At 48.3% G+C, this 142,699-nt stretch overlaps 1 protein-coding gene and 3 long non-coding RNA genes across 9 annotated transcripts; 2 read left to right on the top strand and 2 right to left on the bottom strand.

The window, feature by feature from the left end:
* Positions 1-36,329: 36,329 nt before the first annotated feature.
* Positions 36,330-38,989, bottom strand: LOC139076011 (uncharacterized). Its single transcript, XR_011527191.1, has 2 exons — positions 38,860-38,989; positions 36,330-38,401 (listed from the first exon to the last, which is right to left on the bottom strand). It is a non-coding gene; the product is annotated as an uncharacterized lncRNA (long non-coding RNA).
* Positions 38,990-38,995: 6 nt separating this feature from the next.
* On the top strand, positions 38,996-107,061 carry PXYLP1 (2-phosphoxylose phosphatase 1). Of its 6 annotated transcripts, none has more exons than XM_070576197.1 (7): positions 39,070-39,159; positions 39,579-39,727; positions 72,536-72,667; positions 89,855-90,013; positions 90,847-90,973; positions 100,043-100,182; positions 104,702-107,061. In XM_070576197.1, the coding sequence occupies exons 3-7, from the start codon at positions 72,589-72,591 to the stop codon at positions 105,634-105,636; spliced, it is 1,440 nt and encodes a 479-aa protein (XP_070432298.1). In that variant the 5' UTR covers positions 39,070-39,159; positions 39,579-39,727; positions 72,536-72,588; the 3' UTR covers positions 105,637-107,061. The 6 variants fall into 6 exon arrangements, with proteins under 6 accessions (XP_070432297.1, XP_070432298.1, XP_070432299.1 ...); XM_070576198.1 differs by having other exon boundaries at positions 39,652-39,727; XM_070576196.1 differs by lacking the exon at positions 39,579-39,727 and having other exon boundaries at positions 38,996-39,159.
* A 3,856-nt stretch (positions 107,062-110,917) lies between these two features.
* LOC139076010 (uncharacterized) lies at positions 110,918-115,789 on the bottom strand. Its single transcript, XR_011527190.1, has 4 exons — positions 115,321-115,789; positions 112,705-112,785; positions 112,081-112,177; positions 110,918-111,796 (listed from the first exon to the last, which is right to left on the bottom strand). It is a non-coding gene; the product is annotated as an uncharacterized lncRNA (long non-coding RNA).
* Positions 115,790-117,126: 1,337 nt separating this feature from the next.
* On the top strand, positions 117,127-119,442 carry LOC139076012 (uncharacterized). Its single transcript, XR_011527192.1, has 2 exons — positions 117,127-117,450; positions 118,535-119,442. It is a non-coding gene; the product is annotated as an uncharacterized lncRNA (long non-coding RNA).
* Positions 119,443-142,699: the final 23,257 nt, after the last annotated feature.

Raw genomic sequence — 142,699 nt, forward strand, 5'->3', positions numbered from 1 at the left:
TATTTTTATTATATATAATAATATTAAAATGTTATATTTTATTATAATTAATAAGATATTAATTACTTTTTCTTTTTCAGTTTATTAATATGGTGAATTCCATTGATCAATTGACCTGTTAAACCAACCTTGCATTCCTGGCATAAACTCACCAGTTATGTATTATCCCTTTTTACACATTTTTGGATTTGGTTTACTAACATTTTGTTTTGAATTTTTACATCAACTTTGTGAGGGATATAGTCTGTAGCTTTCTTCTCTTGTAAAGTCTTTTGTCTGGTTTTGGTGTCAGGGTAATATTGGCCTTGCAGATTGAGTGGGAAAGGATTCCCTCCTTTTCGATTTTCTAGAAAGGTTCATATAGAATTGATATTATTTCTTCCTTAAATGTTTAGAAGAATTCATCAGTGAAGTCATCTGTGCCTGGATTTTTCTTTGTAGATAAAAAAGCAAGACCCAACTTTATATTGCCTACAGGAAATATGGTTTTTTTTTCAAAAAAGGAGTTCCTGTCCCATCTGTTCTTTGTTCCCTTTTTCTGCTTCTCCTGCCTTCTTTTGGATGAACTGAGTATTGTTTATGCTCCATTTTATCTCCTTTGTTGGCTTATAAGCTGTCACTCTTTGTTTTGCTATGTTAGTGGTTGCTTTAAGATTCACACATCTTGAACTTATCATGCTATACCTTCAAGTGATATTTTACCACTTCTCATACTGTATAAGAACCTCATGATCATGTGCTTTCATTTCACCCATCCTAGCCTTTGTGCTTTTGCTATCATATATTTCACTTACACATCTATTATAAACCCCGCATGCCATTGTGGCTTTTTGTTGTTGTTTAGACAGTCAACTATCTCTTCAATGACATTTAAATAATAAGAAAAATGTTATATATTTACCCTTTTAGTTACCATTTTCAGGGTTTTTTTTCATAAAGGTATATGTCTGCTTATCTAAATTAGGATTTCAGATTTTCATACCGACCACCTGTTATCAAATCCCATTTCTATCTTCCTTCCTTTCCATTGTTTGTTGCTTTGCAAGCATTGAACATCCTGAGGCTCCTTCCATCTGTGGTGTGTCATATCCTCCTCAGATTGTTATGAGATCCTCATTTTATTCAAGTATGCTTTCGGATATTCCAGAAAGACAGCCCATTCTCCCCTCTGTATGAAGCAAAGTATGCCAGGAGCCTGCTGGTAAAAGGAATAAATAGAGTTTAACAATTTGGTGCAAATGAATTGATGTCTGAACAGAAGTTCAAAGGGATCATAGATGCCAGGGAGACTTGTCCTTCTTGAAAAAAGACCATTCCCATGATTTCTGCAGAGTCAGAGAAAAGTCATAAGCCTGAAGGAAACTGCAGAGATATTTGGAAACTAGTTCCTGACGAGATGGAAAGATGAACACAGGGTACTGAGCTTTCAGTGCTTTGCTCATAGTAGGCACTCAACAAATATCCACACATTTCTTTAATAGATGGAGCCGTAAAAATTATTATTGGCCCTCACACATCTCAAGTTACTGTGTTCTTCCTCCCAGAAGTTTCAGGATTTTAACCCTTATTGGTTGGTAGGAGATGGTAGGCTTTGTCCCCGGGAGAGGATGGAGTGAACAACTACCAATCTTTCTGGCTGTCTAGCTCCTTTGAACTGAGTTTGGGGGATCCCCTGCTGTGTGGACTGGGGCCTCCCAACTAGAGGAGCTAAGGGGTGCTCTCTTTTCCAGCTTCCCTTGTAGCGAGGAACAAGCCTGAACCCCACTTTGCCTGTCAGATGCCCCAGGCTGGACTGTGAATCTGGAGCTCCTGATGTGCAGAAACGGGCCCCTGGGGAATCCACTCAGCAAGGGTGGCAGCAACGGGGGCTCGGGCAGCAGTGTGCAGGGCCCAGTGCCAGCGGCACCGGCAGGGCCCCCACAGCGCGTGTGCCAGCTTCCCAGCGTGATCCAAGCATTATTCCTGACTGTGAAGCCACCTTGCCTGGTCTCTGGCTCACCTGGACATTCTGTGAGCTGTTTGATGTTCTCTAAACTTTGCTCCTCTCAGTGTGATCCATGGGCCAGCAGCACAGGCATCCCCTGGGAGCTTATCAGAAATGCAGACTCTCAGGCCCCACCCCAGACCTGCTGAATCAGAAGGTGATCCTGGTGTCATGTATTGCATCAAGACCCCAGCGGCCTGAATTTGCATTAAAGTTGTGAATCACTAGCTGACTTGTCAACTATCCAGAGGAGGTTTCCATCACTCGTGATGAAGAATCGGCAATGGGAGTACACATCTCTGTGCCTCTGTGCCACTGTCTTCCTCCACATACGGAGAAGGTTGGACTTGATTTCTGAGGTCTCTTCCCACCCCAACATTCTGCAGTTGTTTGAATTTTAGAAGCCCCTCCTTAAGGGGCTCACTCTTCCAGTTTTGGCCCTGCCAATCCATTTCCTACCTAAATCTCATCTTGTTACTTCCCATTACCTACAGGATTAAGTACAAGCTATTTAATATGACTTGTGGACGGTGTAACCATACATCCTGACTTGCCCTGTATATTTGTAGCTTATTCCTATTATTCCTCTTTGCTCTCAAAGTGTCTTCTTTGGATCTAAGGTTAGACAAAGAGGCCTTAGACTTGACAGCAAAAGTATGATCCATAAAAATGAAAAAATGATAAGCTGGATTTAAGCAAAATTTAAAACTTTTGCTCCATGAAAGACTGTGTAAAGAGAATGAAAAGACAAGTTACAGAGTGAGAGAAATATTTGCAAACCACACACCCAACAAAGGACTAGAATCTAGAATATATAAAGAACCCTCAAAACTCAGTAGTTAAAAACAACAGCAATTCAGTTAGAAAACGGGCAGAAGACATGAACAGAGATTTTACGGAATCAGATACACAGATGAACATGAAAAGATGTTCAGCATCATTAGCATTAGGGAAGTATGAATTAAAACCACAATAAAATATGACTACACACCTACCAGATGGTAGAATAAAAATTAGGGACAACACTGCTGACGAGGATGTGGAGAAAAGGGAACCCTTGCGCACTGTGGGTAGGAATGTAAATTGGTGCAGCAAATATAGAGAACAGTATGAGGGTTCCTCAAAAAATTAAAAATAAAACTACTGTATGATCCAGCAATCCTACTTCTGGTTTCTATCCAAAGGGAATGAAAACACGCTATCGAAGAGCTCTCTGCACTCCCATGTTTATTGCAGCATTATTCACAACAGCCAAGACATGGGGACAATCTAAGTGCCTATCAACAGATGAATAGATAAAGAAGACATGGTATATATGCACTGGAATGCTATTCAGCCATGAAAAAAAAGGGAAATCCTGCCATTTGCAACAACATGGAGGGACCCTGAGGACATCGTGCTAAGTGAGATAAGTCAGACATAGAAAGACAAATACTGTATGATCTCACTTATACATGGAAGCTAAAAGACCAAACTCAAAGGAACAGAGTGGCGTGGTGTCTACCAGGGGCTGGGGGTGGGGGATGGGAGAGAGGTTGTGTAAGGGTACTTACTCGCAAGTAGGAGATCAATAAGTCCTGGAGATTAATCCGCAGTACAGTGATTATAGACAGCAAAACTGTACTATAAACATTAAATTTGCTAAGAGACTAGATCTGCATTGTCCCCCCTCCGGAAGAAATGGTAATTCTGTGACACGGTAGAGGTATTAGCTAAGACTGCAGTGGCAATCATGTTACACTGTAAGTGTATCAAGTCAATGTGTTGTACACCTTAAACTTATAATGTTATATGTCAATTATATCCCAATTTAAAAAATTAGGGACAACACCAAATACCGGTGAGGTTGCAGAGGAACTAGGTCGTTCACGCGTTCGGGGGAATGTAGAATGGGACAGAGTTCTTTGAACGCTGGAAAACAGTCCGGCAGTTTCTCAAAAAACTAAACACGCCACTTCCATAAGACCTGGGAATTGCTCTCCTGAGCATTTATTTCAGAGAAATAAAGACTCATGTTCACTCAAAAACTTGAACATGGATGTTTAGAGCAGCCGTAGTCATAATAGCCAAAATTTAGAAACAATCCAGATGTCCTTCAGCAGGTGGATGGCTAAACACTCTGTGACACATCCATGCTCTGGAATACTATTCAGCAATAAAAAGGGGCAGGCTGCTGATACCTGTGACAACATGGATGAATCTCCAGAGAAGGATGCTGAGTGAAAAAAGCCAATTCCGAAGGTTACATACGATGTAGCTCCGTTTATATAACATTCTTGAAATAACAAAATTATAAAAATAGAGAACAGGTTAATTGTTGCCAGGGGTTAAAGAGATAGTAGGTGGAAGGGAATTGGGTGCAGCTAAAAAGGGCAGAGTTAGGGATCCCTGTAGTGATGAGCATGTCCTGTATCTTCCCTGTATCAGTGTCAATATCCTGTTGGTGATTTTGTACTAGAGTTTTGCAACACATTACCATCGGGGGAAACTGAGTGAAGGGTACACAGAACCTCTCTATTATTTCTTACAAATACATGTGCATCTATAATTAACTCAAAATAAAAAGTTTAATTACAAAAAAGTGGCCCAATTTAAAGAATAATATATGGTCACCATATTTTTAGGGCCCCCTGGGAACTGATCTTTGCTTATGTCTCCATCTTTCTGTCCTGGAACTTCCAACTTGCACTTCCAGTCACACAGAACCGCTTGTGTCCCTCCCCTCCCCCGCCACCTCTACCTGCCCCCTCCCCTGCTCCTGGGGGTCTCCTCCACTCCCCTGTGCTTCTGGTGGAAGCGTGGATGCCTGTCAGACCCCGCTCTCATAAAGACTCCGTCATCCAAGGGTTAGAATTATTATCTCAGGGCTGGCCGGAGACATGTGCGTGTCTCAGGCTCATAGATGTACAGCCCTTTTGATATTTTAACAATATTTGTTCCCTGTGTAGTAGGAGGATGCCCTCCGTGGTATTTAAAATTTCCCCTCCAGTGTTCTGTGTGCCTCAACAAAGTGGGACCACAGTACGTTTTGTCCACTGTGGACATCTGAGTTACTGTACCATGTTTTCGTATTTCGCTTACACCTCAGTGGTAGATGTGGAGTGATGTCGCTATAGACTGGTCCCGAGACCCACTGGCCTGCCCTCCATACGGCTTTGCAAAGGCCAGGAGGGTCCTTCAATCAGGGATGGTTGCCCCAAACTTTAATTCCCCAGGTAACACGCATGCCTTGGTCAATTGTGAATTCCTCCCAGCCTTCTTGACACTGTCCCCATTTCCAGCCTGTGCTGTCTCTCGAAGTGACAGGCTGCCTTTGGGAAAACAGGAGGTCCCGCTCTGTGTTACAGTTCCCTGAGTGTCTGGACTTCATCCTCAGGTCCTATTCTTCCTCTTCTCCAGGACTTCACACTCTTGCTGAGTCTTTAAGGATGATAAGGCACCTTTTTTTTGTCTCTGTCACTTAGTCACTCTCTGCTGGGTGCTGCAGTCTCTTGATGCTGTCGTCTCCTGCTGCAGGGACACCCTTCCCTTTGTGTGCCTCTGCTGAATGCACAGCATTTAACTACAACTGCTCACCCTTGGGGTTGTGGCCCCACATCTCAGGCTTGCCTCTCGCCTGATTGCAACACCTTATTCACTCCAACGACTGAAATAGGTTTGCCTTTACTCCACAAGCCTTAAGAGCAAGTATCATTGCTTTCTTTCCTAACTCAAGTTCAATCTGGCTCTCAGCTCCACTCACCAGGGCAATGAGATACCCAACATCATTCATTACTGGGGATACTCTCTCTTCCCCAGGTCACCCGACAAGCCAGTGGGATTTGCACAGTCCTGAAAACTTGAGGAAGCATCTCTGGCCTTCAGTCCATCATGACCACCAGCAAGATTCTTATCATCTATGTTGTCCATTTAAAACGGGTGGGGTCACCTCCTTCTGCCTGGCTTGGGCACAGCGTTTGTTCACTGCTGTTCCCCAATATCATACCCCTCAGGGCCCAGTCCTCAACATCTGTGTGCCATCCCTCAGAGGCCCTGACACGAAAGTGTCATTCTCACCTTGCATGGACCCACCACCACCTTCTTCCCCTGCATCTCTGGAAGTCACCAGAAGCCCCAACCTCCATGCCTCCCCCTCACTGTGGAGAGACTGTCTTCTGGGTGCCAGTGTAGTAGTCACCTAACCCCAGGACTCACCTTGCTGGGGAAGCCAACAGCATCTTCCTGCAAGGCCCTGGGACTGCCTGAGGACTTGCCAGCTGCAGACATGTGCTCGGCCCAGGGTGCGGGCCAGGGGTGCCCAGAAGCTAATGCCCTGGGAGCAACTTCAACCAACGACAGAAGCATTTGGCGGATAAGTATGCCAGCTCTGGGCCCCTGGTGTGGGACAACGCGGAGCTGTTTCCCACCATCTCCCGGACGTCCGAGTGGGATGGAGCCTGGATGCGCCGAGCAGGTACCACTCGTTAACACACCTGCATCGGCTCCCCTTCCTTCCTGGTCTCACTTCTCCACTTCCCTCCTGGGCTCCCCTCCCAGATTGTCCCCAAATCCTGGTCTCAGGGTCTGCTTCTCGGGACCCTGACCTAAGACTCCTGATAGCTTCTGTTCTGGGCTCTAAAACCCAAAAGCTGTCACTCTCTCCAGAGGCAAAGGAGTCCAGATCCAGTCTGTCCTTACCTGTTAAGAGGCAAGAGAAGATAGAAAAATGAACTTTTCCTCCTTCTGAGCGTCTCCTGCTGCAAAGAGGGTACAAGCAACAACACGACACAGGCGACACATTCTCCCGCCGTAGAACAATGCCCGAGTCAAGGCAGCCAGGGGCATAAAGAAGAAAAATGAGAAGGCGCTGAAGACCCAGCTCTCAGGAGAAGAAATGAACATCCATGGAGGGCGATGGAACAGGTGGGGAGCACCCAGTGGGGGTCGTGGGTCTTATATTCACAGCCTCAGGTATTTTGGGGGAAATTGGGGCTCAGAGGAATGTAGTAAGTTGCTCAAGCTGAAAGTCACCCGATTCAACCTTGGTAAGCCACGAGTGGTGGCTGTCACCTCATTCTGGCCTCTTCCCCCGTAACTTGTATAAGACAGCCTTGCAGGATTGAAGCCATCGCTGAGACCAAGTGCAGGCTGTGTCTGGGTGCGCAGTCTGCACCTTCTCAAAGACACAGTCTGTTCGGAGCTCGGTTTCCTGGCTTTCCTCTTCTAAAGGCCAAGAGCTTGCAAATACAGCAATGTGAACTATGCATTAAAATTTTATACACTAATATATATTTTACTGAACTTTTTAATAAGCCGGGGAGAAATGGCTTTAAATAATTCAATATGGTGTTGGCCCCGAGCTGAACTATGCTACAAGTAACCATGCATAAAATATGACACTAATATTGCATACCTTAATATAAGAAATGTTGATCTTGATAATAAGCCATTTGAGTTCTGGTCCTGTGGGAGTTACAGTTGCCATGGCACAGTCTCATTAAGGTTTTAAATGAGATGTCAACAGCAATGGCGACATAAATGCACGCATTCACCCACTTGCTGTTTATAAATGAACCAGCTGGACAGTGAATAGCTTATTCATCAATAAAAGTTTTAGATGCCATTTGTGAAGCAACTGAATGACTGGAGGAAGTGTGTTGCCAGTAATGTGGGTTCTTTCTCAGAGTCAGCTTTGGGATTTTACAGAAAGTCCGGCATGAGGATGGAGGTCAGCCTCCCCCACCCAACAAGAAGGCCATTGTCAGAGGTAGGTGCCACCAAGACACGGTAGGTACTCAACAACTTCCTGTTGAACGAATCTTTAAATGGCTGCATTAGGAGGAAGAGTTTAAGAAGCCGAATGGTTTCCAAACCTGGCTATGTATCAAAACCACCTGGACATTTCATTAAAAATACAGACTTCTAAGCCCCACTCAGACATAGAGTCACAATCTCCAGATTTGCAGCCCAGGAATCCCACCCCAATTCTGTGGTAAATTTGTCTTTCATTAAATTTCTACGAGAGTTTTAGGCAGAGGATCTTAGAGTTGGAAGAAACCCTGGAGATGGCCTAATCCAAACCTTAAAATCCCATAGCAAGTTTGTGGGGAAGCTAGGACCCAAATCCAGTCTTCTGGCTCCATTCCAGAGCTCTGACATTCTTTCCAATAAGCCTGGGCCTCCAAACTGGGACGTGTGTCCACTGGTTGAATTAGTCAGAATTCTTTTGGTTACAAGTGAAAGAAACCTAATGCAAACCAGTTTAACCAAAAAAATACATGGCTTCAGGTATAGCTAGATCCAGGGACTTACATGGCCCATTGAGACTTTGTCTTTTTCCGTGTTTCAGCTTTGCTTGCCCTTGGGTTGGTTCATTCTCAGGCAGTTTTTTTCTACTAGGTGGCCTCGAAGTTTCTAGGCTATCTCCCAGCGGTTTAGCCATCCCAGCTGAAATAGGCCTTCTCTGTCCCAACAGAATCAGCAGAAGTCCTGGCACTAACGCTCCCTGGTTCCACTGGGGCCACATGTTCACTCCTGAAGCAATCACTGTGCTCGGAGGAATGTGACCGGAGTCACGGGTCCACCGGGGACAGAGGGCTGAGTCTGACTGTGGACGGAGAGTGGGGAGGGATGTACTCCCAAAAGGAAACTGAGCCGCTGGCGCCAGAGAGTGATGGAGGCAGGGCAGGAAAACGACAGAATGGCTATCTTCTCACCAGGACTGTGCCAGCGGAGTGCGAAGACGGGGAAACTGTGTCTTTCTGCAGCTCCTATTTTAAGTAATTTAACACAAATGTTACTGTAAAGTCAGCCCAGAAGTGGAGTGCGAAATTCTCATGAATTTTTAAGATGAAAGAGGTAATTTCAAAGAGACTTGGAGCGTGCGGTGCAGCAGGTGGTTCGGGCTCCCCGCAGACTCCCAGGGGCCCCGGGGAGCTCAGTGGACGCGCTCACTGGTGGAGTCAGGAGGCCTGAACGGCACGGTCCGGGCCTGAAATGATCGGCAGGTTTGAGAGTTTCCTCATTCATTCTTGTCAGAAACCTAACATCTCCCACCCTGGTTGTAACTGCCCCGGAGCTCCATCCCCCGTCCCTCCCGTGCTGCGGGGGCAGCTCTGCCTGTGCACAGAGGACCTGGAAGGCCCCACTGCCGCCTCCGGCCTCAGGGACCTAGCCCAGTCTGGGCCCACTGGAGGGCAGAAGTGCGGAGCCGAGGTTCTCTGAGCCCGAGCTGGGGCAAGCCAGAGACTGAAACAAGTTCAGCCCTGGCACCTGCAGTGGGCCGTGCAGTGTGGCCCCAGATTCCCCTTCCCTTCCTTTGGCAGTTGGACTAGAGGACATGAGTGTGAGGCCCTCCATTCATCCCACTGAGTGCCGGGCGCTGTTCCTGGAAACTGGGGTGTCAGAAATGAGTATGACAGTTTCTTCACCCTCCAAGGACCCCCAATCTGAGCAGAACAGAGGGCAGGAGTTTAAGCGTCAGGATCACCATGTGTGGTTGTGCAGGTCGAACACTGCACAAAGGCCCCCAAATGAGGGGCAAGTGGGGCTGAAATCCAGTCAGCACTCAGCCTGCTTACCTGTGAACCCTGGCACAGGGCTGTGTCTGCCCCAAGCAAGAGGCACAAAACCACCACGTAGGCTAGTGGCAACCCCGAGGGTACCATGTTCCCAAGACCAGAGTCAGATCTGAGGAGGAAGCTGGGAAGCAGAACCATGGGGTCTGAGGTATTTAGGCCCAAAACTGGGTCTCCAAATCCAGAGGCGCTGGAGAAAAAGCAGAAGACTTTGTCAGAAAAGCCAGAAAGAGCTGGAGGCCAGGAGAGACGAGGAAAGGTCAGAGGAAGCAGGAGGTGGGAGAGGGCCTGGACAGCCCATCCGGGAGGGGCAGGTCCACTGCCCATCCACTGTCTGACCCTGCACCATCCTCCCCTGCCCTTTCTGTGGGGCAGGAACTACCCCCCAGTCCTCTCCACCTCTGGCTGCTGGGGAGTGTGTTGTGCAGGCTCCGCCACTGCCTCTCCAGCTCGGGCTGTGTGCGCTTCCTTCATCTAGATCATCCGCTCCACCAACCTAAGTTCGCCGAACTCACCTCAGGGGTCACCTCCTCCAGGACAGCATTTCCTCCTGCACAGAGTGGTTGCACCTCTCTCCTCTGGCCCCCACAGCCCCCCACAGTCCCCCGTGCTTCCTGTTGTAACAGACACACTGTTTTGTTGTAAATCAGAGCTATGTCAGTGTCCCCGATCCCCAGTGCCGGGCTCTGAACCCTCAGAGGGTGGGGTGTCGTCTCCCATCTCTACATCCCCAGCACCCGAGAGGAGCCCAGTAAGGTCTGTTGAATGCTCACTGTTTGCAGAGGAATTTGCATATTTTCTCATCAAATAATCTATCAGCCCCCTGTGGCAGGAACTGCCATCATCATTCTCATTCCACAGATGAGGCTAAATGACTTGCCCAAAGTCACCCTCTTAAAAGGTGGTTCTTGAACCCAAGTCCCCTCCCACTTTGTCCTCATCTCTTCCCAGCTCCTGGACAGCTTCTCCAGAGTGAATGTTTTTTGAAGACTCTTTTAGAATAAGCACAAACCCTCCCTGGATGGATGACATCATTGCTAACCTCAGTCTCGAGACCTACGAGTTTTCTGGAGCCCGATTGCCTGGCTTCAACCCCTGTTCTGCTCTTTGCTATGTGACCTTAGGCAAGTTGCTTGATCTCTGCAAACTTTAATTTCTTCATCTGTGAAATGGATTCAACAGAGTCCCTACCTTGTAAAGTTGTGTGAAAATTACATGTCAGCTCATACGTAGTCTTAGCACACCTGGCTTGTCGGAAGCATTTTCAGGCATCACCTAGTAATAATAGGGTGAGTCGATTTATCAGATGGTGTGTTCTAACACACTGCTTCTCAGACTTTAATGTACATGTGACTTACTTGGGGGTTTTCTTAGACTGCAGATTCTGATGCAGGAGGTCTGGAGAGCAGGCCAAGGCCCTGCGTTTCCGGGAAGCTCCAGGCGATGCCTGCGCTGCTGGTCCAAGGAGCCTGACTTCTGGGAGCCTGACTCCAGGTCAGGTAGGAGCAGGCCTGAGAACCCGGGGTTTGGTGGGGAGCAGTGGTGTATTATTTTGGAATCAGGGGCCCTATCCAAGGTGGGAGGAATCTGGGGGTCCTAGCGGGACTTTCTGCAGTGGGCAGAAAGGGGAGTAGTCGGAGAGACAGGAGGGCGCCCTGCAGACCGGTGTCCTTGGCTCTTCAGGTGGGGGCAGACGGGGAGAGAGACGGGGAGAAGGATCAGGCCTCCCTTCCTGGGGCCTGCTCTGCCACCTGCAGAGGGACAGTCCTTGTCCCAGGTGTGCACGTGTCTGCTGCCAATTGCTGCCTCCATCTGTCCTCAGGGAGGAATGTTATGGCTGCCGAATGTCCCAGGGTCTACTTATCCACAGGCAGGTAGCCCCAGGTCCCTGTTCACTGGGCAGGAAGGCCCCTGCCCTCTGCGTTCCCTCTGCCCGCCATCCCAGCTGGGGCTGTGCAGGATGTGGGTATGGGCACCCTGGATGCTAAACTCCTGCCATCTGGGATCTGGTCTGGTTCCTGCCCTGCCCCCACCCATTCCCCCCTCACCCCACCCCCCGACTCCCGCACACACTCCTCCCAGAGAAGGGCCCTCAATCCCCTTCTGACCTGAGCAGCAGCCTCCAGCCCTGGGACCCCACCTGGGCACCTCTCTCAGACCTCACCTGAGGAGGCCTTCACCTGAGGAGGGGAGGGAGGGAAAGGTTTTGGGGGGGAGTCTGAATTGCAACAGATCTCTAAGCAAAGTGTGTCTGTCAGTGAATTTTAGATTCCAGGAACCACCGTCGAATGGAGTGTTTTCAACAGTCTCCACCTCGTCCACTTCAATCACGAAAAAGCTCTTGCTGGTCTTGAATTTTTAGCACATGCACGTGGTTGGTGAAAGCCAAGGGGCACAGAGGAGCTTAGAAGAGGAAGCCCCAGCCGCCCTCCCCACTGCCTCCCATGTGGGGCCCCTTGGAACTCTTGCAGGTGCTTCTGTGTCGCTTCACTCCGTACCTCGAGACAACACAGTTTTAATACGCTTTCTAGACTTAGCAATTTTAGGCATTGTCTGTTAGCTTCCTGATTAACCTGAGTTTAGATAATCATTTGTATTCCTCATCTGGATGCCTTTGCAGGTGTAAATGCTATTATATTTCCACTCCTAGGTCCACCATCCTTCCATGGGGTCTTTTGACTCACCCTTGGTAAGATGAAGATGTTAATTTCTCTCCCTATTCCACCCTCCCAGCCTGGTCAGCTTTCCTTTATGATTTCAAGGCTGATGTTCCATTTCACAACTACAAGTGTAGTTTCTGTTCTTTGTTTACAGGCTGAGTCTAAAAATGGAAAATCAGGAAATGGTATTTACATGATTGCAACTGGCAGACGTCGATGGTGGCTCGGCAGTTGCTGGAACGTCCTGTCGGCACGCTGGCTTTCTTGCAAGCTTTCTCTTGGTCCTGGTGTTCCTATTTGCTCTGCTTTGTTTTGTCCTATTTGCCTATATCATCTCCTCATTTTTTTTCCAAACTTTCCATCACATCAGATATTCTAACCAGCAGGGAATTATACTAAAAATATTTAATCACCAATCAACCCAATTTAATTCAATAAATGGGGATGATTTATAGTAGAGAGCAATCAGAATGGATCAAGTACTAGCCACCAAAGCACGGAGCAGAGGGCTAGAAGCTGCCTGCTGTGCCAGTCGTTAACTTCTCAGGGTCTGGATCATGGTGAGGTCCAGGGGACCCCTGGAAGAGGCTGGGCCGTGGGAAAAGAGTGGCTCACGTTAACTGCTATTTAGCAACCACTTCAGCAGTACTTCAACTGGCACATCCTGTCTAAACATCAGGCCCACCAACAAGTCGCTTTCCTCTGAGTCCTCTGGCCATTAGCTCCATCTGAACCAGCTGCTTTCTGGACCCGCTGCCCAGCAGCCATTCTGGACTTCCCCTGCCCAGCTGTGCTGTGGCGGATTCCCTGTGTCCTGGAGCCCACATCTTCTAAATTTAATACCCAATTTTGCCATTTGATATTTAATTCAGGGGATTATAGTAAACATATTTAACCAGCAACTAATTCACTTTACATCTTGTTACAAAGTCGCACAAAGATTCTGATATTTGAAAATCTCGCTTTTATAAAATTAACATGAGTGACACACTATAGTTGAAGAAGTCCTGCATTTGCAATTGCTTAAAAGCAGCAAACAAGAGAGGAAGCCCCAGGAGCCATCCACAGCTGGGAACACCCATCCTTCTCTCAGGATGCCTCCCGTACCAGGAGCAATACAGGGCTAGCCGATATATCAATCTGGATCTTAAATATCAGGGGATGATTAATTATGTTCTTGTTGTTTAGTTAAAAATTAAATGCAAATGGAAGTTCTAAAATTGTCCTCCTGCATCCCAGAGGATCGTCTTGCACAAACCCTGAGGCGCCACTCCCACTGTGGGCAGCACTGCTTTACTCAGCAAACGTTCGCTGAGTCTCTTGTGCTCCAGTCTCTGTTCTCAGGCAGCTCACTGTCTAGAGGGAATACAGGCAAGAGAACAGACCATTACAACCGGAGTAATGGGTGAGGTGATAGAGGGAAGCATAAACGGCTGTGGGAGCACTAGGAGGGACTTCACCCAGAGGAGGGAATGCCTAAACAGTTGTTTAGATGGATGCACAGGTAAGTGGGTGGCTGGGTGGATGAATGAATGGATGATGGATGTACAGGTAAGTGGGTGGATGGGTGGATGAATGAATGGGTGATGGATGTACAGGTAAGTGGGTGGATGGTGGATGAATGAGTGGGTGATGGATGTACAGTTAGTATGTGGATGGGTGGATGAATGAATGGATGAATAGGTATATAGGTGGGTGGATGCATTTGTGGGTAGATAGGTGGATGGATGGCTAGGTTGGTATGTGGGTGGATAGGTGAGTAGATGAATGGGGGAATTGGGGAAGGGTCAATAAATGGTTGTACGGGTGAGGAAACGTCACAGAAGGCAGTGGGGAATGAGAGCATATTCCTGATCAGGGCAGTCTTCCTTTACCTGGACTGTGAACACCTGAGGGCCGGGGACAATACCTGAGTCATCCCTTTATTTCCACACCTAGCACAGGCCTGATTCGTGGTAGGCCTTCAATAAATGTCGAGTATGCGAATCAACGATAATCAAGGAATACCACGAATTCAGAGTTCAGCCAAATCTCTTCCCCTTTCTGGGCCTCAGTTTCTCTGTGTAAATCAGATATGAAAACACCTGCCATCAGAATTTTTAATGCTGTTGGTGCTGCAAAAGGGAGACTGTGCTTGGGAACCTGTTTTAGAATTCGCCATGTGACAGACCTCAGGCAACCAGCGTCTTCTACTTTGCCCACTGTCGCACTCCACATCCGTGCCTCCGCGGCACTTTGTGTACATTATCTTACTCAACACTGGATAGGTATTGTTGTGATTATGCCCATTTAACAGATGAGGCTGTTGAGGCTCGGAGAGGCTCGGAGAGGCCAAGAAACTTTGAAGTCAGATCAATTGAGATCGAAATCCTGGCTCTGCCGTGTAAACTTGGGAAAGTTTACTTCACCTCTGGGAACCTCTCAAAGATGAGGAGATTAAACGAGATAAAGCATGGAAAGCGCCTGGCACACAGGAGGTCATTGGTGGTGGTTCTCTTCGTTGCTCAAGCCGGGAAGTTAGAGTGAGATTCTGTTCTTTCTATCAACCATGCTGATGCCTTTACGTTAGTTAACAAAAAAGATTACAGTTCTGCTTGGACTATGGTGCTTCAACATATGTAAGGAAGATTTCAACTGCACATTTTGAAACTTGCAACGTTCAGAATAACTAAATAATCAGTGAGCTGCTGTGGCCTCCCCGGGAAGATAATGTGCCATTTCCTTCCCCCTCCTGCCTCCTAGTGGTGAATGTGGGCACTGCAGGCTCAGCATCCCCGCCCCCTCCCTCAACCTTCCATCCAGGAGAGCCAGGCTCCCGGCTGCCTCCCAGGCCATCTAGTGACTGTTGACTGCAGAGCAAGAAAGGAGGAGCGTGTGCCAAGCAAATGAATGAAGACGTCCTGCCTAGACCTCACGCCCTGCTCCATCACTCACTGGCTGTGCGGCCTTGGGGGTATCGTTCCCTGAATGTTAGTTTCCACGTTGGTAAAAATGGGTAAGACACCTACCTTGGAGAATTTGGGGGGATGAATATACTAACTGAGGCAAAACACCTAGCAAAGGGCGGATGCTCCGTAAAATATAGTTCCTCTGCTAATAAAAGGAAAAATTAAATAGCCCGACTAAATTATTACAGACTGGCTCACAGTTTCATAGCAGAGTAAAGGGCCACGGGGCAGGTCAGTTTTGAGGGCAGGGGAAGAAGGTCAAAGGGCATTGTTAGGACAATCCAGGGCTGGGGCACAGCCGGGGAGTGTGGGTGCAGAGTCAAGAAGAGATTCAAGAGCATACCAATGACCTTGAGAAGTGACCTCTGCTTGTGTTGTTAGGACACAGACATGTGGAGGTCTCAGGCCACAGCAGAGGAGGGGACATGAACAACAGCAAGTGTTCCAGGAAGGACTGTGGACCAGGCCAGTCAAGGAGTGCTCCCTGGAGGAAGGGATATTTAAAGCTGGGGTAGGTTCTGGAGAGTGAGGCGGGGATCGAGGGGGTGTTCCAGATCAGCGAGGGAAAGAAAGAGGAAGCACAAGCCAAGGTCCAAGGGCTTTGAGAAGGAGACCAGCTGGAGAGAAGGCAGGGCAGGAGGTCAGGCCAGACCACCCTGGGGCCAGGAGCTTCACCGGGACCCCCTGGATGGGGAGGAGCCTGAGAAAATGTTCCAACAGGGCCTGACAAGGGCAGAGGCTGAGCACAGCAGCTTAACTTAACATCTCTGTGCAGATTGGATGGGAAGAATGACTAGATTTGGTTAAATGCACGAAAAATTCAAAGCCACAATCCCTGAAGCCAGTATGGGGTAGGAACAGCAAAGGGACACAGCTGTCTCCTGGCCCCGGCTCTTTTCAGCAGGCTCAGCGGCAGCTCCCCTCACTGAAAGGTGGCAAGGTGCAGTGCAGGGCCAGCCCTAGACCTGCTGAGCACCGCGACTGCCTGGGGACTGGGGCACCTTGAAAAACCAACTCCCCCACTCCAGCCCACAGCAGCTGAAGTAGGATTTCTGGGGTTGGGCCCTGGAATCAGAATTGTTAGTAGCTCTGCAGGTGATAGAGGTACTCCTCCAGGCTGAGGATAATCCGTGAGCAGGGAAAGAATGGGGATTTGGAGAAGGATGGACGCAGAGCCAATGCCAGGCCCATTCCTTTTGGGCTGTGCTGCCCTGGGCAAGTCACTTCACCACTCTGAGTCCCAGGGTCCCACCTATAAAACAGGCATGAAAAACTCTCCCCAAAGAATGTTGGAGGCTCCCAGCACTGGGCCAGGACATGGCAGGTGCTTAGTGGATGGAAGACTAAACCCAGGGGTGCCTGGGGCTCTGACTGCCCCTGCCTGCGCTCCACACACTCAGCCTGTGAGTTGATAATTAAGTCTCCCCAAGAAGAAGTGGCTAGAAATGATTTTGGAGGAAATGAGGCCAGTCCCCAGGAAGGAATGGCTGCAGCAGATTAATGTCAAGGTTTGCCCTGGGTTTTCCCTTGCCCATCACGCCATCCCAGCTGGCCCTGGAAGAAGTAGTGGGGGGCAGACAGGGCACGTCCTAGGGGCCTCAATGTCCCTTCAGGGGCTCTTCCTCCCTCCGACCAGCCTCCAGGCGCCCTCAGCTGCCCCCTCCCCTTTCGTCTCAGGCAAGCCAGGGCTAGCTCCCAGGAGAGAGGCCAGCATTCTGTGGTTTCGGAGCCCCCGGGGACCCCAAGGTCTCTGGGTGGTTGTAGGGTGATCATTTACGGTGGCTGAATGGGGGCCTAGAGGTCAAGTGTGGATCCTGCGGTCAATGAGGAGGAAGGAACGACAGGATTGGATTGCTGGCTGGGTATAAGGAGGGATGAGGGCATTGAAGGTGACGCCCTGGTTTTGGGCCTGGACAAGGGGTGAGCCAAGGAGGGAGTAGGAGAAAGGAGTGTGCCTGTTACTGTGGCAGGACACACAGGAAGAGCAGATTTGGGGTGGGAGAAGATCCTCAGCTTCCTAATGGGGAGGAGAATGTATCAGAACTCCTTCCAGCCCCCTGGCTCAACAGATTCAAAGTGGCTTAGACACACAGCGCGTTCTGTTTTCTGCGTTTGTTTTTCTTCTCCCATGAAGCAGTCCAGGTGGGCGTCCAGGGCAGGTACTGAGCCCCACCAAGTTATCAAGGATCCAGACGGCTCCCATCTTTCTGCTCCAGCGCACGTGACTGCCGCCCTTCCCATCACCTCAGGATCCAAGATGGCAGTGGAGTCGGGCATCACGTGTCTGTCCAGTCGGTGAACAGGAGGAAGGGGAGGGGGAGACGGGACGAGACTGCGAGTCAAGTGAGCTTCTTTCAAGTAATCTCAGAAGTCCCCCATGACACCTTCACATCTGTTGGGAAGAACCAAGTCACATGGCCATTACTACTGCCAAGGCAGGCTGGGAAATAGCATCTTTATTATGGACAACCATGTACCCAGCTCAACAGTGGGGACCTGTTGCTAGGTACAAAGAAGAGAATAGATGCAGGGAGGCAGCTGGCAGTCCTTGCCCTAATCATCACTCAAGATGCCCAGAACTTCCCAGGGAGAGGTTTGGCTTGAGAAATGGCTGGTTATCCACACCAGCCTTGCTCGGCAAGAGCTCACAGACTGAGAAGACGCCTGCAGACCGAGTCCTGCAGAACTACCATTTCAGGGGCGGTGGGAGAGGGCCTGGGGGGAGGCTGCAGAGGAGGACAGGAGACGCAGGAGGGGAGTCCACAGAGAGAGTGTGCGGCCCCAGAGCCAGAGGACGGGGTCTCAAGAGGAAGGCGTGTTCAGGGCAGGGTGGCAGCGGAGGGGTGGAGAAGCGGGGGCTGTGGGGCGTCTGCAGGATTTCACTGCAGAGGGCACCAGGACGGAAGGGGAGCAGGCGTTGATGGGGTGGAGCCAGGGGAAGCCGGGCGGCTGGAAGAACCCAGGCCGTGAGCTCCAGGTCTTGGCTCAGAACAAGGGAGAAAGGTAGGGCAGCAGCTGGAGATGGAAGAGGAGATTGAAGAGGGTTTGGGGGTTTTTCCTCCCTGAAGGATTGAGAGAGAGTTAAGAGTGTTTAAATGCAGATGGAAAGAAGCCAGTGGAGAAAGTTAAAACCCAGAGAGAGAGGAGAAAAGCAAAAGAGTGGGGTCTGGGAAAGCTGGAGAGGCGAGGATTCCAGACCCAGGAGGCTTGACTCTGGGAAGAGGAGGGCACCTCTCCCACTGCGGGGGGCGGGGGTGGAGGTGGGAGACGGCTGTTACAGAGGGGAGAATGGTTTTTAAAACCAAAACTGACTGGCTCCTTCCCCCCGCCACCCTCTGCCTCAGAGGGTCAGCGGGTCAGGACTTTCTCTCCTTCCCCTTCTCCTGGCAGAGACTGGCGGTGAGAGGGAGCTGGGACGTGGGGGACTCGCGGGAGGCGCCCACTGTTTAGCTGACTATGTTGAGTCTTCAGCAACGTAAAGAGAGGTCTGAGGTACTGTTACCAAACCAGGTTCGTTTTGGCCCGTCACCCAGAAAGCCAAACACCGAGACGATGAGATTGCAGCAGAGAGAGGGTTTACTCACCAGGCAGCCACGTGAGGAAGCGACAGAATGAGTCTCAAATCTGCCTCCTGGAAATGGGGACCCAGGATATTTATAGGGTGGGGGGCGAGGTGGTCTGGAACCTGGAGATAGATGACTGGAGCTGAGGAGATCTGCACGAGCGTGGTCGGACCCCACGCCTCTTCACAGGACCCACGTTCACAAAATGGGGGCGTTGGCATGATCTGAGGGTGGAGTTTTTAGCCTCTTGACGTCAAAAGGTTGCTTATCAGACATCTGCGCAGGCCCAGTTGAAGGATTGGTAGTCTCAACCGGCCTGGAGTGGACAAGGGGTTCTAATTCCTGAAAAACAGCTGACACCCCCCATTACCATGGTGACCCAGGCTCCAGGGAGATGCTATCTGTAGGAGCCTAGTGGGAGTCAGATAGCACATTGCCTGAGCAGCACAGTTAACAACGGGTGGGTAAACAGCTAAAAGCTATAATCAGTAATTGCAAAAAGGAAAAAACCCTCTAGTTCCTGGCTGCTTATTCATCAATGGCTAACTGTTTGCGGGTTTCAGTAATCCAGGTGTAGAGGCTGGAGAGGGGAGCCCTCTCTGAAAAAGGCGAGGGGCCTGTGCTAACGTCTGTGCCCATCTTCCTCTATTTTATGTGGGATGCTGCTTGATGGCTTAGACAAACGGTGCTAGGGCTAGGTCCGTACCCGGGATCCAAACCTGTGAACCCCAGGCCACTGAAGCGGAGCACACAAGCTTAACCACTGTGCCACCAGGCCAGCCCCAATAGGGCTGTGAGTATGGGCAAAACGGAGGGCGGGGGACAGCTGCCCGTGGGAGCTGCGCTCTATTTGGCAAAAGTGGCTGAGGGAGTTTCTAGGGGCAGGAAATTCTAATGCTCAAGTTTGGGTTCTCTGCCTTTCTGTGAGGTAAACTCCACTGGTCTCTGAAATGATCAGTAAAACCTGCCATACCCCCAAAAGCTTTGTGAGTGGTGTGGTGACCCCCTCAGACCCCTAGAGTTGGTATAAAGATTATTTTAAAGTGAAAACACTTGAGCTACAGAAGATGCAGAAAGAAATCTTAGCTGAAGCTCACTTATCTGACTAAAGCAGAGCCTCCCCAAATACGGCTGCCCTGACCCCGCTCTGAGGGAGTTTCCCGCAAATTCAGCTGCCAAGAAGACAGACTGCCCATTCCGGTGAGCATCACCAAGCCTGAAAACCTCCCACGCTCTCCCATGAAGCCCTAAAAACGCCCCTTTGGCTAAGTCCATATATATTAACCTTTACTTTGAGCTGTTCTGTGAGCTTTTCCACTAGTGGGAACCCCTGCTTGCACGTGTGAAAACAAACTTTGCCTTTTCTCTTCTTAGTCTGTCTTTCCTCAGCTAATTTGCAGGCCCCCAACCGCTGGACACAAGTTGGAAGAGGAAAGGTTTTTCTCCCGACAGTGGTTTTACGTGGCCACCAAAAAAAGGGCAGGTGCGGAGGAGGGGGCAGCCAGTGCAGGGACAGGAATGAGGCAGAGAGGCCCTCAAGGAGGCACCCAGGACCAGACGGACCTGAGGACGTGAGCTCCAGGGATGTGCGGACGCTCTCAGGGTGAATGTGGGTGGGGGGTTAGGCTGCCTCTGGGTCTCATGTGGACACTTGAGGATACGCTGGCAGAACGAGCCCCATCTGAGAAGTAGCAGTAAAGTCATCTGGGCTGGAGCCGGGGAGGTTTACAAAGGGTCGCGGGACACTTGGGGGAAGGAAGTCCTGGCAGCACTGAGGAGCCAGCTGAGTCCACAGGTTCAGTTCCACCAGCCCGAGGCCGAGCTGTTCCCCAGCAGCTCTCAGCCACGTGGAGGCGCCCACAGGAGAAGACGGCTGTGTTCCTGCAAAGCTGGGGAGTCTGGGGGTGAATAAGATGCCTACGCAGAGGGGCCGGGAGGTTCAGGATAGCACGAGAGGGTGGGAAGCATGACGCCCAGGTTAACCGGGAAGAGCAGAGAAGCCTGGCGGGGCTGACCGGGAGCAGACCACGTCAGTCAGAGGCTTGCAGCTCTCCCTGAGGTAGGGCAGTGCAGCGAGAAGGGAAGGAGGGAGAGCTGGGAGGACGGGGACTGCTTATTTAGAGAGTGCAGTGTGTGCATTTGAGATGCTGACGGTGGAGAGGGGCTGTGGCTCTGCGATGGGCAGGTCTGCAGTGTGGCTGCGGGAATGAGTGGCTGAGAGCTCCTGGGAAATGTGGGCGTCTAGAGCCTGAGAGGCTAGGATCCTGAGGGTCAGCCCTGTAGGCACTGGAGCCCCCAGGCAGACAACAATACCTAAGGGGGGGGGGGAGGGAGGTGCCCAGGAGGTAGGGCAAATCAGCCTGAGCAGGGGTACAGGGCAACAGAGTTGCATGGCACAACTCCCAAAGAAGAGGAGGATTTCACACCAGGTGGTTTGGAGGTGGCATGAGGGGTCTAAGGCATGAAGGAGTCTGCGGGCAGCAGTGTCCTGGGGCCGGACAGTGAAGGCTGGTGGCAGAGGACGCCTTCAGTGAGAGGGTTAAGGATGATGGGGCTTTGCTTTCTGTGAAACAAGGGTTCCAGGGGGCTCAGTGGGAGGGACTGGCCACTCCTCACTGTCCGTAACTGCCTGGCTGCTCTGTCCCTCCCTTAAGACAGACGTAACTAATGGGTCACAGCCCTCTTCCTGGTGGACCTTTAAGGAGCCACACAATCCTCAACATAGTTTTCCTAGGAAGTCACCACCAGCGGATTAGATCAGGGGTCAGCAAACCGCAGTCCACAGGGCAAATCTGCGCCACTACTGCTGTTCTAAATGAAGACTGATTGGAACACAGCCACGCGCACTCGTTTACCTGTTGTCTGTGACTGCCCTCGTGTAGCCCCGAAGGCGGAAGGTGTTTACCCTCTGGCCCCTTATGGAAAATGTAGCTCGATCAGAGTCCATGTGAGATCGAACACACTCGCTCTTCCTGGACTCACATGGACCCTGCTCAGGACTAACTGCATTTAAACAATTTCCCTGTTTCTGTTTTTTGTTTTTTTATGTTGAAAAAGTGTGACTTGCAGTAAATTGTAAAAAGTGCACTAATTTTCAATGTACAGCCAATGAATTTTTACATATATTTATGTAGCTGCCATCCAGAGAATGATAAAGTATGTTTCCAGCCCCCAGAAAGTTCCTTCGTGCCCCTTCTCAGTCAATATCCCCACCCTGAGGTCACCTCTGTCACCATTAGTTTCACCTGTTCTTGAACTTCCTATGAATACAATGATAGAGTACGTAGCCTTTGTGTCTGACTTCTTTCATTCACTGTACGTCTGTGAGGTTCATCCACACAGCTGCAGGTATCAGTCCTTCATTCCTCTTCCTTGCCGTGTAGTATTCCATTGCATGGATACCCAGTTTTTATCCATTCTCCTGTTGATGGACATTTGGTTTTTTCAGTTTGGGGCTATAATGGAGAAGGTTGTGATGAACGTTCTTCTATATGTCTTTTACCAGATATATGCACTCATTTCTCTTGAGCACATACCTAGAAATGGAATTTCTGGATCATGGAATAGGTGTTTATCTTTAGTAAATACTGCTGAACAGTTTTCCAAAATTGAACCAATTTACGCCCCATCCACAAAATGCAGTTAAATGGCCTGAAAACCTTAGCTACTGGAGTGATGGCTCTTGAAGTTGAACTCTCACATGTTATTGAGTAAACAAGGGAAATGCCAGAACCAGTAGCCTTGGAAATCACAGCAAGAAGGGGGTCGTGCCCACCTGCTATAAACGTGGATCAATTGGATGTCATTCCCACCATGCAAAGTGGACAGTGCCTCCCTGGGCCACCAGAACCGGGCAATCCAGGCCTGGGCTGGGCCCTCAGGCCACTCAGAGTGATGTCTTTCAGTGTTTGGCTCACACTGACTGTACTCCCAGGAGACTCATGTACCCCTCCCCAGAAGGAGGTGTGTTCACAACAGTGGGATCCTGACCTGGAGTCAGGAAGGTTCTTGATCCTTCTCAATGGGTCAATGTGCTGAGAAAGTAAAGTCTTAATCATTTAGCTGCTTAGGAAGCATTGACCGTGAATCAGCGAGTCCTAAAAAATCCCCATCCCATGGCTCAGGTCTCTCTCTAGTGGCAGGACTGCCCAGGACCCCTCCAACCAGGGTCTCTCCTCCTTGGACAATAGCTTTCTCTCTCAACCCCAGGTTTTCTCCGCTCCCGCTCTCTCTCTGCTGCACACTTCTTGAGATGGGTTCATATCCCTGAATTAGCCATAGTCTCTCTGTGCTGCTCTGGACAGACCAGGAGACATGCCCTGTGGAGTTCATTCATCAGGTCTTAGAGTTCTGGGGCCTTGCTGTTGTACGCACCATAAGAGTTTGGTTTAGGACAGACTGAATTTGTATTCCCTTTGGGACATGTGAGTCCAGCAGGAAAATAAACCCACAATAAACCAAAGAGCTTAGGAGAGCCAGCTGGATTCAGGATTCAGATTTGTAAGAGAAGTGGATGAGATCACTCAGGGTACATAAAGCAGAAGGCTGAGACGTTAACCTTGGAGAAACATCAAAATTTTAGAGCAGGGGGGTGGAGAAGCAGGACCTAGAAAGAACCATGTACTTTTTGAAAATAAGAACATACTCATCAATCCTGCCAGCATGTAATAATTATTCAACATATTTGTTTCAGAGGGCTTTGTGCTATTAGTATCGGTACCTAGGAGAGCTTCCCCATGTATAAGGAACCAGGAGAAATTTGGACCAGATTCTGTCCCTGATTGTCCACTCTGACCAAATTCACTCGGAAAATGCTTTGAGGGAATCTCTTGGATTCTGCTTCCCCAGTACTGGGAGCCAAAGTTTACCTTGACATCCCCCAGCAAGACTGAGAGGTGTGATTGCATAAGTGAGAGCTCAAGAGCAGTGGCGATGGTGCTCTAGGGATGGTACCTAACTTCGTGTGGAAGACAAAGATTAGATCGTATGAGGACAGAGGCCATGTCTGACTCATCTCCAGTTTTCTGTTGAACGTCTGGCTCTGTTTGGTGCTCAATATTTGTTGAGTGGATGGATGGGTGGGTGAATAAATGGATGGGTGGATGGATGGTGGATGGATGGGTGGATGGATGGTGGATGGATGAGTGGACGGATGGGTGAATAAATGGATGGATGGTGGATGGCTGAGTGAATGAATGGGTGGATGAGGGGATGGATGGAAGGCAGTCACTTGTTTTCCAGTATGATTAGATTTGCTGCTCTCCCCCTCTCCTGTGTCAGGAGACCACCAAGCAGCAGGACCGACTAAGAAAATATAGAGATCCTTTACTTAATCTCAAACTTCAGGGATAATAATATAGATTTCTCTTTCAAACATGAGGTTTATGTTTATTTAACAAAAATACTGTACTGTGGAACTCAAACCTTACCCAAAAAAATAAGGTTGAGGGATTAATAATGTATATGAATATGTAAAACTTCCAATATATATTTATATGGCCTCTAAAAGAACACAATAAAGAGAGCACCACTCCAAAAAACCCCATCATTTTAATGGCATTTGAAACATTTTAGGTTAGCAATAATGGATCTTATATAATTAATTCACAAGAAATGTTTTCAGGATCTTCCTTCTCTGAAATTTTAAAAAGACATCTATAAATAAATTTTAAAGAGGATTTCCTGTATACTCACTTGCCTTTGCTGCAAATACCGTGCATCTCAGAAGCACTGTTTTTCATCTGTTTCATCCCCCATGCAAATATTTAAAGCCTTTCTGACATTATGATCAGGGTCCCCAAGTCACAACTGGAGCGATTCACCACTTGTCCTGCCTCCGTTTTAGTGGCTCCTGAGTGTGGAAAAAGGACCCAGAAGTCCAGCCACATAGAGCAGCATCTTGAACTAGAGGGATGCAAAGTTGGGGAGGAATTTCTGCACCTGTGCCATCTACCCCACAGGGTTTCCTGGAGAATCCCTGAAGAAGAATGGACAAGGGGCTCTTTGCCACTTTCCAGGACCCGTGTAGCCTCTGTCCAGTTCATGCTCTGCATGCTGGGAGAGGATCATCCTTCCAGAAAGACTCATACATACAGGTTAGACCATGTCACTCACCTGCTCAGAAGGCTCTGGTGCCTCTTCTCACCTGGTGAATATGAGCCAAGCCCTTCCCATGGCATGCAGGGCCATCCACAATCTGAATCCACTAGCTCTGAGCTCATCTCTGACAACACTCCCTCTACTAACTGGAATTCAACTTGCCAAGCTTGATCCTACCCCAGGACATTTGGACTTGCTCTTCCCTCTGCCTGGAATGCTCCTCCCTCTGATATTCCCACTTCTTCAGTTCTCTGCTCAAATGCTTCCTCCTCAGAGAACCTGCCTCACCAACCCAACCTAAAATACCATCCACCTCCTGCTCTATTCTCTTGCCCTAATTTCTTTTTCTTCAACATAGTGATTTATTAATGTATTTATTGTCTCCCTACTCAACTGGAAGGGAACATCCATGAAGGCAGGGAATTGTCTGTCTTGTAACTGGTGTGTCCATGGCACTTCGAACATCAATAGGTGCTTGTATTAGTTATCTATTGCTGTGTAACAAATCATCACAAAGGTAGTGGCTTAAAACAAAAACGTTATCTCAGAGTTTGTGTGGGTCAAGCGTCCAGGCGTGGCTCAGCTGAGTCCTCTGCTTCAGGACTTCTCACGAAGCTGCAATCAAGGTGTTGTCTCGGGCTGGAGTCTTACCTGAAGGTCTGATTGGCAAAGAATCTACTTCCAAGCACGGTTGGAAGGTTGTTGTCAGGATTCAGTTCCTTAGGGGCTGCTCAACTGAGGGTCTCATATCCTTTCTGGCTGTTGGCTGGAGTCTGTCCCCAGTTGCTTGCCAGGGGGTCTCTCCATAGGGTGGCTCACAATATGGCGTCTTGCTTCGTCAAAGCCAGTGAGGGAGAGAGTCAGCTAACACGACAGAAGTAACATTTTATGTGACGTAATCACAGAAGTGTCATCTCATTCCCTTTGCCATATTCCAGTGGTTAGAAGCAAGTCACAGGTCGTACCCACTGCTCAAGGGGACGAGATTACACAAGGGTGTGAATACCACAGTGGGGATCGTTGGGGGCCATTTTAGAGTATATCTGCCACATTACTTGCTCAATAAACATTGAGCATTATTAAATTCAATGCCAAAGGCAGCACTGGGGGAAGAGAACTCTATGATTTAAGATTCTTGCAATTCATCTCTTGCACAGTGTATAACTTCTGTGAAGTTTACTTGTTCTTTTCTCAACTTCCTCTGATGCTTTGTGACCAGCCTGGTCTGCTTGCCTGCATGGGCTGCCCCAGGTTTTGAGGATTTGCCCAAGAGAAGTAACCCGCATGACCCAGACACTTCAGGAACCTGCAGAAGATCACCATTCACACAGCTTATTCCTGAACCACCGGGATTCTGGAACTGGTGAGTTGCATCCTTATTTATTCTGTGCTGGAAGTGGTGTTCTTCTTGAATGCACACTTTGCATTTATGAGGTCCTGCTGTGAGCCAAGTTAATAATGCATCTAATAATAATAATAATAAAAAGAAACATATTGTTCAGTCAAGTAGATCTTATTAGTATGATTCAGTTTTAAAAGGGCCATTACTTCTGAGTCTTGATGTCTGGGATGCTGTTAAAGAAGAAGCTTTTTTATTTTTTTTTTGAGTCACCATGAGAACAGAGAGACCCCCCCCCCCCCATCCCTCTGCCTGAATCAATTACAGATTTGTCCATGTGGGGGACTGGAACACATCCAGCTTATTGGGAATTCTTTCCAGCCTCCTTTGGCAAAAGCCCTGGCTTATTGTCCAGAGTGAGCAGGAGTACCAAATCCATCAATATTCACTGATGAAGCCTCGCCATTCATTAACAGGGACTTGATCAGCAGACAGCTATCGATCACTGGGCATGTGTGAGCCACTCTGGGGGATTCAGAGATGTCATCTGAGAAGCTGACAGGCCCATGGTGGTGACAAGTCACAGCCACTCGTGGCAGCTGGAGCCACGTGGGGCCGACTCTGGTGGTACAGAGCCTGCTCAGGGACCTGGGACCTGCAGAAAGGAGCCTGGTGAAGAATCATGGCATCATAATGTGCATGCTGGACAGTTCTGACCTGTGAGAGAGGCCCTGACCTATGGGGCAGGGCTGCACTGATGAGAGGGCTGACACAGTCTCGGGGAACCTGCCCTGGGCCTTAATCTCATATCGAATTGCTGGGTCACTTGAGCATATCACTTAACCTCTCTAGCCGTTACTTTTTTTCCCTTGCATGAAATGGGGTTACGTTTTTTCCTGCTGCACCCACAGTGATCACATTGTGGTCTGTTGCTTGTTTGACCACGTGTCTCCCCAGGCAGGCCTTGGGAGCTGCTCAGGTGGGGAAGACTCACTGTTGTCTTTGAGGTACCCAGCACAGCGCTGAGTGTCCTAGGCACTCAGTAAATGAATGAATGGCGATTGGAGACTTCTTGCAACCACTCCATTCTTTGCCCATCCCTCCACACTGCCGTTATCTGGCCTCTCATTCTTCCAAAGGGATTAGGGTCAATGCCACCCTGGTTCTCCAGGATAGCAGGGAGCACCCCAGTTGTCCCCTGGCCTGCTTCTCATCCCACCACAGCCTATAGCTCAACTCAACTCCTCTGCTTTGAGCCATTCTTCAACCCAGGGTCCAAGGGAGTGGGATGAGGTGTTGGAGCCTGGTATGATGGATGGGGAGAGGGGAGCAGAGGAGCGAGGGTGAGGGCTGTTTAGCTCCTTGTTGCCTGTAAGATGTGTGAGAAACTGCTGGGTTCACTGGGCATTGAGGGGTGCCCTTTAGCTAGCTAGATCTGGAATTGCTTTAGTTTCTCAGGTGCAAGAGATCTTTTCAGCCCCCACTAAAGGCAGGCAAACACGTTTCTGACATCCAGGCTTACACAGAGCTGGGAATAGTTGGTGTTCTCACCAGCCAGAGTGGAAAAACTTTGTAATACATGAGGAATTGGGTAGAGTACTCAGAAGTGTATTACGTTAGTAGTGGGGCAAAACCAGCTATAGACTCAAGACTGCTCTGGTCCCACAGAACAAAGTTTAAAAATAAAGACTTGCAAAGATCAAAATATTTCTAAGTAACTTTGTGTCCTAACAAAGTTAAAAAATATTTTTAAAAATACAAGAATATCCAGTGCCCACCAGGGTATAATTTACAACATCTGGCATTTCAGTCAAAATTTATGAGGCATGTAAAGAAGCAGGAAACTGTGTCCCATAATGAGGAGGAAAAAAACGAATCAATCAAAACCAACCCAGATATTATATAGATAATAGAATAAGTAGACAGAGACATTCAAATAGAATCATAACTCTATTATATATGATCATAAAGTGAAGGAAAATATGAGCATGTTAAAAAGAGACATGAGGGGCTGACCCCATGGTATAGTGGTTAAGTTTGGTGCACGCTGTTTTGGCGGCCTGGGGTTCATGGGTTTGGATCCTGGGTGTGGACCTACACTGCTTATCAACCACACTTTGACAGCAACCCACATACAAAATAGAGGAAGATTGGCACAGATGTTAGCTCAGGGACAATCTTCCTCAAGCAAAAAAAAAGAGGAAGATTGGTGACAGATGTTAGCTCAGGGACAATCTTCCTCACCAAAAAAAAAAAAAAACAAAAACACCCAAAAACCAGAACATTGCAGGAAAAAGATTGGTGAACTTGAAGACATAGCAATAGAAATGATCCAAAGTGAAACACGGAGTGGAGAAAGATGCAAAAAATGAACAGGGTATCAATGAGCTGTGCTACAATTTCAAGCATTTAATATGTGTATAATCGGAGTCCCCCAAAGAGGGCAGTGGACAGAAAAAACACTGCAAGAAATAATGGCTGAAAATTCCCCAAATTTAGTGAAAACTATAAAATCACAAATCCAGAAGCTCAGTAAGCCGCAAGCAGAAGAAACACAAAGAAAACTACATCAAGGCAAATCACAATCTAATTGCTTAAAACCAGTGATAAAGAGAAAACTATAAAAGCAAGCAGAGAAAAAAAAGACACATTACATAAAGAGGAAGAAAGGAGGAATGACAATAGATTCTTATCAGAAACAATGCAAACCGGAAGAGAGTGGAGCAACATCTTTAAAGTACTGAAAGAAATAGACTGTCCACCTAGGATTCTATATCCAGTGAAAACAGCATTCAAAAACAAGGGTAAAGTCAGAAATGGTTTCAGATATACAAAAGCTGAAAGAATTATCACCGTGAGACATACAGTACAAGAAATGTTAAAGAGAGTCCTTCGGGGAAAGGGTAAATGATACCAGGTGGAAATATGGACCTTCACAAAGGAATCAAGAGCACCAGAAATGGTAACTATGCAAGTAAACATGAAGTGATTTTTTTCTTAGTTTTAAAATCACCTTAAAAGATAGTTGATGGTTTAAAACAAAAGTAATAACAATGTATCACAGATTTTGTAACAAATGTAGACATAAAATGCACAAAAACAATATTGCAAAGGGCAAGATGGGGTAATTGAAGTGTATGGCTGTAGGTTTCTTATTTTGCACATCAAGTGGTAAAACGAAACCAGCAGATAAACTGCGATAGAACTGTGATAAGTTAAAAATGTATACTTTAACCCTGATACAACCACTGGAAATAAAAAACCCAAAAAGACATAACAAATAAGTAAACAAAGGAGGTAAAAAGGAATCATAAAAAAGTTCAATTAACAAAAAAAGAAGAAGAAAAAAAACCCCGAATGGGACAAATAGAAAACAAATAGTAAAATGATACCATTAAACCCAGCCAAATTATTTATCTCATTAAATGAAAATAAACACCTCAAAGAAAAGGCAGAGATTGTCAGAATGAATAAAAAATCAATACACAACTTTATGATGCTTACCAAAAAACTACTTTAAATATAAAGGCACAGATAGATTAAAGGAAAAAGGATTGAAAAGGATACATCATATCAACACTAATCCAAAGAAAGCTGGGGTGGCTCTGTTATTATTAGAGAAAGTAGATTTCATATCAAAGAATATTAAAAGGGATAAAGAAGGTCATTTCATAATAAAAAAGGGGCAATTCATCAAGCCTGCATAACAATCGAAAATGTTTATGCACCTAATAACAGAGCTTAAAAATACATGAAGTAAAAATGAACAGAACTGAAAGGAGAAATAGACAAATATGTAATCAGAGTAGGAGATGTCAACCCCTCACTCAGTAATTGATAGAACAAAGAGAAAGAAAATCAGTGAGGATCTGGAAAAGTTGAAAAACACTATCAACTAGCTTGAATTAGTTCACATTTGTATGACTCTTCATGCAACAACAGCAGGGTATACATTCTTTTTCAGGGTACACAGAACATTATTCAGTTAGACTATAATATGGGTCATAAAACAAGTCTCAATAAATTTAGAAGGAATCAAATCATACAAAGTATGTTCTCTGACCACAATGGAATGAAGTTAGAAATCAATAACAGAAATATAGCTGGAAAATCCCCACAAGTTCAGAAACTAAACACACTATTAAATAACCAATGGCTCAAAGAAGAAATCAAAAGAGAAACTGGAAAGCATTTTGATCTGAATGTAAATGAAACAACATATCAGAATTTGGGGGATGAAGCTAAAGCAATGATTAAAAGGAAATTTATAGCACTAAATGCCTATACTAGAAAATAAGAAAGGCCTAAAATCAATGACCTAAAATTCTACCTTAAGGAATTAAGGGAGCAAAAAGAGCCAAGTAAACAGAAGACAGTAAGTATGAAGGTAAGAGCAGAAACGAGTGAAACAGAAAAACAACCAAGAAAACCAATGAAACCAAAAACTTCTTCTTGAAATGCTGTATAAAATTGATAAATCCCCAGCAGAGAGAAGAGACAGACAAAAGACAGAAGACACAAATTACCAATATTAGGAATGAGAGAGGAGAAATCGTTACAAATCCTGCATGCATTAAAAAGACAAGAAGGGAAATTATGAACAATTTATGCAAATATGTTTGACATTTTAGATGAAATTGACAAATTACTTCAAAGTCACAAACTACCAAATCTCACTGGATAGGAAATAGATATTTTGGACAGTCTTGTGTCTATTTAAGAAATCAAACTCATAGTTTGAAAAGATTCCCATAAAGAAAATCCCAGGTCTAGATGATTTTAATGGTGATATCTCCCATTTAATGAAGAAATAACATCTATTCTACACAAAATTTTCCAGAAACTATTTAGGAATGAACAATTCCCCAATCATCCTGTGAGGCCAGAATTATTCTGATACCAGAGCCACAAAATTACTTTACAAGAAAATTATAGATTAATGTCACTCATCAACATAGACGCAAACATTTTAAACAAAATTTTAGCAAATCAAATCCAGCAATATATTAAAAGAAGGATGTGCCATGACCAAGTGGGAGTTTTTCCTAGGAATCTAAGGCTGGTTTAACACCAAAAAATAATTCATATAATTCACCATATTAACAGAGAAAAAAACGATATGATCATCTTAATACATGGATAAAAAAACACCTGACAGAAACTAACATCCATTACTGATAACAACTCTCTGCAAATTAGAAATAGAGGGGAACTTCAACCTGATAAGGGAGATCTATGAAAAGCCCACAGCTAACATCATGCTTAATGGTGAAAGACTCAAAGACCCTCTAAGATCAGGAACAAGATAAGGGTGTCCATTCACCACTCTTGTTTAGTGTTTCACTAGAAGTTTAAGCCACTGTAGTAAGAACAAGAAAAAGGAAAGGCATCCAGATCGGAAAGGAAGAAGTAAAACTGTCTTTATTCACACGCGACATAATCATCTCTGTAGAAAATCTTAATGGATCTACCAAAAAGCTACTGGAACTAATAAATAATTTAGCAAGGTTGCAGGATACAAGGACAATATACAAAAATCAATTGTATTTATATCTACTACCAATGAACAATTGGAAATGGAAATTTAAAAACATCATTATTGACAATAGCATCAAAAATCTGGAATCCTTAGGGGTGAATTCAACAAAAAATTGTGCAACACGCGTACAATGAACACTATAAAACACTGCTAAGGAGATTAAACAACACCTAAACAAATAGAAAGAGATAATGTACATATTTCAGAAGACTTAATATTGTTGACGTCTAACCTTCCCAAAGCGATCTATAGATTTATGCAGTCCCAATCAAATTCCCAGCAAGTGTTTTGTAGAAATTCAAAAGCTGATTCTTAAATTTATGTGGAAATACAAAAGACCTAGAACAATTAAAACAATTCCGAAAAGGAAGAACAAAGTTGGAGGATTGTGTTGCCTGATATCAAGACTTATAAAGCTGTCATGACAGTGTGCTATGACCGTAAAGACAGACATATAGACCAATGGAACCGAACAGAGAGTTCACAAATAGACTGACAAATATAAACCGATTAATTTTTGACAAAGGTGCCCAGGCAAATCTATGGGGAAAGGATGATGTTTACATTTGATGACAGAACAATTGGGAATCATATGCAAAAACCTCAATCTCCACCCTGTCCTCCCACGCTGTAAAAAAATTAACTTGAGGGGCTGGCCCCGTGGCCAAATGGTTAAGTTCCTGTGCTCTGCTTCAGCAGCCCAGGGTTTCCCCAATTCAGATCCTGGGCATGGACATGGCACTGCTCATCAGGCCATGCTGAGGTGGCATCCCACATAGGACAACAAGAGGCACTCACAACTAGAATATACAACTATGTCCTGGGGATCTTTGGGGAGAAGAAGAAAAAAAGCAGATTGGCAACAGATGTTAGCCCAGGTGCCAATCTTTAAAAAGAAAATTGAAAAAAGATTAACTTGATTGGATCATAGACCTAAATATAAGAACTAAAACTGGAGAAGTCAGGAAAAAGTTTTATTGACACTGAGTTTGGCAAAGATTTCTTAAAGAGAAAACAAAAATCAAGAACTGTAATATAGAAAAATCAATAAATTGCACTTTATCAAAATTTAAAATTTTTGCTCCCCAAAATACATTGTTATGAAAATAAAAGTGCAAACGATAGGCTGAGAGAAAATATTTGCAAAATGTATATCTGACAAAGACTTGTGTCTAAAATATATAAAGAACACTCACAACTCAATAATAGTAATAGGACAACCGAATTAAATAGTTAAAAGAGTTGAACAGACACTTCACCAAGGAAGATATACAGATGGCAAATAAGCACAAGCAAAGATGCTCAACATCATTAAACACTGGTGAAACACAAATTAAAACCACAGTGAGATACCACTACACACCCACTGGAATGGCTAAAATGTAAAATAGTGGCCATGTCAAGGATGCGAAGCAACAGGAATTCTCATACTGCTGGAGAGAGTATAAAATGGTCCAACCATTCCGGAAAACAGCTTGCCAGCTTCTTAAACAATTAAATACATGCCAGCCAAGTGACCCAGCCATGCCGGTTCCTGGATGTTTACTTAAAAGCAATGAAAGCACGTGCTCACTGGTACGAGTGGCAATACTTATACACAGATGTTCCTTGCGGTTTTATTTGTAATAGCCCAATCCAGAAACAGCCCAAATGTCCATCCACAGGTGAACTGAGAAACAAATTGTGGTATATCTTTACAATGGAATAATACTCAGCAAAAAAACCAACTATTGATACAAGCATCAGCGTGGATGAATCTCAAAATAATTACGCTAAGTAAAAAAAAAAAAAGCATAAATACTGTGTGATTTTGTTTATATAACATTCTAGCAAATGCAAACCACTCTACAGTGATAGAAAGCAGATGAGTGGTTTGGACTATGGTGGTGATGGAGAGAAGCAAAGTGGGCAAACTGGAGGAATATTTAAAGAGGGAATGACTAGCAAGACTTGGGAAAGGACTAGAGATGAAAGATGAGGGAGAAAAGGATGTTTCCCATGTGTCTAGTTTGCAGACCAGGGAAGATGACAAAGGCACTGTTCCCTGAGGTAGGGAAGAGCAGGTCTGAATGTCAGATGAAGGGTTCAGTTTTAAGCCTGATGGAGTCTGTGGAGGTTCAGGTGGAGCCGCTGAGTAAGCAACTGGGTGACCTCGTCTGTGGCTCAACAGAGAGGCCTGAGCTGGAGGCAAAAGGTCTCAGAACCCAAGTCAACTCAGCCAGTGTTAAAAAAATATAAGAAACCTGAATACACTAAGAGAATGGGTGACCCCAACTGGCTTTGGAGTGCAATTTCTGAAAACATTCAAGCTGCTGTAAGATAAATTCATTCCATTCCTCTTTGGAGAATGTTGAAATGTTTTCTCTTCATTCAGTGGAGGAATTTTCTTTTTTGAAAGATTGGCACCTGAGCTAACAACTGTTGCCAATCTTTTTTTTTTTTCCTGCTTTTTCTCACCAAATCCCCCCAGTACATAGTTGTATATTTCAGTTGTGGGTCCTTCTAGTTGTGGAATGTGGGATGCCTCCTCAGCATGGCCTGACAAGTGGTGCCATGTCCGCGACCAGGATCCAAACCAGTGAAACCCCGGGCCGTTGAAGCAGAGCATGCGAACTTAACCACTTGGCCACGGGGCCGGCCCCTCAGTGGATGAATCTAAATTCATTTATATTTTTAAAATATATGTGGGGTTAAAAAAAAACCCCAAAATCACCTTAGTTCAGTGAAAAGGGCCCCGAGATGTTCAGGAGGCCTAGATTCTAGTTCCAATGTTGCACTGCAATTGATCTGGGACTACAGCACTACCCTCGTCCCGTTTTCTCTGGGCACAGAATTCTACACTGGCCATGACTTCTTTCAGCATTTTAAGGCTGTTTTCTCGCTTCCATCATTTCTGTTTGGGGCCCTAACTGAAGCCTGGGTGTTCATCTGGGCCCTACTTCTCTCATGGACACTGAACTCCAGTTTTTGTCTCCCAAGCAGCCGTGAGACTGCAGAAAGCTCCACCAGGTCCCATTCTCCTCTTGCCTCCTTCCTGATTGGCTTCTAATTGTGAAATAAGAGGGACGGACTCTTGGCCCATTCATCCATTCATCCAATTTTTATAAAGTATGTGCCAGGCCCTGCTGGAGATGACAAAGACAGTCAGAACCCTTGTTGTCCTTTTATGATTTTAAACGAGATTTGTGTGAGTTCATCTGTGCTTGTTTGTTCCTTTTTTCCTTAGAAACATCTTTCAGTTGGGCTCAGAGTTTAGAGGACAAAAGTGAATATTTAGATCTAGGATTCAGCAAATTACTTCAGTTCTTTGTGATTTTGTTGACTCAAGGTCAAGTTCGAAGCCCTCTCTTATTTTTACTTAACATGGTTATTTTGTGTTCTGTTCTTCCAGATTTGTCTTTCTAATTAAATTTCACCCCGATAGATGGTAAAATGAGTTTGCTGTACCTAGAGACTCTCAGGAGGGAAAGGGGTTTGTACAGTAAGGCTGCTGGGGGTGGGGAGAAAGCATTGCAGCTGGTAGTAAGTAAAATGAATCATGCATACACAAATGAGAGAACAGACCACCCTGGAGCTGGGAGGCCCGGATTGCAGTTTTTAAAAATATACTTGTGTTAGGGAGAATGCAGCATTTTTGCAAGAACCTAAGAAATGACCATTAGCCTTTTGCAAGATATTTATCTCCCTGAGGCCCGGGGGTGGCCAACAGTGGGATGGAAGCGTGCACGGATAGTCTTCTCTCTTTATATCTAAGTTTGATGTTCTCTACTATATTATTTGACACAACCTTATTCTGGATAATTTTTATTTTCATCTATATGTGTGCTTTGTATTTTTTCCAATGAATGGGTACTCATATAGCCAGAGAAACAAAACCCATGATAAATGGAACTTAAAAATAATATTTGTAACCTAGATATTGTGGTGGGAACAAAAGAAACGTTTTGTTCTGTTGTAAGGCAGGAGTGCAGGCAACCCAGACCTTTGGGACTTAGAATCTGGTGCAAATAAACCACCCCCTCTCCTAGAGGACTCCCTGGTATTGTTAGGGTACCTCAGTCTCTGTCCTAGACAACTCGTCGTCTTCCCCTATGGTAAAGTCCCTTTAAGGGTGGGGACAGTAGCCCATTGTTTCCCTAAGTCTACAGAGCAAGACAAAGGAGGCTATACAAATGTTTGCTCAATTTTTGCTCAACAGATTGAAGCTGAATTGAAGATGGGCACCTGCTCCTAGCTGCTCGTGGAGTAGGCAGGGATTGTTGGTGTAAAAGGGAAGCAAATGCTGCCTAGCAGAATATTCATGACTTGAGTGAGCCTGGGACTATTTGTATAAGACGGGTGGGTTCAGCTTTCAGTGAAGGCTGAGCGTTTCCCTGGGGCCAAGATGTGCGTGGACAGGACAAAGGGGCAGGCTGGGAATAGAAGGGGAGACCAAGCTTATGAGCCAGTGGCACCGCACTTTGTCATTTCTACTGTTTTACAGCCATCGATGGCCATCACTAGCTCCTCTATCAGATGACAAACGATGATGATTTGAAATCATGATTACTGTTTTGCAGAAACCAATGTGCCAGGCACTGTGCAGTGGGTTTGTACTGCTCAGGACCCTCTTGCTTGCAAGTGACAGAAAAACAATTCTAATTTGCTTGGGGGTAAGTGGGGGGTTTATTGGGCATACACTTGAAAAATCTAGGTCCCCGCTTCAGGCACGACAGAAAGCTGCCCATCTCTCGACTCTGCTTTCCTCTGGCACAGCCTCCCCAGGTGCTGGCCAGACGGCCACCAGCTGCTTCGGGCCAACGTCCTAGCTCCTCAACAACCGCAGAGGAAAGAGATTTAATGGGCGGAATGGTCTTTAAGTGCTTCTCCTGATATATTTTCCCTGGAGGAAATTTTCTTTTTCTTTCCTTGAGCCTTTTCCTCCTTTGCAGCTCAGCCACGAGGTGTTACTGCCCCAGAGGCAGGGCAGGGTGGGGACCACTCAGAACCCAAAGTCCACAGGGAGCAGGGAGGGGACGCCTTCTCCAGAATGGAAGGTAGCGTAGAAGCCCTCAGGGCACAGGGAATGTGAGGAAAGAGACTTGAGAGGACGAGTCCAGGGAGACGAGGGTACCTGGTTCCCTGAGGGGTCTGAGGCCACTTTCCACCAAGTTTTGACCTAGGGAGGGGTATGGTACAAACAGAGAAATCCCAGATAGGCTGAGGAGAAAGCTGTGAACAGAGAGGGCCCTGTGCCCCACTTCCTGTTTGGAACTCTGCCCTACAGGATGTCCTGTGCCACCCAGGAGGGCTGCAGCAAAGTGAAGCGGTGGTGTAGCATGTTGTATGGGGAAATGGTTTGAGATGGTGCCCTCGAGTCACCGTTAGTCCCCGTGACACAGAAGGGATCCAGCAGCAACCGCCACATGTTCCCTATGGGGGATGAGAAGGTATCAGAGAGAACTGACCCACCATGGGGTCACAGTGACTGGGAGAACAGAACGCACAGGTGACCCACCCTGCCAGTGATCCAGGCCCAGGGCTTGCAGGAATGCTTGCCAAAGAGAAGCTGTCTTTCTGCTGGACTTGCTGCTGTGAGGTTGGGTCTGCTGGGGTGTCCTGTGGGACCCAAGCCCTACAGCTCAAGTGGAAGGAAGCAAGGCTGAGAGACGGAGTGTCCGAAGTCGTTAGTCCCTGCAACTAACTCCAGGCCTGAAGCAGGCACACCCTGGGCTTTTCATTTACACGTCGGTCAATTTTTTTTTGCTTAAGCAAGTGTGATTTGGATTGTCGGTCACTGACAGCAGGAAGCGCCCGACCAGCCCATGTCAGGAAGAGGGAGGCAGCACCAGTGAAGGTGCAGAGCCTGGAATCGGTGAGCGGACAATCAGGAGGAGCTTGTGGAGGGAAGGAGAGGTGCTGGCCGGGTTAGGGTGGACTGAGACGCAGGTAGGGGAGTCTGGGCTGATGGTAAAGACGACAGTGCAAAGATTTTGTGCTGGCAGATCCACGGCTCCTGGTGTGGGAGGGGTTGTGTCAGGGCAGGAAGGAGCTCCGACAACGAGGCGAGGAGGGCAGGTTAGTCAGGTTTGGAAGCAAACCTGGACTGGACACGGGAGCCTTCAGGTGAGGAAGGCATCCCAGGTGGCTGGGGGACTGGGGAGACCACGCAAGAGCCGGGGAGAGATCCAATTTGGTGCTAGAAGTGCTGATTTGAGATGCAAAGTTCTAAGCAGAAAACCGGAGGGTAGGCAGAAATATGGGTAAAACATCTGGGTGTAGCGTGTGGATTCGGGAGAGAGACATCACACAGGAGCAAAGAGGCCAAGCGGCCAGCTCCTCCGGAAAGCGCGCCTCGAAGGCAAACAGCAGTAAGTCTTTCTGAGCGTCTACTGTGCTCAAAGCCAGTCGTGCCGGGGCACAAAAGGGTCACTGTAGTCCTCCAACTGATACCAAAGGCCTCTCTGACAGCCGCAGTTGCTCAGATCATCTGCCACAGAGAAATCACGTAGCAATCACCACCAGCTGGAACCGCATTTGAAAGAATGAGCCACAAATACCGTATCAAATCAAGTTCAGCTGCGCGCCTCTGGATGTCTAACAAGCAGTTACAGAAATCACTCAAGCGCTCTGTGGATCTTCAGAAGCTCGCTCCGAGGGAGCCGCGGGGCCGGGAAGGGGTGCGGAGAGAGGCTGCGCGGGCCGCGACCTCCCTAGGGCGCCTGCAGACCATCCTGAAACGGGAGCAACGAGGTCAAGAGTTGACACACACGGCCGGATGTGGTCGGCGCCGGAAGAGAACCGTGGCGTGCACGGGGGGGGGCGGGGGGGGGGTGGGGAAGGGAGGACGGTGGCGAGAATCGTGACAGTTTGGGTCCACGCGACAAGTCACTCGGCGGTGGCGGACCCCAAACGAGTGCCCAGCGTCGACCCGGGATCGGGGCGGCGCTGGGCCAGGCATACGGTCCAGAGGCACCCACACCAGGGCCCCGGGGCCCTGGCCGGGTCCGTGTCCTCTGGCCTAGGCGCGCGTCCGCGGAGTCCTGATCCCAAGTCCGCCGTTGCGAGGCGCGCAGCCGCCCCGCGCGCCTGTGGCCGCGGTCCCTGCGCACTCAGCATGCCCGGGACCGTGGCTTTCGCACGCTGGGAGCTCTGCGGACTGGCCTGTTTCTGGGGACTGTGTTTGGCCTACCGACTCAGCGCTCTCTCCGCACGCCCTTCGCGCCGGTCTCCCGGGCCCGGCCGCACCGCATCGCCGCCTCCGGGGCGGAGCTCGAGCGCCCGGCGCGGGGCGGGCCGAGCTCCGAGCCCCGAGCCCGGAGCGCGGCGGGGTCAGCAGGGGGCGCTGCGGGTGCCTGGCGGCCCCTAGCTGGGTGCGCGCCGCCCTCGCCTACCCCGCGCCGGGCGGAGCAGGCGGCAAGCGCCGAACCGGGCGCGCAGCGGCAGAGCCGGAGCCGGAGCCGGAGCCGGAGCCGGGCCGGGACCATGGGCGGTGAGCGCGGCGCGGCCCGGGGCCGGGGTGCTTGCCTTTGGGGCTGAGCGGCGCGGAGGCTCGAGGCGGGAGGGCGTTCTAGGGTCCGATGTGGGGAGATCGAGGGGTCTTCTGGCGGGACGACGGGGCAGTGTCTCTGGTGGGAGAGTGGTGCGGGGCTGGGGCGGGCTTCCGAGCACCGGGTCTGAACCCCGCGACCAAACTCCCTCCTCCATCCCCACGCCCTCCCCAAACCCCAGCCCCGACTCGCTCCTCCTCCCCAAGCCACCCCTCTCGCCCCGCGCCCCAGCCTCCGCCCTCCGAGCCCCTGCGCCCTCTAACCTTGCCCACGATTCCCCCGCTCTCTCCCCGGGCCCTCGCCCCCACCTCCCGGCGGGCGCCTCCCCCAAGCCCCGCTGCCTGCTGCCTCCCACCTCCAGCTCCGCGCCTCGCCTTCCTAGCCTCCCTCCACCCGCGTCCCCGCCCCTCCAACCCGCTCCCGCTCGGCCCCAGCGCTCCTGCCGCCCGATTCCAGCCCGAGCTCCCGGGAGCCCCCTTCCCTGGCGGGTGCGACCCCGCCGGGCTCCAGGTGAGAAGAAGGTGGCCACTCCTCCGCGGCCTTTCCCGGGGGTGGGGCTGGTTCAAGCGACTCCCTGCGCCCGGGAGTCCCGGGGCCCCGCGGAGGGGTCGCTGCGAGCGCCGGTTGACGCTTCTGGGGGCTCAGGTTAGGACTGCGTGGTTTAGACCCCACGGCGTCGCTTTTGCTCGTGAACTCGCGTCTGTCGCGATCTTTTAAAAAAGCCGGCTTTGTCACACACAAAAAATGGATTTGCGTGGAGCAGGTTGCTTTGCTTGCGGCTGCAGCGGTCTTTCAAGTTGTACCTGTGGATGGCTGAAGGATTAGCGGGGCAGGAGGATGTGGAGCCATATTTTCCCGCTCCGGCTGGGCGTTCAGGGGTGGCGAAGGGGCCCCGTGGGGAGCGAGGCTGTCGCAGCCTGGGTGACCAGTGTCTTCGTGGGAAGGCAGAGGTGCTTTGTAAGCATTGAAATAGTAAAATGAAGAGACGTGGAATCAGATAAGGTGCGAATGGGGAAGTATGGGGTGGATAGCCAAGAGGGCCTCAAGAGGGCTTCGCAACTTGGGGACATTGTTGCTATTTGCAGAAGGCTGAGCCCAGCCTTACGAACGTGACGGGACTGCGGACGCGGCCTGGCAACATCTCCTGCTCCTCAGAGGTGTTGCTGCCCAGTCTGGACATCTGTGGGAAGAAAGTGTAAAGCAGATGGTTTGAAAAGCGTCGGTTCCCGGGAGAGAGGTGGAGCGGCATGGTTGCAGCTGAAAGCCGCGCGAGCTGCCCCATCCGCGCTCTCGGCTTTCGTTAAGTCCGCATTAAATTAACTGCCTATTTCAGAGAAAGCACATGTGGGGGTACTTTTCTTGGAGGGATTAGCTCCTGGCCTTCCCACCCTCCCTGATGCCCAGGAGGCTTCTTTTGGGCACAGGGACAGGAAGGGCTCCCTGGCCCCCGGGGGCACAGCACTCTGAGCCTGTGAAACTGCAGTCTCTGACTCTTTTTCCTTTTGACTGGCTTGAATAGTGATCAGCTCAATATTCTTTCACCATTGAATAGGGAATTTATAAGTAATTAGCCCAGGTCCCACTGGGGCGCAGTAGGCTCGAGTGCCCACCAGATCCTGTGGGAGTTGTTGACTGTCAGATGCCCCATTGGCCAGGAGCACCTTCTGGGTCTGGGTAGGACCATCTCTATGGCCCCAGGGCCCAGCCTGGCCCCCTCTAAGTGTTAGGTATTCAGTGTTTGTCTAGTAAAGAAACGGATTCCCGTCTTGAATCCAGGCTGAGTCCATAACCCATGTTTTTCCATTTTGCTGCATTGTTTTCAAATTATCTTTAAATTCATCAAATTCTTAAAAAAATAGATAATCTCACTAGAGACAAACTCGTTTTTGTATGTATTTGGGGCAGAGAGCTCAATTTGGGTCATGCTCTGACAGCTGGGGCTCTAACCTCCGTGGGGACTCCAGAATTTCCACGAAGGAAGTCAGTTGTGTTCATCCCAGAGCTGGGCGAGGGGGTGATGGGCACTGTGGGAGCTCAGGCTGTTTGCTGCAGGGCGAGTGACCACAGCCCAACGATCAGGCCCTGAGCGGTGGCCGCAGCCCCTCCAGCATCCCGCATCCCTGTCCATGATGGAAGAAGCCCTCAGGGAGATCGAGTGCCACTTGCAGAGCCCACTGGCTGCTTCAGATTGCACCATCTTCCCTCCAGTGGGCGCTGCCCACCCTGAATAACTGCTTCCTGCGGAGAGCTGGGGACACCCTTTTTTGCACATTTCAGGCAATTTGGTCTGCAGCTCTGGGGGGAGGGAGGCTGGTGTTTTGGAAAGATGTTTCTGCCTGTGGGAGGAGGCTGTGACCCACTGGCAGAGAAGCGAAGTCCAGCTCTTCTGCTTCTGTCAAAGTACGGCCCTGGAGAGTACGGCCAGAGGCGGAGGGTGCGGGCGCACCCCATGCCCCCTTTTTCTGGGAATCTGGGAAGAGCTGGAATTCAGAATGCCACTTGGATGTGGGACCCTGCACTGCCCACAGGTTCACAGCTATCATGGGCTTATCTTTCTTACCCAGACTGTCTCTGTCTCCAGGTCTGGCTCTTACTCAGAATTCCTGCAGTTGGTGAAAATCTGTTTTCTAGAAGAGGTTTAATTAATGCCTGCAGTTTGTGAGTGAGAGAGAAAGGGAGGGAGGGAGAGAGGCTGCTGTCTGGAGAGGGGTAGGGAAGAGGATGGGAGAATACCCAAGGTCCTGAACCTTCAGAGGGTAGCCTCAGCCGGCAACCTGCCCTGGCACACCCTTCTTGGTTGGTGGTTAAGGACATGTGCCCACATTCTGGTATAGAGGTTTCCCTTAGGAGCAAAGTCACTGAGATAAGAAAAGTGTGGCCCTACAGTAACCTGAAATAAGGTTTGATGGGCCCACTGTTCTGGTTTCTACAAGACCTTAAAAGCCAGCTAAGAGCTGGCCTTAGCAAGGTGGGACAGCACTGAGCCATTTTAAGTTTTTGAATGAGGGTTGTGCCCCTTTGGAAATGGTGCCTTGAGCAGCATTGGTCTGGGGGCTGGCCTGGGGGAACCACCTCACGCTTGAGATAATGAGGGGAGTCCAGGGGAGAGTCCAAGGGAGTGGCGAAAGGGGGAGCAGCAGGGAGGGTCTACGCCCCTGCGCTGAGTGGGTGACGAAGAGGCAGCAGCTGCCTTCTGGTAGCATGGTGGGCCTTTTGACAGAAAGAGCGTCCCAGGGACCCTTCTTGAACCTGCTGGCAGCCTTGCTGATCGACTGGGGCCTGCTGAATTCCCTCAACTTGGAGATTCTGCAAGACAGCCATGAGGAGGCACCTGTGAATCTGGAAAGAATTGCAGGGTCTGCTCTGGGTCCAGAAGGCAAGAGATCCAGGGTGGCCTAACGGAGCCACAGATCCCAGCCTGCGAACCTCCACTGCTAGGACCATCAGGCTGCTCAGAGTCTTCTTGGGCCTTGGTTGAGGAAGCCACTGGCTTTTGGAAAGGAACAGGTCGATCGATAATGAAGAGGAGAGCAGTCCCAGGAGCGTGGAGGAAGTTAATGATTAAAAAGGCATTGAAAAAAGAACCTGGAGGAGCCTTGTGGAGTAGTTCCTGCAGCCAGGAGGCAGCCTTCACCCATATCCTCTGGGCTGGGTCATCCCTCCCTCCCTCCCTCCCTCCCTCCTTTCCCCCCTTCCCTCCTTTCCCCCCTTCCCCCTTCCTCCCTTCCTCCCTTCCTCCCTTCCCCCTTCCTCCCTTCCCCCCTTCCCCCCTTCCCCCCTTCCCCCCTTCCCCCCTTCCTCCCTCCCCCCTCCCCCTCCCCCTCCCCCTTCCCCCCTCCCCCCCTCCCCCTCCCCTTCCCCCTTCCCCCTTCCCCCTTCCCCCTTCCCCCTTCCCCTTCCTCCCTTCCTCCCTTCCTCCCTTCCTCCCTTCCTCCCTTCCCCCTTCCCCCTTCCCCCTTCCCCCTTCCGCCTTCCTCCCTTCCTCCCTTCCTCCCTTCCCCCTTCCCCTTTCCCCTTCCCCCTTCCCCCTTCCGCCTTCCTCCCTTCCTCCCTTCCTCCCTTCCCCCTTCCCCCTTCCCCCCTTCCCCCTTCCACCTTCCCCCTTCCCCCTCCCTTCCCCCTTCCGCCTTCCTCCCTTCCTCCCTTCGCCTCCGCCTTCCCCCTTCCCCCCTTCCCCCTTCCGCCTTCCTCCCTTCCTCCCTTCCTCCCTTCCTCCCTTCCTCCCTTCCTCCCTCCCCCTTCCCCCTTCCCCCTTCCCCCCTTCCCCTTCCGCCTTCCCCCTTTCCCCCCTTCCCCCCTTCCCCCTTCCGCCTTCCTCCCTTCCTCCCTTCCTCCCTTCCGCCTTCCCCCTTCCCCCTTTCCCCCCTTCCCCCTTCCCCTCCCCTCCAAATGTAGGAACTTGAAAATTCTGTTTATACTTGCACTGTCCCTTCCCCAACTTATACATTATGTTTCTGTTGCGAGGCATCCTTTTCTGGTCTGCTTACCGCTCTCTGTATAGCTGACTTCTTAGAACTGTAACCAATAGCATAGAAACCAGAGCTTTAAAAAACAGACTAAGATGAAAAGTTTTGCACCTGATTTTTACACCCCCCCCCCAACTCCCCTCCACTTCTGTTTGTGGTTAGAGCCATCATGTACACCAGATTTACAAATAGTTTGAATACTATCTGTCCCACCCTTCAATTATATGGAGACATGGTGTCTTTCTGACCAGCAAAACCAAAGCTTTCTTTCCTAGACCTATCTCATTCTTGGACCCGACACCAAACTTCAGGCCTTTAGAAATGCAGCAATATTGTTTTGAGCTTTTTAATTATAAAATAAAATGAAACTTTTGCTTGCTAACTTTGTCATCTGCTAATACAGGAAAATCTGAAGTTAGAATAAAACATTTGCTGCCTTGTTAACTCTGTGTTTCTAAAATGAAGCAGCTGGATTAAAGTAGAGAAGAACTATTCGAGTTGTAGAAATGTCTGGAAGCCCAGAAAAATAATGGAGGGACACAGTCTTATAGAAATTATTAAGCTTTTGACATTGTTAATAAAACATGGAGAGAGATAAACAGGAACTCCCATAGCAGTATAGGCAAGTATAGAATTTTGACAAGTATAGATTGATGACTATAGAAATTTTGATCCATCATTTTATTGAAATATGCTTATACAGTACCTTACCCTATAAATAAGCAGCTGTGTCCATGATCTCGTTCAATCCATCCAGCAAGTCTGGGATCTTAGAGATGAGGACATGGGACCACAGGGTGTTTAACAGGCTTCCCCTAGAATTCAGATCTCTTGAGCAGAGAAATACTGTGTAATCCTAGATATTCCTGCTGCAGTCGCTTGATAATCAAAGTGGTTACATAGTCATTTGAAAATTACAGGTAGTCTCCTGTTTAGGGGTAAATGTAGGAATTGGTTTTCTTTAAAATGTTCTGAAGTCAAACAAACAAAAACTGTGTGCTTAGCAGCACTAGAAACCTCCTAGCAGGGCTTCTCGGGCTTTGCGGATGTCTGGGGTTCTCTGTGGATGCCTTCCCCGTACTAGAGTACCTGGGTGTGAATTCAGCACAGTGCCCTGGTTAAGAGTGTCGACCCTGAAGCCAGACTGGCTTTGAATCCTGGATCTACCATTACTAGCCTTTTACCCTTGGGCAGGTGACTTAACCTCTCTGTGCCTCAGTTTCCTTATTTGTAAAATTGAGGTGATGATAATAATACCTACCTTATGGTATTGTGAAGCTGAAGTGAGATAGTGCATGACAAGGACTTAGTGCCTAACACGTGCTCAAAAAATGTTAGCTGTTATTACTATTCATTCCTTAAAAATACATTTTCGATGCCAACCAACTGCACTGAGATGATGGATAATGGATAAGACACACATAGTCTCTCTCCTGACGAAACAGAGGACATTATACTTCAGTTCATAGTGAAGACCGTGAATGGTAGTGCAGACATTTCCCAGATGGCACTCACCTGGCTTCTGGCCACCTATTATGGTCACGAGAGGCTAGTGTGTGGCCTATAAAGGGTTGACCATGGCAGGGAGGCAGGAACTGATGATCTTCAGCTGGTGCACACTGGTCTGAGGTGGCCTTGCCAGCCATTTAAGACAGACACTCATTGGATTGGTCTGTGTCTGACACATGCCAGTAGTTAATGGTTTAACTATCACTCTGGCCTCAGGTGGTTAGTGTGAAGAGTGATAAGAGACTGTGAACTCAGTGTTTACTGGCCTGGTTTGCCAACACTATTCTTGGTCCTGGTGGACACACCAAGTGCTGGTCACTGCTCTGGATGGCTCTTCAGCTCCTGAGGCCCATGATCCCATCAGAGACCCAGTTCTCTGAGGGAGGAATGGCATAGCAGCTCCGAGGGGACTAGTCCAAGGCAGAAGGCTAGACCACTGTGTCTCCTGTGTCTGCCATTTCCAGAACCTCCTTGACCTGAAACTCTGTGGGAAACTGTGTTGGTAGGCTTGAGTTTAATAACTGGTCCTGGAAAGGGAGGTCCTTCCTCCTCAGACCTCGCCTGCCCTTGTCCATGTGTCCTAGAAAGAAACTCCTGCACGGCAGCCTGCCCAGCTAGTCACGAGCTGGCCTCCAGCAAGGGCCGAGGACTAGAGAAGGCTCCTGTGGTTGCGGCCTCAGGACCTGGGCACTCTCCCCTGGGAGGTCAGCACACCCTCGCTCTACACGGACTCGCTTCGCACTAGGACCTCCTGGACAGACCGGAAAACTGCTACTCGGTTCTCTTCATGTGGAGCCTGCTTATTTTTATTCATTTTTAAACTACTGGAATTTGAAGTCAATGAGGCTTCATTTTTTTTTTAAATACTTTCCCCACACTTGGAAAATGAAGAAATGGCAAATGATACCATTCATTTTTGAAAACCATTATTTGCATGTGGCAGAATTGAGTTAAAAGGAGGACCTTTTCTCTAGTTTCCAGATGGTTCTCCAGGTGCACCCACTTCTCTGGGTTGGTTGCCTCTTGATTTCTCAGCTGGGGCCATCTTCTGTCCCGAGTTTGTCTCCAGCACAGTTCCTGATGGAAACAGACCTGAAAATCAAAGCGTGGACATCGATGGTTAACAGTCATGGCACGGACGGTTGATCTTTTTGGCTCTGTCTTCAAGGTGAAAAATCGCCATGTCTTCTTTGAGAAAGAAAGTATACTTTAGGAGATGGCTAACGTCAGCAGGCAGGAAGATGTCAGCAAGCCTGCCTCGTCCTCAGTTCACATAGTCTCCAGCATTTCTAAGTTAGAGGCGTATGATTTTTATTTTCTCCTCTTGTGCATCTTGCTGTAATGACCGCTGATCATCTCAAAACAGCTGCATTAATTGATGGTGTCTAATGACGCAACGTGCAGTCAGTAATTGCAGTGGGCTCGGCTGAGCACAGCGCATTCTTTTTTCTTTTTAGTTTGAGGAGTGTTCTGTGTACGAATGCCAGGGAGGGAGGGAGGTGGGAACCGTGTGCCTTAGCACCCACCCCCACCCACTGCTTACGCCCCCTGGGATGCTGAGTGTCCTCAGAGCATCCGTTCCCACTGCTTTCAGATTGTCCACTGTGGGCCCATTCCCCAGCTTGACTGGGAGCTCCTGGAGGGCAGGGCCTGCACCCAGCTCATCTCTGAATCTTCAGCCCTTACCACAAGGACTGCCATGAAATAGGCCTCAATGAAGTTTGGGTGAATGAGCGGTTGCAAAGCAGTTAGGACTGTGTTTGGCTGCAAGTAATAGAAAGCCCCACCTTTGTGGCTGAAAGAATTAATGGCTTATTTTTCTTGTGTAACAAGTTGTCTGAAGGTAGGTGGTTGTGGGCATTGGTTTTGACAGCTGATGTCTGTCTGGACTGAGACTCATTATTTTCTTGGCCTTTCCTTCAATATGGAGAAATGGCTGCTGCAGGAAAGAGTCTCCAGCCACACTGGTACATTTTATCAGAAAAGCAGACATTTTCCTGAAAATATCCAGCAGACTTCCCCTGACATTTCATGGCCAGAACTGTGTCACGTGACCACTCCCATTTGAAAGGGCTACATGAGTATTTAGCAGGGCACACTGCTGCCTAGACTAGTTAGGTAGGCTCACTGGAAACAAACAAACCAAATATGTTTAGTGACTCGCAAATGATAACTTTTACTTTTTGCTCACACACAAGTGCAAGATGGCTGTGCCTGATCAGTGCGGGGGCGGGGAGGAGCTTGCCTCCAAGAAGTGATTCGGGGACCCAGGCTCTCAAGGCTGCCCGGCTCCTTTGCGTCAATCAGCGGAAGAGGGAGGAGCGTGGAGGATGGTGTGGCAGGATTTTTTTGGGCCGGGCTTGGAGGTGAATTACTTCCGCTGACATTCCCTTGGCCAGGGCTCAGTCACATGGCCACATCCCCTGCAAGGGAGGCTGCGGAATGTGGTCCAGCCCTCTGCCTAGGAGTTAGAAGGAATGGCTCTCCCGGTTAGCTGGCAATCTCCTCCACACTGTCTTCCCCCAAAATCAGTATTCTCTTAACAAGGAAGAACAGTGAATACTGAGGGGCAACTGGAGATGTCTGTCTTAGAAGGAAATGCTGTGCTAAGAAGGCTTCAGCCAAAAATAGTCTTTATTCCCAGGTCATCTGTCTGAAATCCTTGATTCTGGTCCCACCTTTGGGAACTGGGCCAGCAGGACAATGAAGGTCCTCATTATCCCTCTTTCTTGACCCAGGACATTCTTAACAGCTTTCAGGGAATGAGTCCTACTTGATCCCCCTCAGTAGTTGGATGTTACCCCAGAAGAAGTGGCCTTATCCTCCCAAGACCAGAGGAGCCTGAGAGAGCTCCAAGCCCATGAGCCTTTCAAGTGCCCACTCAATCCGTCTTCTAAAGTTTCTCTTCCTCTCCAGCCCCCACCCCAGCCCACACCCGGAGGGGAGGAGAGGACATAGCCAACAGTAACCTCTGCTTCCCACTTAGATCCATTGAGAAATATTTTCCCACCACTTCCTGCCATTTTTTCTCAGTAAACATTGAGGAATGATCCATTGGTCTCTTGGGTTTAGTGCTTTGTTCTTGTTCAGTTTGTTGTAGGTTTCAGTGACAGGTACTTCTCCATCCACAGCATCCTTCTTTTTCCCCTCCCTCCCTTCCCACACACGCCTACTGAGCACCTGCTGCTTATTCAGCTCTGTGGCCACCCAGCACTGGGGAAGGTAGGCAAGGAGGCCAACATGAGCCTGTAGTGTTGATGAGTTTTCTGAGAGAGCTGTGCTTGCCCAATATCTGAGGACCTCACCCAGCCTTGGATTCAGGGAAGGCTTTTAGGGGGAGGTGGCATTTGAGCTGAGTTTAAGGATGAGTAGGAGTTAACAAGATCAAGAAGGCATCTGGGCCAAGAAGGTGAAGTGGGCACAGACACTGAGTTAGGAGAAGGGGCTCTTGGGGTTCAGGGAGAATGGCGAGTAGTCCAGCGTGCCGGAGTTGGGGTGGGACGGCATGTCATTCACTCATTTAACACTGCTGTGCTCCAGGCCCTGGAGTCATAGGGGTGAACAAGGCAGATTAGGTCCCAGCCCCAAGGGAGATGAGGCTGCAGAGGAGGATGGGCTTGGCTGCTGTCCAGACTCTGCTCCAAAGGGTTTGCTGTTGGCAGCCGAGTAGGATGTGGGCCCCATGGCGTGTGCCATCACCTCTTGTGCCCCATTCCTCTGTCTCCAATTTTCATCTGGTCCTTTGCCCAGGCATTACTCAAGCTATAAAAATAGAGGCTGGCACCAGAACACCAGCATGTAGTTGGTGAGGAAAGCTGAAGCTGTCATTATATATCAAGATATGTGCCAGCTACATTTTTGGTGGAGTACTTTCTTGGAGCCCCAAGGATGAGGTTCTAAAGTTGGCTTAAAATTTTTTTTTCTCCTTTTAACTCACACCAATACTGCTGGCCGCTTGGCTCAGAATATGTCCTGGTTGTGCCTATTCCCCACCCTGTGAGCACGTTGAAATGAACATTTAATGCTGACATCTACCGAGTGCTGGCTCACCTTTCCCTGGGCCAGGCTGATTGGAGGGGCCATGTCATCTCCATGGGGATGTCCATCAGGGGTTCCCCTCCAGGTGAGGACTGGTCAGCACTGCCTGAGAGGGGACCGGCCCTCACCATCCCACAGAGGTGCTCATCTCCCCGAGGAAACGAGGGCTGAGCCAGGGTTTCCAGGAGCTGTCGGCTGCCTTCACAGTGATGAGTGGCCCCAAGGGTGGTTTCCTTCCTTCCCGGCCCTGTTTGTCAAGGTGGAGTTGACAGTCTTGGAGGGTGGGGTGCAGAGAGAGGAAGCTTCTTGCTAGTCCAAGCGCGGGGCTGAGTGTATGGTGTTTTGTTTCCAGGTGGGGACTTGTCCATAGCCGGAAACTCAGACCAGTCCTGAGGTGTTTATTGGATGTCCTGGTGCCAAGCGCTGTAGGGAATGGGCATGAGAACGAGGAGGTGGAGGAGTGTTACTACCTGTGATACCGTAATTTATAATAAGAAATATGTCTATTTGTTCTTCGTCCCTATTTCTGGCACAGAGCTCCTAAAACCCCTGGAATTTCCAGTGAGGAGACCGGAAAGGCATCCTTTGTTATGTTAATAAGGTGCTTTTGGAAAGCCCCCAGGTAACCTAAGGATGAGGGTTGGTTGCTGGGAAAACCAACCAAGTGATTCGAGGATTGAGGATTGGAACTTTCAGTCCTACCCCCAGGCCTCTGGGGAGCGGACGGGGCGGGAGGCTGGATCGGCCACTAGGGGCCAGTGATTTAATTAGTCATCCGTGTGTGTGTGTGTGTGTGTGTGTGTGTGTGTGTGTGTGTGTGTAATGAAGCCTCTATAAAAATCCCAAAGGGTGGAGTTCGAAGCGCTTCCAGGTTGCTGAGCATGTGGACGTGGGGGACAGTGCATTAGGAGAGCGGGTGGGAGCGCCACACTCTCCCCATGCCTTGCCCTGTGCATCTCTTCCATCTCTCTGTCCCTGAGTTACCTTTTATAATAAACCAGTGATCTCGTAAGTAAATGTTACTCTCAGTTCTGCGAGCCGTTCTAGGAAATTAATCAAACCCAAAGAGGGGGTCATTGTAACCTGATCTGTAGCCCGTGTGTCAGAAGCAGAGGTGACGACCTGGATTTGCGATTGGCCGGTGTCTGCAGTCGGGGTGGGGGGCAGTCTTGTGGAACCAAACCCTCATCTGTGGGATCCGATGCTGTCTCCCAGTGGAGGACACTGAGCTGGTGTTGGAGCATTGCTTGGTGGTATGGGGAAAAAACCCACACACATTGGAATTAGGTGCCAAATCGTTACTCCTTAAGTGCTTTCCAGCAACTATCTCGTCTCTTCCACACACGAACCTATGAAGTGGGTAATTTTACATTCCCTAAAATCCATGAGGTTGGGCATTTTGGACCGAATTCGGTCCCTACTGACAACCAGTCCATGACTATACTTGGCATATAGCAGATACTCAGTAAATATTTGTTGAATGAATAACTGAATCTCCATTTACAGGTGAGAAAACTGATGCTCAGCGAGATTAAGTAACTTGTCTGAGTTGTCACAGCTGGTAGGTAAGTGATGGAGTAACAGGCCTGGATCTCAGTCCCACGGCAGCACCATAAGCTGTGACTTGGGGACCCCAGGCCCATTGCCCCTGGAATGTGGGTGACTTCCAGGACAGCACTGTAGGAAGGCCCACAGCCTGCCTGGCCTGACATTCTGACCACAGGCAGCACGACTGTGGCAAAACCGATCAGTTGAGTGACGATGAGCTGCAAGCCCCCAAGTGTCAAGGCCCAGAAGGTTGTCTGTCTTCTTGCTGCCAGGGCCTCGCTGTCACTCGAGCGTGGGATGAATATACGGGAGCATATCCATCCGCAGCCCCAGAGTGATGTTTCTGTAATGCCACCTTCACCCTGTCATGCCTGTGTTCAGGAACCCTCTGTGGCTCCCCACTCCTACAGGAACCAGTCTGGTGCCAACTGTTCTCCGCCCTGTTCACTGATGAGTCACCACTCGAAGCCTGTCATCAGTCAACAGTGCAGGAAGGGGTGGGCTTCGCCCGCCTCTGTACCACTGTACACCTCGTTTATCCTCAAAATGCCTGCGTCACCAGGCATACCCACTGACGTCCGCCCTGCCCTTTTCATTTAACACAGTTTCTGCTTCTTCCGTGAAGCCCTCTCTGACCAACCCAGTCCAAAGAGCCCCGGCCACGAGCCCCTGCAGCCTCAGTCTTCCATACACTGCATTTCCCAGTGGAGGTCCTGTAACCCTGGGCTCCGCGGTAGGTGAGGCCTCTGCAAAGTGGGGCCCTAGGCCTCACCCAGTGAACTCTGCATTTATCTTTCTTACACATCAGGTTCCACATTGCTGAGTTTTGAAAGGAGGTTCTCTTTCAAAACCACTGGTCTCTTTATGATTTATCATGTATCCACCTTGTGACTTCTTCCTTAACTACGTTGTTTAAAAATAATTTAAATACATTTACAGCTTTTCTTTTTTTCTGATTTTATTGTTTTTTTTAAATTTCAGGAGTACATCGTATTTCGATTTCTGTTACTTTTTTTCTGATTTTAAAAGTAATACATGTTTGCTTAAGAAAATTTGGAAAACGCAGAAAACTACAAATAAGAAACGTCTTCTAGGATCCCATCACCTGTTTAAAGAGTTGTAAGCCAGACTTCTGTTTTGCAATTTATTTGTTTTAAAGAAAATTAAGATTACTTGGAATCCCAGCCATAACCATGCATAAAATTAAGGGTATATTTTCTCTTTCCTATTTTTTGAGGAAGATTAGCCCTGAGCTAACATCTGCCACCAGTCCTCCACTTTTTGCTGAGGAAGACTGGCCCTGAGCTAACATCTGTGCCCCTCTTCCTCTACTTTATATGTGGGACTCCTACCACAGCACAGCTTGACAAGTGGTGCCATGTCCGCACCCGGGATCCGAGCCAGTGAACCCCGGGCCCCTGAAGTGGAGCACATGAATTTAACTGCTAAGCCACTGGGACAGGCCTCCAATGTTTTTTTTGTTTTTGTTTTTGTTTTTTAAGGAAGATTAGCCCTGAGCTAACATCTGCCACCAGTCCTCCACTTTTTGCTGAGGAAGACTGGCCGTGAGCTAACATCTGTGTGCCTATCTTCCTCTACTTTATATGTGGGACTCCTACCACAGCACGGCTTGACAAGTGGTGCCATGTCCGCACCCGGGATCCGAGCCAGTGAACCCCGGGCCACTGAAGTGGAGCGCACAAATTTAACTGCTAAGCCACTGGGACAGGCCCCCAAGGTTTGTTTTTGTTTTTGTTTTTGAGGAAGATTAGCCCTGAGCTAACTACTACCAGTCCTCCTCTTTTTTACTGAGGAAGCCTGGCCCTGAGCTAACATCCACGCCCATCTTCCTCTCTTTTTTTTAATGTTACTTTTGTTCATTTTTAAAAACAGCATTAGGTTCACAGTTCTAAAGAGGAAACAATAAAAACTCCCACTGCCACCCATTTCAAACCACTCAGTCCAGTTTTGTAACGTATCTTTAACACATAATTGAGTCCAAACTGCACATGCTGTATTATAGCTTGCTTTTTTGCCTTAACAATATAATCTGTCATAACTGATCTTTTTTATTTGTACACAGCACGTTGTAAAAACAAAGCAGTGAATATATGAGTAAATATGGGAACTTCCACAGAAGAGATGACCCCTGTTAATTTGGGGGCTGTCTCCTTCCAGACCTTTTCCTGTAAATTTAGATGTTTTCTTAAAATTTCCAAATATATGCTGAGATATGCAAATATATGTTTTACCTACGTGAAATTCTACTGTATCTATTATGCAGCTACTAGCGCGCTCTCTGGCTCAGCTGTCTTACTTGGCAGTATCTCCTGGAGGTTTGTCCACGTCCACACCTAAGTCCATCTCTCTGTTTTTTAAGGCTGAATCGTGTTCCCTTGTATAGACAAACTATAATTTATCCAGCCACTTCCCCATGGATGAACATTTCAGTTCTTTTCAAATTTTGATAATTATTCCTATTGCTGCTTTTTACCCAGGAGTTAGCATTTTTTGAGAATTGATCCCCAGAATATGAATTCTTGGGGCAAAGGGTGTGTGTATTCATTGTTGTAAGAGATCATCAGTTCTTTGCAAATTCCGTTCCATTAACCCTCTCATCGAGCGTGTGAAAGAATTCGTCCCCATGGAGACTGACATTCACTGGAGATGAAGGATCTTTTTACTTTTTGCCAAGCTGAAGAGTGCCATGTCATTCTTAAATTTGTATTTCTCTCCATCCTAGTTTTCCAGGCATATACATGTACACATTTAAAAAAATTGAGCGTCGTGCAGTGCACGGTTCTGGATCCTTTTTTTTTTTCACATTCAGTCACATTAAAAATGTTCACGTTTTCTTTCCCCCGTCATTGCATTGTCTTCAAAAGCTCAGTTGTCAGAGGTGCTGTCTTGTGAACTATTGCAGATCACCCGGAGTGGTCTTCATCTTAGTTTATTGAGGTGCTTAATCTCCAGAGACCCTGGGAATGACAAGTAACAGAAAAGAAAGGGAAGCTAAAGGGTCACCCTCGGCGCAGAATGGACACGGGGTCTTCCAGTAAACAGGAGATGAATTAAAATCTGAATTAGATATTTGCTCAGGGCTCATCCCTTAGGTATTTGGCAGGGAGGTGCCTAAGATATCACCAAGAGCTCTTGTTATATGTAGATATTGAATCCTTTATGTGAGATATGAAGAAGCTTCACCTGTTCCATATGGTCCATTATGAAAAACAAAGCATCGTGGTTGGATGGAGGGAGTATGATGTTTCCAGAGCAGTTTAGCATCCGTGAAAACCTCCTGGAGGCAGCGTAGTGGAATGGAAATAGCATTGAACTGGCAAGTCAGAAGAGCCCACTTCAGATTCTAGCTCTTCCCCTGACTGCTGCGTAACCCTGAAGAAGACACTCAACCTCTGGGGTTCCCTGGGGTCTCTATGGTGAGGGTCTTCAGGGTGTGAGTGGGTCTGGAAAGCCTGGTGGAGGACAGGCTAGTAGTGAGAGGCCGATTCTTCTAATAATGGGATGGCTGTTGTGGTATCATAAAAAATAAATATTTGGTCTTTTTCCCAGGTTCCTGGCACCCAGCTCTTAAAATCCTTGCAATCTGCAGAGTGCTAAATGTCTTTTATATGCTAATAAGATGACTGGTAGTTGGAGGCCCCTGGGTAGCTTCAGAATCGGAGCTGGTCTCCAGAAAGACTGAGGCTTGGTCGGAGGGTTGCAAAGTTCAGCCCCACCCCTGACCCCCAGGGAGGGCCGGGGGCTGGGGGTGGAGTTCAGTCACCAGTGGCCATGATCTAGTCAATTACACCTGTGCAATGCACCTCTACACAAACGTCCCACAGCCAGGTTAGAGAGCCTCCAGGTTGCCCACACATTGAGGTGGTAGGAGGATGGCTGCCCGCAGAGAGCCTACAAGCCCCGAGCCCTTGCCCCATGCCCTGCCCTGTGTGTTTCTTCCATGTGGCTGTTTCTGAGTTTATTCCTTTATTGTAAATCTACTGTAGCATTAAGTAGAGTGTTTTCCAGACTTTTGTGAGCTGTTCTAGCAAATTACCCAACCTGAAAGGGGTGGGGGTTGTGAGAACCCCCCGACTTTGTAGCTAAGTCAGACAGAAGCAAGTAAGCTGGGGACCCGATTCCTGGGACTGGCGTCTGAAGTGGCGCAGTCTGTGGGACTGCGCGCTTAAACCTGTCGAGTCTGACACTGACTCTGGGTAGTCAGCGTCAGAATTGAATTGAATTGTGGAACACGCACCCGGTGTCCAGAGAGTTGGAGAATTGGTGTGAGAAAAAAACCGTACACGTTTGGTGTCGGAAGTGTTGTGAGTAAAGACAGCTGAGCTGTATGTTGCCAGTTCTCCAGGAATGCTCTGACATGCCTTCAGCCAGTTCCATGCCAGGCTTCGTCCCGCACTGGAGAATCCTATGAACAGACGGACACCATCCCTGCTGCCAGGGGGTCTATGGTCAATCCCAGGAGACAGCTGGCCAGCTTGGAATTTCAACATGGTTATTTGCTTATGTGATGATAGTCCTGAGAGGGGTCCTGAAGGAGAAATGCAGGGCGACTCGGGTGTCAGACAGGATGCTGATCTGGACAGGGGAGTTCAAGGGCAGCTTCCATGAGAAAGTGAGCTTTGAACTGGGATCTGTGGCCTGGTCAGGAGACAGAGAGGCGGGACTGGCTGGAGGAAGCAGAGAGGATGGATTGCTGGTATTGCTGGTGGCTGCAGTGAGTTTCTCTGTTCATTCATCCATTCGCTCGTCCTTTCATTCATTCACCCAACAAATGTTGATTGAGCATCTGTCCTGGTTCAGGCAACTCTTATCCTGGTTTGGGGGTGGCCTGGGCCCAGCCAGTGTTTCTTGCTCGGGTCTCTCACATGGTTGTTCAGGCAGTGGCTGGTCTGGAATTGTTCAAAGGTTCTCTCCCTCATGTGTCTGATGCCTGGGCAGGGAAGACTGCCACAGTTGGGGACTACGTGGGCATCCCTGTCTCTGGGGGCCTCACACGTGGTTTATCCAGCGTGGTGGCCTCAGAGCTCCAAAAGCAAGTGGCCCAAGAGAGCGAGCCAGGTGGAATCTGCATAGACTTCTCTGACCCGGCCTTGGGGTCATGCAGCATCATTTCTATCCCATTCTGCTCCTCAAGGCAGTCCCAAAGCCTACTCAGGGGACCCAGAACCCCCTTTTGATGGGAGATGTGACAGAGAATTTGTGGACATGCTTTAAAACCAACACACTCTCATGCTTTGCTTTCCTGGAAATTTCAGCCTTGGCTTCAAACCTACCCCCTATCCCCGCCAAGGCTCACCAGAGTCCTCCCAAGAACGCAATCGAATGGCCTTGTCTCCTGGCTCCACGATGTCCTCTGGGGTCCTACCTCTGTTCCCTGCCCCGAGCAGCTCCAGAAAGGTACAGTTTTCTCCATCTCGGGTTCTTTCTTGTGTGAGCTGGGGTCCCTTATGGATTGGCACTCCAGGCACCTGGCCAGCTGACCCATCTCTTCATTGGGTTGTCAGAGGACACGTGTGGACACAGACCCCGAGTCCTCGAGTAGCAAGGCTCTTCTGTGAGGCTGAGATATGGCCAGGATGGCTGAGGGGTCTAGTGCGGAGGCTAGAGGTGAGGCTGGACTGACAGTGGGGCCTTGTAGGCTGTGGGCAGTGTTTGGTTGTCATCCCAAGAGCATTATGGGAAATTGCCAAAGGGCCAGAATTCTGATGACCACCAGCCAGCAAAATTATAGAAGCCAGTCCTTCCGGGAAGAACAAGATTTTGCAGTATGTTTTAAATTAATCTGTTAGAATGCTTTATTTTTCTTAACAAAGACTTTCCGGTATGTTCCTAACTTGAGAAGAGGAGACGTAGATCTCCATGCTGACTGAATCAGTTATAACAAGATCAGTAGTATGGCTGTCTGTGGTTAGTTATCACGAGGTTGGTGGGCAGCCAATCTTCCATAACCAACAGAGTTCACAACACTCTTGCTGAACACAATCTACGAGAGACATTCCCACCACTGTGAAGGCCTGTGGCACCCAGTGGATACTGCAACAGTTAACAACAAATAGTGCCAACTAACAACGCAACAGACCTTGCGAGATGGCTGTTAAAGCAAACCTCTGAATATTACAGGTTAGCTCCATGTCCTATGTAGTAGACAGAAACTCAGCTCAGAAACTCAATTTTATGATGATAATACTACAGAATAAGTATTTGCTCATTTAGCTTAAATTTGTGGAAACTGGTGTGTAAACAATGATCACGGCTGCCCCAATGGTTTGCATTTTCAAAGGCCCTTGCGTCAGTCAACAGCTTCTTCCCCGACATTTCTTGCTGAGTACCGTCGCCTTGTTTTTTTTTTAGAATCCCTAGTAAATTATAGGTAAGTATGACCGGCTCTGGAAAACTTGACAGGGCCTGCCGTGCACTGAGTGAGGAGGGTGTCCCTGTTCCAGGACCTCGACCCTCAGCTTCATGTCAGGTTTCAAGGCAAACATAATATTCCAGGTCCCAGAGTGATTTAAAGATGTAAATGGTCAGAACTCTCCCCAAAATGTTGCCTGATAATAAGCTTGAGGGGTTAGCCCCAATCTGTCCGTTTAAATATTCTTAGAAAACTCTTGCTCCAAGGCAAAAAAAATGATGTTATTGGTATATTTTCAGGTGAGTATCAGACTTAGGAATGGAAAGGGATCAACCATTATTGAGCAATTATGACTCAGATGTTTTATGTCTATTATTTTGTTTAATCTTTATCAAAAGCCTATGTATATGGACAAGTATTAGTTAGGATTAGTGTTAAGCTACTATAATAAATAAACCCTCAAATTTCAGTGGCTTAACACAATAGATTGTTTTTCCTTTACAAAACCAGTCCAGTTTAGTTCCAGACAACAATATCAAGGATGGGGTAAGTGGAAGCGTGGAGCCCCTGCCCTACACACAGATGTGGGAGCCCAGGCTGGTGAGCTCTGCCTTCTACAGTATGTGGCTTCCAAGTTTGCCTTTTGCTTTTGGTAATTTTATTCTTTTAGCACTATACATTCATATTTACTCAACATCAAGTTATATGCTTTTTTTTCATAGTTTTATTGATGTATAATTGATATATAACATTATATTAGTTTAAGGTATACGACATAATGATTTGATATATGTATATACTGCAAAATGATTACCACAATAAATCTAGTTAACATCTGTCATCATAAATAGTTACAAATTTTTCCTATGATGAGAACTTTTAAGATCTACTCTCTTAGCAACTTTCAAATATATAATCCAGTATTGTTAACCGTGGTCGCTATGCTGTACATGACATCCCAGAACTTAGTTATTTTATAACCAGAAGTTTGTACCTTTTGATCACCCTCACCCATTTCCCCCACCCCACACCGCCTACCTCTGCCGGCCACCAATCTGTTCTTTGTTTCTGAGTTTGTTTTTTTTAGATTCCACATATAAGTAAGTTCATACGGTATTTATCTTTTTCTAACTTATTTCACTTAGCATAATGCCCTTAAGGTCCATCCATGTTGTCGCAAAAGACGGGATTTCCTTCTTTTTTGTGGCTGAGTGATACTCCATTGTATGTGTATAGATATATATCTTACTACATTTTCTTTATCCTTTCATCCACCGTTTGGTACTTAGGTGGTTTCCATGTCTTGGTTCTTGTAAAGGATGCTTCTGTGAACATGGGGGTGCAGATACCTCTTCAAGATAGTGGTTTTGTTTGCTTTGGCTATATGCCCAGAAGTGGAATTGCTGGATCATATGATAGTTCTATTTTTAATTAAAAAATTTTTTTTTTCCTGAGGAAAACTCTTCCTGAGCTAACATCTGTGCCAATCTTCCTCTATTTTTGACTACGTGGGCCACCAGAACAGCATGGCTGCTCACAGAACTGTGTAGGTCCATGCCCGGGAACTGACCCCTGGGCCGCCAAAGTGGAGTGCACTGAACTTAACCACTAGGCCACCGGGGCTGGCCCTATTTTTAATTTCTTGAGGAATCTTCATACTGTTTTCCATAGTGGCTGCACCAATTTACCTTCCCACCAACAGAGCACAAGGGTTCCCTTTTCTCCACATCCTCGTCAACACTTGTTATTTCTTGTCTTTTGGAGAATAGCCATTTTAACAGTTATGAGGTGATATTGAATTGTGGTTTTGATTTGCGCTTTCCTGATCGTTAGTAATGTTGAGCACCTTTTCATGTACCTCTTGGCCTTCTGTATGTCTCCTTTGGAAAAATGGCTATTCAGATCCTCTCCCCATTTTTTAATGGGATTAATTTTTCCTGTTGATTTGTATTAGTTCTTATATATTTTGGATATTAACCCCTTATCAGATATATGATTTGCAAATATTTTCTCCGGTTTGGTAGGTTGCCTTTTCACTTTGTTGATTTTGCTGTGCAGTTTTGTTTTCCTTTGCCGTGCAGAAGCTCTTAAATTTGCTGTAGTCCCTTTTATTTATTTTTGCTTTTACTGCCTTTGCTTTTGGTGTCAAATCCAAACAATCATCACCAAGACTGAGGTCAAGGAGCCTACGGCCCATGTTTTCTTCTAGAAATTTTATGGTTTCAGGTCTTATGCTCAAATCCTTGATCCGTTCTGAGTTAATTTTTGTGTCTGATGTCAGAGAGTGGTCCAGTTTCACTCTTTTGCACGTGGCTGTCCAGTGTTCCCAACACATTTCCGTATAAGTTCCCAATAAGTTTTCTCTTATTGAAGAGACTGTCCTTTCCCCATTGTATATTCTTGGCTCCTATATAATAAATGAATTAATCATATATGTGTGGGTTTATTTCTGGGCTCCCTGTTCTGTTCCATTGATCTATGTTTCTTTTTATGCCAGACTATTCTGTTTTGATTACTATAGCTTTATAATATAGTTTGAAATCGGGAAGTGTGATACCTCCAGCTTTATTCTTCTTTCTCAAGATTGCTTTGGCTATTCAGGGTCTTTTGTGGTTCCATACAAATTTTAGGATTGTTTTTTCTATTTCTGTGAAAAATGCCATTGGAATTTTGATAGAATCTGTGAATTGCTTTTGGTAGTGTGGACATTTTAACAGTATTAATTCTTCCAATCTGTGAGCATGGAATAGGTCTCTTTATTTGTGTCTTCTTAAATTCCTTTCATCAATATCTTGTAGTTTTCAGCATACAAATCTTTCACCTCTTTAGTTAAATTTATTCCTAGGTATTTTATTCTTTTTGATACAGTTGTGAATGGGCTTGTTTTCTTCATTTCTCTTTCTGATAGTTTGTTGTCAGTGTATGGGCATGCAACTGATTTTTGCGTATTGATTTTCGTATCCTGCAACTTTACTGAATTCATTTATTAGTTCTAACAGTTTTTTTATGGAGTCTTTGGGATTTTCCATGTATGATATGTCATCTGCAAATAGAGACCATTTTACTTCTTCTGTTCTGACTTGGATGCCTTTTATTTCTTCTTCTTGCCTGATTACTCTGGTTAGGACTTCTAGTGCTGTGTTGATGAAAGTGGCGAGAGTGGGCATCCTTGACTTGGTCCTGACCTGAGAGGAGGGGCTTTCAGCTTTTCGCCACTGAGTATGGTGAGTACCAGTGACTTTGAGGCTTGTGTTTCATTGCAGCTCTCACCTGAGCTGAATCAAAGTGTTGGCGTTTGTAGCAGTGTTATTTCCTTACTTTATTGGAAAGCAGCTGGGACTAGAAGGCAATTCCGATTCCTCTGCAAGCTGAATGTCTGTGATTCTGTGTGACAGTGCTCTTAGCTCTATTTTTGCTCTACTTGTCCCTTTACAAGTGCAAAGGAGAAAAAAATTGGTTTTGAGAGCCTGTCTGGGGGTCTGAATCAGAGAAGCCTGGGATCTCAGCGCATGCAGGGCTTCTAGAGGCCACCCGTTGGCCCCTCCACAGCGTGCCCAGCAGGCAGCAGTGCACACTTGACCACTTCTGTGGGCAGGAAGGCTCATTCTGTACTGACACTGATGCTACCAGCCTCCCACTGACCCCCGCCCCCGGCAGTTTTCTAGAAGACGTTGTAAGAGCATGGACTTCCTGCCCACTGGCCCCTGCAGTGATAGTGGTCCACTGAGGACTGGTGCTCCACGCCTCGTCATGATCAAGTCGTGGAGTGAATGGGTCAGCAGAGAGCACAGGGTTTGGGTCAGAGCTACACAGGTGGTGTGCTCCCAGCCTGAAAAAGGCCTCATCAGGCGAAATGCCTTGATCTCTGGCACGCATGAGTACTCCCGACCATGTACCATCCAGAGCAAAATCACATTTCTGTGTGCTGTTAACAGAAAATGCAGCTTTCACAAAGCGTAAGTGGCCTTGGCAACCTGCACTTCCAGGAGTGCTTGATTCCCATGGCCCAGCCCTGATTCTCAGGACCTTCTAAGCTCTTTTTTTTTTGCCTTTAAAAATTTGACTTTTACCGCTCAAACCTTCATCGTACACCACTTGTATCTAGTTTTACCACCCTGCCTATTTAATCCTCTTGTGCTTTCCTTGACATTGTGAGAAGCTTTTAATGGACACAGTTTGCTTGCAAAATAGAAACAATCAGCTGTATTTTGAAAGTAGCTTTGCTGTAAATCATGCCAACCGTGTGTTCGTCTTCTGTCGTTGAGGTGCTGATGGTTGATCTTGACATTCTAAAATAGGAACGCCAGCTTCAGACGTAGCTACTTCTAAAACTTAAGAAAGAGCAAAGCAGTAAAGTTGGTTGCAACACAAACTTCTCCCAAAATGTCAGAAAAAAATAACTGAAGAGTATGTAAAAGTGAAAATCCTGGCTTGATGGATTCGTTATTTCAGTCTTTTCTGGTCCTGAGAAATGATCAGCTGCCTTGAGAAGTTCATGGCTCGTAGAGCTGGAAACACCTCAAAGGAGAGCATGGTAGGAAGAGGTAGTTCACAAAGGAAGGAAGAAAGAAAACCTTTAATATTCAGGAATTAAAAAATACTAAATCTGCAGATTATCTGCCTCAAATTCTTTTTGGAAAGAAACGGTAGATAAATAATTCATGTTGCCTGTTTAAACACGTGACATACGGAATAAAAGGTCTTGTTGGTAGAATGCGTACAGTCAGTAGGCTGACGGATGCTGCTCTGCCGTTTGTCACTGCCGAATTGTACCTGGGCAAACCAGCATGGATGTTTTTTAAACATATAATTACGACTGTATGTGCTTTGATTGCTAGATCTGAAAAGTGCTGGTACTGTCATCAGATGACGGGGTTTGAGAATAATTTTTTAGAATAATTGTGTTTGTTGTCAGACCTTCTCCAGTTGTGGGTTGTTGCACACATCCCCTTGGCCCCTTGTTCCCAACAGAACTGCGATTCTGTTCAGGCCTCCACCCTCTGCCTCCCAGTGCAGGCCTCCGCCGGTAGGTGAATCCTGGTTGGTTTCACCCAATTGTTGTGACCCTTGCCCGGGGCCAGGGATTGTTTTGGGAGTGGGCATGTGACACAGTTCTGGCCGTTAGACGTTCGGGGAGGTGTGCTGGAGGGTTTCTGGAAAGGCTTCCTTGCTTCCAGTGGAAGTGAACAGGCTGTCCCATCTGCCTCTGCACGTTGCAAGTGTGGCTGCAGTGCCTCGGAGTGTGGTCACTATCTTAAGACCCTTGAGGGAAGCCATCCTAGGGACAGGACAAACACAGAGGATGGCGGAGAGCCCAGAGATGGAAAGATGCCGCTTCCTGATGACGCCTAGGAGTTGCTGAATTAACTCCCCTGGAGCTGCTGTTCCTGACCCTGTGACTTGTTAATGTGAGACTGTTGGTGAGTCCCTTTGTGTTAGCTGGGGTTTTCTGTTGCCTGCAGTCAAGCCGTCTTCACAGATACATTAATTATTTAAGATAAAACAAAAAATAAAACTCAGACTGAACAAAGGTTACCACGACCGTGTCTCGTTTATACCATATCTACGAGTGACATTCCGCCTGGTCAGTGGTGAGGTTTTTCTGCCTAATGCATTTCATCATGAATGCGTTTGTGCTTCTTCCTCACCACCTACAGAGGGAGCCCCCACGAGGAGGACCAATGTCTTTTAGTGCTACAGCACTCGTTAGAATATTGGTTTGGCTGCTTTAGCAGAAGTGAAAGAACAGTGACTTAAAAAGTTTGTAAGATTGTTTTTTCTCTCCTAGAACAGTTGGAGCTGGTAGGCACTCAAGGAGATGGGTGGCCTGCCGCATGGGGTCATCTAAGGTTCTTCTCTGTGATCCACTAGGATGTTGACCCACGTGCATCAAGAAAGCTGGCTCACCACCATGCCACTGATTCAGAACGTGGGAAAGGGGAAGAAGGAAGGGCAGAGGGGGATAGGGCAGGTGGCCTCCTTTTGACCTAGAATTGCACACATTCCTTTCAATCACAGCTCATCGGCCAGAACTTGGTCATATGACAACAGCTAGTTGTAAAGGAGTCTGGGAAATATTATCTCTAGCTGGGTGGTCATGTATCTGGCTAAAACCTAGTTAGTAAGAAGGAGAGAGTAGACACCGGGGGACAGTTAGAAGTGTCTGCCACGTAGTGTGTCCTCGACAGTGACGAGGAAGAACATGACAAGGACAGAGCACTAGGTGCCACTCTCTGATTGTGAAGCAAGGGTTTGAGCCCTGAGGGCCAGGCTCCCTGAGCATCCTGGAGCCTTGTGGCAGTTCTGACCTGTCCCAGCCTCTCTTCTGGTCAGCCAAGACATTTGAACCAGGTGGTGTTTAAAGCCTCTTCAGAGCAAGCCCCGATGGCTTAGCGGTTAAAGTTCAGTGCGCTCCACTTCAGCAACCTGGGTTTAGTTCCCTGGAATGGAACCACACCCAGTTGCCATGCTGTGGCAGTGGCTCACGTAGAAGAACCAGAAGAACTTACAACTGTACTCAACTATGTAGTGGGGCTTTGGGGGGAAAAGGAAGGGAAAAAAAAGGAGGAAGATTGGCAACAGATGTTAGCTTAGAGCAAATCTTCCCCTGCAAATAAATAAATACATAAATAAAACTACTTCAAACTCTGACTTTCTCTGGCATGGTCCCACTAGCATCCTATTTCTAAAGTGAGGGCAGAAACAAGGGGGCAGCAGGGTGAGTACTTCACATATGGGTGTTGGCTATTGAAACCGTTAAGAGAAGTCACTAACTTTTATTGAGTGCACGTGGAGCCGGATATGGGGCTGTGTCCCTTACACGTACTAACCCCATTAGCCCTTACACAACCTATGAGATGGAGCCTGTGATTGTTCCCATTTCATACATGGGGAAACTGGGCCTCAGTAAGGGTTGGAGAAGGACTCTAGACCTAACATCTGACCCCTGAGGCCACGCACTTGGCCACGCGTTGTGGGAAGGCCTGGGACTTGAGGTGGGACTTGTGGGGTGTGGCCCGATCAGAGCCAGCCCTGAAAGCAGGGTGGATGAGCATTGGGCCTGAGGCTACCCTTTATCCATCTGCAGCATTGATTGGCCCCCTGCTGGTTACCCAAAAGCTAGGCTGTTGCCATTCCTGTCACATCTGGGCATGACGTTGTTATGGGTCACATCACCCCTCACTACCCCAGGGTAGAAGACAAGCTATGCTTCAGGAAGAGAGTGCACAGGTGAGAGAGGAGCCCTGGGAGGGTCCCCTGTGGGACAAAGTGCAGAATGTTCAAGGGGAGGCACACCACATGGCTAGTAGTCCTGAGGAGCAGGGAGGTCTCAGGGCCTGCTCCTGTTCTGTATTTCTGAAGGAGGCTGGCACTGGGAGGAGAGAGCCCTGACCCTAGAAAATGAGGGTCAGTCCATGAAGTGGGCCTGTCCGTCAAGCTGGAAGTGCTTGGTCGTGGGGATCCTGGGATCAAACCTCTTCCTGCTCCACCTGGAGCTCAGTGGCATTGTGCCCTGAAGGGACTCCTGGGAGGGCCTGGGCATCAGTGCGTGTGCAACTCTTGGTTGGTGCCTGGACTAACCCCCTCCTTCCCCTCGCTCCTCTCACTCGAGCTATGCAACCCTCCCCCCACCCCCCAACAGTGGTCTTACTTAGTGCTGTTTCTGTTTTCCTAAAATGTGATTACAAATGCACCAGCTCCAGGGTCCGGCTCCGTGGCCGAGTGGTTAAGTTCGCGCGCTCCGCTGCGGCGGCCCAGGGTTCAGATGCTGGGTGCGGACATGGCACCACTCGTCAGGCTACACTGAGGCGGTGTCCCACATCCCACAACTAGAAGGACCTGCAACTAAGATATACAACTGTGTACGGGGGGGTTTTGGGGAGATAAAGCAGAAAAAACAAACAAACAAACAAAAAACAAATGCATCAGCTCCAGTCTGCTCTGCAAGCTTAAGCTCTGTCCGAAAGCCTGGCTACCCTCTCTGGGCCTCAGTGTTGTCTCCTCCCCAACCACACCCCCCCTCACTCCGCTCCCCGCTCCTCCCAGCCCCCGTGGCACTGGTTTCATATGGCCTGATGGTGTATTTACTCATTGCTCCACTGACCAGACTGTGAGCTTCCATTTTTTTTCACTTTTTTTCCACTTTTTTTTTTTTTACTTTTAATTTCCCACATACACAAAAGCAGAGAGGGTCGTGTGATGCACCCTCAAGGATCCATCACCTAGCTTCAACAATTGTCAACATTTTGCCAATCTTGTTTCCTTGATTCCTCCTCAGCATGCTCCCCGCTCCTAGAATATTTTAAAGCAATTCCTAGATCTCATATCATTTCTCCCATAAACTTTCGTACATTTCAGCTGTGAGCTTCAAGGTGGCAGAAGCTGTGTCCTGTGTCCTGAGCACTTGGGACGGTGCCCGACAACATACTGGCCCTTGGGGAATAGGTTGGTTTGGGTCGACTTTATTGACTGGATGAATGAAGTGGTTTCAACCTTTAGACCCAAGCCTGCAAATTAGCTGAATTCGGATAACTGGGATGTGAATAACTGCTGGGAGCCCACAGCCTCCTTGGTGCCTGTCCCGCTGCCTGGGGTTTCCAGGAGGTTCTGAATCTGTCATTCATTCATCAGACTTTAGGGTTGGTTTATTCTTAGCCAAGCATCTTTGATTTTGCAATTAAACTCTACTTTGAGGTGACCTTGGACAAGGGAAGATTATTAAGATGTAGCTTTTACCTTTGCTTGGTTCGTATTTAGTTCACAATTATAAATGAGGTGTTTTTTTTTTTAAATTATAATGCTGTATTTACTTAGGCCAAAATTATTAGGACCAAAAAAAAAAAATCAAAGCATAGAATACATTTTAAAGCATTTTTTTAAATACCATCTTTCTATTCCTGGTAACGGTATTTTAACTACACAAATGAGAGGTAATTGAGTGCACGTTTTTCTTTCAAGCAGTCGTGGTCATGTCTGAAACCCTACATTCTGTACACTTTGAAGGGGCCCCTGAGACCGCAGTCCCTAGATGTGGCATTTCCAGCTCTTATGAGGTGAAAACCCAGGCCAGGACGTGGGCTCTGGAACTCGCTGGCGTAGGACGGGAGCTTGTAGAAATGCCTCTGACGTGTTCCTTTTTCCTCTTCATCCAGAAATGGTATTTATCATAATATAATGGCAACTACCTGGTAACGAGTACTTTTTTAAAGAATTTTATTCTAAAATATTTTCTTTCACTGTTCAAATCTGTTGTAAAGCTGAGTTAGCTGAGCTTTCTGTTTGTTTTATTTTTTGCTGTTTCATGAGGAATTCAGAGTTATTCTCTTTCTTGATTAAGGTCTTTTTACCGTGTGGTTTAGCGCAGGGGGCTGAGGCTGTACCCAGGAGACGGCTGATGACTGGAAACTTATATGTTCAGCCTATAACATAAGATAGTTGTTTCCACTGAAATGTTTATAGGCATTGGATTTGTTCCTGATGCCGTGTTGAGCCAGGAGCATCCGTGCCGTGGAAGGTGATGGGACTTGAAAGGTGTTTGAGGCTTAGATGTGGGAGCTGTGCTGAAGGAGGCTGTCACCCCTCAGCGCCTCACCCTGATGTTGTGGCAGTGAATTCCCGCGGACTTCCCTTTCTGGGTGTGAGTGAGCGGGCTGCAAGGCTTCTGCTGTGGGCCCAGAGTCCTGGCTGTCACTTGGCATGACTTGGACTGGTCTGATGGGGTGTCTGGAGGGGCTGCAGTAGACCTGGGGGGGTGTGCCTACAGAGCCCCCATGGAGGGAGGATGCAGGAAGATGGCCAGAAGGGAGCCCAAGGATTGCATGACCTCTTGAGTGGCTGCATGAGCCTCTTCCCTAGGGATGGAAAAAGATAAAGGGGGCTCTGGGAAATGGGGCCGGAGCTGGGGCCACAGAGAGAGCCCATTGGCTGGTAGTCCTTGTCCTCCTAGCATGAGGCCAGCAGAGGCTGAGAAGCATGTTCCAGGCTGGAAAACCTGTGGTGAGGCAGGGACACCACAGCTGAGTCAGCTGCAAGGAAGGCTTGCCGTGGTGGAGGAGCCGGGAACAGGCTGCAGACGTGGCTGCCTGCCCCGACGGCTGGGGCCAGTGAGGAGGGAAGTGGGCAGTGGCCAGGCTTTGGAAGAGGAACCACAGCATGGAGCAGAAGCAGCAGCTCAGGGCAAGGGGTGAGTCTTTGTCTTTAGATGGGGGTGTCGGGGCCTGTCAGGTTCCTCCAGAGCCCGGAGTCAAACACAATGTACTGACTCTGTGCCAAGTGCTCTGCATATCATGATCTTTGCTCCTCACCACCTTCTTTCTCTTTGATACTCCTATCCCCACTTTTGTTTAAAGATTGGGATCCTGAAACTCAGAAAACTGAAGCCAGGCAATTGTCCAGTGTGCACACAGAAAACAGCCGCAGATCAGGGAGCTGACCGCAGAGCTGCCGGTCTCTAAGCCTCCCGCTCTCCACTACACCAGGCCTCCTTTCGGTCTCTTCCACCGAGGAGGTGGCCCCAGTGAGGAAACACCCCAGGGTGGGATCGTGCCCCCAGTGCCCACGCTGGACACACGCATGCGTACGCACACACATTGGGGCCCAGCTCCAACTGCAGACACAAACTTCAAATCCACGTGGATTTTGGATTACATCATCATTTTTAGCCATTTGAAAAAATGTAAGAACAAAGCATGACCTTCCTCTCTAAGTTTTCTCGGGAAATTGGCTCCAGAAGAAGGCATGTGTTTTTCCCTGGGCTCAGTGTCGATCTCCCCCACCCGGGGCCATGTGCGCTTTAGGCTGGTCCTAGCACAACTGGAAGTAAGGGGATTCTGACCATTGCTTGGCATTTGGCATTTGGAGGCTGCCAAAGGAGAGTCAGAAGGGGGAGGGCGTAACTACCCAGAGAGTGCCAGGGGCAAGAGTGGGTGTTCCCAGATCCAGGCCTGTGCCATCAAGTGAAAAGCCAGAGATACGCAGAGATGTCAGGAGCCCAAAAACTAAAAGCAGTAAGGCAGTCACGTGATCCCAGCCATCTGGTTCACCCAACATATCCTCAGTGTTTTAAATCTAGAACTAAATATAGCCCATTTCTCCAAAAGCACTCAGCACATTGTGGAATGTAGACAAGATGGAGCTTTGCGCCTGGGGCCTGCAGATGAGGCTGTGGAGACGTAGGCCCTGGCTCAGAATTTCCTGGTAAAGACGCAAGGTATTCCCTCTCTATTGGGTCAGATTTTGCTTTGTTTCAGACTCTGAAAACTTAGTGGCTTAAAACAGCAACCGTTACATTTGCCTGTGATCTGTGGGTTGGCCATGCACCTCTTTTAGTCCGGGCTGACTCTCCCGATGTCCATCTATTGGTGGTGTGGCGGGGCTGGATGGGGGGGATGGCCTCGCACACGTGCGTGGTGATTGGCAAGCTGATTGTTGAAAGAGAACCTCAGCCAGGACTGCTTGCCTTGGCTTCTTGTGGTCTCTCCTCCTCCAGCAGCTAGCCTGGGCATCTTCATGTGGTGGTCTCAGTGTTCCAAAGGCAGCAAAGGAGGACAAGCCCCAGTGTGTGAGTACTTTTCAAGCCTCTGCTTGCAGCTCATTTGCTGTTGTCCCATTGGTCAATGCATATACCTTGTCCAAGCTTAGAGTCAGTGTGGGAGGAGACTGCACAAGGCCATGGATACAGAAAGGAAGGAACAAACTGGGGACCATCCCTGCAACAAGTCGATCAGCCTAGGAGCCTGAGATTTAACTCAGGAAATAACAGTTGTCTCCACCTAATGCCCGTCTGAAGACGTCTCTGAACTGTGTTGTGATTAATCCTCGTATGAAAAGGCAGTGTCAGGCAACACCATAGGCGGTGTGCTTAGCAGTTCTAGTGGCCTCATCTGCCAATAAGTGTGATGGAAAATCCCCTGAGAGGCTGGAGGCAGGAAGTGGTTGAAGGGCCAGACCTGGCCCGGCACCGGAAGACGGGCTCTCACCTCCTACACCCAAACGCAGAGTGGCCAAGAGGCAGGTCTGGTCTCTGAGATGCTAAAGCAAGACATGCCACAAGGCTCAGAAACCAGGGTGGGTGGTTTCCCAGGGCCAGCAAGTTTGCTTCCCAGGCTCAGAGTGAGAGGCTGAAGACAGCCGGAGCTACAGAGGGAGGGATTTGGACAAGAACATGTGAACACTCAGTACTCACGTACCTAGAGGAGCCAACCAACAGGTTAAGAAACTCTAGTCCTGTTTCCCGGGAGGAGGGAAGAAACAGCAAAGTGAACTGATAGAAGATGAGCAGGTAATGAAGCTAGTACCGCCATTTTCTTTAGAATGTCTACCATACGCTGGAGATTGTACTTAGCCTTTTAATTTACTCCTCACAACATCTGGAGGGAATTAGTCCCGATTTACAGATCAGCAAACTGAGTCTCAGAGAGGTTAAGTAACTTGGCCTATGCCACCAAGCTCAGTGTTCTGACTCAGATATGTCTGACTCCACGTGCTGTGCCCCTTTCTCTGCACCACACTGCTGGTGTGGTCCCACAAGAACATCTTTAGGCAGCAAGGACTGCAGAACCCTCCTAACAGTGGAACTCTGAAAGACCCCCAAAGGCCATCTGCCAGGCAGAACTCTTGAAGATGCTCATGTAAAGGGAAAGGAGACCTTCCAAAGACGGCATTGGCCTCAACAGAAGGGGGTAGCATATTAGAGGGTGAGGAAGGCATGAAGAAGAGCCCCAGCATGTTTGTTGTTGGGGGTACAGGGGCCCCCAAAAGGAGACATCGGCTCTGTGCCCTCTCCCCATCCTGTGATCTAATCTCACCCACGCACCCCACTCACGTTCCCCAAATTAAAAGGATCACCCTGTAAGAAGATCATTGATAAAGAAGAATAGATTCAATCAGGAGTGACTGAGATAAGGAGAGGTTCTGAAACCCACAGGCTGTTTAGCCAGGAGGGCTGGCCATCCTCAGGATCTAAGAAGCTGGCATGTGCCAAAGTTAGCTGATTGTGTGTGGATCCATAACTAGAATCAGTGTGTGGACACTGAGGGAGACCCTATAACACATGAAAAAGAACTTTAGAGGCACGGAGATCTTGCTTTGTATCTCGTTACCACAACTTAATAACCTTGCACCCTGGAGTTTGGGTTTCCTGCCTGTGTGTTAGAAACGCAATTGCCTGCCCTGCAGAGCATGAACGGGGTGAGGTCGAGGGCCCCACAGTCAAGGGCAGCTGGCTTCCACTGTGCTCAGTGAGTGGAAACCCGGGGAAAGTTCCTGTTTCCTGGAGGAGCAGAGCAAAGGTCGGAGGCTGCCTGGCAGGAAGCTGCTGAGGGCCTCCACCCTGGGGAAGGGTGGCCGAGGGAGCGCTGAGAGTCCACCCAAGTGGGGTATGTTTAGAAACACTGGCCAGTATCAGCAGGTGACTGTTGTCGCCTTCCATGCTCCTCTCCTGGGAGCTGTCCAGAGTGGAGGGCAGAGAGACTGTGACTTTGATTTGACTGTTGTTTTTTTTCCTTTGGGGAGAGTTTACTGTTGAACCATCGGATGAGCATTGCCAAGGACACGCCCAAGGTCAAGGGTACAAGAGAGTGGACTATGATGACTCTCAGAGACCTCAGGCAAGGATCAGGGGCCCAGAGCTACCCAGGCTTGATGTGTTATATCTAGGATTGGGGTTCGTCGGCATCCAGGGTTGCCCCAGGAGGGAACCCTGCAGGGCCACGGTCAGATGGCCCACATTCTGTCTCTTACTGTGACCTTGGCCTCCTCGGGAATTCAGTGCAGAAGTCCTGGCCGCAGCTTCTCACCAAGCACAGATTCTGCGGAGATGCCTTCCAGTCTGTGCATGTCCTTTCAAACGCCCTTGGGTGAAGCCTTTGGGGAGTTTGAATTTTGGAAACAGAAAACGTTTCTTTGGGGCCCCAAATATGTTAAATCCTGGGTGGGATCAGCCAGAATAGTGTTGTTTTAGCCAGAGACGCAGAGAGCTTGTGGGCTGGTGAGTCCGCTCCAGGGCAGGGGGAGCAGTGTCCCCAAGAGGGGTTGCAGGTCATCTTGGGACACTGGGCACTGGCCGTTGGTTAGGGGTGGTGACTAAAGGGACAGACGCAGTGCTTATTTGCAGGTGTGAAAATGGGATCTGTTTGTTAACAGAGATGCTGGTCGCCCAATGTACCGGCTCAGTTGTGACGTGCAAGTGTGTTTTCATCAATCTTTTAGCAAATGTTCTCTTTTGGTGGCCAGTCCTGATAAATCCCTTTAAAGGGGTAGTTCTTAGACTCCCCTGCAGGACCCTTGGGGGAGCAAGTAAGAGACTCGAGGGGTCTGGCTACTGCTTCATTCCCTGCAGATATGCTTTTTTGAAAAACCACTTTGTTGAGATATAATTCACATAGCATACAATTCACCCAAAGCGTACGGTTCAGTAGCTTTTAGTATTTTCCCAAAGTTGTGCGACCCTCTGGTAAAACAGAGCTTTACCTGGTTTTACCTGTTGGGGCTCTGAAGGGGACTGTATTTGAAGGAGGAAGATTCTGCTGCGAAAATCAGGTTTGAGATTACCGTTATAATCTTACTGGAGTTGAAGAGGCTTTTCTGGAGAGACTGTGTTGTTCAAGCTCTATTTCAAACCCCAATGAGACCCGGGAAGTGGAGTTGATATCTAAGACCGATGGGGTAAAACCTGGAGCAGCCAGCTACTTTTTTCACAGAACGGACATTTAAGGCTTCATTCAGCATTTAAAAAAAAATCCTTTTGCACAGTCCTAGTGTGGTTAGAGGAGGTTAGAATGGTGGGGTGGGGCTGCACAAAGACCCATGGATGCAGCCGAAATGGGCTCCGGGGTCCAGGGTGGGGGGAGGTCTCTCATTAGCAGATGGGGTTCCTTGGTGTGGGAACAAATCCTCCTCCGGCACAGGGCACACCCCAGCTGTCCTCTGTAGGCCTTCCTGTGGGACACTTGGTAGCAATTGACGTTCAGGTTAATGATTGAAATTAAAGAAGACAAGAGTCATCTTAGCAAAGAGTTTATCAAAAAAGGTTGAAGATTTAGAAGTTGGGGGTCAGCATGGGTGAGCGTGGGCCAGTCCGTGGAACGACTTCATTGTCTGACCCGCCGTGAGTGCTCCATAAGCTTCCTTACGGTTTTCCTTGGGAAGGTCAGGCCCTGGTGGCCTCATGGAGCATTCACAGGCTGGTTTGCTCTTGCTCGGTTGCAGGGAGCATCCTCTGCTGGCCTTATCTGGGGGCAAAGACAGGAGCCACAGCACGCTGTTGTTGTGCGACCAGGATTCACGCTTCCCTGCCAGAGGACTCGGCTAATTGGATTATTTTCAGTTGACGAACTTGGTTTTCCACCTCAGAACACATGTTTCTTGCCTCTGCTTTATTCACAGGACGTGTTCCCGATTTGAGGTGAAACCATGAAGAGAAAATAGAACAAATAATAATGCTTTTCCGCAGTCGCTTCTTGCTGCTGCTGGCCCTGGCTGCGCTGCTGGCCTTCGTGAGCCTTAGCCTGCAGTTCTGTGAGTATTGGGGTGTTGCCGGGGCGTCGCTGGGGCCTGGGAGGGGAGGGGGCTTTGTTCTGAAAGAAAGGGCCCTTGTGGGGAGGAGGCAAGTAGGCCCCAAAGCCGTTGCTTTCAGATGAACGATGAGGCTGATGGTGGATGGTCTGAGTAGGAATCCTAAACCTCTGGGTGTGCGGTTTTGGCCAGGAGGAGCAAGAGGGCCTCCTGGGCCTGGCGACACGTTTTTGGCTTCTGCATCGATCCCTAAACTGCTGAGTTGTTCTCAAGTCAGGTTACCAAGGCAGAGATGTTGAGTGGCTCAGCTTGTCTCTCGTTGTGCTGAGTCTCACAGAGCAGAGGTGTGTGGCCCGCTGGTTGGTTCTTTGAGGGTTGGGTGTCCATCTTATGTTCAGTGAGCTGGGGGGCTGGAGTTGCTGGGGAAGGTTGGGGGTTAGGTCACCGGGCAGTGGTGACTGTGCATGGGAAGTCCCGTGTGATGAGCCAAGAGCTGATGAACCAGTCTGCGACTCAGCGCCCAGCACTTTGGCCTTCACTGGGAGCTGGTGCGTAGGCTGGGCCCCGCATCTGTGCACCCACTGCTCCCCCGAGAGCGGCCATCCTCACATGCAGGCCCCAGCAACGACTTGGTGGAGCCCTTCCGTGGTGGCCGCGGTCTCTGGGAGGCCCTTAGCCCTCTGTGGCTCCTCTCTCCCCTTGGACTCTATGCCATAGCTTTGCCGAGTCGAGTGGCATTCTCTCCTCGCCAGTCTGTTCTCTGTGCCCGGATCCTGCTGCCCCTCTGCCCGGAGTGCTCGCCTCCTCACCTCCCTCCCATCCTCCCCTCCACATGGTTCACTCAGCCCGTTTCTCCTCCAGGAGGCTTCCATGAGCCCCCACCTGAGTCTGGTGCTTCTTTGATGTACATCCAGGATGCCCTGAATCTGCTCCCCTTCTGCACCAGCCGTGCAGTATCATAATTCTCGGTTCTGTGTCTTTTCCTTCTATAAGACTGTCTGCTCTCTGAGAGCAGGGACCCTGTCCTGTTTCCCTCTATACTCTGGGGACCAGCACTGCCAACCACACAGTCGGTGTTTCGTGAATGTTTGTTAAATGAGTGGATGAATCTACACCTGCTCTGAACAGCAGGCTGACCCTACTTCCCTTCCCTCGTGGGGCTGTCTGCTTGAAGCTGAGGGAATGTCTCTGCATGAGGCTGAGAATTGTGTTTTTGCTGTCGCCTGCCTTCCCTCCATTTTCCCACCTCACCCTGACGGGTGGGAGATGCGTGGTTGGTGCCCATCTCCGCCTGGGACGGCCCCGTGAGGAGGTGGTGTTCCTGTCACAGTTTGACTGATGGAAAGAGCAGGTGGCTCAGCGAGTGGGGTGTTCTGAGTGTGCCGAGGACGTGGGACAGGCTTGGCATTTGGAGTAAGTGGTTTGAAGAGAGGAGGCTTTGAGCAAGTTTCCCTAATTCGCCTCCAATTTGTGACATATTCCGTGCACATGTCTGGTGCACATGACTGGCTATTTGTAATAGTAAGGAGAATTTAAAATACTCATTTTATCCTTCTAGCATAAGGAGAGGTCAAGAGAAGGTGGGCCTGGGAAGTTTACGGATAACTCTAGACGGTTAATGAACCATAAAATAGGAATCCTTTTCAAAAACTAAGTTAGGACTCTGAGTGGTTTGTTTAGCTTTTCATTAAAAATTTTCCATCCTTCGGTTGGAGAGGTGGGAGGTTACAATCGACCTTGATGTTTGTCCTGAGAAGCTGACGGGTTCTGAGCCGTGAGTGTGGGTCACTTGTGTTTGCTGCGTTTCTCTTGCATGAGGTGGTTTCCACGCTGCTGAATTGGCCTGTGTGTTTTGCTTATATAACTCTCCTGAAAGTACCTTCTGTTTGAGGAGAGCCAATTTTCAGCCATAGTTTTTTTAAGGAAAATTTTGCAGGATAAATTAGGCTGCCTGGGTCTGAGCTCTTCACTCTCGGATGCGTCGAAGTTCGGAAAGACATCAGCTATGGACGTTCTTTCTGCTCTTCTATTTCTAGGTAAACTGTAACTTTGGAGTTTACCCATTTCTGTGGAAACGGCGTTTAATTGCCTTATTTATTTAATTACTTTATTGGTTGCTAATTATTATGGCGTAAGAAACTGCACTAATCCATAAGACAAAGGTAGACGCAAAAGTAACTCTCAGAATTGGTCCTTACCCTAAAATACACGGACTTGTTCTGTACCATTTCTTTTGACTAATTTTTGAATACCAAATTAGCACATATAATTATTTTAGGTAATGTGTTTGAGGCAATCAAATATAACTTGGTTTTCTCATGCTTTAAGTGAACAGTATAGTTTCGTTTTCTGAAATGATTATGTATTTTATTTTGTCTTTCGGTAGTTTTCTTTTTCTGATATTTTGAATATGAGAAAGTTATGACCTAGGATACAATTAAAAAATCAGGCTTTTTAAATAAGCATTTCTCCCCCTTGGTACACAAAATGCATACGTGAACCCACATATATTTACTAAGCGCTTATGTGTGTCGGGCATTTGTCTACACTGTCGGGGTGGAAGAGGTAGGAGAAGGGTAGAAAAAAGAGTAAGATACAGTTCATAGTTTCTCAAGATATGTTTATTTTAAATGGTACTAATGACTTGCTACATGCCAATAGCCTTTAATGAAAATTATTCATTTTGTAGTTTCAAGTCCTTGATGTTTTTGAGTTTGGAAACGGGGACATTCTGAAATTCCTGACATTCAAATCGTAGAGGAGAACGAGTAGGGCATAAATATGTCTAGTTATTCCAGCTAAAACGCGTCCAAGTGGCAAAATAACTTCTCAAGTTGAAGGACTCCTTTAGTGCGACAGGGAAAGACTGTGGGCTCCGAGGACTTGCGATTGGTTAGTTATGGTTCTGCTTTTTCTGCTCATTTGCGATCATCCATTTTCCTGCCTCAACCCAGCGTTCCCTTCTGCATATTTTATGCTCATTGCGCCATGTTCCAAGTGGCATTCCCAAGATGGCACCGTGACAGGAGCGCAGGCTCTGGAATCACAGCCTTGGATTTGAATGCTGCTCTGGCACTTAGCAGCCGTGTGCCCCTGGCAAGGTGGACCTCCCAGAGCCTCTGTATCTTCTTCTTCTGTAAAACAGAGTTAATTGTTGCTGCTTTGCAACATCGGTGTGAGAACGGAGACCTTGTGGGAAAACCCTTGGCTCGGGGAAGCATAGTCAACGTAAGCCTTTTGAGCAACAGTACAGAGTGCTGTCATAATGCACCATCCTCAGAATCCAGAGCTCTTGGTGTCCCAAAGGCTGCCAGAAGTCTTATGCCCAAAGTCTTATGTTACTTCAGCCACTTGTCGAGAGAGCTTTTGAAATATATCATACATTTCTTTCTTTCTGATGAGAGTTCATTGGCCATGGTGGAGATCAGTCTACACTGGGCACATGGCACCCATATATGAGGGGTTACCTTCTGGGTGTTTCCCTCATTGACCAGAGCGGCTTCTCAGGGAAATATCTAAGGTGGACTGGAAATTCAGATCCCCAGGTGGAAGAGAGGTGGGTTAACCTGCAGAAGTGAAAGCCAGTGTTGTCTTCAGTATCCGATGAGCCCTCCCTGCAAGAGGAGTCGGACCTGCTCTGTGTGGCCCAGGTGACCGTGGAGACCATGTCAGTTAGGCGTGGGGTAGAGCTTGCTAAGTCAGCGTCGGGTGGAGGCGGAATGGGTGGTGTGCAGAGTCTGGAGCGTCGCTCTGTGAAGAGTAGGATAGTAGGCAGGTCATTGGACCTGATCCCATTTGAAGTCTCTTCGCACTCTGAGGTGTATGAATTTTATCTTGCCTTGTTGAGTCAGTGTCATGAGTATGCACAACTTTCCTTGAGTTTGTAAACGCTCCTTGAGTTTCCACTGAGTGCCAGGTGCTGGGCTGGGAGTTTAATCTCTTGAGGCCACAGGAGCTGTCTGTGGAGGGGAGGGAATCACGGACGGACACCTGGAACAGTGTACAGTGTGCTAGGACAGGTAAGAGGCAGCAACATGTAAGGTAAGGTGGGAAAGAACATGGACCCTGGAGCCAGATAGCCTCGATCAAGTCCCGGTCCTGCCGCTTCCCCACTGTGTGACCTCAGGCATGATGTTTACCCTCTCCACGCTTTGGTTTCCTCATCTGTAAAATGGGGATAATGAGAGTTCCTATTTCATAGGATTGGTAAAGGATTAAGTGAGCTGATATTTATAAAACACCTAAAATAATACCTACCACATAATAATCGTTATATGCATGTTTGTTAAAGAAAGTGAATTAGAGATAATTTATGGCAGGGTGATATGGGAGGATAGAGAACAAGAAGCTAATCCAGCCTGGGAGGTCAGAGAAGGCTCCCAGAGGAGGTGACGCCTGAGCCTCATCCTTGAGAGATGAGTAGAAGTTGGCCAAGGAGGAAGCTGAGAAGGGCATTCCTGGCAGATGGAGATGGATGTGCAAAGGCAGAACAAGAGAGAGCAGGACCAGGTTAGTCACCTGTGTGTAGCTGTGAAGTTGGACAAAGGCTGGGGCCACCTCCATCACCACATGACATCCTGAAGGTGTGGGGAGCCACTGAAGCAGGGAAGACACCATCGGATTTGTGTCTGGGAAGGACCGCAGTCCGGTACAGCGTTTGCCAAAGTGTGGTCTCCCGAGCACATTGTTAGAGGGAGCTTGATAACATGTATATTCCAAAAAGAAGAGAGCACATTTTGTGTTCCTCCCCACAGACTCAGAATCTTGGTGGGAGTGGAACCTAGAAATCTGCATTTCTAAACAAGCTCCCTGGGTGAGCTTTCCAACGCTCCTGGGAGCATTTGTAAACTCAAGGAAAGTTGTGCATACTCATGACACTGACTCAACAAGGAAAGAAAATTTGGGCACTACCTATTCAGAAGCGGATGGGAGGATGATGATGGGAGGCAGCTGGAGGTCCATTTTGCTCCTCTATTAAAAGGCTGAGGGTGGCTCCAATGAAGGTATTGGCCCTGAAAGGAAGAAGCGAAGACAGAGGTGTCAGGGTGATGCTGTGGACTAACAGCTGTTGGGGGCGTAGTGGGACCAGGGTGATGGGAGAAGGGGAGGCCTCCACCATGGCACATAGGAGCCTGGCTCAGGTAGTTCAGGAGATGCCTCCTTCCTTCCTCCGTTCTTGCGTTCATTCACATGGACATTTCGTCCCTCTGGATGAGTGTGCTGAAGGCTGAAGGAAATGCCCAGAACATAGACTGGAAGGTCAACCATGTGGGGCTGATGGCTCCCTGGGTCTGGATGAGGAGGCCCAGGGAGAGTGCTCAGAGCAAGAAGAGAAGAGGATGAGGACGAGGCACATGGATAAGCTGGGGCAGCGCAAGGTGGGCACCTGGGGGAGTCGCTGAGGTACGTAGGGGTCATTGGAGGTGCCCAAGGCCCAAATGGGTGCAGTGTCCTGCCTGAGGGTGGATTTCAGGGCAGAACCTCCGAGAGACCCTGTGCGAAGCCCCTGTTTGGTGACTTTGTGTTCACTGTTGGAGAAGCCCTGGCCTGGGGAGACCAGATCTCCCAGCAGCGTGGGGAAGCCGCTCCAGACCCACAGCCTGTGGACTTGCTTAGTTTGGCCCAACCAGTGTTTTCATATTTTTTAATTTATTTACTAACGTTTTAAAACTAGGCAATTTCATATAAACTTCCAGCCCCTCTTTTCAAAACCAGGCTGTCCAGCAAGCCGAGCCCACTTGCAGGGACAGCCCCTCGTAGCTGAGCCGCTGGGAGGGGGCTGCCACCTTGGGGAGCGTGAGCTCTCCCTCTCTCCTCAGCCCCCCTCTGCCGAGTGGCTGTGGGCTCCAGAGTCCGTGCCCTGTGGTGCCCGTAGAGGGAAAAGAGGACAGGGCAGAGACGAAACCTGGGCAGACAGACAGGACAGAGGCCATGAAGGAGACAGAGCAGCAGCCGAGAGGTGGGGCCCCAAAGCCAGGGAGGCAGGTGACCCGCCCCAAGCGCTAAGGGGGGCAGCTGAGGAGCTCAGCTTAGCCAGCTGTGTGCGTGTGTATGAGTAGTATATATGTGAGTGTGTGTGTGTGGTATGTATGTGAGTGTGCAGGGTGTGTATGAGAGTGTGTGGTGTGTGTGAGTGTTGCAGTGTCTATGTGAGTGTGTGGTATGTGTGAGTGTGTGATGGGTGTGAGTGGTGTACGTGAGTGTGGTGTGAGTGTGTGATGGGTGTGAGTGGCATATGTGAGTGTGGTGTGTGAGTGTGTGTCCAGAAGTTCCCCTGGCACCTTTCTTCCCTGCAGAGCCCTCACTGTCTTGTAGCCCCCGGCCCCCGTATCCTCTCCCTTATGTTCTTTGGGCCTGTTGTCTGCTGGAAAGAGACTGGCCATGCTTGGTAGAATAGTGTAGAAATTAAAGGAACATTGCCTCTGGGCAGGAGAGCGAGGAGGCCCTGAAAACCTGCCTGGCTGTTGTGACACTCGCCTCGGTTGCTCAGACCGGGCTTCCTCAGCCTCGGCCGCTCTTTGAGGTTGGCTGTCAGCGTTTGCAGCTCGCCTCTTTGTGGGCACCCCGAGGGCCCGTGGCATGTCAGGGCAGGGATTTTGCTGAGGCACAAATCTAGAGCTCCAGCTGAGAGGCCCCCATCCCGCCCTGGGGGGCAGTGGAGAGGGGGGTGCCTTCATCATTCTCTCCTCTTTGTCCTGGGTACATTTTATGGAGAAAATCACGTGCCCCGTGGAATGTGTGAATTTGGGGGTTCATGAAGATCTTAATGTGTTTTGGTGACAAACTCTGGGACTGTGACGCTTCGAATGCCAAGGGCCCGATGAACTGTGCAGTCTACTTTAAAAGCCACAATAAGTTTCCTCCTGGGTTTTCATTTTGGTGAGTTAGAGTTAAAAAGAATAAGGAATTGAAAATGAGGGCTTGCATTTTTTAAGCTGAGTTCTGTCATAATATCTTCATCTCATCTGTTTGATTTCCGAGAGTTTTAATTTTGCTTTTTCTCTGACTGCTTTGTGTCCAGCTACCACACAGAGTTAACTATCAGTGGGTAAAAAAAATCTGTAGATAAGTGACAAAATTAAGCCTGAAAAGTCACCTTTCATCACACCGTCTTAAGCTCCTGTGGTAGTTGTGTTGGGGGTGGTGGTGGTAAGAGTCTCGGGGAGCAGGCCCTTCCCTCAGCTCCGAATGAGCACTTATGTCTGTGGCTCATCTCTGGTTTTCTTCCAGGTGGGGGCCTTGTTTGTTTCTCTCTCTCCTCCCTCCCTCCCTCCCTTCTTCCTTCTTTCCTTCCTTTTTAGCTTCTGATCTTAGGGAATTTCTCCTAACAATAGACAAGAGGACAGGGATGTACGTTCACAGACGTTTATTGCATCACGGCTTCTAATGGGGAAGGCACGCGAAGTGTCCAACAGTGAACGCTCCTGCGTGCATTACACCCTGATGACATGGACCTTCCTGTGCTGACGTAGAGGTTGTCCATCACATGAAAGGACGGATGGTACTTTTACATGGGAATATGTGTGTGTGTGTCCAGTCAGCAGTGTTGATAAGTGGGGACTCTCCCATTTTAGAGCAGGGGAAGCTATGAGTTAGTAAAACTAGGAAGTGGCAGTGAAAGTAGTGAATTCAGGAGTGTCTGCAGATGCCAGACTGTGTGACAAGGAAGACAAAAGAGGAGAGAAAGCCGCAGGATGTTTTGTCAGAGTAACCACTGAATGGAGGTGAGCCAAGGACACGGTGGGAGTGGCTGGGTGGAGTTTGCTCCAAGTGCACTGACCAGCTCCCTTTTGTCTTAGCAACAGGGCTCCAGCCCTAAGCTGATGACATTAAAAAAAAAACAAACAAGAAAGTCCACCTCGAAGTGAAGTAAGTGGTAATCAGAGCGGAGCCCTGTGATGTGGAAGAGGCCCGCCCACTGCCTTGGGGGCCGGGGGTGGAGGGGGCAGTTTGTGAAGCTGCTCAGAATGAGGGCTGGGGGGCAGAATCTGAATCCTGAATGAGAGGGTGCAGTCAGGAGTATACATAGAGCACTCTGGGAACCTCTCACTGCCCTCCTGCCAATGTGGCCTCAGCGCACGGTTGCCCACGGGGGCCCAGCAAAGCCAGGCTGCCCCTGGGTGGGAGGGACAGGATGCGACACCCTCTGTGATTTATCTGGCTCAGTCTCCAGCATCACCTCTTGCCTCCCTCCCTCTTTTTCCTGTGTCCTCTAAGGGGCTGGACCCTACTGGCCAGGGGTCTGCCCCTCAGGGAACCTGGAACCCACCCATAGCTCTGCCTCTCCCCAGCCCCGGGGCTCTGCCAGAGGGTGGGATGCTGGTCTCATGAGGTCCAGATACCTTAGGGCGCAGGCCCCTCCCTCAGCTGCATTGTCGCTTTCCCTGAGGTGGCCTCCCCAAACCGCCTCCCTTCCTTTTCACCCTTCCCACAGAAGGCAGATGACTGGCCACCTTCCTGGGTGGTTGGTTTGGTGGCCTCAATGGGGTGCAGACCTTTGAGACACAGAACTCATTCATTCCTCTTGGGGGAGGGGAACAGTATCCTTGGGCCCCAGTGACTCTGTCACCCTTCCCAGCAGAACATGGACGGTCGCACGGGTTGAATCTCTGGCAGGACATCCAGCTGCACATGCACACTAAAATGTCCACTGTGGGTTCTCTGGGTGGGAAGGTTATGGGTGATTCTCACTTCTTTTTATACCTTAGTGTTGAATGGCTATTTTAGGATGAACACATGTTTATATGAATTGTAAAGATCCCTTTTCATTTTGAAAAAAGAAAAAAAAAACTCTTCTCGAGGGTGTCGAGATTGGAAACCTGTTTCCAGGTACAGTGGGTCCTTAGCCTGAGTCCACGGACGTCTGCATTGTCTCGCATGGTTTCAGGGGTGCTGTGAACCCCCGGGAATCGAAGGCAAAGCTTCTGTCCGCAGTCTTCTTTCAGGGGTGAGGATTGGTAGCTTGTATCAGCTTCTCAGAGGTGAGGCAGAGGGGGTCCAGGCCCTGAGATGGTTACGGATGGCTGGGGTTCTTTCCTAGTTCTTTTTAGGGCCTGACCTGGACGTCTCTCTGATTTCTAGCGTCTGTCATGATTTGGAGTCCTTGGTGCTTGCATCATCTAACCCAGAGGGCCCTGTTAGGTCGAGGCCAGTTATCAGTGGCCCCAGAGGAGTGCGAGGTGTCCTGGTCCCCCTGGGAGGACGCAGCTGGGCTTAAGCTCAGGCTGTGTGGGACCCCTGCCCCTGCACTCTGGAGTCCTGTGGACTGAGGTCTCAGTGGCAGATGCCAGAGGGAACGACCAGGCAGGGTGGAAATAAGAGCTTGGGACAGCCTGGGGCCGGAGCTGAGCCCCCAACCCCGTGGGAGCCACCCCTGCAGTGGCTCACTGGCTCCTGCATAGGACCAGGCTTATCACTGGCGCCAAAGCACCTACTGGATTCTCATCTAACAGTGGTTCCCCATGAGGCAACGAGAATGAGGAATGAAGAATGAGTAAGGAGGAGGATAACGAAAAAGATTGGTGTTGTATTGTGGCCCCAAGTGGATACATCAGAAAGGGAACTGGGGGTTCAACTGTGTGATAATCTTGTCTCTGTAAAACCAAGTCTCTCCGGGTGTACAGATGGGGACTTGGTTTCTCACATCACACCTGTACACGGGGTTTCTAGCCCTGCCTTTAAAAGCAAGTGACCAGAGGCAAATAGCAAAACTGTGGGCTCTGGTGTCGTGATTCTGGTTTATATTTGAGAATTACACACAGGCATCTTTATATTCATTGCAGGGTCGAGGCAGAATGTCATTTAAGACAACCTAGTGGGTTGAGGAGCACTAGGGGAATTGTGGGAATTGCCTATAAGAACAAATCATTATTCTTTGGCAGGCCAGTGAAGGAGAGAGAATTCAAGAGCCTTTTGGATTACTGGGAGAGAGAAATCAGATGACAGGGCTAGGGGTGTCTTAGCTTATGAGAAGGCGCCATCTTGGATGAGCTGAATGTATTTAAGGGAGTCAGAGAATTGGGGTGGTTGAGAGGGGAGGCGAAACTGGATTGTTGAGCGTCTGTGAAACGCGTGGACAGAGAGGGTCAGCATCCCTTCCCGCTCCCTAGGTGAAAGGAGCACCTTTTAGGAGCCTGTAAGGAGCAAGGATAATCACAGCAAGGGGAAGCAGCACTTCTGGGTCCCTTACCACATTGCAGGCACTTCGTGGTCTTTCACAATAGGTGATGTCTCAAGTCGTCCTCACCGCCACCCTGACACAGGTGTGATCATCTTCGTTTTACAGATGGAGAAAATGAGCCATGGTGAGGCGGGAGTACCTGCCCAAGGTCACGCAGCTAGGAAGTAACAGAGCCAGGAACTGAACCCCGGCCTTTGTGACTGTTTGGCCCCCAGCCCCGTGCCACCTCCTTGCATTCATAATCACGGACAGCTGTGGCAGCAGAGGTGACTGAGGATAGACTTTGGTAACTCTGGAAAAGGAGTCCCAAAGAAGAGGTGACTATAGCCCCCAGGGAGGTGGCCAGCCCAGGGCTGAGGTCCCGACAAGGGGGAGGCAGGCTCTGGAGCTAGGTGGGTAAAAAGTGGACGGTGGGCCGCGCCTTTGCTGGTGCAGTCAGTGATGTGGCTATGGGCAGCAGAGCCCGGAGCAGTGGAGGCAGAGCTGAGCCAGCACTTCAGCTCCATCATACCCGCCTTCGCTGGGATGCCTGGGGATCCCTGACACCTCACTTTAATCTCCCAGGGTGTCATTATAATCAGAGGAAGAGCTGACAAGTAAACAGCACACGTCTAGGTACCATGGGAGGCAGCCTAGAGCCGAGGCAGGGATGGCAGGAGGCAGGGGTTCGGAGGCCACCTGACTCCTTATAAGACTGACTCTTCCACGTGGGGACGCCTCTCTTTCCTGGAAGGGCCTTTATTGGCACAGTTGGCTAGGGTCAGGTCCGCATCCCTGGAGCAGTCAGCTTGACAAGGACGGGATCCTGGAGGAGCAGCGTGAATACCCCCACCACACCACAGGGTTGGCAGGGGCAAGAGCCACTACACAGAAGGAAAAGAGGGGCAGTGATCTGACCTGGGGTGGGGCCCTGACAATGCTCTGTCAAAGTCGGTGTTTAGGCACTTGTAAAGGGCTTGCATACAGCAGGCTCTTAAGGCTAGAGATGGTGGAAGAAGGCCAGGTGTGCATTCTTTTTTTAAGATTTTTGTCCTCTGCCCTGGGCCAGAGTCCTGGTATGGGGAGATGAGCTAGAGATTGTGGATGTTGGCTTGGTGCCCTGGGGGAAGGACACTGGCCTGTCTTTATGCTGGTCAAAGTGACTCTCAGGTCATGGGCTGGCTGCAGACACCTGGCTGTAACATCACCTACTGACCTTGTGGATCACCAAGTTTGTGGAAGTAACTAGGATGGCCTGAGGCCCAAGGCCAGACAGGGGCTTGTGGCCTAGGACCTGTGCTGGTAAGTTATGATCTGACCCTGACCTGGGGTCTTTTCTCTCCTTTCCTCTATTCCATGGGGACCATCAATAAAATAAGCAAAAATTAGAGGAAGCAAATTGTCGTTAGATGAGACGTGTCGCTGTAGACGAGTCCACTGTGGCGCCTGGGCCAAGGCTTGCTGGTAGGTCCTGTTCTGCCCAAGGCTGTTGACCCCTCTTGTGGTGACTTCCCACGCCCAGGATTCGAACCAACGAAACACTGGGCCGCCTGCAGCGGAGCGCGCGAACTTAACCACTCGGCCACGGGGCCAGCCCCCTCCTCTTTTCTTTTTTAATATCTCACCACCCTCCCCAATGGGATTGTAAACTCCAGGAAGCAGAGACCGTCTACTCTTATTCTCTGAGGAATTCCCAGCAGATGCTCAGTAAATGTTGGATGACTGAGTGCAAGATGCATAAATACTAGACCTGAGAGATTAGCAGGCCTGCTTACAGGCTGCGGGGCCCTGGGCAAGCCCCTTGACCAGCCTCTGCCTGAGCTGCTTTGCCTGGCTGCTGGTTACTCTTCCCAGCGTGAGGTCCAGAGCTGGAAGAAGCAGTGCGGGCCAGTTTGGCTTGTGTCCTAGTCACAGCTACGGAATGTGTGCTAATAACGCACATGGATTCATCCTCTGTGCCTTGGGGAGGGTGGAATGGGGAGAGAGGGGAGAGGCTACGCTGTCCACGCGGACAACGCCTGATTGTTTCACGATTCTAAGAAGTTTACTAGTTGCTTTTACAAGTGAGGGGGCCCAAGGAACTGCCTTAGAGATAATGTTCTCTGCCTTTTCTTTGACACTGAGACCCCACTAGCATCTTTACACAAGAAGGTTATAGATGTGCCGACAGGATGAAAGTGATTGTAGATGAGATGAGCAGATAAAGCAGCCATAAATGAGAGAGACTCCTGTCCACAAGTGGCTTATGGAAATCTCTGCTTGGAAATCACTCCTCGGGGAAGTTGCATACCCATTGGGACCAGGTCAATTATCAATAAAAGATGTCTCCTCTTCTGTTATTCATGTTGGCCATGGTGGTGCAGTAGCCCCAGGGCACTCACCTAGATTCATGGGGTTTTTACACCTACACAATGAAAGTCCTTATCCTTCCATCTATTTACCTGCCTACTGTCCCTTCCAATGCTCCCACAGTCTGTTTTTCTTGCCTGATGACATTTGAGCTGCTGTCATCTGCTTGAGGTCAGCAGATTTCTAATTGTCCCACAGGGCGGCTGGAGGAGTTGGGGACCTGGGCGAGGCCTGCCAGGAGAAGCACTGGAGCCCCAGGCCCCTCAGCCCCTGAGCTTGCCCCTCGACCCCCTTTGTCCAGGTGACCCTGGCGAGCCCAGCAGAGCTGATGTGGTGAGTCCTGCAGCAGCCAGGGCCGAGGCAGCCTCCAGCCCAGGGGCTGCTCCTTCAGGCTCCTTCGCAGCTGATGTCTCCCAGGGCTCCCTGCATGTCAGCCCTGGTGGAGCCGAGTGGACCAGGCCTCAAAGGGTGTCTTGAGCCAGCTTGCTGCCTCTTGTCTGCTGTTTGCCCATGCTGCATAGCCCTCCCTTGTCCTCCTCTCCTCTTCCGCGCGTAGCCAGCTCCCCTTCAGCCTTTCAGGCCAGCTTGGGTGTCTTCTCGAGGAAGCCTGCTTAGATGATCACCACTTCCCAGGCTGGTTGGGTAACCCTCTCCCTTAGAGCTCCCATGGTGAGGATTCAATGTGAGATTTCATCAAAAGCATGGAGCACAGTGCCTGGCTCAGAGCAGACCTTCAGTTCAACAAGGGTTTATGGAGGGCCCATCCTGTGCTCGTTGGCCGGGGAATATAAACATGAGAGAGGCACAGTCCCAGCCCTCTGGGCGTTTGAGGTGGTGGGTTGACAAAGTCTGGACACCTCTGCTTATATCTACTGGAATGTGAGCCAGGATGGCAGCCAGGACCAGGTGGGCTCATAAAAGAGGGATGTTGAAACTGCTTGGGCATTCGGGGTGGGCTTCCTGGCAGGGTGACCCCTGGGATCAGTTATGGAGTTGGCCAGATTTGGGGAACAGAGATGGGGTGCGGGTAGAGTTGCCAGCAAAGGGAGGAGCATGGGTGAGAGACATCCTGGGGAGTGGGGGCGGCTCTGAGCAGTTCAGGACAGTGAGAACCAACTTAGGGGCGGGATGCAGGGAGATGGAGCTGGGGAGACGTCTCACTCATGGTTTCTATGCACCGGAACCTCCCCTGAATGTCTGGTATCTGGAGGACCCCTCAAAGGGCCTGCATGGACTGCCCTGCGTCCTGGTGACTCAAGAAGGTGCACGTGGCACCGGGTAATCTCAGCAGCTTGTGGGCAAGGCCCACAGGCCCAGATGGCAGAGGAGGCAGCAGATAAGTCATTCTGGGTGGAAGGTCCCTGATTACCACCCAGTCTTTATCTTGGGCTTTCAAACCACTGCTTCCTGGGGTTGTGGGTGTGTCATTTGGACCCAACCACCATGGTTCCTGTCTTAGTCCATTGGGCTACTTAACAAATACCATAAACTGGGTGGCTTACAAACAACAGAAATTTTATTTCTTTGCATTCTGAAGGCTGGGAAGTCCAAGATCAAGGTGCTGGCAGATTCGGTGTCTGGTGAGGGCCCTCTTATGCATCTTCTTGCTGTAACCAAAGATGGCAGAAATAGGTCTCTTTTATAAGGTCACAATCCCATTCCTGAGGGCTCCACCCTCATGACCTAATCACTTCCCAAAGGCCTCACTTCCAAATACCATCCCTTTAGTGGTTAGGGTTTCAACACGTGAATTTTGAGAGGACACAAACGTTCAGTCTATAGCAGTTCCTAAGTGGCTGTCCCAACAGACCTTACTCCATGTGCTTACAGATAAACCAGCAAACCGTGGAGACTCTGGGATGCCCAGGGATCCATGGCCCACTGTCCCTGTGTCACTCATGTTATGTCTTCTTAGCTGCACCTGTCCCTGGCCCAGACTCAAAGGGACTGTGCCCAAGGCATGGCCAAGGGGCCACCTGTGGTACCATTTCATAAAGGAGCAGAGTCAAGGACTGTGGGGTGCCACACAACCAGGAGAATGGGATCATTAAGATGCTGCCTTAGGACATCTACTTTTCCTCATTCCCTTGCTCCGGCACAAATCCCCCATAGTAAATTACCTCCAACACCTGGGTTGTGTGTTAGCAGTTCTGGCCCCTTCCTGGAAAGAAAGTGGCTCTAGGACCAGCCAAAGAGCTAATTTTGAGTTGATGAAGCACCAGCGCTTGTTTTAACATGGCTAACGCAAGTAATGAATGAAAATATGCTAATAGTAAAAAAAAAAAAAAAAAAAAAGGTGTATCTAGACATTATAGAAAGATATATATATTTCTATTCGTATAGGACGTATGTAACATTCTTACTATAAATATATATATATGTGTGTGTATATATAAAACAATGTAGACATTTATAGAAAAACAAGTAAAAAATACTTCTTCTCACCCCATTCCACCCATTGCCCGGAGGAAACTACTGCTGCATGGTGACGGATGTCCTTGTGGACATTCTTCTTTGCATTTACGTAATAAACAAATGCCTGTATATTCATCCATTTATCGTTTGGTTTTTCTTTACTCAAAGAGGATCATGTAAATATCCAGTGACTTGGTTTATTTGCTTCATTTATCTTTGATTCTTTTCCGTTGTTTTTAACGGTGGCAGAATATTCTAGTATGGATATAACATTCTGTTCTGCTAATGATGGATATTTAGGTTATTTTCCTTTTTTGTTATTACAAACAGCACTCAGTGAATCTCTTTGGCCATACAGCTTTGTGATGGGAATTGATATCTTTGTCGAATAGATTCCAAGATGTAGAATAATGGGATCAGGGACAAAGGACATTTTGGTGGCTACTGCCGAATACTCCCTTCAAAAAGTCATTCCACCACTTTCCGCTCTCACCTGCAGCGTATGGAGGTATAGGCTTCACACCTTTGCCGGTACTGATATTATTATTAAAACACAATTTTCTAGTCTGATTCGGGGAATCATCTCCTATTGTGTTTATTTTGTATTTTTTAAAATATGAATAATGAGCATCTTTTCATGTTTATTGCCATTGGTATTTATTTTTCTGTAATTAGCCTGCTCATATCATTTACTGATTTTTCAGTTGTAGGAACTCATATGCACTTTGGATATTAATAATTTGTTGTGTATGTTGCAAATATTTTCCTTTCAGTGATTTGCTTGTCTTTTACCTTTGCTTATAACTTCTATTTGCCAAAGGAAATTAGGAAATTGAAATGAATTTAGACTGGTGATTGGGCCCTGTTTTAGCTATTGTTCAAATGTGTATATGTATATGTTATGGTGATTAATAAACTTTTTAGAAGTTAAGTGATTCATAAGCACATCTATTTTCATGTATTTCCTCAGTTGGTAGTTACTAAAAATACAGCTATTATTGTGTAGAGAGTTCCAGAAAATCTGAGATGCTACAAAGAGGTTTCTCATACATGGGAATATTGGGGACCACCGACCCAGAAAATAGACTTAACATCTGCTTGTAAATAATTGATAACATATTAGTCACGACTTACTTGGCTGAAAGTAACTGAACCCCAACTCAAACTAGCTCAAGCAAGAAGAGGACTTGCTCAGCTTACATACCTGGGACATCTAAAGGAGCTTCTGGCTTCAGCCACATCTGGACCCAGGGGCTCAAAGGATGGATGTCCTCAGGTCTTTCTCTCTCTCTGATTAACTCCCTTCATTTCTTGGTCTGGCTTGTCTCTACTTAGCATCTTTTTCACTGCTGACAGAGGCTGTCCACGGAGGGACAAATGGCTGGGGCAACCCCAAGTTTCCATTCTTAGAGATCAGCATGTAGAATTCTAGTGTCTCTGTACAGCTCCTCTCTCAAGGAAAAGGAGTCCAGTTGCTCCATCGCTGTCCTCATCGATCCTGTTCACATGTCCACCACTAGCCAGGGGGCAGGGACATTATGACTGATGGTGGTTCAATCAGAACCACAAAGGGAGGGGAAGGAGTGGTTCGCCAACAGAAAGAGGGGTGCTGGATGGACAGACATAGCAGACTGCAGGGCCCGTGCGTGACTTCCAGGAGACTGTAGGGGAGCAGCTACCTGGAGACAGAGAGTGGGCTTGGGATGGGGCTCCATCCGCCGTGTACGCCCTGGGCAGCTGCCTCGGCTCCCCCGGATCCAAGGTTCTCTTCTCTGTAAAGTAGTCTTGGGAGGATTAGTGAATGATGCCTGCGATGGGGCTCTGGGGCCACAAACTGCGAATCAGGTGATATCAAATAAGACATGTCAGACACCACGTCTCGCCCCTTGTAGGTCTGAGTAGGTGATGGTTTCCTTCCTCAGTATTTACTAGAATTCTGAGGGTGTTAGGAATGAGGTGGTCGGGTTGCATGAGGTTGGTGTGTAAGTTCTTCCTTCCCACTGTGAGCGAGGCCCCTTTCTCTGGGGTAGCCCACCCAGTGTTGCATGATAATTATTGGTGAGGAGAGGGCAATGGCTTTGAGAAAGAGGCAGGGCACAGTGGGGCTCAGGAAACAGGATGGGCAGCTGACCGTGTGCTCTCCACTAAAGTCTGCCCTGATGCAGAGGGTGAGAATAGTTCATCAAAGTGGAGATGCAGCCGCACGCAGGGCCCCTACCGCTGGTTCCTGTGACCGCATGTCGTGACCTGCTCTGCTTTCCTGGCAGTCCACCTGATCCCAGTGTCGACGGCTAAGAATGGAGTGAGTGGCAGGAGTCGGAAGAGGATCCTGCCGGACCCGGTGACGGAGCCCCCGGTGACGGACCCTGTCTACGAGGCTCGTTTGTACTGCAACATCCCCAGTGTGGCTGAGCGCAGCATGGAAGGTAGGCCTGGCGGCACTGCCCAACTTGGTGCCCAGATGGACACCCCTCAAGGGCCTAGTTCTTCAAGCAGCACAGCATGGTGGCAAGGAACCCGATGGCCGGGGCTCCAACCCTGCAGTGGCCACTAGGCGTGCCCTTGAATGAGTTCTTAAGTCAGCTCCACATCTGTAAAATGCGGTACCTACTCACAGGGCTGCTGGGGGGATTACGTACCTGCTTGAGCAGCACGCGGCTCATGAGAAGCCTTCCACCAGGGTTTGCCGTTGTCATGATTTTTAGTGATACATCAGCAAGACGGATGGGTGGCCGTGGCAGGCCCTAGGGCGTCGCCTCAGCCACCCCCTTTTCTGGGTTGGCTCCCTTGGGACTTAGGACATCCACGGGATGCCCTGTTGGCATCCTGCAGTGACGGGGTGGGAAAATAGGATCTCTACGTTGAGTTTGGCTTTTTTGAAAGTGTATCAGAGTGATGCTGAACATGTATCTGCTGGTGCTCTGCCTTGCCTCCTGAGAGCTCTAAAGCAGGAGTCGTTGTTTCCAGCATTGCTGTGGGCCTCCCCTAGTCTTTGGAGGGGAGTGAGTCCACATGAATGGTCTCACTCCTGTTTCACTGGCCTCCGGCCCCCAGCCGCACGCCCAGAACCTCCTGTGACTTTTGGGGGTCTGGGACGTAAGCAGCCCTCTCACAGTCCCCTGCCCTGCCTTGTGAGTCTATTCAGGGGTCTCCACCCAGCACAGCACCATCCAGTGTGGTCACCCCTCCCCACTCCTGCACAGTGAAAAGGGCTGACACTTCCCGAGTGATAACCAGATGACATGCTCCTCTCTCACAGGTCACGCTCCGCATCATTTTAAGCTGGTCTCAGTGCATGTGCTCATTCGACATGGGGACAGGTACCCACTGTATGTCATTCCCAAAACGAAGCGACCGGAAATTGACTGCACTCTGGTGGCTAACAGGTAAATTGCACTTTTTCTAAAAGTCATTTTCAAGAATCTGTTATCTCTGTCCAAATCAGAATGCTGACTGGAGAATTACGGGATGGGGAGTGACCTACACTGGTTGAGCGAGTACTCTTTGCCAGGAGTCTGATCTTCAGAACAATCTTGCATGTTAATGCCTTTTCACGGTTGAGAAGACAGAGGCCCAGAGAGGTGCAGACACCTGTGTGAGGCCACTCAGCAGATAAACTGAGATTTGAGCCCAGGCTCAGCTGAGGCTCACTGTCTCACCCTGCTGTTCTTCAGTTTGAGAAGCAGCTGGGACATGGTGCGGTGAACACTGGGTTAGGAGTCCTCAGACCTTGGCTTGGCACTTCCGTTCAGGGCAGCAGCTAAGTCCCTTAGTCTCTCTGAGCGTCAGCCTTCTAGCTCTAAAATGGGGATACCGGTGCTGACCAGGCAGGGCTGGGGTGAGGAGTAAGTGAGATGACAGAGGGGAATGCGTGCTATCAGTTGCAAAGTCATATAAATGTAAGATATTACTTCAACCTTTTAATTTTTCATGGGAGTAGAGACAGCCTGCTGTTGGATGAGCCCTTAGGATGAAAAATAATTGAAAAGAGAGTGGAAATTGTGCATATGGAAATGGCATGGCTCTAAAATTAGAGGCACGGTTAGCCATAAGGAGATGGGCCAGACCTCAGCAGACGTGTCTGTGGGCACGTAACCTCCCGAGCAGAGTTCACTGGATGAGGAGAGAAGACGGGGGGGGGGGGGGGGACGACGTGACTGGGATGGAATGCTTCTGGGTGCCGGCCCGCCCCGGGCAGGGCCAGCCTGGGGACCCACAGATTGCCTCCCTGCAGCCAGGCTGTTCTTTCACAGTGGACTGCAGAGTGAAGCTGGGAGTTTCAGGTTCTCTTCGCATCTCAGCCTTCTCATGGTCCAGTATTACGGGAAGATTAAGTGAACCATTTCATGTAAACATCATGAAATACTCTGTGACCGGAGGCCTTCACACACTTTTCATTTCCTGCTGGAGGTCCTGAGGCTCGCGCCCTGGGTATTTGTGCCTCTCTTCTATGTTCAGCAAGCACAGATGCATGTCCTAGTGTCCCGTGGGTTGGAAAACACCCTGGACGCAGTCCGGCCCATGTCAGAGTGCCCTGCAGACACTGGCTTTCTTCCTCCAGTCTCTGTCGTGCTGTGCCAGCCTCCCCGCTGGGACCCTCTGCCCCTGCCATACCCCTTCTTGCAGGCCCCTCACTCCTTCAGGCCTTGCACCTGCCATCTGGCTTGCTTGGGCCCCATCCCTGCTTGGCCCACTTCTGCAGCCTGTGCAAAGCGCCCTGAGATGCTGCCCCCTCTGGGAGACCTCTCCTGGTGTATCGGGATGGATTCTCTGCTTGTATCGGGCGCTGTCGCTGCCTCACCCAAACAAACGGGGGACGTACGGGAAGGGTGTCAGAACAAAATACCTAATGGCCAGACCTTAACTGGCCTTAGGACTAGGGCAAGGGCGGAGGCCACTTGCTGTGCTGGGAATTTAGCCCTTTAGTTTCTGGATCATGAGGATGGGCTGGAGTTTCTGGGGTGGCAGGAAGGCGCAGGGTAGGGTACAGGGAGGGCAGCCCCAGGAAGTGGCTTTGCTCCATCAGGTACCACAGAGTTTCCATGTTGTTAACAACTGGCATAGTCCTGCCATCGCATACGGGCTGGACATCCACCCTTTGAACAGCCTGGGCACAGACGGGCCCCTAGGCCTCTTGAATTGGCCAGACCCAGGCCAGCCTCCAGGACTTTGTGGACAGTACTATGCCTCAGCCCTGGTGACCCGCAGCTTCTGCTCCCCTTTCTCTAGCGGGGCTTCAAATTCCCAGATGTGAGAATTTGAGTGGCTCAGCTCAGTCCACAGGTCTGTCTCCAGACCAGTCACCTGTTGTGGAAAGGTCCCTGGGCACCGTGAGGCCTCTGGGGGCCACCCTGGCTGTTCCCAGAGAAGGCGCCCATTGGGCAGGGCCGTCTGGCTGCATGCAGGGCCTTCCCTGTGCACCCCGGTACTTTGCAGCTTGTCCTCCCAGCATCATTGTCTCTGCCCTCCCTGCACCACCGCTCCTCCAGGGCACTGGGACTTACTCCTTCCTGAAATCCTGGTGCCCAGCCTGAGCCTGGCATGTAATAGTTGGTGGACTGGGTTGGTTGCAGAATGAATTCAGGACCTCAGAGAGAATCGCAAGTCATAATTGCCTCTCATGTGTTCCTATCACGTGCCTCGTAGTAGATGTGAGCCTCAGCCCTGGAATCCTCTGAGGCCTTTGTAACGTGTGTGATGTAGGGCAGGTCACTTCACCCCTGAGCCTCAGTAGTCTGTTCTGGAATGTGGGGGTGGTAATCCCCCCCTTGTCACATCCTTGTGGAGTCTGCCTAAGGTGATGGAGTAAAGCACTGAGCCTGATCTGTGGTGTCGTGTCATTTACCGCAGCAGCCTGGAGGTCTTCTGGGGTCCTGCCTCTTTCCTCTCAGAGTGGGGTGGTCACAAGGCTGAGCCAGGTCCCAGGGCCCCTCATTCTGTCACAGTGATGACAGGATCCTCTGATGGGACCATTGCTGGAGCTCCCACCTGAGAAGCATGGTTCCTGGGGACCCGCTGCCCCGGCTGCCTCTGCTCTCATTTTCCCTGGCCTTGATCTCTTGGCCTAGTTTTATATTACTGAACGTTCTGTATTTTTAGGAGCTACTTCACATTCTTTGTAGAAAGAGGGTGGAGTATGCATTTTTAATTAATGTCATTTTAATCAATTCCATCTTTAAAAACAAGATAAGTTGCCTTGTTATAAGCAAGCACTTAGAGTATGCCTGAGCAGGACTCCCCGCCAAGTGGACCCACTTGGGGCCTCTGAATCCCCTGGGACTGCGGGATCCACGTCACCAGCAGTGCCTGTTGCCTTCCCAGGTGTTAGTTCCACCTCAGGAATTACTTATTTTTATGGCCTCCTAAAAGGCGCTGAGTTCTGGCGTGCGCCTGTTGCTCTAGTCTAGTGAACGGGGTCTCTGGGCCCCCAGGCAGGGGTGCGTGCGCTGAATCAGCAGCCAGATGCATGTATGGGTTGGTTGCCCTGGTATTTCCCTTCCCGATGACACATTCCATGGCTCTCAAAGTCTTTGTGGTGGAAGCTGCCTCTTTGTGAATGCCACGTGCCTTGTGACAAAGATGCTATTTTAACCCTCATAGGACTACATTTAGCCAGCACTAAGGCTATTAGCCATTGATATGCTGTGTTTAGTAAGTGCTTATTTTTTTGCATTCATGAATATGAATCAGATATTCTTCTCTACATCCAAGGAAGAAAAGAATATTCACTTCAATCAGCATTTATTCAATAAACTTTATTTTTAAACTCCTATCATGTGCCAGGTTCTGTCATATGTGCCTGGCTCATGTACCAGGAGGTGGCACGTGAGCAGGCACCTAAATGAAGTGAAGGAGCCAGGCCTATGAAGATCTGGGGGAAGAGTGTTCCTGATGGAGGGAACAGCAAGTGCAAAGGGCCTGAGGCTGGGAGAGCTGGGCTTGTATGAGTAACAATAAGACCAGTATGTGGCTGGACTGGAGAAGTGAGGGGGAGAGAGTGGGCTTCGAAGGATTTACAGAAGAAAGGCTGTTCCTGCCTTCAGAGGCCTCACTTACCTCTAGAGAGACAGACCTGGTGCCCGGGGCATGGTAAGCCAGCGTGGGTGGTAACAGCAGCAGTAGTGTTAGAGAAAGAAGTGGAAGAAGAGCAAGAAGTAGAAGTGGAAGTAGTTTGGTACCGTATTTGGGGGCATGGGCCAGAAGAGGGGCGGCCTGACTCAGTTTAGGCAGGCAGGGGAGATGGGATGATAGATCAGGGAAGACCACCGAGAGAAAGGGACGTAAAGGGTGTGCAGGAACAAGTCAGGTAGCAGCTGATGATAAACGGTACCTGCGGTGGTGAGACTTACCTGTGCAGAGGTGTGGGGAGGTGGGCCGCTCAGCCCACAGGTGTGAGCGTGAAGTGGAGAGTGGGTAGCAACTAGATCATCTGACGCTTTGAATGCCCAGCTAAAGAGTGTGGACTCCAAGCATTTACGTCAGGTAAAGCAGAAGATCCAGAAAGCTAAAGACTGAGAAGAGTGCACTGAGTTTATCTTTCTAGAATCTCATTTTATTAATAATATAAAATAATAATTTCTTCAACTAGCACAAATTGTAAGGCGGCGAGGGAGCTGGGGAGTGAAGGAATGAGATTATGAAGATCTCTGGCCGCCATGATGTGGAGGATGGATTGGAGGCTGGCAGTGGTGTTTACGTTGTTATGGGGATAACGACCCAGAAGAAAGACTTCACACAGAGTCAGAGCCCAGGCCCTTAAAGTGACCTACAGGGCTCCTGTGCTCACCCCTTACCCGTCTGACCTCACCCGCTGCCCTCCTTGCCCTCACTCACTGCTTCAGCCACCCTGGGCCTCACTCTCCTTCCTGCACACGGCTTTTCACTGCCCGTATCCTCTCTCCAGACGGCTGTTCCCCAGGTAGCGTTATGGCCAGTTCTCTCACCTCCTGCAAGTCTTTGCTCAAATGTCACCTTCTCAGTAGGACTACTCAGAACACTCTAGTTAAAATTCAGTGGACTTTTCCTTCTGTCCCTGTCTCCCAGGTCCTCCTTACTTGCTCTTCTTTTTGATAAACGCATCAAACATTTCACAGCATGTCTTACCTTCTAACACACACATACATGTATAGTGTTCGCTGTATGTTGTCTGTTTCCCTGAGCTAGAATGTGAGCTCCTGAGGGCACTGGTGTTCGTTTGCTTTTGTTCAGTGCTGCTGTATCCCAAGTGCCTCGGACAGTGCCTGGCACATGGGAGGAACACAATAAATATTTGTTGAATGAATAAATGATGGAGGCTGGAACTCAGGGAGTCGCAGCAGAGGTGGGGGGCAGGGGATCTGAGAGAAAGTTATAAGGTGGGATGGATGGGCCTTGGTGATAGGTTGGGTGGGAGTAAGAGAGAAAGAGAGGACAGGGCCCCGGTTTCTGACTGGGCATCTGGCCAGAGGTGGTACCCCTCCCTGGAGTAGAGAGCTCAGATGGCAGGAAGGGAGGGAGGTTATGTGGACAAGTTGCCCTCCTGAGTTTGAGCTATCATCAGACATCCCAGCAGTAATTTCTAGAAGGCAGTATAGGCTGTGTAGTTGCGGGGCTCAGGAGCATTGTCTTGCTGGGAGATAGAGGTTGGTTTGAGAGTTGAACGTGCAGATGGCAGTGGAAGCTGTGGGCTTGAGTGGGATCCCAGAGCCTGTGCAGTGAGGGAAGGGCCAAAGCACAGCCCCGGGACACACCAGCCTGTAGCCGCACAGAGAGAAAGGAGGGTCCCGGGAGAAGATGGTGACGTTGCACACAGGGAAGAAGGCAGGAGAGCGATGTTATGAGAGCAGAGGGTGGGCACAGTTCCAGGGAGCAGAGGGGCAGTTAATCACGTCAGGTAAAGCAGAAGGTCCAGAATGCTAAAGACTGAGAAGAGTGTATTGAGTTTATCTTTCTAGAATCTCATTTTATTAATAATATAAAATAATAAATTCTTCAATTTGCACAAATTGTAAAAATCTTTGGTATGAATTCATTGCAGTTTCCAGCCATGAAAGCTCTTCTGGATTGTGTTTTCTGATAACAGTGTCGCTGGTCTGATCCCTCTTCTCAGCTTGTCTTAATGTTCTGTGCAGAACTCAGTAATCGCTCAGATTATAGCTAAGCACAGGAAATTTCTCACGGGTGGGTAGATTAGCCTCGGGGTTCCGTCTCAGGCTTTGTGGCATAAATAGGTGTGAACAGTGCATATAAAAATGTAAATAAGAACTCTGAAGTGAATGGTTTGAAGGCTTAAGATAATAGCACTTTCAAGTCTTTCAATTTTCCACATGAAAACAGATTTCCCAGTGAGGTGACAATAACATGAGTTTTTCCTGAAGAAAAATTCATCCTCACAGATAGAATCATTTCTCTGCTAGTCAGGGTAAGGCTAGGCTGTTGTGACAAAGAGACCCAAGTATATGTTACCTTAAATAACAAAGAAGTTTTTGTGAAGTTCTGTGTGAAGTTCTGAGATGAGAGTTCCGGGACCTGACTTGCCTCCTCCTGGTCATTCAGGGCCCCAGGTTCCTTCCAGGTCTCTGCTGCCACCATGCCCTCAGGATGTCTACATGATTGAACCAGGGCTGCTGCCGTGCGGGAACGGTGGCCAGAGGGAATGAAGAGTGTGAAGGGGGCACACTCGTGATCTGAAAGCCTAAGCCCAGAGGTGGCATACCTCCTCCCATTCCATTGGCAAAATGTAGCTCTACCTAACCACTAGGACCTCAGAAACGGGATCCAACCAAGTTCCCAAGAAGAGAATAGATGTTCGTGTATTAAAGAAAAACCAGAACTAGACAGTAGTTAAAGCAGTGAAAACAGATTTTATTCAGGAACTAACGCAGTAGGGGAAAAGAGACCTTGGTATAAAACTAGGCTTAATTCCAAATATGGCATGGACAGGTGGGAATTTGTCAGAGCCAAGGAGCAGGGTCGGGGGGAGTGGACGGAAAATTACTAAGTGGAGACGTCGGGGGTGAGGGGGAATTCCGGCTAAACCGACCTGGCAGAATTCTTGCTGAAGTCGGGCCGGGGTGATCAGACACCATCTGGGGATGAGGAATTTGATCAGATATCGGAGTGATCAAAAATCAGGAGTGGGCGATTCCGGCTAAACCCACTTAGCAGGATTTTCGCTAAAACTGCGTGATGCAAAGAGGGACAGAAATCCAAAGATGGACATGAAAGTCCAAGGAAGAGGGTTCAGAGGAAGCTATCTAAAGTTTGGTCAAAGAGAGTCTTTGTCACAATTAGTAGTCTCACCCACAAAGGCCTTTATTATTAATATTTCCATCAAAATCTGAATATTTTAATAAATACTATGGGAGCTTGCCATATTCGTTGTTATAGATTATGGAAGGCTTGGGCTTTCCATGAAGCTCCTAAGGCTGGGGCACCTCCCACTTGACTTCATTCACATGTGGTTTGGGAGTAGCTACCATGTGCTGGGTGCCCTCTCAGTTCCAGGGATGGAGCAGTGGACCCGGCAGGCAGGACCTGGTCATTCAGATCCAGGACAGGCTGAGGACTCAGGTTACCTGGTCCTCTTCTGGTTTAAAAGCTCCAGCCATTTGTTATCTCTTCTGTAAGTGACGTTTTTCTTCTATGAATCTTCATCTTTCCATACCAAAAACAAGCTCTCCTGAATCCCGTTAGGTATTAACGCATCATTAAGCAGTCAGATGCCCTGAAAACCCAGGACGTCTCAGCGAACACTTTCAGTTGTGAAATTTCATTTTTAATATTGGCAGAAAAGCTTTCTTAGATCTTCAGAAATCACCAACTGGAAATAATGGCCTGGAACAGAACGTTTGACTCCTGTTAATGGATAGCCTTTGTTTATGTGGATTCATATTGGCAACTTCATTATCAGTCTGGAAATTTTATTCCCCAGTTTGCAAATATTTGTATTTTAGCCTCAAGAAAAATAATATGTTCTCTGTTTTTATGGACAGACATGATGCCCTCATGCAATCCAGGGTAATTTATTAGACTGTATTGTGTATCAGGATTAGCATTCTCTAATTTTAAAACGTATTTTTTAAAAGATGGATTTTTTTTTAGCTTTATGTTTTTGAAAGATAATAAACCCATTTCAGCAGCCTTTTTAAAAGCATTGCCACAGTTAATTGGGCATTCAGACAGCAGGGGTCTGCCATCAGCACAATTTATCTTTGCTTCTTTTCATGCTGATTTAGTCTAATAGGGAACGACTCTATCTGTCCACTTCCTTTCTGCTGGAAAATGTATGTACTTTCCATAGGCCATCTCATTATTCAGAGAAAAGGTGTGTATATTCATAGGCCATCTCATTATTCAGAGAAAATGTGTATATATTCACAGGTCATTTCATTATTCAGGGAAATTTTACATTAGTGACTAGAAAGATAAATTTTGATTTACCACATGTACTTCATGGCAGAAATATAATGTCAGATCTAAGGAAAAAACTGTTTTTTAGCTATGTTACCACCCCACATGAAATGAGATGCTGTATGTGCAAAATGCATAGTGAACTGTAGAGAGCAATAGAGATCTTGGTTAACCTAATCAGTCAATTTTCTTTAAAGGAGATTTTCCAGCGGTCAGATAAGTTAAGGATTAGGGGTTACCCAGGTGAAGGTTGGGGTAGGTTTTCCAGGAGGAAGAGGCAGCATGTGGGAAGTCAGAGGCCTGAAAGAACGAAGTGTGTTGGGGGAACAGAAGGTGGTTGGCTGCGTGTGGCCAGAGCACAACATTAGAGTGGAGAGGACCGGGGGCCCTGAGCCTCAGTGAGGTGGGGCCAGAACAGACTGACGGGCCATGCATGGCTCCTTCCGGAAGGTGTTAATGTGGAAGAGCAGTGACGAGTTGAGGTTGCCTTTTGAGTCCATCTCTCTGGCTGTGGAGAAGGCGAGACTGGACTGCAGGTAGACAAGGGGGAGCCCCTGCCATCCAGACAGAAGCTGCCTGAGCCAGAAGCCAGGCAGTGGCTGCAGGGACGCAGGAGAGAGGGCTGGAAAAGCCCCAGGAGGACATGTCTGCAGGACTGGAGGCAGGTGGCATGTGTAGGGGCAGGGAAGGGAGAAATGAAGGAGGACTCCCAGCCTAGGCATGACTGCCTGGTGGGGGTCGGGGGCCTCCTGGAGAGGGAGAGAGGAGGGGCGCAGCTTGGGGAGCCTGGAGGTGGAGGGCGAAGCTGGCTCCCACAGTGCTGAGAGTGACGGGCGCTTCTGCAGGGCTTCAGGGCTCAGGCCGGCCTCACGGAGCCGGCCGGATCTGATGTGTAGGTGTCAGTGGCCAAGTAGTATTGAAATTAGAATTTAAAAGTGATTGAGCCAGTACCTATTATCGTAAGAAAGGGCATAACACACTTGGGATTTTGTTTGCTGAAGTTGAAACCGTTGTGGCCTGTTTTGGAGCAGGCTGACTACTAATTCTCTGTGTTGTCTCTTTAGGAAACCGTATCACCCTAAACTGGAAGCTTTCGTTAGTCACATGTCAAAAGGACCCGGAGCCTCTTTCGAAAGCCCCCTACACTCCCTGCCTCTTTACCCCAATCACCCGCTGTGTGAGATGGGGGAGCTCACGCAGACAGGTACGTGTGGCCGCGTCCCCTCACTTGCCTCCTGCCCACTCCTCCATCTGGCACACATCTGGAGCAGAGGCTCCTGTGCAGGGCGCTCGCTGTGGGCTCACAGGGGTAAATACGGACTGGCCTCGCAAGTGGTTCTGAGCCCCCAGGGTATCTAATTAGACATCTGATTTCTAAAAATTAAAAATTACCCTTTTTCTTATCACAAAAGCAATATATGTTCATGGAAGAGAAATTAGGAAAGTAGATTAAGCAAAAGGAAGAAAAATTTAAAGCACCCATAATTCCACCAAAGAAATTAGTAATCTTTCTTCCTGTGTTAATGCACGCATGTGCACGTGCACACACAGTGTTATCTTTCTAAACACACTGTTTTGTAACCCACTTTTTCACTTAATATATTGTGATACTCTTTCCCTATCAATGAATATTCATCAACCACATCATTTCTGATGACTACATATTGTTCCACTATGGGTGGGCCATAATTTACGTGACCAGTCCCGTGTTCTTAGATACTTCAAACCAAACACCTGCTAGGGTCTCAGGGAGAAGCACATATGGCAGATCCCCACTGAGCACGGGGTTCGTGTGGCCGAGCGTGTTCCTCACGGGAGCCCATCTTTCCCTCTGCAGCTCTGTTCATACCATTGTGCAGCCAGTTCACTGTCAGGTAGGTTGGTGACTTAATTGAGGTGCCACCTTTGTGGGGAAGAGACGGAACTGGTGGTCCCCCAAGAGGTTCCAGATTCCTACTTCTTCCTCCCGGGGCCTCAGAGGACCTTTGCTTGGCCACAGCCTTCCTGGAAAAATCAAGAGGATCCATTGGCCATGTTCTGCTTTCTTGTTGCACCAGCATCTTAGGACCTCAGCTTTGACGGAAGGAAGGTCTCTGTCCCATAGTTGCCCTGTTGGGTTCTGCCATGATTTGAAAGCCATTATTACTGGGGAGAATGAGTGAGTGACAAAGTGGGGCAAGCTGAAGGCTCTGGAGGAACAGCCCTGAAGAAGGAGTTTGTCAAAAGCTTTTGATAATTCGTTCCACATGCACAAGCTCCACGTTAGTTTAAAGCAGGCAATCTCATCCTACCAGATCCAGCACCCCTTTTATTAACAGGTATTTTGTGGTGCTCGCTTAACTACCCTGAAGTGAAATCTAAATATAATATAACCAAATATATACGTAAGTTTTAAAAAACAGTTATATCGGGCACCCTAACTGTAATACAAAGGAGAAACAAAAGGACGCTAATTTATTACATATTTCTGTGTATCTCAGTGTAAACGCTTGGGCACGCCTGCCCTGGAAAATAGAACGAAGTGATCAATTGCTTACACTTAAACGGGATTGGTCACCATGACAGTTACACACGCGGAACAACTGAGGGATGTTGTATTGGTGACTCTAATACCAGGTCGGGACATGATTTTTTTGACAAGTTCTGATCAAAACAAAATACAGATGTCCCTTAATTTATATTGCATTTCTGGAAAGTTCAGTGAATGTTAATGTTATGCAAAAATGGTTTTGTGTTTATGGACGCAAAAAACAGATTCTAGGCTAAAGGATTTAGATGGGTTTTCGCATGTGGGAATGTCTCGCGGTACATTCAGAAATCATGTGGGACAGAGAACAGTTCCTGCAGACTGTCTAGCCCCCGGCTCCCACCTACTCGGTGTCGGGAACATTCCTCCTCATATTACTGTGACAACCCAACCCCCAAACCCTCCCGAGGGCAGAACCAGCCTTGCTGAGAACCACTGGTTAAACTCTCTGGTTGCAAGTGACAGACACCAACTAAAGCAAAAAAGGGACATTTATTATTATAAGGATTCAGGGTGCCTCATGGACTCTAAGGGCATGAGACTGGAACCAGGAATAAAAAAGCTGTCTGTCCCCACCTCTATGATTGGGCTGTGTGTCTGTCCACAAAGTGAGAGTCCTAGCCACATCCAGAGACAAACTTGCAAGTCCAAATTCTTGAGAGTGAGAATGTGATGGGGTCTTGAGGGTCAGGTGACTCTGCATCGGGCAGTGGGGGCCCAGCCTCTGGATCTAGGGCCTGTTCCCTGAGAAGAGGTGGGGGGAGGTGGCCTCACACACTTAGAGACGGTCATTCATTCTGGCCTTTCTTCTCAGTTGCTGTATTATCAGCATCATTTTGCTAAATTAGTATTACTCGAGAAATCATTTTTGTAGTACTGTTTGCTCCTGTTCCCTTATTCACTTTTAATGGTCACTTTTATCTTCTATTTTCAATTTCATTACAAATGCATAGCTGTTATAATAACCATTTATAACTGGCACACTTTTAGCACCCCACAGGAACTATATAAGATAAGATGGATCCTTAGTGCTTACCCTGCCCAAGATGCTTTGGCAGCTGCTCAGTGTCGGGGAGCGGGGTGGCTGGATGAATAAGATGCTCCCGTGCGTGTCCTAAAGGAGCTGCAGCCCCAGTGGGATGACACGCACGGAGTCACTAACTGCACTGCGCAAGCTGCACGGTCTTCCAGATAAACTCATTCTTGGAGTAGGCAGACCTGTAAATCGGGGGCAGTGCTATTCCCGCAGAGCTGGCGGTGAGTTCAATTAGAGCACGTGTGAAGTGCCCAGCACAGGGCGAGCACATGCAAGGCTCCCTGAATGCAGCTAACAATAGAGGTCCAGCAGCTATGGGCGCAGAAGGAATTGTTCCTTTGACCTGGGGGAGGAGGAAGGAAGACTCTACAGGAGTATCGGAGCCGGGCGCTGGATGAGGAACGGAGAAGGGGAAGAGCATGAGCAAAGTTGTGAAGATGCAGGCTGAGTCTGGAGAGTGAAAGAAGCCCTAAATGGCTAGCACTTAGTATTTCTGCATGAGAAGGTAGGAGGACGTGCTGTGAGCAGGGGCTAAGAGCCCAGGGGTGGGGCCAGATGGGGCTTGAGTTCTGGCTCTGCCGCTTCTTAACTGTGAAGGGCTCAGGGCCTCAGTTTCCTCATCTGTAAAATAAGGAAAATGAGGATAATAATAATAGTGTGCCTTCTCTATTGTGTTTTTGTGAGGCTTAAAGGAGAAAGTTCTGGCACACAGTGAGCACTCCAACTTTAATATATGTAGCCTAAGAATACGAGGTAGGCCCAGGGGTGAACTGGGGCCAGACACGGATTCTTGATCCTCATCACTCATGGTTTGCCCCTTTGTGCAAATCCTTTTGGAAATGCTAACACTGTCCCAGCCCCGATCTCAGAGGGAATTCTGCTCTCAGTACTCGTCATTTGGAGTAGGACCTACACACCCACCGTGGGTTTTTTCTGAGCCCTTCCCCTTCCTGAGCCAACACAGTTCCCTCTGTCTCACGCACATCAGCCTTAAGTTGTCTCCTATTTGTGATGGGGCTTTTCAAACCGTTTGGGTATCGGCATGAATGACATGACTGGTCAGAGGGGCGGCGTGCGGTTTACGCTCTCAGAGCATTCCTAGCTGTGACTGAAACTCCATCCCTTACATCTGTCAGTGAGGGTGAGCTTGCTTTATCTTGGATTGCCCTCTCCTGCTTGAAGATAAGGCTTTTTTATTTTATTTTTTCAAGATAATTTATACTATACTGTGGTAGTTCAAAACTAAAACAACAAAAAGGTAAACTTAAAATTCTTCTTCCTACCTGTGTTCCATCCACCCCATTTCTGTGCCCCGTCATCCCCAGGTAACCACTGATTCTAGTTTCTTGTGTATCCTTCCAGAGATTCTTTATGCCAAACACAGGCAACTACAAATACACGTCCTTATTTTTCCCTCATTTAAAAAAATATAATAATATATAATATACTGTTCTGCACTTGCTTTTGTTCACGTATTCTATCTGGGTACCTGGGAGATCATTCCATATCCATACAGAGAGAGTATCCTTGTTGATATGCTGGTAAAGTCCCAGCAGGATGAGCAGAATGTACCTGGAAGGTTCGCAGAGAGCCTTTGGCCAGGAGAGGAGGAGGATGGGGTGAAGGCGGGAGCTTCCTAGCGCTGAGGGGACTGAGCAGCCAGCACTGGTTGGCTGACTGACTCCCGTGAGCTCTCCCTGCACACTGAGGAGTGCTGTGAACCTGGGCAGGAGGAAGAAAGCTCTCCTTGGGCTCATGCCAGTCACAGCCTAGACATCCACCAGTGGGGTGGTTCCTACTCTCTGAGGCCCGCCAGTCACAGCACCTCCCCCAGGGAGGGGGCTGGTCAAGAGGAAGGGATCGAGGCAGATGCTCCTTGTGCCCCCAAGAAAGGCCGTGGGTCCAGAGGACAGGCCCCTCCTCTGTTCACCCCTTCATGGTTTATCCATGATATCCATGGTTATCCATGATAACCCGGAGGGGCTCCTTCACCAGCTGACGTGAACTCGTTCTTGCAGCTTCCATGTGGTGGGGAACAGGCTCAAGTAATTTTTCTTATGCTTATCTAACACATTCCAGGGTTGGACACTGACTCAACTTCCCTTTGTCATTCCTTTTGCTAAGCTGGCAGTAAGGAACGCTTGTCTCCCTCTGTTTCAGGAGTCGTGCAGCATTTGCAGAACGGCCAGCTGCTGAGGGACATCTATCTCAAGAAACACAGACTCCTGCCAAATGACTGGTCCACAGAGCAGCTGTACTTAGAGACCACGGGGAAAAGCCGGACGCTACAAAGCGGGCTGGCCCTGCTCTATGGCTTTCTCCCAGATTTTGACTGGAAGAAGATTTATTTCAGGCACCAGCCCAGTGCTCTCTTCTGCTCTGGAAACTGCTATTGCCCAGTGAGAAACCAGTATCTGGAAAAGGAGCAGCGTCGGCAGTACCTTTTACGTTTGAAAAACAGCCAGCTGGAGAGGACCTACGGGGAGATGGCCAAGATTGTGGACGTCCCCACCAAGCAGCTCCGAGCTGCCAACCCCATAGACTCCATGCTCTGCCACTTCTGCCACAACGTCAGCTTCCCTTGCACCAGAAATGGGTGTATTGACATGGAGCACTTCAAGGTGATCAAGACGCATCAGATAGAGGACGAGAGAGAGAGGCGGGAGAAAAAGCTGTATCTGGGGTATGCGCTCCTGGGCGCACACCCCATCCTGAATCAAACCATCAGCCGGATGCAACGAGCCGCAGCAGGCAGGAAAGAAGAGATCTTTACCCTCTACTCTGCCCACGATGTCACTCTGTCCCCAGTTCTCAGTGCCTTGGGCCTTACGGAAGCCAGATTCCCGAGGTTTGCGGCCAGGTTGATCTTTGAGCTCTGGCAAGACAGGGAAAAGCCCAGTGAGCATTCCGTCCGGATTCTTTACAATGGCGTTGATGTCACATTCCACACCTCTTTCTGCCAGGACCACCACAAGCGTTCTCTCAAGCCCATGTGCCCCCTCGAAAACTTAGTCCGCTTTGTCAAAAGGGACATGTTTACAGCCCTGGGAGGTACTACTAATTATCATGATGCATGTCACAGGGAAGGATTCTAAAAGGTACTCAGTGCAGTGCTTACAGAATCTATGCCAAAAGAGAGGGATGGGAAAGGTCTGCGTTTCGAACTATCTGTTGCAAAGGGTACAAGATAATCGATTTTTAAAGGCTAGAAATCGTGTCTGGGAGCCACATAGACAGTTTGAGTTGGACAGAAAGTACGTTGCTGTAATTGGGTACGTGAGTTACTTGGTACGTAATGGCCAGTTCACAGAGAAAGAAGAGTACTTTGTCGTAGCCAGACTTTGCTGACAAGGCCAGAATATTTCAATACCCAGAGTTGCCAAGCCAAATGTGTATTCTTCTGATCTGCCATGGTACTGTATGATGGAACCAGCAAACCTCAGCCAGAATTTTCTTAATCGGGGACAGTCTTTCCTTGTCCTTGTTCAGTGAAAAATTTCCTGAAGTTATTTATCTAAAATAGGGGTTGACACACTTGTTCTGTAAAGGGCCCGGTAGTAAGTATTTAGACTTTGCGGACCACGTAGGGTCTCTGTCACAGGTATTCAGCTCTCCCTTGTAACGTGAAAGCCACCACAGACAATACATATGCCAATGCGTGCGGCTGTGTTCACAGGCCGCACAGACAGGCGGTGGTGGGCCAGGTTCAGCCTGTGAGCTATAGTTTGCTGACCCCTGACCTAAAAAGTAGGCTTTACTCCAACTGCACTTTTAGCACTTTGAGAACCAGTTGCAAAGGGTACCAAGAATTCTCTTGTGGTGCCTCCAGGAACTTCTGCTAGAAACACAGGATTTGGTCCATATCTGACATTAGAACAAGACTTGAGGGCAAATAAACATTGAATCAGAATGAATCATAGAAAATGATTAGAATAATACTTGATGTTCATGATAATTGTGGTATAAGATAGTTTTAAGTATGTTTTAAATATTTGTCTGCTGTAGTCTCTTTGCTGTATATGCTGAGATTTTTGTATCCCATTTAGTATTTTTATAGTCTAGGAAAATATTTTCTAAGGCCAGTTTTAGATGTGCTCTATTCCTATGTAATATTCAATTTACTGCACCTGTGTGGTGGTTAGAAGGAGTCGGAAGCTGAATTCAGGCACTTTCTTCCAATAAAACTAATGATGGCTCATTCCCTTTGACAAGCTGTAGATTTGGATCAATTTTTAAACCATTTTCATCAGTTTCAAATGGTAAACTCTAATTGATTTTTAAATAAGTTTTGGAAGAACTTTGTTACTAGATAGTTAAATAATCTTTATAACGTATTTTATATATTAGAAGCAATTATAATTAAATCTGTGATTTTGGAACTAAAATGGTGCTAGTTCTGTGTGAAGAAATGTAAAATGCAAGTGAGACGCTCCAGCGTCATTGGCATTCCAGCCTTGTCTCTTTTTGTCCAGTGTCGCATTTGAATACATCTGTTTCGATTAATAAATTTTGGAAGAATACTCAGATGTACAATTAATGGTTTGTCCCTATAAGTCATTCTAGTTCTTTTCAAGTGAGTTCCAATAGTTTTTAAATTTATCTTTTTTTAAGAAAATAAATAAAGCGTTTTAAATTAGAAAACTCTACAGTACTCATGGGGAAAGGAGGGCCAGGCCCCCTGGCCCAGCAGGGATGACGGAGGGACCACAGAGGGGCCACAGCTTCCTTCTCTGACAGCAGCATCGGGGCTCAGTGAGCCTGGGGAAGGTGTCATGGCTGGTGGCCTTGGACAGGGTTAAAATTTATCTTAACTGCTTCTTTTGCGGCTGAAAATCATGCATTGTCTCTCACGTATTTTAAGCCTAATCAGTTTTTTTTGCTCCTACTCACAATATATCTGAATTAGAACTGCAAAACACAGCTTGAAGATTTAAAAATAAAAGTGAATCAGAAGATGTTTTAAAAATCAACTTGCAACATCAGTTGGTAAAGGTAAATATTTTTGGATAAGAGCCAACATTAAATGTACAGACGTAGGTTTTGCCTCCCAAGACATCAGGTACACAGAGCATTAAAATATCTTCCTCAGTATCGAGTCCTGAGACATTTCATTCTATAAACAAACACTGAGCACTGAGCTGAGGTGAATGGACTTAGTCCTCGGTTTCCGGGCAGTGGTCTTAGTGGCTTGGTTCCTGGTGGGGGTGGTGCATACATGCGCATCTTCAGCTTTCTGGGTCTTATGATTAAAATTAATACATGCGCACTGGAAAACAGTTAAACGATAGGAAAACAACTTCAGAAGTGAAGTTCTCCTCTAATCCCACCTCCAGAGAGAACACCGTGAGCTGTTTGAGATATTCTTCCAGAAATTTCCCACGCAGATGCAGAAATACAGTGTAGGAGCCAGCCCCGTGGCCAAGTGGTTAAGTTCGCCCGCTCCGCTTCAGCAGCCTGAGGTTTTGCCGGTTCAGATCCAGGGCGCAGACATAGCACCACTCATCAAGCCACGCTGAGGCGGCATCCCGCATAGCACAACCAGAAGGATCTACAACTAGAAAACTAGAATATACAGCTATGTGCTGGGGGACTTTGGGGAGAAGAAGGGAAAAAAAGTTTGGCAACAGATGTTAGCTTAGGTGCCAATCTTTTAAAAAAAAATACAGTGTATGTGCAAATTTTTAATAGAAACAAGATGATTTTATATATTTCTGTGACTTGCTTCCCTTTAAAATATATATATTTATTTTATTTATTTATGTTTTTGAGGAAGCCTGGCCCTGAGCTAACATCTGTGCCCATCTTCCTCTACTTTATATGTGGGGTGCCTGCCACAGCATGGCTTGATAAGCAGTGCATAGGTCTGCACCCTGGATCCGAACCAGTGAACCCCGGGCTGCCAAAATGGAGGCATGCTAACTTAACCGCTGAGCCACTGGGCTGGCCCCTATATTTCATTCGTTTCCTTTAACAATACATCTTAGACATATTTCTTATTAACTTGCTTCCCTTAACAGCATGTCTTAGAGATATTTCCACATTGAGATAGATAGCTTTTTAAAAAATTTTTTTGGTGAGGAAGATCGTCTCTGAGCTAACATCTGTGCCAATCTTCCTCTATTTTTTGTATATGGGACGCCACCACAGCATGGCTTGATGAGTGGTGTGTAGGTCCACGCCCAGGATCCGAACCTGTGAACCCCAGGCCGCCAAAGTGCAGTGTGTGAACTTAACCTCTGTGCCACCAGGCCAGCCCCCAATAGATAGCTCTTTTTATAGTCACCACATATTTCATGATATAAATGAGACATATTTTTTTAAATCTCACTAAATGAATGAAATTGACACTTAAAAGCAAGGTACTAAGATGGAAACACAAGACTTCAAGGTTCACAGAACAAGGCAGAGGCCAGCAGTCGGATGTGTGATTTTCTAGCCCATCTGAGCAGTTAGCCGTTTTCCGGTATAGCTGCAGGTATTAACATGAGTGGAGTATTCTTCCTCTAATTTCCCTTTAAACAGAAGTGACGAACTTGGGCTAATATTGCTGTTAAGCCTATTTGAGGGTATTTGTAGGTATAGGAGAATTAGACTTTTGAAAGATTTGTGTTTCCTTTCTCTAGAACTTAAAAACACTGATGCAGGAGAGACAGGGATGCATGCTCTGTTCCTCTGAATCCTCAGGAAGCCTCTGAACAGCTTGAGCCGCCCAGGCGAGTGGGGGTGTACCCTACTGCGTTTAAACACAACCACAGGCAGAGAGCAGAGAACGGCGGGGGCTTACACTGCAGTTCTGGCTTTGAGGGTGGCTAGCACAGAGTTCTGGTCGTTGCTCAAGGCCACTGAACTGAATGTTGGGGTCGTACCCCTGTTTATTGCCTGCCCAGTGGCCAGCTCAAATGAGTCATAATAGCTTCGGCTTAAGGGGAACCGGCTGAATTCATCAGCGTGCCTGGTCAGGCCTTCTGGCCTCTGAAGCCCAGCTGCCAGCTGAGACGCCTTGATGAAGAGAAGGTATCCCTGAGGGGCTGGCACGCTCCTCCCAGAACTGCAGAGCCCCTCAGCAGAGGGATGGCCTGAGGCCTGGCTTCTGGATAACTCTGTCAATAGTAAAGGCACCAGTTTTGGGTCATGCTTCCGTCAAGGGGCCCCACAAGCATTTCTTTATCAATCTAAACAGCCCTCTGAGGAAGGGCCCATTACCGCTATTACAAATGAGGAGACAGGCTCAGGGGTGAAGTCACTTTCCCAAAGGAAGGGTCACAGCCCCGAGTCTGACCCCAGGTTACGCGACACAGGTGAACTTCACAGCCATGTACTGTGGGACACACCATGGAAAAGGCTTTTCCTACACTAATTTAATTTAATCCTCCCGATAGCCCTACAAGATACTATATTTGCTGGCGAATATCAAGAAGTACTAAAACATAGTGGGGTCACGGCAGTTTAATTTAAATCTAAATGGTTAGGAGAATATTCCGACTTGGCCTCTAACCATCTGCGGTTGCTATTTTTGTTAAGATAAAACCACTTATAGAATCTAAAACTGATTTTTGCAGTGAAGTTATGTTTTATTCAGCCACTAGGAGGCAGCATCAAATAGAATTTTTAGCCTTCAGGGCCCAGTCTTCCATCCGTAAAGGAGGTAGGGTGTTTGGGGATGTGTTTTAATGGGGTGACCAGCTGTCCCTGTTTGTCTGGGATTTCAGTGCTAAAACCGAGCAAGTCCAGGCAAACTGGAACAAGTTGGCTACCCTAGTGTTACATGAGACATGTGCCAGGTAGTCCTGTCGTTCCCATTTTACAGAAACAGGAAGCCGGGTGGAGTGACTCCTCCGAGGTTCCACATAGCTAGCTGGTATGCACAGAGCTGGGACCCAGAGGTGTCGTTCATTTAACTTGAAGGACCCTGTTCTTAAGACAGGATATGATAATGCCTCTGTGAACCATTTAGAACTGTTTGGTTACATACAACAGAAACCTGATCACAGTGGTTAAGCAGATACAGCCTTTCATTTTCTCTAACGGCTCCACCACGTCATCAGGAGCCCAGACTGCTATTTACATCTTACTAGCCACAGTGCGGTCGCTGGCCCACCTCCACTGCAAAGGAGTCTAGGAAAGTGAGTATTTTTATTGGGCACACTGCTGTCTCAAACAATCAGGCACCTCTTAATAAGGAAGAAGGGGTGAGTGGACACTGGGTGGAGAGCTAGCAGTAACCGCCACATCCTCCAGAGCCACCCATTAGAACTGAAGGTGTGGTGGGCACTGCTCCACCCAGAGCCCCCACTTCACTTCTTTCCCCGTGGCCGGGAATGTGCGGGCTGGCAGTGCCTCCTTCTCAGGGCAGCCACATCCAATGACTGGACAGGGCAGGGATTTAAAGCCTGAGGACAACCCTGAAGGGCCACTCTAGGTCCAGTGCTCCCCACAGGGTCAGTTGAGGCCTTGTGACTGCATCGCAGTCCACGTCTGCCTCATCCTGCTTCCTTCCCTTCCATCACAGTGTTGACCCCAAGAACCCACCCCAATAAACTTCCTGCATACATAACTGTCTCAGAGTGGCTTCCTGGGCACCGACCTGCTATGGGAAGCAAGCAAACCCTAGGGGCTGAGGCCTCTGCTGGTCTGGGCAGTAACGCTGGAGTCGTTTATTTGAAAGGGATAATGTGTCTATTGATCACAGACTTCTATCACTGCCTTTGAGAGGCTCACCATTTTACTGTGGAAGGGAAGTAAGCACACACGAAGCAGCAGGAGAAACTTGGTCCCAGACAGTCCCAAGCTGATTACACAGGGCTGTTCCACCAAGACAGCATTTACTGACGCACACCAGGGCCTGGGCACCGGGCTCGGCACTCAGCTGACATGGTCTCTGTGTCTCACCGTATGAGTTGGCATTTACTGCCTCTGTGTTACAGGTGAGGAAACAGGTTCAGAGGCGGACATCTGCCAGGATCAGAGAGTCAGTAGTAAGCAGCCAACACAGGTGTGCAACGGGGTCATCCTAGACGACAAAGCTGCTCCAGCTCCCTCAGCATCCTGCTTCCTCTACCCTCACTCCGTTCCCCTCACACAGACGAATGCGTAACAGGCAAGAGTCTACCCTTCTCCAAGGAAGGTTCTCGATAGACGATCATGTTTTCGCTCCTTTTGATTCTTCTTCCCATTTTTTTGTAATGCAGCATTTCCAAGAAAGTAAGATCATCTTATAACGGGTTGTTTTAGGCTGGGTCCCTCTGAAAGCAGAGTCTGAGGAAAAAATACCTCAGTGTAGGTGTTTATTAGGGAATGTGGTCCCAAGGAGCAGAAGTGAAGGACAGGGAGGCTGGGCTGGGGGGGCACAGTGAGGATGCACGCTGAGCTGACTGCCGTGACTGGGGGCTCCAGCCCACGGGACCCCGAGAAGCCATATGAAATGTGTCTCCCAAGTGTTCACCTGGGGAAGAGGGGGAAACCTTTATCCCCCGGCTCCACCCACAGCTGGGTCCTCTGTGCTTCTGGGTTGACCATGCATGAGAGCCCGGCGGGCTCACCTGGGCACTCCGGCATCCGAGGAGCCCCCGGGCAGGAAGCCACAGAATGAGATGCTGTCAGCTCCAAGCCTCCCTGGACCTGGTCGCCAAACAGTGGCTGGGAAGACATGAAGCGGAGAAGATTGGAAGGGGGGCGGGGGTGTGTTGGATGTGAGGATGACCCAGCGTTCCCTGAGTGCTGCCACGCGCCAAGCACTGTGCTTTGTACGCATACCCCTGTTTCAGCCTCACAGCAGCCCTGCAGCTTAGAAATCCTCCATATTATCTCCCATTTTTAAGACGGGGAAAACTGAGAGGCGAGGGCATTTGCTAAGGCCTCAGAGGCAGGAAGTGGCAGAACTGGGAGTCAGAGCAGCTTGACCGCAGAGCCCTTGCTCGTGGTCAGCACCCACTGAAGTAAGCATTTCTCACGGGTCCCACCCGAAGTCTGCAGCGGGGCTCACTGACACAGACTAATCACAGACTCAGCATTTCTCTCTGACCTATGTGGACTACACATTTGTGTCGGCGCAAATCAAATCACCCCACTCCTTGTGAAAACCCCTGGCCCTCCACTGCCTTCTAGAGAACACGCAAGCTCCCTAAGATGACTCACAGGCCCTTCATGGTCTGGCTCCCACTTACCTCTCCAGCTTTACTACCTGCAGTGGTACAAGGCTGCAGGGCTGTACACGGACTGTAGCTGCTGGCGCATTTCTTGCATGACTGGGAGAGAGAGAAGGGTCTTAGTGTCACCATGGGGGACGTGAGGTTTGCAGAATCTCTGAAGGAGACAGTCCTGTCAGGAGGCCCCGGGCAACTCTTCCTGGGACCTAGCAACCTCCAGTCCTTTCCCTCTTCCCTTTCTCCATCTGTGTCTGGAGTGTGATATCCCAGAAAAGGAAAGAGCTCTGGAGCCACACAGGCCGAGTTCAAAAGCAGTTCTGTATCACTTCCCAGCTGTGAGACCTCAGACACTATATCTAGTCTCTCTAGGTGGTATGTTCCTCACCTGGGAACCGGGAAGACCCCTCCCAGGAGAGAGTGCCCGGAAGGTGCCAGGTACACGGGGCACTCCACATGGCAGCAACCATGACTGCCCCCAAACTACTCTTTCTTTTAACGGCTCTGACTCACCTAACCAGCTGGAACCAGAATATGTCCCTGCCCATTTCTTTAAGCCAGGAAGCCCACCCGGAGGCATTGCATCATGCTCTAGGTACAATGGGGAGATCGAACTCCCTGCACTCACGCACTTCCCTTTGGGAGAGAAAAGAACTCGAAGCTTCTGAGTCCTGCCCTTGTGCCCAATGCGGTATTTGACACCTTATATAACATCTCAATTATTCCCCAAGGGAAATGAAGTCCATTGCTGTCCTTTCCCCATGTTTCCTTCATTCTCTTTAACCTCTATCTTCCTGCTTTAGTTAGAGTGGCTGTCCATTGCAGAAGCGGCAGCTGGCCACCGAGTTCAACAAGGAGGCTTTAGGCCACTGGTCTGACCCCACCCTGGCCCCTAGAGAAGTTGAAGCAGCAGCCCGGGAAGAGAGAGGCATCTCAACAGAGGGCAGATCCTGCCCTCAGTAGGTACCTCAGCGTTGGGGAGCTGCTCCCCTCCATGCTCCTGGGGCAGACAGGTAAGGTGCTCCTCCTCCACCCTCCCTCCCCCGAATTGCCCAGTGCGGCTGTGCCCCTGGCAGCAGTGCCCAGAAAAGCTTTCCTTTCCTCTCCTTTCCTTGTCCCCTCACCAGACGTCACCTCTTTCCCAAAAACTGAAGCTCCATCTGGTGGCCTAGGAGTCAACTCTTCTCTCTACCTGCCCACATTGCCTTGAGGATGTAGCAGTAGAAACACACTCCGTATCTAGATGGTCTCACCCCAACTGCCCTGTTGTCCTACTGATGAACCAGCTGTTTAACATTCTCAACAACTGGCTCCCTGATGGACAGACTGACCATTAAATTGATCTTCTGTCTGATAGATCTTGATGGACCACTGTCCATCTGAAAAATTAATCCTGAGTGACTGACTGGCTAATTGGCTGATTAAGTTTCTAAACCATAAATCATTTGATTGACCTACTGGCTTTCTAACTGACCTACTAACCCTAAATAACATCTGATGAGCTGGAACTGCCTGTCTGGCTGGCTCTTCCACTAACCAGCTGACAGACTGACTGCCCAGCAGAGGACCCGCAAGACTGACAGTCTGGCTCCATGACTAAGGGTAACAGATGGATGGGAGGGGAGGCTGCCCCTTCTTCACGGCCTGACTCCTCTGGGAGATTGGGGCCCTCCTCTTCTCCCCTCTAGAGCCACTTGAAGACCGCAGAGAGGGCAGCTAGGAAACCGACCTTTTCTATCTCTAGTGAGGTTCTTAATCAGGGCCCCCTAGATGGGTTTCAGTTTTGTTTTCAAAATAGTGTGGATATAAAGATGTGTGTTTATCTGGGAAGAGGGGCCACAGCTTTCATTAGATTCTTAAAAGAGCTCAGCACATACAAATATGTTCAGAACTACTGCTTGCTCTGGGAAGATGCTCAGCAAACACATTCACATAAGCAAAGCCCTTACCTGAATTCAAGCCCCATTTCTCCCTCCCATCAGGCCAGGGTGGCAGGAAGAAAACTAGGAGGAGTCAGAGAGTCATGGTGGACATGGATGTAGTAGGAAGGATAAAGGCTGAGCTGTGCCTGAAGTTTCCAGAGAGAAGCCCAAAGAAATCACCGTGTCCTTTTGGCCCAGAGGCCACACTTAGACCAAGATAACAGGGCCTCCTCAGCTCTGGGCAGCGGCTCTTTGAGGTGACATGAAGGATGCATTTATCAGGGCCCTTTCTGGGCAGTGAGTATGTGGTCATGAGGAGCTACGTGGTTGTGTGTATTTACACGCCAGTGCACTCACAGGGTGGGTATAACAGAGCTGCGTGGCTATGCACACGAATGTCCTCTGAGTCAAAGTGTGCATCTGAATAGTTTTGTCCATGGATTTGCACGTGTGCTCACTCATGGACCCCTCAAGTCTTTTTTGGGTTGAGACAGATTCTGAGTAAGAATTTCACTAGGTGAGAATATCTGCATACATGCCAGTAGCCCAAACCAAAAATCTGGAAATCCTCAGCTCCTCCCTCTCCTGAACCGGCATCACCGGCTCAGTCCACACTGCCACTGCCACCGCTGGTTCTCATCACATCTCCCTGGACTACTGCTCCATCTCCAATGCCCTCCCCCTAGCGACTCTTCCGAACCACAGCGGAACTGACCTTAATAAAATGAAATTAGGGCCACAGCGCGCCCCGCCTGAAACTGACAACAGCTCTACACTGTGGGGGGATAAAGCCCATCTCCGCAGTCTAACTCGAGGGTCCTTTCAACGTCGTAGTAGCCCTGCTCACTGGAGACTCTAGGCTCTCAGGGCCCCAGACTTTGGACGCGTCGCCCCTCGGCCAGGTCCTATGCCACACCCCAAGGTTTGGGCTCTGATGGCTCGTCCTCCGGGCCCTAACGCGCTGCCCCTACGTCCTGCATCTCGGAGACTGTCATTGCCCAATTACAATTGGCAATTGTAATTGATGGAGGACCCAAGTCTGTCAGTCACATTCCCCACCCCCCTCCCGCCCCGGGATCCCTTCCCACTGAACGAGGAGCCTGAGCTACCGCAGATCGAAAAACGGCCAGGCACACGTGTACACGTCTGTCTGCCGCGCCGCCGAGCAAAAGGCGGCAGGACGCGAAAACGGAAATGCGCGTGCGCACAGGGAACAGTAGAAACTACGACTCCCAGAATCCTCCTGACCCGGACTCCATTTCCCAGAAAGCTCCTCGGGGTCCTCATCCCGGAACTACGCTTTTTTTCTGAAAGCGGAAGATGGGCGAGCCAGGCAGTAGAGACGCTTTCTGAAGGGGGTAGAACGGTTCGAGGTTTCGCGGACTGTTTACCTCCAGGGGTCGTTCGTGAGTCAGAGAAACCGGGCCTTTGGAGGGAGAGGGCCTGGCGACAGTCCTTCTGCGCTTGGCTGTGCAGCGTTCTGGCTGCTTCTGCCCGGCGCCACGAGGCCCGCCCCGGCGCTACCCTCGCCCTGCCTGCCCCGGCTCTGTCGGCCTGCGGGCGCTGCAGCCTCTCTCCCGCCGCCGGCGTGTCTGGAAATGGAGGCCCATAGCTAGAAGGTCCCGGGTACCCTTTGTTCCCAACCCTGCCTTGCCCGTCTTCCTCTGGGAATTAGTGAGACCTTGGCCCTAAGGGCGTAACCCCCCGTGGCTCCACGTGGGGGTCCCATAGCTCTTCTGCTACTTCCAGCAGTGGCTGAGGGAGTCGAAGCTGTGGGTAGTGAGGACAGGTGTGGACAGTAGCAGGGAGGGGAAGGTCTGTGGTTCCTGACGTGCTGCCTCTGTTCCCAAGAAGATAACTTTCCTATGGCCCTTGCCCTCTGGCTAGTTATGGCCCGTCCACCACGTGTCCTCAAATGCCTGGACTCTGGAGAAAGGCAGCCTCCTTCCTCAGACCCCACGACGCTTGTCGGTCCCACTACCTGTTTTCACCTTTCCCCTCGGAGGCCACCTAGAGCACCTGGCTAGAAATGGGAGCAACTGGTGGGATTGGGATTGAGATAGGGAGTCTGCAGCATTTGGAGGGAAGGAGTGGACTAAGATGGAACTGCAGAACATTTGAGGGACTGAAAGTTACTGGGGCAAAATGGGAGGGTCAGGGAGCAGGGGTGAGGGAGCGAGGGAATGAGACCCATCATCTCTGTATGTCTCAAAAGGAAGAAACTTACGTGTCTCTGAGCAGGCAGATGAGGAACGCATTTTTCAGAGCTCTGGTTCTCTGTGAGACACACAACCCATAGTAATTTAGTTTTGTTCCAAACGTGTTAAGTGAAGTGCACACCTCCCTATTTGTTCCTAAGGAGCTACAGCTACTGGTAACTTCTACAAGACAGGTGCGTGAACTACAGACTTCCCAGCGTTGCCTGGCGCTCTCCCCTCCCTCCCCGCACCTACTACTAGTAATTCGATGTTCCCACATTCCTCTGTGCTAGCTGTGGAGGTTCCTGAGACCCTTTTAGGGGATCTGCAAGGGCAGAACTGTTTCACAATAATACTAAGATTTGTTTACATTTTTCAGTGTATTGACATTTAAACTTAAAGTGACATGGAAAACTGCTAGCACCTTGGCGTGAATCAAGGCAGTGGCATCAAACTATATTTGCAGTTGTATTTTTCACCAAAGCTTTTTAGGGGGGCAGGGGGAGCCAGTTTCACTTAAGAATGTTCTTCATGAAGCTGTAAAAAGTATTCATTTTACTCCATTTTGAACCTTGAGTAGAGGTCCTGTTGCTACCCTGTGTGACAGAATGGGAAGTACGCATGAAGCAGGCTTGCTGCATACCAAGGTACTGTGTTTGTCTTGAGGAAAGTGTTGGGAAAGGCAGTCACGTGTGTGCAGTCTTTGAACCGCTGTACAGTCACATAAGAGCATGCCTTGGGTCTGGAACGTTTCCTTACGAAGAGACAAAGAGCTTTCCTGGGCTGTGCTGGGCATATCTTTGTTCGAGAATCTCTGTCCCTGTTCTGGACTTAATGTGTACCTCTTTGTTCTGCTAAAGCCTTTGTGTCATATGGCACCTACCCACCCCTACTGCTGCGCGGGCTCCTGTGGGGAGACACTAGAGCCCTTCATCTGCGGCACAGGCGGAGTGCGTGCAGACCCTGCGTGCTGGCCGCGGGGGACACTCACTGCTGATGCTGGTCTCACCCTGTCTCTTCTCTGTGTGAGGAAAGTGTTGTTCTATCCACTGCCTGTGTGAGTCGAGTCTTTCTTTGCAACCCTAACACCTGCAAACCATGCAGTGGGTTGACATCTTGGGACTGCTGGTCCTCTTGGCAGGTGGTATACTACTTGCTGTCCTCCGTGAGATGGAACTCCTGCCCTGGAGGTAGTAATCGGTGTCACGTGCTCAACAAAAAGCAGTTCTGTGCTTGTGTTGATTTGCTGGCTGAACTAGAATTTTTTTGCAAAAAATGCCTCCTGTACTTGAATGACTGACAGTGTGATTCTTTGGACTTGGATGTTTGGTAGACTTTTCTAGAAAACGAACAAAGTAAGCTTGTCACTTCAAGGGAAGCAATTGACATTATTTGTTGCCAATGATAAAATTTGGTCTTTCAAGCAAAAATTAGAATTTTGAAAAATATATATTTGCCATATATCTTGACAGCTTCCCAGTACTTAAAAGATTCTTCTGATGAGCTTGGTGGTGATATTAGCAAATGTGATTTTTTTATATTGAATAATGAAATGTGTCAACACTTGGGAGATCTGCATAAGCAGCCTATTAGATATCTGTTGTTGCATAACAAATTACTCCTAAACATAGTGATTTAGAATAACAAACACTTATTATCTCACAGTTTCTGTGTGTCAGGAATTTGGGAGTGGCTTATGCAGATGGTTCTGACGTAGAGTTTCTCCTGCAGTGGCAGTCGAGACATCTGTTGAGGCTGCGGCCATCTGAAGGCTTGACTGGACCTGGAGAATCTGCTTCCAAGAGGTGCACTCACGTGGCTGTTGGCAGGAGGTGTCACTGGACGGACCTCTCCACGGGGCTTTGAGGATGCGCACAGCTTGGCAGCCAGCTTCTCCCAGAGCAAGTGATCAGAGAGAGGGAGCAAGATAGAAGCCTCAGTGTCTTTTATGATCTACCCTCAGAAGTCATGCTCTGTAATTTCCACCACGTTCTATTCATTAGAGTGAGTCACATGTACAGGCCACACTCAAAGAGAGGGAAATTAAGCTCCACCTCTTAAAGGGAAGAGTACCGAAGAATACGTGGACATGTTTCAATAACACTACACTTAGTGAACCAATATTTTCCAAATGACTGTGTGATGTTACAATGCCATGATGCACAGATAAAAAATCTATTCTAATTGCAAGATAGCCCCATGGATTTTTAATGTAACAGAGTAGGAAACATTCATTGATGTAGTTTTAGATCCCACATTGCTTCTGACCTTTAAGAAGCTATCATTTGTTGAGTTCTGGTGTAGGATCAGAGAAGAGTATCCACAATTATCTGAAAAGGCTATCAAAATACTCCCCTTATTTCCAACTACGTATCCCTGTGAGGCCAAATTTTTGTCATATACTGACAACAGCATTAGAATAGACCGGAATGCAGAGGCAGATAGGAGAATCCAGCTCTCTTCTGTTAAGCCAGACAGAGATTTGCAAAAATGTACAACAGAGTGGCTCTTCTCACTAATTATTTTTGTTTTAGAAAATGTGTTTTTCTTAAAAAGTGTGTGTGTGTGTGTGTGTGTGTACTAACATGTATTGGATTTATTATTGTAATTTGTAAATGAATTAAATATTTTTAAATTTTCTCAGTTTCTAATATGGTATTATCACTAGATGTAACCCATATAAACGAAGGCTCTTTGGGTCCTCAGTAATTTTTAAGAATGTAAAGGAGTCCTGAGACCACAAAGTTCTGAGATCACTTATCTGAGCAATCGGATGGCTCTGTTACCCTCAAATAATAGTTTAGGGATGGGCATGTGGTGCGACTTTGGCCAATGACATGTGAGGTGAAGGTGTTGTGTTCAGTTTTCAGTTTAGGGTATTAAATAGAAGCGTACATGGGGTCTTCTAAAAGATTGGTCAGGTTCTATTTCTCAAGCTAGGTGATTTATATGTGATATTTACCGGCTTCTTTATCTCTTACATATTAAATTATTTGGGGTGTGAAATATTTTATAACAAAAAACACAGAACACGTGGCAGAGAAGATTCCCCTTCCTCTATGGAAGCATCATGTCTGTTTTGCAGCGTATTCAGCTTGTACATTGGGCCTGAGTCTGCATTGTTTGGCTCTAAAGGATTTTCTGTGCATTTCGTGGCTGAGTCTGTGTCTGCAACATATTTGTGATATTTGACTTGTAACCTGAGAGTCCCCAGACCTCCAGCCACGTATGCAATCTCACTGCATTCACAAGGCTACCAGTTCAAGTCATATAAAGTCCCTCATAAAGAAACCTTCTCTGCTTCTGGCTCAGTCCCTCTCCCTTGTGTCCCCTAGGATCAGGCAGGATACCAACGTCTGTCATACATCACATCATCTGCCAGGTTCTCTCACCTACACCGCCCTAAGAGTAAATATATCTACTGGGACAGCCAGCCCACCAGTTCTGCAAACTGCCACACTCTGAATCCATGTTAGATACCTTTTAGGAACTTGTGAGAGCCCCTCTAAATGGATCCGCACAGTGGGGCCAAAGGCAGGCTCACTGCCCTGTTGTTGAGTGAGTGGACCCTCTTCCTGTGGTCACCTCATGTGGCTCCAGGGTCCCCCACATCACTGAAGGGCCTGGGACTGTGGAACCAAGGTTTCTAGGTTTCTTCTACTACTCTTTTTAATGTAACTTTCTCAGAAATTCATAAATGAATTAGTAAAATTGGAGAATTAATCCAATTAACGAGTTTGAGTGGATGTCTGAACAAAATCTGGGCTTTACCGTCATGGGTGAGGGGAATGACTACTGAGAAGGCACAAAAATGTCTGCTACAGTTGTCTGTATATATGTATATTTTAAATCTTTCCACAATAAAATAGATTGCTTGTGTGATTAGAAAACAAAAGAAAGAAAGGTAATGAATGTGAAGGGAAAGTAGACATATAAAATTAAGAAATGCAGTCACACTTTGAGGTATGTGAGCAGATATGCTGGGAAAGGAAGCAGACGATTTGCTGACACCTAATTCACTGATCAATGCACCATATTCACCTGCTTCTTTTACCTGCTTATAAAATTCATAGCAATTCATACTGGATGAAATTCTTTTAACAGCTTTTGAACGTTTCTTCAAATCTTAGTTGGCCAGTATCCCATTATATCTGCATAACAGCATTTTGAGGAATATTCAGTCTGTCTTACCCTGGTTAGTTAGAAGACAAGGGATATTGAGGAGAAAATATTCATGATATATATAAAAAACTAATAATTCAAAGTATAAATCAGTAAGAAAAAGGCACCCCAATTAAAAAATGGAGAAAGACTATGAACAGGCAATTCACAGGGTCAGAAATACAGTTAACCAAAAACAGAGAGGACAAGATTTTCAACAGTACTGGTAATCAAGAAAATATAAGATACAACAGCAGTAAGATGTTTATTTTCACAACACATATTATCAGACAGTTAAAAAGAGTAACAGGGTTAGCGAAGGTGTATCTGAGGTCAAGCCCGTTCATGGAGTTCAACGTTGACGTAAGTGTAAATTGGTACAGTGTTTTGGAGAGGCAGTTGAGCTGTATTTATCACCACTAAAATGCCTGTGTTCTTCGAGGTAGAGTGGGAGCCGGGAAGAGTGGGAGGGGCTGAGGGGTGGAGGTACCGGGAGGGCGTGAAGGACTGGCGTGTAAAGGGAGGGACCTGTAGGACTGGGAGCGATTTGCAAGGCCTGGGATTAATAGGAAGAGAGGAAGAGGACAAAGGCTTGGAGGAACCAAATGGTACTTGAAAGGATTGGGGGAAGTGAAGACAAATGGCAGTGGGAGGATTAAGAGGAATTAGAAACCACTGAAGAAACTCGCTGAGAGGGGCAGGAAGGGCAGGGGGAAGGGGGGCAGGGGGCACTGGCAGGGACTGCAAAGGCACAATGGAAACAAGTGGCTTTCAGTGAACTGACCAAGAGCCGCCGTGGCAAACAGGACCAGTTAATGTTGAGCAAGGCCCCTGTGGGAGAAGGAGGTTTGCTAGCAAACAGGAAACCCTGGCTTTCAGAGCGCTACTAGCTGTGCCTTGCAGAGTTCTTTGACTTCCTCTGTTTTGGCTCTGTTGTTACATTGAAGTTTGCTTCTAAAAGCCACCTGAGATGTCTGAAGACTCTGATGGTCAATGGCTTGTATCTTCCCATGTGATCCTAAGGTGCAAAATGGACATTTCAGTTCCCTCTAATAGAAACTTCCTTTGTCACTCTTAAAACAGGGAGATGGCCCAAATGCTGGGAGGGCATGAATGGAGGCTCTTTACATCCGAGTGCAGGTGTGTCTAAGGGGTGCAGATCCCAAGATGCCCACTCTCTCTTGGTTTGAGGCAGGCACTCCTTTGGGAAGGAGAGGGCCCTACTCTCACCGGCTCTCTGAGATTCATGCCGTTTTCCACACAGTGAATCACAGGGCAACCAGATAGCAAGAATCTGCAGAGGGGGGCTATTATGGGCTGAATTGTGTCCCCTAAAATTCATATGTTGAAATGCTAGCATCACGTACTTTAAAATGTGACTGTATTTGGAGACAGGACCTTTAAAAAAAAGTGATTAAGTTAAAATGAGGCCATTAGTGTGGGCCCTATTCCAATCTGGCTCGTCTCCTTATAAGAAGGTAAATTTGGACACACAAAAGACACCCCAGGGATGTACACACACAGAGAAAAAGCCATGTGAAGACACAGCAAGTGGGCAGCCATCTGCAAGCCAAGGAGAGAGGCCTCAGAGGACACCAACCCTGCTGGCACCTTGATCTTGGCCTTCCAGTCTCCAGAACTGTGAGAAAATTAATTTCTGTTGTTTAAATCACCCAGTCTTTGGTATTTTGTTATTCCAGCCTTAGAAACTTTCAGGTCTAAAGGCTCAAGGACCTGGGAAAATACGAATAAATTCAAGTCTTCCTGCTAACTTTTGCTGGGACCTATTTGGAGGCTTCCTTTGAGTGTGGAGGAAGCCCCTGCTGCGCTCTCATACACATTTGTCTCCTTTGTTCTGGAAGCGTGGAGCTTGCTTTTACACTGCCCTAAAAGCTCGCAGGTTGAGCCAGTTACCAGTCATAAGTTGGTAAAGGAAAATAAGGGTGTCTGGCCGATCAGTGTGGGTCTCTCAGGTACCATGTCTTCTATCTAACTCTGCTCAAGGATTTAGTCCTTGGCTTTGTAGATTCAAAAGCTTTTTCAGTTCAGGTCTGAGTGATTTCCACACTGGTTCTAAAAATTAACTGGAATTTCAGTTTAGTAATGAGAGCTATATTTGCCAAGAAAACTGCAATGTTCGTAGTAAACTAGTCCTAAACCATCTTTTCCCATTAAGAAGAGCGAAGTGGAGACAAAAAGAAATACCACCATGGAAAGACCCTTGTTCGTCAGAACTCCACCGAAAGGTCACTGCCTGGGATATGCTTTCCCCGACCTTCCCGGGAAGTATTGGATTGCCCCTGCTCTTAGCTCCCAAGGAACTTTGTATCGGCAACCCCAGCTTGTAGAGTTTTAATTAGGTGTTTATAAGCCTGCATTTCCCACTAGACTGTGATCTCCAAGAGAAAAGAGATTGTGTCTTGTCTATTGGTTTTTCTTCATTGGTATCTGGACCACAGAATGTGCTCAGACCAACCAACCAGGAGAATAAATGAATTAGTTACACTTTGAGGTCACATGTCTCTTCGATGGGATCGGCCTTCCAAATAGACCAGGAGACGGGTCAGTCATCTCCCTGCCTGCACTGTGTTGGACTTACAGTGACAACAGCTTCCTTCTCAGCTTCTGCTTCTCTAGTCTCTTCAAGGATTGTCACCCTTCCACAAGTAGTTGTCTGTCTTACAGCCTTCTGTTTTGTTTGAATTTACAAATGGTCTTTTTCCTGAGTTTATTTACAAAGAGACCCCTAACTCTCACCATTAAACTATCTCCAAACCACAGCATAGAATGAATTATTTCTGGGAGAGTCTTCTAGAAGCAGCATGTCCCTTATAGACTGGGACCCCTATGAACTGCCTCCTGACCCGGTCTCCAGACATTTAACCCATCTCACTTTTGGGTTCGCTCACCTCTGTCCTCCGACTGCTCTCCCTAGGCACTCTGACCAGGCTGTCACACTCCACACTCCAATTCTTCAGGGCTGGGTTAGGAATTTGAATGGGATCGTGTAGATTGATGGGTATCAGTTAAGCAAAGGACATTGGATAAACACTGAGGCTAGGAAATCCAGAAACTTGAACTCAGGTTTTTTTTTAAAGATTTTATTTTTTCTGTTTTCTCCCCAAAGCCCCCCGGTACATAGTTGTATATTCTTCATTGTGGGTCCTTCTAGTTGTGGCATGTGGGACGCTGCCTCAGAATGGCTTGATGAGCAGTGCTATGTCCGCACCCAGGATCTGAACCAACGAAACACTGGGCCGCCTGCAGCAGAGCACGTGAACTTAACCACTCGGCCACAGGGCCAGCCCTTGAACTCAGTTTTGAGAGGTCAAAAAAAGTGAAAAAACTCAGAAACTCAAGAAGCTGATTCTTAGCCAATTGCAGAACAGGCAAGAGTCTCATGTTCCCTGGAGGGCAGGACTGGAGGCCTGGGTATGGATGAGCCTGAGCATGAAGGCATGGATGTGACATGGTCTTGCTAAGCTGAGAGAAATAAAAGGAGAGGTAACCCGAGACTAGGTAAAGGATGAGCCACTAAGTGACAGCTTGTTCCATTGGAAGGTTCTTTGGGCCCCGGTATTCTAAAGAAACTAGCCAAATTCAGCAGACTCAATTTTCAACATTGCCTCTTTCTTTGTGTAATCCCTTCCTAAATGACAGTTGATTGTTTCACGTGCCTCCTGCATGCTGCTGAAGTTTAAGGTCCGTGAGGGCGTGCTCACTGCTCATCCTCAGCACCCTCATCCAGAACGCTGGTCCTCGACGAGTATTTGCTGAACGGATCCATAGTTGTATGCATGTGCAGATGGATGTATGAACGAATCTATGTGCCCAGTGCCTGCTCCTTCTTCCCACGGCGATTTGTGATTCTCCATCCACCTGCTCCCTGATGGCTCTGAAAGCCCTGAGTCATTTGGCTCAAATGCCTGAGCTTTGGAGACTAGCTACTTATTAACTAAACCGTTGCACCACTTGCTCTTATAGCCTTAAATTAATCTGGGTTAATTCTTAACTGTTTCCTTTCTGTACATGTGTCATTAAATGTTTTGCCTTTATCTGATTTTCCCCAATTTCCTGTGCATTTGTGGTTTTCTACAGGAGCTCTCTACCAGAGGCCTCAGGCAGCCACACCAAATGAGTGTAGGCACCTAAGTTTTCTAGCGGGGCTCTCCGGCTGCACTGGGTCTCATCCAGCTGGTGTCCACCCAAATATTCCCACCCAAGGTTATTTATGCTAGAGGAGGAAGAATGCCTTCCCTAGAGCCAGTTCTTGGGGAAAAGAAGAATTGTTGATATAGCCAGAGTCCAAAAAGAAGAACGATTACTCTGCAACAGCTAAAGGTTGGTGACGTACTTTTTCTCCAACTCAGTGAAAGCTGTCCATGTTTGCTTTCTTTCTTCTGAATTTCATTAGTGTATTTTCTCCAAATGACCTTTGGAATAAACAAGAAAGAAAGATTTTAAATCAATAGAATAAGCTTCATGGAGGACCAAGAGTTTATCCATCATCGATTTCCCATCGTCTAGCATAGTGCCTGACATGTAGATGCTCGATAAATGTTTGATGAAGGGAGGAAAGAAAGATAGGAGGGGAGGAGGATGAGGAAGGGATTGGAGGATGGGCATGAATGGGAAGAATGTTAATGTATTATTCAGAACTAATGTGATGAAAGCATAGTCCTGTTTTCAAAGTTAATTAGATGCATTATCACTGATTCCGAGAATCAATTAAACAAACTAAGTCACTTTGCAAAATGAAGGATGTATTTATAAAGATCAAATAGTAGTAGACAGCCAGAATAACAACGAATTTACTCCTTGAAACTGAATCATAAAGATAAACAACAATGGCCATAGTTTAAGATAAATTCAAAACTCTGTAATGTAACAGCCATTTGTTTCATCTATGCTAATTCTCAAAAGCAAATTAAAACAACCAAGAACTTTATTTATGGATAAATGCAAGCTGATTTGGGAGGTGATAGAATTGACTGCAACTGGTTGGTCTGGTATTTAGAAAAGGTCAGCTAATCAGAAATGGTGCTCCGAGGAAATTTATAAATATCTAGGCTTCCTGCCATTGAGAGGGATTAACCACACAGTCATTCAGCAAACGCTCAAAAACATTTGATTACGTGTCAAGGAAAAACATCTCAGTGCAGGGAAAAAAAAAAATTAAAGAAATTAGCTTTTCTTTTTTTTTTTAGGTATCAGTCTTTCATTTATTTGAGATCATTTGGGCTACACCGTTCAGGTCCAGCAAGCCAACTCTAAAGGACACACACCTGGCAAAGAACACCCCACCATGATGGAGGTGGAAGAGGAATAATTGAGACATATAACTTATAAAATCAAGATCTCAAAACTAAGGGATTGTTTCTTCAGCAATTCAGACAGCAATGTGTATTAAAGTTCTCAAAGGTGGGAAAAATCACTATAATTTTATATTGTTTTAGTTTGGGGAAAATAAAAGGTAACCTAGGAGAAAATCTAAAAGCATCTCCAAAACAAATTCAGAGAAACCTCCTTTTTGATGCCAGTCCGGCAAAGATTGTGTTAACGAGGCGTGTAATTTGTTTTGAAGGGTTTGCCAGAGCCATTTAGGCAATCACGATCAGCACACTTGTATTATAAAAGAAAACTGTCAGTAATGTGGCTGGATGATGACTGGGGACTGGCAGAAAGGATAAGTGCACCATTTTAGTTGCTGTAGGTTGTTCCCAAAGTTATTATATGATGATTAAGGCTTTACGTGTGCAATAAATTTCATCTGTGAAGCTGATTAATGTGAGAGTTCAGTGGGTCCCAAACTTCAGGCAATGATCATTTTGCCCTACCTTTTACCACTTATACTGCTATTTAACGTTTTTTTCTTTCAATCAAAATTTTTTTTCAACTGTTGGCAATCTTTTTTTTTCCTTCTGCTTTTTGTCCCCAAATCCCCCCAGTACATAGTTGTATATTTTAGTCATGGGTCCTTCTAGTTGTGGCATTCAATCAAAAAATTTTTTAACTTAAATATATTTAAAAGGAAACAGAGCATGTTACCACCTAAAAGCATGTCTGATAGGCACTATTTAAAAAACACTTTAATAACAAAATACAGTCATGCACCGTGTAACGACGAACCACATATGCCATGGGGGTCCCGTGAGATTGGTACCATATAGCCCAGGTCTGCAGTGGGCCATACCATCTGGGTTGCGTAAGTACAGTCTAGGATGTTCGCACAACGACGAAATCATCTAACTGCTCATTTCTCAGTACGTAACCCTGTCATTAGGTGATGCATGACTCTGATAATAATAATGATAAGTTAAGACTATTTCAGAACTAGGGGCAGGCTCAGTGGCATAGTGGTTAAGTTCGCATGCTCTGCTTCAGTGGCCTGCGATTTGTGGATTTGGATCCCAGGCGCGAACCTACACACCACTCATCAAGCCATGCAGTGGCAGGCGTCCCACATACAAAATAGAGGAAGATGGGCACAGATGTTAGCTCAGGGCCAATCTTCCTCAAGCAAAAAGAGGAAGATTGGCAACAGATGTTAGCTCAGGGCAAATCTTCCTCACTGAAAAAAGACTGTTTCAAAACTAATTCTGTGAGACAAAGACATACTGGCAGAAAAGAAATCAGATTCCTTGGAGCTCATGGGAAAGTGCTTGGGTAAATCATGTGCTCAAATTACAGTTAGCTCTTTGTGGCTTTATTTAAGAAGCCAGTTAATGTTTATGTGACATTGAACTTCAAAGTCCAGGCAATAAGGAGAAAAATAGAGAGAGAGAAAAACAGTTTATGTCACTTTCTTGCTCTTCCTTACCCTGTGGAGAGGCCCTGGGGGGCAGCAGGACACAGCCACTCGAGGGAACTAAAGCAGGGGTGTAGGGTCTTATCTTACCAGAGGGCAATAATTTTTCATGAGGTTATGAAATTTATTCTGCTAAGATACAAGTGCTATGTTTCCTATCTCACATGGCAGTTATTCTTGTTGGAGTTCATTATGTCTTTAAATAATAATCTTTTCTACAATCTTGGTATGAAATTCTTTACTTTTTTTGTGTGTGAGGAAGATTGGCCCTGAGCTAACATCTGTTGCCAATCTTCCTCTTTTTGCTTGAGGAAGATTGTCCCTGAGTTAACATCTGTTCCAGTCTTCCTCTGTTTTGTATGTGGGATGCCACCACAGCATGGCTTGATGAGCGGTGTGTAGGACTCCTCCTGGGATTTGAACCCGTGAACCCCAGGCCGCCAAAGCAGAGCATGCGAATGTAACCACTATGCCACCGGGTCGGCCTCTACCTTTTTTTTAATCTCTGATCAGGTTGTGTGCCTTTACAGTGATGCTCTTGGTTTATAGAAGAGAGTGCTATTATTGTAACAAAGTAGGATGTTGTTTATCTGTATACTACAATGAAACATTATTATTCTTTTCAAGTACGTCCTTTTTGATTCCTCCCTCTTGTGAGGGGTTTTCACTTATTCCTGACTTTTAAGTTAGGCCAACCTCATACGTGGCACCAGCAAGATGATCCAGGGGTGAGGCCTTGCCAGATGGACCCCTGGACAAGACATCCTTCCAGGCCTGCTTTGCTGGGCCCCCCAGGCCTGAGGCCTCCCTAGAGGGAAGTCACCAGCTGCCTTCTACGGTCTTCTCCTGTGGGATTTTGAGGTGCCTGTATTTGGATACCTTTAGAAATGTTAGGTCCCATAAAAGGTCCCTTTGAAGTCAGGCTCCATAGTTGACAGGTCTGTGTGTTTTTAAAAGAGTGTCTGAAAGACAGGAAGGGAAGCTGGAGAGAGGTTTCCTTCGAATGAAAAGGCAGGGTGAGATTTTGAAAGATAACTGCCTCCTCCTCAAGGAGGCGAAACGCAACTCCCCCCTTAAGTGTGGGCTGCACGTGGTGACTTCCTTCCAGAGGGACAGGATGGAAAGGGGGCGGGAGGAACTGTATGGTGCAGAAACTGACAGCCGCCACCTCAGCCAGGGCATCCAGGTCGCGAGGTCGACACTGGCGGTGATGATTCATCTTGATAGCGTGCACCGTGACATGATGTGATGAGGAAGGCACTGTCCTCTACGGGCTTCCTCCCAGAAACCTAGAACCTCAGGCTAATCCTGAACCCAAATGGAAGGAAATTCTATAAATACTTGGCCAGTGCTGCTCAAAACTGTCAAGTTCATCAAAAACAAAGTAAGTGTGAGAAACTGTCACAGCCCAGAGGAGCCTAAGGAGACAGGACAACTACGTGTAATGTGATGTCCTGGATCCCTTCCTAGAACGGAAAAAGGGTGTTACTTAAAAACTAAGGAGATCTGAGTAAAGTGTGGTTTTTAGTTAACAATAACGTATCAGTATTGATTCATGGGTTATGACAGACGTACCACACTGATGTAAGGTGTTCTCAAGAGGAGAGACTTGAGTCTTGGATATATGGGAATTCCCCGTACTATCTTCTCAACTTTTCTCTAAACCTAAAACTATTCTAAAATAAAAAAGTTTATTTAAAAAAAAAAGCTAACTGGCAGAGAAACCGCTGGTTGGAAAACTCCTGAGACTCTTCCTGACTTCCAATATTTCCTGAAAATCCTGGAGAAGCTGTATAACCACATCCAGAACTGGGTTGTGCCTGCGGTGGTGGTTACCCCAAGATTAATGGGGACAGATTCTAGTTGTACAGTCCAGTGCTTGAAATTACGTAAGAGGGAAAAGCCAGAAGAAAAGGCAGGGATAAATCATTTAACATCTCCATTCGTTCATTCATTCACACACACCCGTGTGCAGAAACAGCAACACCTTCTCTCCCAGTTCAGCTCTCCCAGTCTCCTTCAGAGGCTTCTGTCTCTATCCATCCTTAAAGGTGGCGTTTCTCATACGCTTTCACATTCCCAGTATCCTACCTTTTTCCTTCTATGCCTTCATCTACCATTTACTTGCCAATAATTCTCTGATCTATAAATAGACCCGTCTGTCTAAAGACGTCCCCGCTTGGATGTCCCACGTGCACAACATGCAGTGGTACTTAGCAGCACCTCAAAACTTGCTGAGCCCACTGCTCTTCTTCTAATCCCTCTTTTGATGAATGGTGCTGCGCCCTCTCAGCCACTCAGATTAGGAGCTCGTCCGGTGGTGAGCTCTCCTACAAAGCCGTCAGCTACCAAATTTTCCAGATTCTGCCTCCTAAACGTTTCTCAGCTGAGCCTTTCTCGCCAACCTCTGGGACTCAGTTCAGCTTCTCAGCATGTCTCACCCTAGAAGCAGCCTTAGCCCTCTGCCTGGGCTCCCGCCTCCAGCCCCATCTACCCCCATGCTGCCCACACAGGGTGTCTCTAAAACACGGACACACCTGACCACACTACTCCTCTGGTGACAACCCTCCAAGATTCTCTGTCACCCCTGGAATACAGGCCAGGCTTGTCAGCTGGGCACACAAGTCCCGTCATGAATTGCCCCCTGTTGTCATTCTCACCTCATCTCCTTGCCATGTTCCCAAACTCACCTTCTGCTTCTCCCACACTACAGGGAATTCCCTTTCCCAGTTTCTTCCCATGTGCTCCTCCTCCTTGGTCAACCTAGACCCTCCTTGGGAACATTCTTTGAGCCTTCAAGCCTGAGGTGGGCACCCTCCAGGGCGCCTCCTCAGTGTTCTCACAGTTGCCCCCTCCCTTGTCCTAGCCCCCTTCCCCACCCCCACTCCCAGCCACAACTCTGACATTGCATCTGGCATCATTCGTTCATTCATTCATTCATTCATTCAGTAATTGGCTAGTCAAAATACTCAAGCTACAACAGTAAATCCCTGCCTTGGCGTTTTCCCTCCTGGCACAGTCTTTGATTTTCCCGTCTCCCCCGGGGGAGTTCTCTGAAGGCATGGCATGTTCTTATTTGCATCTTAAGCACTTAGCAATGTACCTAGCGCATAGTTGGTGCTCAAAAAATACAGATGAATACGTAAATGAAGGCCCTTGATTTCGTTTCCCCCATCTTTCATGTCACCCAATGATCAGAATTAGAGAAGTGCCTTCAACATGCCGGGGAAAAACAGTGCCTCACCCCGTCCTCTCCCCAAGTCCTCCCCCCAGCTTCGTTCATTTTTTTCCGTTTGAGCAGCGAGAGTTTCATGACATGTCCGCGTGTCCTCTGTGAGGGTCTCCACTTGCCTGTGAAGGGAACAGTGCTTACATAGTCAGAATATTATAAACGCAGGTTGTTTGTTTTTAATTTTAAGAATCAAGCTCTAGAAGAAGCACGATGATATTTCTAGAATAGAAGGTAAAAGTTATAACCGTTGGTGCCATGTAAGCATGATGATAAAGGGGCCCGAGGGTCGGGCCGGGTGGAGGAGAGCGGAAGTGGAAGGACGTGCAACGCAGGTGATTTCCTCATCTACAAAAGTGGAAGTCACTTGAAGCTGCCTTACTCTGATGCGGCAAGAACTAGAAAATTATACTTAGACCGTTGTTGCTTTTCTTTTCTTTGGATGCCCTTTGGTACTGTTTGAATTTTTTAAAATCAGGTACACATTATTGTATTTGTAAGTTTTAGATAACTAGTTGGACTAGAAAACCAGTGAAGGGGAGACGGCCTGTTTGTCGTGGAAGAGGCGCGGCACAGTCACCAGGAGACTGGTCTGAGTTCCCTCCTCGAGAGTGGGGACCGTGCTGGGAGGTGGCGAGTCCAGTGTTGACTGCAGCCGGTGACCTCAGGGAGGTCTGGCCTTCCCATCAGTGCTGAGTCACTGGCTGAACTGCGGCTGACGTGCTCTCCTGACTGTAAGGCCACCACGGGTGCCCCCTCCCCTCCGCCGCCAGAGCCTGGGGACAGACTCCTAGGAATTCAGAGAGGTGCTGGGAAGTCCAGCACAACCTCCCGGAAAGCCTTCCCCCACCGACGGGCTGTGTGGTGGCTGTCCTTCCTCTCTGTCCCCTTATCTGATGATGTCGTTCTCATCTGTCCTGCGGAGCTGTTGGACAGAACACAGCCTCTGGAACGGGAGGACCAGGATGGGAGGGTGACCACATACCGCCTTGTGCAGGACACTCAGACTCTTTATGCCTCTGTTTCCCCTGACCCTAAAAACATGCCCTCCTCATGGCTCTAGATTCTTGATTATGCAGGGGACAGAGAGAGAGAAAGCTGGCCAGCCCAAATGTGTCACCATCAAACTGTGGTGAGGGAACATCGCATACCATCTTTGCCGAGGCAGTTTGTCGCATAGGGGTCTTCCTGCAGGGCCAGCAGGATGGAGGGCAGCCCTCACCTTTACCCGGTCCAGCACTGATGCTCACACCTGCTTCAAGAATGACTGTGTGCACGTGCTGGTGGGTGTGTTTCACTAACGATTTTGGAGAGGTTTCAGTGTAAGGCCGTTCTTCTCTGAATTCCTTTGGCTACAAGTGTGTAGGCCGAGGCTGAGGCTAGGAAAGAGGTTGGGTGAACATTCGCCTTTCCTGGATTTGGGCAGAAGGAGAAAGGTCTGGGAAGCACTGAGCTGGTTGGACAGTGCTCTCATCGGTTGCTGAACGGATTTTCTGGTGATCACGTGTTCTTGCTGGAGAGGATTCTTCTGGGAAGGCCTGTGAGTCAGGACCCCTGGAGTCCTCGGCTCGGTGACTTCAAATGAATCACGTGCTTCTTGATGCCTGATGAATAAGTGGAAGATAATGCAGCTTGCCTTCACCAGTCTCAAAGCCTTGTGACCCTTTTGGGGGAGGGTTAGTAATGGGGAAATGTGTCATCAACATTTCCCTTGGCTCACCCTTTGCCTTTCCTGCAGACCCACGTCAGACGCCACATCTGAGCTGCTTGACGTCTGATCTTTGCTCTTATCTTGTTTTTCCTTTTCCTAATGGTTTTTTTCTCCTAAGTTAAATCATTCAGGGCTCTCGATGGTCTCCCGAATGAGTTGAATTTTCCTAGCCTGTCATTCAAATGCTGGCCCCTGCCCATTGTCCCACGTGGAACGCCCTGTTACCGGACCAGGTCCTCCATAACCTTCCCCGAGCACCCCTCAGACATTCCACCCTTGCTCAGGCTTCCCTTGGCTGGATGCGCCCACCTCCCCCACCCTCAGATTTTACTTTCTCTTCTTGTGTAAGTCTGTGGAACCCTGCGGAAACCCCGTCTTCTCTGGGGAGCCTGCCCCGCCTGCTCCAGCCCTGGCCACCTCTCCCCTCCCTGAGCCTGTAGCCCTAACTCCTTGTGACCCCCCTTGAACTTGGCACAGGCTCTGACTCACGGCTATTGGCATCTTATCCACCCCGCCTCTCCGTTGTGTTGGGGAGGTGTCTTGCACTTCACTGTCTTTCCAGATCATTTCCAGGGCTTGGGAAGGGCTATAGTATGTCTGTAATAGGTAACGGGTGCTCCTGGATGTTTGCCTGAGATAAGGATGAAACGATCTGCCGGCTGGGCAGCACACCGAACGTTTGTTCCCAGAGCCCTCGGTTCTGAAGGAGCCTGCAGCTGGGGGTGGGGCAGGGAGAAGAAACCCCCGGGGTCTGCTCAGCTTTTGTCTCTTCTCTATCGAGCTGTCAAGTAACATTAATTTGAAAAGAAAAAATCCTCTGCTGAAAATTTGAAAATCAGGCCTTCCTGTTCTTATTTCCATGCCGAATGTGATAAACAGCAGGAGAAATGCGTGCTGTTGAAAAGTGTGCCTGTAGCACCAAGAAACCATCGGCGAAGGAAGGAGGTGGCCACAGAGTGGGCATTTTACAGAGGACCAAGAAAAAATATCTGTCCTGGAGAAAGGGATTTCTTAGCCAAATGAACTTGCCAAGAGCAGCTAAATTCTAGAACTTTGCATTTTGGGTCACGAGTGACTGAAACTCTGCACTGAGGCCTCCAAGTGGCTAGAGGACCTGTCTCCTCTGCACCGGCCTTCACAGGTCGTTGAGGCCCCAGGGGACAGTGTAAAGCCGGGGCCTCGCACAGTAAAGCCTTGTGTGGATGCAGGAGACAGGCTCTGAGGCCACCAGCTCAATAAAAAGGAGCTAGGGGTGGTGCAAGGACATGGGCAGGGGAGACGGAGGACAGCGAGGCAGGGGCAGCCCAGCGCAGGACACCCAACTGGGAAAGCCATGCACCTGCCTGGCTCTCACTCCGGGCTCACCTCAGCCCTGCTTCTCCCTGCCCGTCTCTGCTTGTCACCCACTCTGTGTGCTCAAAGTGGCTACCCAGAGTCTACTGGTCCTCCTGGCTCCAGAGCCTGCTGCCATCTGGCCGCAGACCGGCCGCCCCTCAGAGCACATTTGTAAGAGGGACACCCTGAGGTTGCCTGGGTATAGCTCCTGCTGAGTGGTCCACTTCCTGCCTAATTAGTGGAGAAGGCGGGATCCCCGTGGGGTCAAGAAGCACCAACGGGGCAGGCTGGCTGCAGGAGGCGGAAGTGTGGGAGCCAGGTTGTGCAGGACAAGCGAAGTGTGGGTGGGGAAAGAGTGTCTCGTGTTGTGCTGACCCCGTGCCTGGCACCCTCACGGACACAGAGACACCCAGCGCTGCAGTTTGCAGGGGTTTGAGCTCAGGTATCTATGGCACAAGCACAGTGATGGGCAGCGGATGTTTTCACTGTCAGAGTCTGTCAATGATGGGAAGGCTCTGCTCCCTCCAGAGGCCACAGCCTCATCTCCTGCTCATGGCGTGCACTTTGCAGCTTAGGATGGGCTGATTGGCCAGTTTCTCAGCTTTTGCAAGAGGGGAAGTCAGAAAATATAAGGCCTTCATACACACAGCAGTTGCATCTTACATAAAGGTTGGTGTCTGAAGTCAGCACGTAGGATGAAAATATATTTAATCTGAAAATCCTTTAAATCACCCATGAAGTATGGGACATGACATCTCTCAGTAAGCCCGCCCCAGCAGCGTTCCCGCTAGCATAGAACCAGAGCAGACTGTGGTTTCTGGCTGATGACCAGGAGATGTGGTTGGTTTGCATTCCGTGTTTTATGAAAACTCTTTAAACATTAGATCCATTCTCAGCTAGAGAGAGCCACATGCTAAAGAAGCCCATGGTAGCTGAGCACCCAGGGAAATGCAGGTTCCCTCTGAGGCATCTCCTCATAGGACTGTGGGAGGAGTACCCTTCAACATTGAGTCTGCTCCCAACCCTCCCCCCCAACCCAGCTTCCATTCTGCCAAGGATGTGTGGTTAAATTGACTTGAGTTCGTTCTTGGCGGGATGAGATTTCACTGTGAAAGCACAGTACCTCTGGCTGTCCGCCCATTTGGCACTCGTGCATCTTTTCTCCACGTGGGGGTCAGGCGCTCTTCAGGCAGGGACTATGTCTTGTAGTTTGCGGCATCTCTCCTGTACTTTCCCCAACCCCAGGCCCCACGGGTCCCAGCCCTTTGCACATACTACGTCCTGCTTATATGTTCCTCGGTTAACTGGTTAATTCAGACCTTGCTGTGCTTGGTTCCCCTACCCGAGAAGTGAACCTTAACTAAGGAGGGACAAGAATGTATTGCAACAAAACACTTACCTGATTTTGAACAATTAACTAATGATGGAAGGCTCATCCTTCAGATCGTCTCCCTAAAAATGATGGACTAGATCAGTGGCCTTAAACTTGGCTGCCCATAAGAATCACCAGAGAAAACAGATTCTGATTCAGTAGCCTGGGGATGGGTCAAGAATCAGCATTTCTGGCACCACGTTGGCAGCTGCCGCGTCCCCCCGCCCAGCAGGCAGGACCACACTGCACGTCACGGGAAAGGGAAACAGCCCCACACCCTCATGCACGAACTGAGGATGGTAACACTCCTCAGGGCCTGTTAGGTAGGTTTGTTGTGAGGACGAAATGCCTTAACATTTGTGAAGTGTTTAGCACAACGCCTGACACAAAGTAAGTACCATGTAAGTGTTTTTAAGTAACAAGAATTTTTAAAATCCCATGCCAGTCACCTGCCAGTGCATTCTACTCCTACACCTCTGAGACAATGACATCAGCTTCCTCAGATGCAGGTGGAATCCTGGGTTGAGACAGCTGGGAAACAAAATAAGAAGCAGCATGAATGTTACTCAAGGTACTTTTACCCGCCTGGGAGCACAGACCAGCCACAGCATCAGGACCACATCTACTGTCCCGGATGGCACAGTGCCCTGGCTGGCACACAGGAGACAGGAACGGCCCCCACAGGCAGAAGCCTTCCACGGTGGACACCCCCAGCACAACTTTCACTCTCCTCGGCAGGGCCCAGCTCACCTCCTCAGACCAGGTTGCCTCCCCACAGAGGTCTCTGCTGAATTCTATCACGTGTTGACCCCACCCCCAGCTTCTGTCAGTCACGTTACTCGTATTCTTTCATCATAACAGTTCTCACTATTTACAATGATCTGGTTGACATCTGTCTGTTTATTATGTCTCCCCCACCAGAATGTAAGCGGATCTGTCTCATTCTCTGAACGCCCCAGCACTCACACTGCGCTTGCACACAGTAGGTGCTCTGCGAGTATCTGTGGAATGCGTGTACAACAGTGTCAGAGAGTTTGGAATTGAAGGGGAAAATCTAGCACACTTTCTGTTTTGCCTAGCATCACCTTTCTACCTCTCGTTACCGGGAGCTGGGAGCCGCTTCCCAATGGCGGGGGATCTAAGATGTACCACCCAGTGTGAGAGCCGCCCACCCCGGGGGAAGGGCCCTCCCCACTTTCCCTCGAAGGCTCTCAGTCCTTGCCTGACTGCTGGCCAGGGGATACTTAGCTTAGCTCAGAGCAGCTAAGTCTTAGCTAAGAGCAAGGGCGCTGGCTGGTGCCTGGACAACCCTCATTCTCAGAAATACTCACATGCCCTAGGTGGGAAGCAGAGATCCCAAGCCACGTGGGCTTCCCGGCCAGAGCAACTGGCATGCTTCTCAGCTGACTTTTCTTGACCGTCGATTATGAAATTTACTATTTTATATATCCAGAGAGAACATGGGCTGGGCATCTCAGTAGCTCAAATCAAAGACAGAAAATTCTTAATTGGGAGTCACAGATGAATTTATAGGTACAACCCAGCCCAGCTGTTGTGTTGTGTTTCTCCCCAGGAGCCCTGTGGGCATTGGGGTTGAGATGTTACTTTGTGTGTGGGATTGTCTCACACACTTGGACATTTAACAGTCCTCTTCCCAGGGGAACTTAATGCCAGTAGCCCGAGAGTCTGTGACAACCAAAAAAATGCCACCAAGCATTTCCAACCTGCCCCTGAGGTTGAGACTGCCCTGTTTGAGAGCTGCTAGTTAGGGGAAAGGAAGGTGCTTCCTTTTACCCTACATGTGGTGTTTCAGCATCACCTTGTTTGGAGAGTTTTAAAAGTTAATTTTTACTTACATAAGTAACACATTCTCTTCGTAAAAATATATTCTAGATACGCTGAAGTCTCCTTTGACGCCCACTTCCAGTTTTAGTCACCTCCCCCATTTCTCTGAGGAAACGAGTACAGCTGATACGGTTTCTAGCCTTCCAGGCCCTTCTCTCTGTGTTTACACACACACACAGGCCGGTATGCACGTACAGCGGAGCGTTGCCACTGTGTGCTGTACTGCGCTTTTCATCTGCAGCCGGGGATGTTCACTCGGCAGTGCGTGTGGAGGATCTGGGCATGTCAGGACACACGGAGAAGCCCCGTCCTTTATAGCATCTGTGCAGTGTTTTACCGTGTCGCTGGGCCTCTGAGTAGAGAGCTGCAAAGGAAATTACTACCCTGGATGAGGTGTCGCCTGTGGTCTGGTCACAGGACCAGATTAAACAAAAGCTGAGGTCATTTTGAATCATCGCCTCGAACCCTGCTGCTGCCCACAGAACAAAGCGGTGCCTTGACTTGCATTTGGAAGCAGTGTCTCTACGCCCGACTGCTCTGGCTGGTGTGTAAACCCAGCTCTCTGAGTCTCCTGCACTGAATGGATTCATTTCCTTCCTTAGCCTCCAGTGTGCCATTTTCCATCGTAAAGTCTGGCTATAAGAGAGCAGGTTTGATGAGTGCCTTTGTCCCTTAAGTAAGTAATGCATAAAGAAGAATGTTTACTTCTGTGGGTGATTATAGGCCTATGAAGTGAGCGCCTAATATCAGGCACTTTCATCCCTTATCTCTAACCCTCACAACAGCTCTTCACAGTAGGTGATACGAGCTCCTTTTTATAGATGAGAAAACTGAGACCTAGAGAGATTAGATGACCTGCTCAAGGCTGCGCAGTTGGTAAGCAGAGAGCCAGGCACTAACCTGGGGCCTGCTCTCAGATGGTTAATTGTGATACCTTCAATTGATTTATTCATGCAACAATATTTATTGAATGTCTATAATGTCCTGGAAATGGTACCCAGCACTAAGAATACAGCAGTAAACAAAGTAATAAACAAAGATGCGTCTCTGCCCTCACAGAGCTGACGTTCTAGTGGAGGAGACAATTCAGAAGTAAACAAACGAATACAGACTGTAATTTAGGGAAGGTTAAGCACCAAGAATGAACATAAGACAGAATAAGCGGATGGAGAGCTGCAGAAGGGGCTTCTTTAGAAAGGGAGTTGGATAAGACCTCCCTGGGGTGGTGACATTCAAGCAGAGACCTGAATAAAGCGAGATAATAAGCTGTGCTGAAATCTCAGGTGAGCCAGTATTACAGGGAGACATCAGTAGGTGCAAAGGCCCTGAGGTGGAGCATGTTGGGCATGTTCAACGAACATAAGGAGACCAGCAAGGCCAGACTGGAGTCAGTGAGGCAGAGAGAGATGGAGGTCAGATCAGAGAGGAAGGCAGGCCCTGATCCCTTGAGTTTTCTAGGCCATGGCTGGACTTTGGATTGATTCTGATAGTGATGGGAAGTCTTTGGAGAGTCTTGAACAGGGGAGCGGTATGATCTGTCTTAAGTTTTTAGGGAATCATCCTGGTTCCTGTGTGAAGGAAACACTGGAGGTGGGGCAGAGTAGATGCAGGGACAGTGATTAGAAGGCCTTGGTAGAAATCCAGGGAAGAGAAGATAGTGGCTCAGGCCGCAGTGGTAAGCTGTGGAGAGGGTAAGAAGAGGTTGGATTTGGGGTCTGTTTTGAAGTTAGAACTGATAAGACTTTTTGATGAATTGTAACCTTTTAGGAGGAAGAAGAGCGTTAAGAATGACTCCTAGCTTTTTGCCTGAGCATCTCATTGGAGGTGGTACCATTTACTGAAATTAGAAAGCCTGGTCCAGGGTGGGGCGTGGGGAGGAGTCTGAGGAGGTGTGAAGCATCAAGAGTTCTATTTTTGACACATTGCCATCATGATGCCTATTAGACCTGAGGATGGAAGTGCCCAGCGTGCCACCAGGAGCAGTCTGGAACTTTTTTAATTATTAAATTTATTAAATGTTAGCGTAGAAGCAAGCTTAGCAATGATAAGTACAAACTCCAAAACCTCTCTCCAATGGACAGCTGAGCAAACTGAGGCCTGGAGAGGTCAAGTGGCTTGTTAAAACCTATTGTTTAAAATCCACTTACCTTTTACATTTTTAAAAAAACATATATGTCCAGTCCAAATTGTTCATATTTTTCATTTTTATTTGTATTTTCTTATACTCTAAGAAAGAAAGTTGAAGTTGAGTGGAGAGTAAAAAAGATGGTTACAGACTTTGCCTAAAAGACCAATGAGGAATTAAATTGAATTCAATAAATATTTAATGAATACCTACTGTGCTAGAGACTATGGATATAAACATGCTTAAGAAGCATCCTTAGACAGCCCACAGAATGGGAGAAAATATTGGCAAGTCATATTTCTGATAAGGGACTTATATCTAGAATATATAAAGAGCTCTTACAACTCAATAATAAAAAGACAAATAACCCAATTAAAAAAATTGGCAAAGGATCAGAATAGACATTTCTCCAAAGAAAATGTACGAGTGGCTAATCAGCACATGAAAAGATGCCCAAATCACTAACCAGCAGGGAAGTGCAAATCAAACCCACTTCACCCCCTCTAGTATGGCTATAATCAAAAAGCAGACAATAACAAGTGTTGATGAGGACGTGGAGAAATCAGAACCTCATGTATTTCTGGTGGGATGGTAAAACAGTAAAACCACATTGGAAAACATTTTGGCAGTTCCCCAAAATGTTAAACACAAGACTATCATATGACCCAGCAATTCTACTCCTAGGTGCATACCCAAGAGAAAGGAAAACATTTGTCCACGCAAAAACTGTATACAAATATAATGTTATATACGGATGCTATTTATAGCAGCATTATGCACAACAGCCAAATAGAGGAAACAACCCAAATGTCCATAAACTGAGAAATGGATAAACAAGATGTGGTATAGCCACACAGTGGAATATTACTCAGTAGAATTGCTTGGCAAGTGAGTTTAAGGTGAGAATGAGAGCCCAGGACAGAATTCTGTGAAGCACCAATACCGAAAAGACAAGAAGCAAAGGAAGAGTCTACAAAGAAAACAGATGGTCGAGAGTAGAAAATGAAGAGAGAGTTGATATGAAAACCAAGGGAGGCCTTCCAAGGAAGAAACGCTCAACAGAGGCCAATGCTACAGTGAGGTCATTGGTGAAAACCAGGCACAACCGCCAAACAGTAGACACCCGTGATTGCAGCCTGGTCTGAGCACACCAGCTGTAAAGACATTGCTAGAACAACTGAGGAGATCGGAATGTGGCGTGTGTATAAGATGATATTACAGAATTATTGTTAATTTTGTTAAGGGTGATATGATTCTATGAGTGTGTAAGAAAATGTTCTTATTTTTTAGAAACGCAGGCCGAATTATTTCAGGGTGAAATGTCTGAATGTCTGTAATTTATTGTATAATAATTCAGCCAGAAAATGGATGAAACAGTTATGGCAAAGCGTTAATAATGGTTAAATCTAAGTAATGGGTGCATGTGTTTGTTATACTATTCTTTCTACTTTTCTGTCCATTTGAAAACTGCAGAAAATCTAAAGTTATCAAACAAACAAACAAAACCTGAGAAGAAGCCCCTGGATTAGGCAGTTAGAAGAGCGCCTATGACCCCAGAGAAGACAGCTGTGGCTGAGCAGAGGGTGTGAAACCCAGATTGCAGGAGGTTCAAGGCCAGGCTGGGGAGTGGGCATAAACACTCACACGACAAGTTTAGTTTTGAAAGAAGGAAAGCTAGAGAGGGCAACAAGGTCAAATGAAACTCTTTTTTTTAAATAGAACCATCTGAGTTTGTGTACAGGCAGTGGGGAAAGGCCAGTGAGAAGCTAAAGACTGAAGGTGTTGGTGAGAGAGACAGTAATCCTGGAGGCAGAGGAGAAAGAACGTGAGTGAGAGCTCAGGCCAGGCGCTCAGCTCAGGAAGAGGAGAGGGCTAGTCCTTTCAGCCAAGGTGGGAGGGAAATATCTGGTGTGAAGAAAATTTACTGAAAGTGAACCAACCTGCAATGTCAGTATATGGAGCTGTTTTCCATCTCTATGAAGAACAAAACGTACGTGAGGATTTATATTTATAATATTGACTATAACATCAGAAACAAAGCTGCAAAGTATTTTCCTTCAGCTTCTTGCATTTTGGGAATAGCATACCATCTTGGCAGGGTTGGTTCTGTGAGAACACCAGCTATGGAGCTTGCTGCGTTGGAGGAAGTTTAGGGCCGGAAGTTTGCAGGTGGCAACAGGGGAACTATTGGAGGTCAAAGTGGTACTGCTTCCCCGTTCGGGGAACAGATGGGCAATTCACAGCAACCAAGACCCCAGGAGTGGGGCCAAACTCCAGTTTCATCTCATGACCTTTCTCGGAATGCCAGGAGCGTTCCTCCCCAGGGGACCGGATAGCAGCATCATTTGGGGAGTTCTGGGCTTGGTGTTAAATCATAAAGTCAGTGTGGTGGACAGCATCAAGGAGCAGACACAGGGCCCTAGGAGATGAGATGATGACATGGGGCCAAAACCTGAGTCCCCTTTAGATGGTTAGGCCACAGGCTGGACTCCTCCCAGGAGGGGGCGAGGTAGGAGCTGGGGGCAGGTAGGAGATGGGGAGAGAAGGACTCTGAGCAAAGGGGACCAAATATGTTTCTCCCTTGCTGGCCACTGTTTCTGGAAGATGGCACCTAAGACCACCACCACGTGCTTAAGCTTCTTGTTCACGCTTGTCTTCTGGTCTGTACAGGCAGGCAGTTGTATCCTCGGCCCTCTGTTGGTTGAAGTTTCCAGGGCAGGCTGGGGCCAGCACAGAGAAGTGGACCAACATCTTGAGCAATCACAATGGAGCCAGGACCACGCAGAGATGGAAGTCTGAGCCTCCTTGTGAGTCAGGACTATACACAAAATCTCTACCTTAAACATGGTATAATCTTGAGAAGGCTCATGGCTCAGATCCACGTTAGTTGTCTCCTTTGTCTTTATGCCACTGTGACATGTTCCATTATGTCAGTTCCACAAATGAGGCCACCATTCTCTTGTCAGCGATTCTCAAAACTTTCTACCCAAGGACCTCTAAATGGTAGCGGAGGGAAACTTGGATCCTGGGAACCCTGAGGGCCGTCACTCTAATAGTGCGCACAAAGCACAAAATCTGCTCCCAGGTTGTGTCCCGGTGACGTTAGGAACCCAAGTGTACTTTGTATTCTAGTAATAGGAGGACAAGAGACCTCAAACTGTCGTCACCTTTGGCTATGTTTTAATCAACTCCTTATTAGTTTTCCGTTGCTGCTGCAATAAATCAGCATCAACTTGGTGGCGTAAAGTACACATTTATTATCTCACAGTTCTATAGGTCAGAAGCCTGACATGGGTTCCCCTGGGCTGAA

The sequence above is a fragment of the Equus przewalskii genome, chromosome 15, assembly GCF_037783145.1.
Source record: "Equus przewalskii isolate Varuska chromosome 15, EquPr2, whole genome shotgun sequence".
NCBI classification, from domain to species: domain Eukaryota; kingdom Metazoa; phylum Chordata; class Mammalia; order Perissodactyla; family Equidae; genus Equus; species Equus przewalskii.

Excerpts from the sequence above, each read along its gene's own strand:
- PXYLP1 (XM_070576196.1), top strand. The coding sequence starts at position 72,589 with ATGCTTTTCCGCAGTCGCTTCTTGCTGCTGCTGGCCCTGGCTGCGCTG. Across the intron at positions 72,668-89,854 it reads GAGCCTTAGCCTGCAGTTCT|TCCACCTGATCCCAGTGTCG; the intron begins GTGAGTATTGGG and ends CTTTCCTGGCAG. Across the intron at positions 100,183-104,701 it reads GGGGGAGCTCACGCAGACAG|GAGTCGTGCAGCATTTGCAG; the intron begins GTACGTGTGGCC and ends CCTCTGTTTCAG.